At 54.6% G+C, this 121896-nt stretch overlaps 5 protein-coding genes across 13 annotated transcripts; 3 read left to right on the top strand and 2 right to left on the bottom strand.

The window, feature by feature from the left end:
- Window positions 1-74978: 74978 nt before the first annotated feature.
- LOC128146338 (uncharacterized) lies at window positions 74979-79062 on the bottom strand. 2 transcript variants are annotated; one of them, XR_008236736.1, is made up of 4 exons: window positions 78845-79062; window positions 78237-78266; window positions 75590-75706; window positions 74979-75321 (listed from the first exon to the last, which is right to left on the bottom strand). XR_008236736.1 is itself a non-coding variant. In XM_052797616.1 (2 exons), the coding sequence occupies exon 1, from the start codon at window positions 77667-77669 to the stop codon at window positions 76656-76658; it is 1014 nt and encodes a 337-aa protein (XP_052653576.1). In that variant the 5' UTR covers window positions 77670-77746; the 3' UTR covers window positions 74979-75321; window positions 75590-76655. The 2 variants fall into 2 exon arrangements, 1 of the variants encoding a protein (XP_052653576.1); XM_052797616.1 differs by lacking the exons at window positions 78237-78266; window positions 78845-79062 and having other exon boundaries at window positions 75590-77746.
- A 1941-nt stretch (window positions 79063-81003) lies between these two features.
- On the bottom strand, window positions 81004-82428 carry CRYBA4 (crystallin beta A4). Its single transcript, XM_052797256.1, has 5 exons — window positions 82384-82428; window positions 82150-82268; window positions 81784-81925; window positions 81498-81640; window positions 81004-81325 (listed from the first exon to the last, which is right to left on the bottom strand). Exons 1-5 carry the CDS (start codon window positions 82420-82422, stop codon window positions 81178-81180), a joined length of 591 nt encoding a protein of 196 aa, XP_052653216.1. The 5' UTR covers window positions 82423-82428; the 3' UTR covers window positions 81004-81177.
- A 4308-nt stretch (window positions 82429-86736) lies between these two features.
- CRYBB1 (crystallin beta B1) lies at window positions 86737-91509 on the top strand. Of its 2 annotated transcripts, XM_052796787.1 has the most exons (6): window positions 86737-86857; window positions 87533-87692; window positions 88630-88748; window positions 90521-90653; window positions 90786-90928; window positions 91210-91509. In XM_052796787.1, exons 2-6 carry the CDS (start codon window positions 87552-87554, stop codon window positions 91388-91390), a joined length of 717 nt encoding a protein of 238 aa, XP_052652747.1. In that variant the 5' UTR covers window positions 86737-86857; window positions 87533-87551; the 3' UTR covers window positions 91391-91509. The 2 variants fall into 2 exon arrangements, with proteins under 2 accessions (XP_052652747.1, XP_052652745.1); XM_052796785.1 differs by having other exon boundaries at window positions 90521-90928.
- A 997-nt stretch (window positions 91510-92506) lies between these two features.
- TPST2 (tyrosylprotein sulfotransferase 2) lies at window positions 92507-112273 on the top strand. 7 transcript variants are annotated; one of them, XM_052797721.1, is made up of 7 exons: window positions 92507-92525; window positions 101820-101888; window positions 104930-105837; window positions 107469-107667; window positions 109467-109517; window positions 111183-111231; window positions 111995-112273. In XM_052797721.1, exons 3-6 carry the CDS (start codon window positions 105002-105004, stop codon window positions 111210-111212), a joined length of 1116 nt encoding a protein of 371 aa, XP_052653681.1. In that variant the 5' UTR covers window positions 92507-92525; window positions 101820-101888; window positions 104930-105001; the 3' UTR covers window positions 111213-111231; window positions 111995-112273. The 7 variants fall into 7 exon arrangements, with proteins under 7 accessions (XP_052653681.1, XP_052653682.1, XP_052653683.1 ...); XM_052797722.1 differs by lacking the exon at window positions 92507-92525 and adding an exon at window positions 92695-92713; XM_052797723.1 differs by lacking the exon at window positions 92507-92525 and adding an exon at window positions 92726-92743.
- Window positions 112274-112597: 324 nt separating this feature from the next.
- TFIP11 (tuftelin interacting protein 11) lies at window positions 112598-121474 on the top strand. The gene is made up of 12 exons (XM_052797712.1): window positions 112598-112989; window positions 113253-113406; window positions 114098-114254; window positions 114790-114917; window positions 115396-115548; window positions 116373-116882; window positions 117621-117727; window positions 117978-118146; window positions 118351-118594; window positions 119247-119389; window positions 119667-119832; window positions 121025-121474. Exons 1-12 carry the CDS (start codon window positions 112793-112795, stop codon window positions 121378-121380), a joined length of 2484 nt encoding a protein of 827 aa, XP_052653672.1. The 5' UTR covers window positions 112598-112792; the 3' UTR covers window positions 121381-121474.
- The last annotated feature ends 422 nt before the right edge of the window (window positions 121475-121896 follow it).

Here is a 121896-nt window from a genome sequence, read left to right on the forward strand (position 1 = left end):
GTGAGGGCAGGTCTTATGGGTGGGGAGTGCCTGACAATCATGGGCAGCAGCACCGGTGGGTGCTGCCAGTGCATCTCCCTCATCCTGGGGCATCCCCGCGGCATGCCCCTGCATGTCGCAGAGTACGGGGTCCAGGGAGCCCCCTCTCCCCTTGCACTGGCCGGGCAAGCTCCACGCAGGAAGGGAGGTCTCAGCCATGAGAGCCATGTTTGCAATGAGTGGTTGTCAATTAGGTGACAGGACTTTTAAGGCCCCCCTCCCGAGCAGAGCAGGTCACCGGCACATCCCAAATCCCCCTTCGCTGTGACTTCCTATGATTTGAAACTCAAACAAGGCAGCATGAATAATGTAATGCACTCCTTCTTCTCTTCTTGCCTTCAAATCCTCAGAGGACGAGTGAAGCTTCTTGTCTGCCTCATTAGTGGCTGTTCAGCCATTTGATTTCTGTAACAATGAGCGTGCTCACCAGAATTTTCATACCTATTTGCGTCATGAAGTCAACACTGAATTTTTTGAATTCACATAAAAATTTAATGGCGTAATCTGCATACGTCTGTGTTGCAGTGTAGGCTCCTCTCCCCTCTCCTCCCTACAAAAGCATAAGGACCAAGAGAGTGCTGCTACACCAAGCGTGGCCATCAAAGAGCCCATCAGTAAGGGACGAGGGCACAAGGCTGCCGCGCAGGATGCATGACGCAGGGTCCTTTGGACAGCGGAGCCGGAGCCAGTGCAAGTGCAGTGGGTCCCGTGGGGACAGAACAGGTCACAGTGGAATGGGGATGTGGCACACGATGGATGAGGGAAATGGGAGTTTTAATCCACTCAGGGCATGGTGTTTTGGCTGTGGTTATGGTGTATTTGGCTGTTGGAGCACAGGCTAAATACCACATTAGCATCTGGCGTGTACTCACTTCGGCTGTGATTTCCCACCCAGGTCTCCTTCTGGAGAGCATAAGCTTTGCCCCAAGCTTCAGCTTCTGCCTGTATAAGGGGCTGAGATGTGCCCCCCTGCAAATAAAATAACAAGTGTTTAAGTTTGCAATACATGTAATACATTTGCCATGACCGGCGAGGCTGGATCTGCCGCCTCTCTGCCGCAGACACCCAGGAGCACTCGCTTGTACCTTGGGTGCTGCGGTGCCTTCGCACACACCCTGCCTACATCGCCATAGGTACCCTTGGTACAAAGTTTGAGAGTTGGCTCCTGTCTCTCCGATACAACCCCAGCCCCACTAGTCTGTAAACTGCCTTCAGCTGGGCACCCTCCTCAGTGCTGGGCACCAGCCCTGCTCTGCTGCAGCACTGAACCACCCAACGGACTCCTCATTCAGGGCTGAATTCGGAAGCTCTGGCTCCCGTGAGCTCTATTGCCTGAGCTGGACTGAACATGATCCACACAGAAAATAATTCCTGGCGTTAAGGGACAAGAAAGTGAGAAGTGAATGGGAAGCCCTAAAGCAGGGCAGAATTGATTGAAGACTGGACAAATAATGACAAATACTGTAAAGAAAAAAAGAAGAACAATAAAGCTTCTAGTGATGACTCATAACAAGATTTTGTCAGAATGAAAGCTTTTATCTATTGGAAATCTATTGTAAAAAAAAAAAAATCTAAATTATGCTGGCATGCAATATTAAACTTTGAAACTCCACAGAAGTTTGCAGTTTCAGCACCGGAATGTTGAAACACTTTGCACTGATCACAGTGAATCATTCCCTCAGGTAAAGTCACAACACTACCGCATGTGTACAGTAGTGTAAAAGATAAATGATAACACTGATATAATGTAATACAATGTTTTGGTAATACGGTGGTTTTGCATGAATCACTTTCAAGTTTTCCTATATAAAATGCCACGTCGCTGCAAAATATTCCAGTTGCAATGAAGCTGAATTTCCCCTGGCTGGCTCCGAGGCAGTTCCCACAGTGCCGGTGCCCAGTCGATAGGGGCCTGAGCCAGTCCTGCACCTTTCCTGAGGTGCTCAATGGGGTTCAGCACCCACCGGTGTTCACGAGCCGTGCAGGTACAACAGACCCACTACATTTGGTCCTGCTTTTCCAGGGTTGCTCAGGAAATTTAATTAGAATTAATTTAAGGTGTGAATTTACAGTGGATTAGCTAAACGTCATTAAATGCCCTCCTGCAGTGAAAATTTTATTTAGAATTAAAGTGCTCATAAGTTGAACTAAACCTAATTAACAAGATTTCAATTCTGAATGAGCATTCACAAATGAGTTTAATGCAAGTTTACTAAGCCACTTCCCATTTGCACTGTCATTTAATTCGGATTGTTGTTCTCAGCATCCACATCTTGACAAAACCTAGGAGCCATGCTTTGCAGGTTAAGGCAATGTTATCAAACAGACTTTAATTTATACATCCACCTCACGAAACACATCAGACAAGGTACGAATGATTATTCTCAGGAATACAAATCACTTTCAGGCCAAATGTCTGCCTTTTTGGTGCTGTCCTCGATGGAAAGGGACATTCCTGCAGCAGTTGCTGCTCGGTGCGGCTGCCACTGCTCGGTTGTCTGCAGAGTGATTTGCCTAAAACAATCTCTGTGGCTTTCGAGAGCATCCCGGGCTCATAGCACCAGGTGTAGAACAGCGATCAGCACCGCCTGATGTCGGAGCTAAAGGATTATCTGTGGGTGATGGATGGCGAGAGACTGATAACAAACCTGCAATTCAATCAGTGCCTTCTGATGGTATCACAGATGGAGGAGCAGAGACAGTGTAGCTTGAGAGATGGTCAGAACAACATGCTAGTGCAGCTTTTGCAATCACTCGTCTTTGTCTTCTTATCTGTTTTTATTTTATTTTATTTTATTTTATTTATTTTATTTTATTTATTTTATTTTTCTCTATTTTAACAGAGGACTAAATTGGCCACAGGTTTCATTTCTGTTATTTACAGTTTGCTGTGAAAGATGAGGAAGGAGCTTTTTAATGAAATGAATGGGGACTCTTCACTCCGCTCTCTCCGGCTGGCCTTTCCAGCAGCCGAGCAGTGAGCTGAGATCTCCCACCACATCTAGTTTTCATCCTTATGTGCAATGGACTCAAACACTGCTGCCTACAGGCACCGACAGCACTCTGTGCCACTGCCTGCACTTACCCGCACGCCTGCCTGTCACCTGCCTGCCCCGCGAGGGCCGCGACCTGCATGCACTGCCCCACGCATTCCCCATTCCCACGCAGCAAGAGCATGGTCGCAAATTAAATGTTTGGTTATTTTTCAGGCAGCTCCCCAACCCTGAGCCTGAGATCCAGCTCCACTCCGGGATAAATCCACCCAGCTCTGCTGCTTTCTAGGGGAACAGTGCTGCGCTGCCGCCTCTGCCCTCAACCTTCAGCTTGTCCCAGCGCTTGTGGTATGATTTAGGCTTGTACAGGTAGACTGGAACCAGTGTTAGGACAGGCAGCTGCTCTGCTGCCGCTACCAAAACCAAGGCAGCTGAAGATGGGGTGGGGTCCATCACTCGCAGTCCAGCTTGGCGTAGACAGGCACACAGCAGTGCTTTTGGAAAGCGTTTTTATGGAGACATTCACAGAATTTTTGTTGCAAACAGGGAATTTCACTTGCAGCAAAGTAGTCAGATTAATACTTAAAAAAAAAGGCTACCTGTATGTGACTAATTGAGAACATCTTGTACCAGCCCAGCAGATTGAAAGATGCTCACAGATAACGCTCAGAAAAACCCTGTGCTTCAAAATAGTCTGTAGGCTCAACAGCTTCATGGGCTGAGACGAGAGTTATAAAAAGGGGTAGAGAGAGGAATGGCCACAGCTGGGAGGAGGCAGGGACCCAGAGAGTGCTCAGGAATGGCTCCAATTCCTGCTCGGGAGGGTGCCCATGGGGACATGGGCTCTGTCTATTTGCAGAGGGTAGAAAGGTGCCAGCGGATGCTGGGCACTGTGTAGCAAACCCCTGCACAGTAAAGCCCCACGTAGCAAAGCCCCAGGTGCGATCCCTGGGTGCTGCGATCCCTGGGTGCTGCGGTCCCTGCTCCCCACCCAAGGCTCAGCTGAAGCCGGCGGGTTTCCCACGGGAGAGCCGTCTGTGTGATGCCAGGAAACACAAACCGAGCATTTCCCTCAGCCAGCCCAGCTACAGGTTATATTCCATCTGTAAACAGGATAACTTAAAAAAACATATAAATAAAGATTTAATTTTAAAGAAGAAAGATGTATTTGGGGTCTGGCACAATTGTATTATTGGTACCATTATATTTCCACTGCAAAATGATTTTGATGTTATATCAGAATATGAGTTTGTCATCTCAGGTCACTGGGGATCATTCCTGTTTTCTGTATGGTTTACCAACTCATATTTTCCATTTATGACATATAAAGCTTTGGATATCACCAGAGAAAATACTGTAGTAAAACCCTAATAAATTACTACAGGCATAAGCAAACTCTAGTAATTTATGGAGGGTTTTGACTTTAATAATGTTTTGTCTTAGATTTGGTCCTAATTATAAATCATTTGTAAAGACAGTTTAAAATATAAGCAAATCTTACATGGCATTCTTATTATCTACTTAATATCTCAGATCAAAAGATTTACTGTATTGCATTCTGGGAATTAAGCAAACTAGGAAACTAAGTAAGAAAGAAACACAGTAAAATTATAGTTTTGTCATAAAACTTTGATTGATCAATGATTATTGTAAAACTATGGTAACTACGCAGATGCCAACATAAATCTAACAGAACAGGATTTATTATAGAAAATACTATATTTTCCACAATTTTGACTATAGTGTTAATATGGGTCTGGCAGATTTACTATGGTTTTAGCTTAATTAACTCTATTTGACTGTATATACCCTTATAATGCATGTATCCCAAGGTGCATCTGTTACAGATCTAGTTTTTCCTTTCAATTGTAGTTTAAGAAATATTTAAACCTTGTCATAATTCTCAGACTCGGTTGGTCTGCAAAATCATGGGACACATCATTATATTTAGTCTAACTGGTAAAGCAGCTATACAATTTGCATCTGTTTGATATACAGATGCGCTGCTTTCCAGGGGAACTTATCTCTCCTTGGAGTCTGCTGTAAGCGTCCCTGTCCCAGCTCCCACCACGCTGGTGCCTGCAGCCGCTCCTTTTGGGGTGCTACAGGCGAGGGCTTTCCCATGGAGCTGCCAAAAGTGCTCACCAGACCCCTAGGGAAGCGGTCGGATAAGACCGGGAGCGAGTGCGTGTTCTCACCGGCAGCACACGGCAGGCATGGGCTTTCCCGCCGCGCACGCCGGGAGCGTCCTCGGCCCCATCGGCATGGGTGCTCTGCGGCTCAAGGCGCTGGCAGCAGCTCAGCTGCCTCCGAGCTTCACGCCAGCTCAGGACCATGCGCTCGGGCTGGCAAAGGTTGGTCTCTCTGGGGAGCGTGCGTGGGAAAAGCAAAGCGAGGTCTGTTCGGAGAGTTTCCATGGAGCTCTGCTCCCCCGCTATGTGATAATGGATTTGGGCATTTCTGTCCCTCATGCAGCCCGTTGGTAGCAGCTCTGGCTGTGACTATCTCGCAGAGATTCACTGAAAGGTAAAAACTGGCAAATGGGCACCAAGTTTCTGAGAGCACATTTCTGAGATTAATTACAGTGCTCTCCTCTTACTGCTGGGGAGAGCCTGTGGCCCGAACCCCATTAGGTGCAAGCCGCACGCTGCCGGTCTTGGCACCCGCCACCTGCCTGAGCGGAGCCCACCCCCGTCCCCAAGCAACTGCAGCAAACTGAACTAAGCTGAGATCTACTCCAGGTAACCAAAGGTGCCAAAAACTGGGACAATATCCACTTATCCATTAATTGCTCACATATACCAGGTGGGGATGCCTGTGTCCATCGGTGGCGTGGGGTAAAGAAGGGGCAACAGCTCTTGAACACAAATGGCTCCTCGTGGTAGCGGGTGTCACGTGGGACTGGGTTTTCAAAGACTGTGTGGGACCCCAAACAAGGGGATTGTAAAGTGTTTCCATTAGCAATGTAGAAACCCCCCTTTTTGTTTTCTTTTTCTGTGCAAAACCAGTAGCCCCCTCCCCAGCCAGCTCGTGTGGGCACGGGAGCTCAGCAGCAGCAGCAGCAGCCCGGCATGCGGCCGGTGCTGTGAAATCAGGTTTTGTTCCATCCCAGACTGCTTCTCCTGGTGTCGGTGCCTATTTTGCCTAACCATGAAATTACTAGACTGCCCTTAAATACACTCCTGCAAATGAGGACACCGGAAAAAATGCAATAATTGTGACAGTAACTCACTAGGCCAAGCCTGACATGTCTCTAATTGCCTGCTAAAATTGTCTCTGTCTCCTAAAGTGCAAATTATCACCCGAAATGACAAGAATAATGAATGAGTAACTCTGATGTAATGCAACAATTAGCCCTTAAAGACACTGTCTAATATGCTAATTCTGAACACCCACTCCTTGTTATTAAGTGGCTGATAATTATTTAATTATCTATCTGCCAGGATGATTTACTTCATTTATTTAGCTGCAGATGCAGGGCAATAGCACTTGGATTTGGGGTCAGGAGGAGGCATCCCAATCACCGGCCAGAGTGCCTGCCTCCGCACGCTGTGTCCAACTGCCTGGCTGTCTTCTCTAATCAGCAGTGTCAACAAAAGCAACAGCAAACAAACAGGCTGTACCTGTGTGCAGAGAGTCCCTGCTGCTTACAGGTCAGAGAGATGTCAGGCGAGATCTTCAGTGAGAAATTGCTATTTCTGCTTTTATTCTGTGCTGTCAGAGCCGTCCTGTTGCAGCAAGCAGTGATGGGTGAACCTCCAGCTTCTGCTTTGGCTCTGCTCACCCGGTGGATTGTTTTCTGGCAATTTTGCGTTGATGTTTTTGAAGGTCAGAAAGCATCTTTACGCTAGAAGCGTCTGCCATCCCTAAATAGCTCTTGCTGCTTCATATCGAGGCAAGAGAAGGCGATGAGACCACCAGGCATCTTCCCGCACCGCTCCCATCTCCCAGAAAACAATTCACCAGGGAGAGCAGGCAAGTGCTATAAGATGCTGGCTTCATATGACCCCCTTGTACCAGCGAGAGGAACACAAAATCTATTGACCTGGTCCAAACGGTTTGACTCGGAGTTCAGCAGTGACCACAGTGACATTACAGTGGCAGAGGGCTTGGGCTGTGTGACACACTGGAAGGAGAAATGAAAGTTAGTGCAAGCTGTGTCTGTGGGAGAGACGCTGTGGCCTTAACCAAATGAAAGCAAGATGAGGAAAGCCAAAGACTTTCCATCAGAGACTCAATTCCTTTTTCATTCAACAAGCTCTTCTGAAAAAATTCCGATTAAGCGCAGCTTTTGTAAAAAGAATAACTTTCTATGAGGTGTAAATCCTTTCTTGCCCTAAACACCGTCCAGGGGGACTACACTTTCTGTGAATTAACACTGTCTCCAGCAGTCAGAGGCTTTTTTAATTAGCAGATAGCCCGAATCCTTCCCAGATATATGTTCCGCTTCCCTGTTCGCCTATGACTAATACCAGAGACATGCCACAGCTTTGTTTATTGCAGCTGTTCTGTGTTTTGGCCTGTCCTTTCTTTTGTCCTGGGTAATTAAAACACAGTATTTATACCTAAACGTAGGCTCAGCCCCAGGGTACCTGTGAAACCTGCCCTGTCCCTGCACCCCCACCGTGGCTGTCCCTGAACTGCTGGGCAGCGGGTCCCCGGCCGGTGACATCCTGGTGACACAAGGCAAGGGTTTTGGTCCTGAGCCACCAGATCTGAGCGTGCCTTTAATGGGATACTTGACTGAGGTCACCACATTCTTCAGTCGACCTCATTAATGCACCGTCAGCGATGCCATTAATGCTGTTGAACTCGAGGTCCCTTTGGTCCCAGCAAAGCCTGGGCATACCAGCAGGACTGCTTGTTTTCCTGCATTAGGCTTCACGTCTCTGCTGGTCGCTGAAGTGCAGCCCCCAGAGAGGCTCCACAAGGCTGGTAAACATGAACACGCGGCTTTTCCTGGCATAATCCCCTTTCCTCTCCATCACAAGTGTGCAGCACCGCTGGCCTTGCCATGCCACCGGTCAGCTGGGGCCATCCACTGTCTTTGCTGTTGGAGACTGCCGCGTCTGCCCCTCACAGCACCCAAGGGCTTACCAGTTTCTGTTATGTTGTTGCACATACTATGAAAAAAAAAACCCAAAACAGATTATGGGCAAAACACTTTGGAGAAAACCTGTACCACTGTGCTGGCAGCCAGCAGCAGAGGTGGCCGGAGCATCCGCTGCTCACCGGCCCCGTGGCAGAGGGAGCTTGTCTTCCCCGGAGACCCGCGCAGCCCTGGTGGCATCCCCTGCTCCGGCAGGAGAGGGCTGGAAAATGCCCCAAACCCAGCGCTGCTGCTGGATCGGTGATGAACAGGCAGCGTCGCACACCCTCTGATGCTTTGAAGCATGTATTTTTGATGCACACTGCAAGTATGTTTTCCTACCGAACAAATCACTCTCCAGCTACGGCAGGGCAGAGTGATGGACATGGGGGGAGGAGGGCGAGCTGGTTTCTGCTCTGGGATCAGCACACCCACTGCAAAGCCCTCAGCTATCCACTCTGCCCATCTGGCAATTAGCATAGCATTATTTATAATGTTTAATGCACTACCTTGCTGTAATAAAGAAGAATTCTGGTTCTCGGCTTCTGTGGTGAATTTAGTTGACTTTGGAGATTTTTTAATGCAGTAATAACTCCACACTCCCTCTTCCTCTGTGAAGCCAGGGAGCTGTTCATTATCTGGATTCTGTCTAGAAAGGACTTTTTATCATCAAATTCCCAGGACAGGAGCAGAATTTAATCTTCCGACTGCAGCTGAGCCGAAAAGCAAAGCCACCTCAAGGTCACCTGGCCCGAGGGGCGGCTGGGCGGCAGCGAGGGGACCCGGCGGAGGTTACGGGGTGGTGGCAGTGCCGGGAAGGTGCCAGCCCTGGCACAGGGACAGGCCTTGCTGCCCTCCCTGCTGCCATTAACGTGACTCTCACCCAAAAATAACACCGGGGTGGGGGAAAGGCAGGAGGTTTGTGCTGTGTGCTGGGCACTGAGCAAGGCAGTGCTCAACTGCAGCTCTCTAAGGAAGGGGAAAAGGGATGCAGGGTGAGGTGGGTGCAGCTCCCCCCCTCCTCCCACTGTGGCTGCTGTGGGATGCCTGCAAGGTGGGCAGGAGACATGCAGGGGTGCCAGCCGCTGTGCAGGGGTACCAGCCGCCACAGCCCCCCAGCCTTGGCTTTGGTGACAAGCCGGCACTGTCGGCAGCGGGGGGAGTGGCTGGCGGGGATGGAGGATGCTCCCAACAAAAGTTATTTTTCCCTCTCTCTTGCAGCATGAAGACCAGGGGCCAGTGGCCACAGGCAGCCTTCCCCAGGTGATGAGCTGCCACATTTCTGCTCCCTGCACGCCTGCGGTCACAGGTTTTCCTAAAAACCCATTGCTGAGGAGCAGAAGGGAGACTGGGCTCCTCCACTGTCTTGGCCAGTTCTTGGGTTTTTTCCACAATAATTTTTCATTCTTCTTTCAATAAGACTTCTTTCCCCCTCCCCCTTTTCTTGTGAACCCCCCCTGATACGATGAGTTAAATATCAACTACAATAAGTCAAAAAATTCTGACAGAACCAACAGGCCCAGCGCCCATTTCAGACTCTTCTCAAAGTGATAACAATTAAGACCTGGACAGTTTGATCTTTTTCTTCTAAACAAAGAATTAATGATGCATGAGAACCTGGGGGAAAATTGCTAATAATTTATGATGGCACTTTTAGGTAAGGGTAGTAAGTTTTGTAAAGTGAGGGAAAGATTTGAAAGGTAAACACTTTGAACAGCAGCCTGCGTAGCTGCTCTGTCAATTTAGAATCTACTACATACCATTAACCAACCTAAAATAACTCCTATGGTAATAACCCTTCAGATACAAATGCTTGTGCAGACAAAGGTATTATTAAGTTAAATTACCCTAAAAGTGTTGGATTGACAGAAAGGTTCAGTCAGTGGTTTGGCAACCAAGGGCCTAAGTGATGCGAGTAAACAGTTGTATAGGCTTCATTCCAGGAACCCAGTTTGCAAGGCTCAGAAATGGGATTTCAGTTTTCTTCTACAAGTATTTTAAGCACACTGTCTTCTGGAAGACATTTTAGTGCCTTTTGGAGAAGGCTGGTGCTCCTGGCCTGTTCTCAGGGACAGGGCTTGAAGGACTTCTCGCAGAGCTCAGTGGTAGTGGGGCTGGCTGAAAGGCACCAAGCAGCCCCTGCAGTCCAGACCATGTCCCTGGGTCTTCCCGGCCACGCTGCACGGCCCCTTGCACCCGCCCACAGAGCAAAGCCTTGGGATCCCTGCGGAGAGGGATGCTTGGGATCACAGGCTGGCCTCTGGATGTACTTCCTCTGAGAATTCAGTCAAGAAATCTGGGGTTGGGGCTTAGCAAAAGCACTTGTTCACCTGAAACATTTGCATTTCCACGGCGTTTACCTCCCCAGCAGATTTACAGAGAACACCTCTCCTCAGCCCTTGTCCTGCTGGGATCACCCCTGGCTCGAACCCTACACCGACTGCAGGTGACCACGTTGGCATCCAGCCCCACTCTGTCCCTGGGGGGGTTCGGCTGGAAGGCGGTGTGCCGCAGAGACCAGGCATGTTGACCCCCAGCCCTGGTTAGGCTGTTTGGGGGTTGTTTAGGAAAGTTTGCAGCATCTTTCTCACAGCCCTTGTGGGGTGGAGGTTGTCCAGCACAGCTGGTCCCCTGGGTGGGACATTCCTGCTGTGGGGTGAAGCATTGCCTTGCAGGCAGCTAGCCAGGCTGGCTTTCCTAAAGAGCTTACCAGCTCAAGAACTGGCACACCAGCCCTGGCTGCAGAGCAGCCCCTGACAGTGCCACTGGCATTATTTTCCCCAGCTGCAAATCCCCCCCCTGCTCACACCCCATTAACCAGAGGGTCCGGCACTACCTGGTCTGGCTCCATGCTGAGGAGCTGGGGGGAGCTGGGGCGAGCCCCCGCAGCCCTGCAGGGTGACTGGGACCTCGGCGGCTGCAGCCAGGGTGAGTCCGTCGGTCTGGCCGGGGATGCAGGGTGCTGGCTGGGTGGAGGGGTGGGAGAATGCTCGCCCCCCCCCGGCACCCCTGCGAGCAGCTCCTTACCCAAGCGGCCCCAGCCCAGGAAAGCCCGAGCTGCCTCCCCTCCTGCAGGGCTGCAGCAGCACCAGGCTGAGGAGCCTTAATTAAAGTTGCTGTACTTGCTTTTATTATAAAACATGCTCGTCTCGGCTCCACTGCTCCACTGAGAGATTTCAGCTCCAGTGTCAAGCCGAGGTGGAAAGCATATTTTAAGAGAGAAGTCTAAGAATTACTGTTCCCCGAGATGTCCTGTCCTCCCTGATGCAGATTCTGACTCCTGTTCCACACTCTGAAGCAAGATAAGCCATAATTAATAATTAATACCAAATAATCCCTTACATTCCTAGAGCTCCGCTTGTCATGAAGGATCCCCCAGCTCGAGCTGTTCCCAGGGATGTGAGGGAGGGCACCGGCCATGGCACAAAGGCTTCTGCCACATCCTTGGCAGAGGCACCGAGGACCAGCCTCGTGGTGACATTATTTGGATGGAAGCAAGGTAGAAAAACCTGGGGTCACTTTCACGTCCCTGGCCTCGGCCACAGTGGGACAGGAAGGAAGAGATGTTTCAAGCTCCTGCCTCTGCAGAAAGCTGGTGGTGTTAATCTGCGGGGGCTAAAATTGATGGCAGGGTCTGAAATGGGGAGTAGCAGGAATGGGTGGAAATCTGGCTTTTTTAACAGTGTCAAATGGGTATTTCCACGGACCTGTGTTGTTCACACAGGCCTGGACCTTGGGCAATGCCGGTGGGACCCACACTGCAAAATGCAGTGGAGATTCACCTCATTGCTATGCCAGTCAGTGGAATGTCAGACCACAGCGGAAAGGGTTGCCAGCCTTGGTTTTCTTCTCTGCCACACTTCCCTGGAAAAAAGAAAGACCGCATCTGTGCTTACAGACCATAGGAAATTTAGAGAATTTTAAAACATTCCTACGTCCCTCCAGTTTTTTGGTTAAGGATGAGCATTCTCAGTACGAAATCCAGCGTGGAGGATGTGTGCAGGTGGGCTGCGTCCTTCCCAGAGCCCCGGTGAGTTTTGCATCCTCTTCCCTTCAGGAGGAACTCCAACAGGTGGATGCCACTCTGTTTTCTCCCCCTTTCTCTCATTTTTCTCTTATTTTTGCATGTTTTTCCCATCCCGGAGGTACCTTTGAAATCTCCCAATGATGTCAACTGGAATCAGCTCTAGCTTATGCCTTGGCTAATAAATTAAAAATGCCACATCCTCCCAAACCGCATTATTACCGTTTATAATTTTGATTGTTAATTTGCATACGAAAATTAGTCCTGTGACATGCGTGAATTTTATTTTATTCTTGAACTAATTATAAACAAGAATGCCACATTATTTACATAACTAATTATTGTTCCTTCTGTTCTCCCATTTTTAAATCACAGTCCCATTCTACATTGGTTAACGATGCAAATGAACAATCAGAGAACATTTCTAAAGTTTCTGAATTTGTTCTATTTGCATCAAATACAAATTCCTTTGAATGGGAGATAATATGCTTTTCCATTTTAATGGACGTAAATTAGGCTGATCTTAATTTATAGTTAATTTGAATGAATAATTCCTGTCTACCTGAGTATATTTTTTCAGAGGCCAACTGTAGATGTTTATTAACCCATAAATCTGCTTTTTGCTATAAACAAAGGAAAATTTTGTCCCCAAAAGTGATTTTCTGCCTTCATTTTGAAGCGGGTCCTCTCGTTTCGCTTGCTACTGGCCTGCCTCAGCCCCGCCGCTCGCCGTGCTACTGAGCAGCACAGTCCTGAAATGTGGGGCTCCTTTTACCCCTATTTCTGCAAGCCACGCATAGCAAGGGCTGCCTTAAAGGCCACTAGTCTAGCACCCAAAACAGCCCCCGTGTTCCCAGGGATGGCACCCCTGACACCGCCTCTGCTCGCAGCAGGGACGGGGCATGCCCTTGGCCGGAGGCAGCACGCTGCCCCGCACTTTGCCCACCAGCAAACTCCCAGCCCCACCGTGGGCTGCAAGCCCACCCACTCTGCACATACAGGGAGAGTAGGCTAATTGGCTGTAATGGGATTAGGAGCCTGATATGTTAGGATTGGAATGAGGATTTAATAAACTCTAATGTGAACATGGGGGAAAAAAAACCAGCACAGCTTCAAATACCTCCCTGTGCCAGAAGGGAAGAGATAGCCGTGATTAGAGCAGCAAACCAGGATCATTACTCTGGCAAATTTTAATCATGCACGTCAGACATAAAAGAGACGGTGTTTAAAGCGGTATTTTAGGCACAGAGAGGGGCTGGAGCACCAGGGCTTATGGCAGGAGTGGAACCAGCTGGGGCTGGCATGGGGAAATGCTGCTTGGTCTGGTTCCCCATCTCCAAACTGCAGTGCTTCATGTAGAAAAGAAGATAGATGAAGTGTGCAGCTGTTCCCCCCTCACAGGACTCGGTGACTCCCATCCTGTACCACCCTGCTTCACAGGAGGGTGACCCCAAAGGGGTGACATGCTCCCGGTTGGGGGCTGGACATTAAAGCTCGCGCTGCTCTCAGCAGCAGAGCCTGACCCGAGGTCGGGAGGATACACATCTTTAGGCTTTAGGGAAGACTTGTTTGAAGGCTTTTGATGAAACTAAAATATCTGGGGAGGTAATCAGTCCAAATTATTGGGACCGTTGCATAGTGAAATGTTGGGAAAGTATATAGATGCTACAGAATCCTTAAAAAATTAGCAAGAATAGTACAAAGTATGAAGCATCAGGGTAGGTAAATGTTTGAGTCCTTTCTCCCTGGACTGAGCACCCCAAATCAGCTGTCACCCCTCGGTGCCGGTGCTAGAGCACCGAATTGCCATGGCAGGGAAAGGCCGTCCCTCCCCGGCACACCCTCCGAGCTCCGGCCGGCCAATCCAACAAAAAAAACCTCCCTGCCCATGGGTGCGACCGGCCAGCTGAGGTGTGTGGTCCAGGAGAGCTGATACATGATGCAGGTTTTTAAAATGGCCTCTAAATAAATGTGTGTCTTAAAAAAAATAACTCTAAAAACATATCTATCTGATAATCATTAAATTGGCTCCCAAGGAGCTGTTATGTTCTATGTGGTAGAAAATATGAATTTTAAAATAGATCCTAAATACTGCTTTTATACGATAGAGCGTTACAGCTCACAAAGAGCCGTCACAGTCTAGCGGGTGGATAATACACATCTTAAAAAATTGTCTCAATTCTCACACACTTACAGAAGTGATAAATCTAGAAGCTTGGGAAGCTGCAGGCAGGCAGCCCCCGTTCCTGAGCTGACGGCGGAGGCAGGAGGCCAGTCCCGGCACCCCGAGCATCCCGTGGGACTGCGGCAATGCTCCCATGGGACCCCTATTCCAGCACCCAGTCCCACGGCCACAGAGGCAGCGCAGCATGGATCGGGGCTGAAGGCTTCCCGCAGTGCTGGGAGAGCACCAAGAAACACATCCTGGTACGGGCAAACCCATGCAAAGGTGGCGTTGAGCTGCACAGGGGCTTGTATTCCTGCATGTACATATGCGTAATTTTAATTTACCTGGGTATTTTCCATATTCATTCGAATAACACTAACAATTCATGGGCCAATATGGAAAGACTGTGCTTAAAAGTTCATCCTTATCCCAGCAAGTTGTCAGTTCTGCATGTGAACTTTCTGCTGAGGCAAACTTGCATGAGAGACAAACAGCATTTTATTGAGCTCCACTTTTTTATTGTTTCGAGTACAATAACAGTTCAGAACAGCCCAGGGAGGAGGAACCCATATTACTGGGGCTGTCCTGTCCGTGTGCTCCCAGCACCCCAGGCCAAGTCCAGCTCTGCTAAGTGCTGTTGCCTCGTTTCCTGCATTTAGAAGAAACAAAATGCAACAGACAAAGTTTTTACTCAGCTTTTATTCAGCTCTGATCTCTGCATGACAGGGGAATGGAGCTATTCTATCGCTCCTGTTTAATATAACAGGAACCCAGAATAATTGTTCCTGGATTCTTCAGGCTGGATTCAGCTCCCATCAAAGTCAATAATTAGATTTTCATCATCAGTAATTGGAACTGCTGCCCAGCCAGCTGAGCTGCTCTCCTCTGTAAGCTGTGCATACGGCTGGGACGGTCTGGGCTATCTCAGCTGCCGTAGAAACAACCAGCACCAGGATTTTTTTTAAACATTCTCTGACTCTTACATGCAAAATCCAAACATACTAGGGCGACGCTTTTCTTCCTCGTGCAGTATGAGCACATCAGAGGGCATCTCCACCTGCCCCAGAGCTGGCACCCCTCTCACAAGCCAGTGGCGGGACTTGGGACCATGCCGGACCGACCAGATGTGGTCTAGGGGATCAGTTTTAAATCGGGTGATGGTCTTGCCAGCTGCTTGCCGGCCAGCCGTGCCCGCTCCCCCAAGCGTGGTCCCGGAGCAGCTTTCTGCAATCCCAGCTGCAGGCGGGGCAGCCAGTACCTGCCATGGGGCCGGGGGGCCTGGGCGAAGCTTGGTGCGTGCCACCTTTTGCACTGATCTGCGTTAGGCAGTGGTGGCCAAGGTCAGGCTTGGCAGAGCTGCAGGTCCCTGTCCTGAAGGGCGGGAGGTGCCAGCGCATCCTACCAATGGCCCATCCTCGCTGGGAGGCGAGAAGCACAGGAGCTCATTTAGCTGGAAATTTCAATCAAATTAGTGACCTGGAGCTAGTTTTTGGTTTTACTAATGCAATTAGAGAATCTAATTGTATTAATCGCAATCATATTATATTGCCAATAATTAAATTCCCTTTGACACAATTGTTTACACTTCCATTGCTTATTAATTAGTCTAACATCGTTAGTCATTTATGTAATGGGGAAATGACTCCCCGATAGCCCCTTGGTGTCGTTGGGCAGGAGCTGCTCTGTACATGCAGCCCCTCCTGCAGCTGGTGGCCTCCCTGCTGTGGGGCAGGGGCAGGGGATTTCAACACTCAGTCTTCAGCAGGTTTCATGGGAACTTCAGACCAGAGGAGCCAGCAGACATATCCAGTCCCCATCCATGCAAATGGACACACATGAGGGAGTCCAGGGGCCCAGAGGCCACCTCTGGCGACCAGCTCCAGACCTGCCTGGCCCTTCCGCTTGCGGTGATACCGAGGTGATAATAGGCAAGGCAGGACCAGGTGTTGACGCCTTTCCTGACAGGTGGTTGTCCTTCCTGTCCTGAAAAGCCTCATTATCCTGACTACAAAGCCAAATCTCCCTTTCTGTTATGCAGGCTCCTCACCTCTCCCTGCAGGAGCCAGAAGTGCAGGACTTTCTTCTTCAGCTGCCTTTTACATTTCCAAAGCCCATCCTCTCCTCTCCCCTCAGACTTTTCTCTTGACCAAACAAAAGCAGTTTCCTCTGTCTCTCCTTTCACCCCCTCGTTCCAGTTGCACTTTAGATTATTTCACATGGCTCTGCTGAATTTCTCCCGCCAAAAGATTTGTAAGTCAAAAAGATATAAATACAAATGGAGAGGAAACTCTTCTGAATCTGTTGCTAATCAACAGAGGAATGAGCTGGGAATGTGAAGGCAGTAGGCTGTCTGGGAATGGCCATGAAACAATAAAATTCTTAATTCCTTGAAGGAAAAAAGGAAGAAAAGCAAAGTGAAAAGAGTGGACTCGTAAGCTAGAGTAAATTCAGAGAATTAATAGGTATAGTGTCCTTGGAAACAAAACTGATAGAAATACATAAAAGAAGCCAGTTTCTTAAATAAATTATTTTAATACACACAAACAAGCCATCTCAAAATACAAGAATCACCAGATTCTCAGTGACTTCAAGTGTACAAAAAGCAGAGATCAGACTGAACTGCTCGGGGTAAAGATAAAGGCTGAGGCAGGGGATGAAGCACAGCTCGGGGGGGGGGGGAGGCAAGGGACGAACATTGGTCCAAAGGGTCACGTGGAGAAAGACCAGCAAAAAGGTTCATTCCCCATTCAACGGGAGTGGGAATCTGCAACAGGTGAAACTGCTCGGCTTGACTACAGTGTCTACAAAAACACTGGAGGGAAAAAAAAAAGTAGCAGGGAGGAGATGAGAGGGACGATGGTGGGGTGGTGTGAAAGACTGAAAGAGATAATGTCTCAAAATTGTGGTGGGGCAAGTTCTGCTTGAAGACGAACTCTGCATAACAACAAACCCTGCACAGCAAGGAACCCCAGGTGAAAAGCCCATCAGCTCAGACATCAGCAACAGGGCAGGGAGGGCGTGCTGAAGGGTGCGCAGCTCCCTGTTTTGATAAGCTGTTCTGATACAAAGATCAGACAATGGCCACATCTGCAGGGAAGGGAAAGTTACTCCCCAAATGACCCCCAAGCCCAAAGGCTCACAAACTGCTCATTAGCCTAATGAGTTCAGGTGCCTACCTGAAGGAGGGGCAAGGATGCTAAAAGGACACAAACTGAAGCCCCAGGTGCCCAAGCCCACTGGGACTGGACCCCTTGGCTGACTGAACCAACGCTGGACCCAGGACCGGTGAAATCTTTCTTCCTTTTTCTCTCTCTGTCTTGTTCTCTCTTTCCTTTTCCACAATCCCTACACTTCATCCCTTTAAGACATAAAACCATTGACCAAGTCTGGGACAAAGAGTGGATCCAGCCACCCCTGGGTACTTCTCTGAGGAGGAGTCTAGAAAGCAAGGGGGGCTGCTCTGAACCTCGTGACTCGACGGGAGGGATCTCCTTATTCCCTGAATTGATGTATATGGTTACCGCAGGTTACACAGTTTACAGAAGTAGTCTCATGCCAATTCCTGTTGTGAGAAACCCTGCCACCTACTATCACACCTCCCCAGTTCAGTTTGCTTCTGTCACAAATAAAATCTTTAACTGATCCCTTTGGTGTTGTTTCACCTTAATTTAGCCCGAAGGAATTTCGAATTAAACACGACTCCCTGGTCTGTCCAGCCTGGGTCATGGCAGGTAGGCAGGGGCCGGAGCTGCCCTTGCCTTTGGACAGCAGCATCGGACTGGCAGCATCGCTATGGGCAGCCAGGCTGCCCTCTCCTCCCAGTGCCTCCAGCTGATAAGCTCACCGTTTGAGGCAAGGGTTTTGTCGTTACTGGTCCCTAAATGTAGGACTTTGTCCTTTCTGCTCTTCAATTTCACCCTGTTTCTGTTGCTCAGGTCAAAGAGGTCATCCAGTGCTTCCTACGTGCTGAGCGCTTCCATGAGATCTGAACTGAAGTGTCTCCGTCTTTCTCCTTAGAGCTCAAATTTATTTTTTTCAAAGTTCACATCCTTTTCATGGCTTCTTTGCCTTGATCAGAGTTATTTATGGTGGCTCTCTGAAGAAGGTGGGGTACAAGGGGCAGCTCCAGCCAGTCCTTGACCCTGTGCTCCTTGCCTGCGGCAAGGGTGGCAGAGGGGTTGGTACAGGCAGCAGGCAGACCCGGGCAGCTGCCTGCAAGGCGAGGGCCATCACGGGACAAGTGCCAGGGGTCCAAGCAGCAGGGCACAGTCTCAGGGTGCAGAAAGTGGCAATGGGAGGGGGGCCTCGCTTGGGAATTTGGAAAGGGGAGAGGCTTTCCCGGCAGAAGCCGATGGCTGGGTGCAGGGTGTTTAGCACAGTGGTTGCAGCACAGTTAATTGCTAATTGGATATAACGTTCCCTGTGATAAGCCCTGTCAAGTTGTATCACCACTGCTGAAGTGAATTCATCACTTCTGCATTGCTCATGGAGTTGCTATTATTGTAATTATAATTACGTATTTCATATGCTCCTTCAGAATACCTCACAGCTGCCAACTAATTAGCCTTCGCATGCCCCTGCTTCTCCGCTCGGGCCACGCTCCCCTCAGCCTCCCCAGCCAACCCCGTGCTTCCCAGTTTAGGAGTGAGGAAGCTCACTGGGGCACAGACAGGATGGGAGGGGGTTAATTGGAGCCCTCTATTCCCATCCCGGGACCCGGCCTTTCCCCACAGCAGCAAAACAATTTGAGTTTTTGCCCCTCACTAAAGGCATGGGGCAGCGGGAAGTCAGTAAACTACAAATAATTTCTCGGTGGCACCCCTGCTTGCTCACCCCTGTGCATTAAATGTTTGATGTTCCTGCGTGCAAAATGCTGTCGACAGCTTGCACCCACTGCGTGGGCACAGCGTGGTCTGATCCTGCCCTGTGCTTCCCAGGTCTGCCCGGCCCCCGCTCCTGCTCTGCCTGCCTTGGATCATGCTTGTGATTAGAAACTGCAATTCCAGACTGGGAACTTTTAATAACGGTGCACAGAGGAATGCCTGCGAGGCTAAATTGCTTAATTTGCATTGTCTTGGAATATTTTTGCATATCATAAAGATCTGTATTTTTGCTTTGCCCTTCCCACCCCTCCTCCCCTCCCCATTTTTTTCATTAGGAAGAAGTGCAAAGCCCCACAGGTTAGATTAATCGCACATTGCACCTGAACAGGGGAGATTTGCCCAATCCTGCACCAGTGCCGGATCCCTGGAGATGACACTGGCCCTGCGAGTGGGGGCCAAAAAAGATGATGACTAGATTGCCGGGTGCTTCTGCAGCAGTCCCCCACCTCGTTCCACGGGACCCCCGTGTCCTGCCAGTTCCAGGCAGCAGGAGCTTGGTCCTCCTGCGGGGAACTGGGTAGTTTTGTGGGATTCCCTAGCAGGCCAGCTCTGTTTGGAGAGGTGAGCCGCAGCCACTGGCAGCCAGTGAGGGGGAGCAGCCCCCCGCCCCGGCTGTGGGCACTGCGCCTGGTCCCTTCCCACACAGGACTGCCGTGACTCACCCCTCCCTTCCTGAGGACCTGCCAGCGCTGGCAGCATGCACCCAAGGACGCACGGGAAATGCCACCTCCCTCCCGAGGTGAGGGTGGGCAGCGTGGGATGTCTCTGGGACACATCATTTTTCTAAGAACAGATTCAGCTTTTTCAGACTAAAACAAATGTCTGTGAGTCTGCCCGTGCATGCTCGCTGCTTAGCCTTCCCGTGCTCCCAGGCTGGAGTTACCAGCAGTAAACGCGGCCAAACCCTGCTTACTATGCATCAGTAATGAGAGTGCAGGGTTGATGGATGCTTGCTGAGCCGTCCTTCCCCGAAAGAGAGGCCACGGGGAAAACAGAGCAAAGTAGGAGGAAAATCTGCTGGAATCTAATTGTGGAGGCGGGGGAGATGCAAAGGGAGAGGCAAGGATTGATAGCTGTCTGGTCTGCTGCACCTTTGAGGAATCATTAACATCTGATTAATTAGTTAAGGTCTGCTTTGCAAATGTAAAGTGCTGTACAAGTGCAAAGTATAAATGGGATGATCCAGAGTAGCTGGCAATGGTAGTTGAGGTAATGGGAGATACTTTAGAAGACAGGCGAGGACAAGGGAAGGAAGAAATGCCAGTTGAATGTGTAGCTGCAAACCAGAGAAATGCAGCCTGAGCTCCAGGCAGGGGGGCTCGACGGGGCCCGGGGGGGCCTTACCAGCCACAGAGACTGCAAGGTTCCACGGACCATGGGCACAGCCCTGCAAGGGAGCCCAGATGTGCGGTGCTGGCTTTCCCTGCTATGCCCTCTTAGTGCTGCTTTACTTAAAAGGCTGCTAATTATCTCCTAGGGCAGTAATGATGCTGCCATTACTCCTTCAAAGTGATCTGGTGGTTGCAGCCTGTTCGGACTGAGGTTTGCATCCTCCTGGCATCCTGCCATCTCCCTCCTGCAGAACTAACCTGCAGCAGAAAGAGAGACCCCTCCCCTGGGAGCTGGACCTCCAGCCTTGCTGGGCCCATTTAGCTGAGCCCTCTTTAGTTCTGTCTTTTTTTTAAATTATTATTCCTGTATTAAAACAAGCACTCTGAAGCCTCCATGCATCTGCCAGGGGTAAGCAGTGCCCACCCAGCACCGGTCATGTCACTGCAGGTGCATGCAGGTTGTCAGCACCATTTTCCCAGCACGGTTTGTGTTCCTGTCCCTGCCCATCCCCGGTGCTGCGGGCTCAGGGACACCAGGGGGGTACGGGGAAGCATCCCGGTATCGCTGCCCCCATATCTCTGTTCCTGGTATTGCAGGGCAAGGTCAGCCCCGGTCGGGGTCATGGCTGCTGCAGCCGCCGTGTAAGGGGTGTTTTCCAGGCAGGCGGCATCACCGCGGTGCTTACCTGGATCTTGCCCCTGTGGTTTTGCCTGCCTGCATTCGGGGGAGAGAGGACGACTGGAAAGCCTTTTGCCAACTCTATATCTATCCTATTAAATAGTTAATACACTTAGATGTATTTTAATAAACTCTATTTAATGGCCATACATTAATTGTCTGATTAATTCTAATAAATCCTTATTTGAGATGCTTAATTTAGAGTGTGACTGATCGTCCTGTCATGGATGGATTATATAATTGTTGTCTGGAATGAGATACTTTGGAAGATACTGGACAAAGGCAGAAATCTGGGAACTTCTCTGATAATTGAAAATCACACCAGCATGAAGAACGCTGCCTGCAGCGGGCAGGGCTGGGGTGCGAGGTAGCAGGAGGCAGCTGCCCTCCCTGCCGCCACGGGATGGGAGCCAAGAGGGATGAGCACGTCCCACGGGACGCAGGGCCAGGCTGGTCAGCCCCAGGTATCTCCCATCCTCTGGGTCCCCATGTCCTTTAGCAGAGGGACCCCCACCCTGCACAGACCCCAGTCCCAGTTACCATTGGCCGTGCGGGCTCTGGGCAGGGGCAGCAGCAGAGCCCTGCGCAGCGACAGCTGGGGCGGCAGCTGGAACCGAGGGGGGACACCGGCACCCGGGATGCGAGGAGCTGTGTAAGTGTCTGCAAATGACCCTGGAGGACAGAGGTGCCTCCGTCTGAAGGCCGGCAAAGGCACCAGGCCAGATGGATTTGATACTAATTTACTTAAAACGGGAGGTGATATCATTTAGGAACCGCTGGCTGTGTTATTGAATTTGCTGCTCGTTCCCCAAGGAGTGAGGAGAGAAGCAAAGGTTACCCGGTGTTTACACTTGGTGACATTTCTATGAATAGCTGTTAAAGACCAATTTTCTCTCTTGCTAGTGGTTGCAGAAATGCCAGCTGAGCTGTGCAAGGGAGATGCACCCGGTCCTCTGGCTTCCTTGGGACCAGCTGGGGTCGGGGAGGTCGTCAGGGACCCCAGACCCATGCCCGAGTGGGTCCCCAGGCCACCACCATGGCTGGTGCTGGATGCCATGGAGCATCGTGGGACCCATCATGGATACGGCGGTGCAGGTGCTGGTAGCGAGGCTGTTGCTGCAGGAAAACCCCTCTGGCTAAACCTGCCCTCCTGGCTGTGTGGGGCTGGGGGGCTGCGGTGGCTTGGGGGGCTGCAGCAGCACAGGGACCCTGGCCCTGCTCCCTCCCGGGGGCTGCAGCCGTGCCCTGCTCGGCACCGGGGGAAGGAGGCTTGAAGCTGTGGCCAGTCCGAGACAGGACTGAGATCAAAATCTCACTTTGCAGTAAATATAAATCTCCAGTGTTCAGCTCGCAGAGATGCTTCACTTCAGCCATTTCAAAACATGAGGGTTCAGTGCTGACCTCTGTTTACATACTTTTACTATAAATTAAGCAAGTGTCAATATGGACTATTTCAAACAAAATCTGAAATGCTTTGTTAAATGTCAAAACACGAGTGCTTTGACACCGAAGTGTTGATGTTTCACTGCTTGCAAGGCTCTTTTTTGGGAAAAATGAAAAACTCAAAGCTAACCCCTCCCCAGGAGCATCAGGATGAAACTCCCTCTGAGAAGCTCAGTGAGAAATTCCTGAATCTCTTTGCTTCTACGGCTGTTGCTCCCCCATTTTAGTCCTGGTGTTTCATATGCCTTCCAGGCACCCCAAACCCAGTGCCCAGGGCAGCCCCTGCTCCATTCTGGCAGGACCAGTACCCTCCCACCCCGGCCTTTCAGGTTTGCCCAAAGCTGCGCACATGCAGGTTCATGATTAATGAAGCATTTTGCACACTGGGGAGGAAGGAGGGGAAGCCAATGCACACCCTCTTCCTTTTTTTTCCTTCCTACAAATTCTGGTTTTCATTTTAGCGCAAGCTCCGGCTTTTCAGTTTATCACGGCCAAAGTGAATTTGTAATCATACAATTATCCTCCTGCTAAATTAATATATTAAAATGTTCAAACAATTGTTCCAGTAATTAAACAGACAGATATTAGAGAAAGTGAAGGCATCTTAGTCCTGCTCTCCGGAATGTGCTGACCTCTCCCCCTTCTTAGCTGCTACTCAGACAGTGTAGAAATGATTGGATAATTGGATGGTTCATGTTCTTCTGAAATCACTGAAGCAAAAGAAAGACGGAATCACCCCAAAGTTTGTACTGAGCCGTGCTGTGCGGTTTTGTTAATTAGATGGCTTTTTTTTTCCCTCCACCTATTGTTAAAATTTAGAAATTATTGTCTGCAAAAATTGTCAAGGTCACCCCTTAACCTTGGCAGTGCTCATGAGTGCGTGTCCCCTCTTAATTACAGCCTGTGCTGTGCTGGCACACTGACCCACGATGGCCAGCAGGGCACAACCGTGTGCGAGCCAGGGGGTGGCCGGCACCGGACCGTGGCGTGGCTGGTGGCACCTCACACTGCCTGGCCACAAGCCTCTGGGCACTGCCGCCCAGCGGGCCGTCCCTTCGCCAAACCATCTGTGTGGCATCAGCGCAGTGCCTGTGAGCATGATGGCCACGGGAACAGAGTGGGGAGCTCGCGCCGGCACGTTTGCAGCTGGGGGAGAGCACAGCTGCTTTCTTGCAGCATCACGCAGGCGCCCGTGGAGCTCAGGCCAAACAACCTTGCTCTGAGCAACTGCAGATCTCAGCAAGAAGACATCTGCTCTTGATTTGAGAACTTAAAGCGATGGGGCATCCAGCACGTTCCTAGCTACGACATCTCTAGCTGAACTAAACATCCCCTCAGTTTAAAACACATCCCATTTGAATTTCTCAGCTTCAGCTCCCACCAGTGCACATTGTGCCCTTCTCTGCAGGGCGAAAGAGCTGCCCATGACCGGCAGGTTCAGCCCCATTGAGGGTCCCTGGTGAACGGAGTGTCCCCAACCCCAGTAGCCAGGCTCTGGCAGTGCCTCTGTCCTGGCTGGCTCATTCCCACATCCCATGGCTGGGGCTGGCTGTGCTCGTGGGGCCGGTGAGATTTGGTAGCAGTTCTTCCCGTGGGGATGGCTGCCACAAAGCACAGAGAGGTGCAAGAGGAGCCCTGCCAGGACCTCATGCCACCCAGCTGCACAGGTATGCCCTGAGCCAGGTCAGGGATCTGCTCTGGGGCATTCAGACAGGAGAAGGGGGAAGGTGCTGTCCTGGGGTGCAGGGCTGGAGGGAGGGTCCCATGTCACCCCTTCCCCGGAATGCCCACCCCAAGGACAGCACTGGGCTGGACCTCACCCCGTACAGGCACCACTGCCTGCCATGCTCCCTGCTCCCCATGCCGTGGGCAGGAGTGCTGCCAGCACTAAACCAGCCCTGGGAGCCCACTGGGACCCTCGGCCGGAGAAAGAGAGCAGCTATGGCAGGACAGGGGTGCTGGGGGTGGCTGGGGGACGGAGGCTGCTGCCCTGTCCCACCCTGGGCTTGCACAGTGGGGCAGTGAGACCCCCCTGGGAGGCCGCCGCACCCACCCCGAAGTGAAGGAGTCAACCGAGAGGCTGCACCCACACTCGTGGGTGCAGCAAAGCTGCAAGCATGCATAAGAGCCCAGCAAAGTTATCAATATTCAGCAAATGGAGCAGGTGCTGGAAATGCCGGTGTCTTCTGGAGGAGCTTGCACGTCAGGAGGGTCAAGTGGCTGTTTTGGTTTCCATTTATCAGCTCTTATTTTCAGGGCCTTACAGTTTGGACAAACTAATATTAGCAGGGTTCATGGGGAGAGTATGCAACGCAGCATCCAGGAAATCATTCATCTCTCCCCACTGTCAGAGACCAGCTTACAGACAGACATAAATAAAAGTTTTATTGTCTTGCACCATCACAATACACCAAAGCCGAGGAAAAAAAAACGCAACAGATAATTTATTCAGCAAATGTTATCCTTTCATTAACTGCTCACAAGCCAGTGCTGACATTTGCCACCGATGGCATTCCTAAACAACACCTGATTCCTCCTCTGAACCGCCTCCAGGAGAAGAGCACATTCGCTACCCAGAGCCTGCACTGTGCTGGCCACTGCATCCCTGCAGAGAAATGCTGAGTACGACCACGCGCCCACAGTCCTGGGCTCCAGCGGGCATGTGAAAACACTGCCTGAGGAACCAAGCCAGCCGGGGCTGGCCTTCCTTGCTGCAGCCTCAATTAACTGTAAACTCGTTTGGGCTTATTTCTATTCTCTGAACAGATGACATGTCTAACTCACAGAAATGCCACTTGGCTCGGAGCTGGCACGGGGGTGGAGAGCCAGCACCAGCCCTGTCCCCCCCGGTAGACATGTCTCAGCCATGTGGACAACCACCTTTTGAAGGTGGCGCAGCCCAGCCGAGAGGTGCCGGCACATTCCAGTTACAGGATGGAAAATCCCATTTCTATGATGAAAAAGCCTCCTTCAGTCGGGCTGGAGGAGAGCAACAGCGTGAACAGGTGAATCCCAACTGGAGACAAGACCGTCATCCCTGAAGGATGCTCCTGCAGCTGGAGAAGGACATTGCTGCCTGCATGCCTGGGCATAGGGCTCTGGAAAACATCTGCTGCTTTGTGAGACCCCCTGATCCCCCCGGCTCCCCCCACTGCCTGCGCTGCAACGGAGTCATTACAAAGGCCCAGCCACCCCCTGCTCACCCACATGGCAGGGTCCTGGGCACATCCCAGTGGTGCCCAGTGCAGGGGAAGAGGGACCGCAGAGCTGGCTTTGAACTGTCACGGGAATGCAGAGAAACAAATAAATAATTGTAAGAGAAATGTTGAATTCTGAGGGGGAGCACTGAGCAGGTGGAAAAGAAAACAGACTATGGATGCCTCCTCATCTGCCTTTCTAATGCACGTGTACACACACAGTCTGTCTGTCTCTCTATCTATCTGTCTGTTGACCTATCTATCCATCTATCTATCTAATTATCCATCTGTCTGTCTGTCTACCTATCTACCTATACATCTATTTTTTTCAGAATACTTACTTATTTTTTATCACCTTTTTATTTTGTTTTACTGTATTTTGACTGGTCCTATAAAGTTTAGAGAGGGAGTTGTGACCTTTTCCAATGTGCTACAATTAATTTTTACTTCAGACTTATAATGAACTACTATTATCCATCACATGCAGATCACTGCCTTATACTAATAAATCATGCCTCACTGTATCACCAGCTGCACTAAAGGTTAGACAACCCATCCCCTTCAGAGCATTCAGACATGCTTGCTATATTTTTTTAAGTGCAGGCAGCTTATTATCCATAACAGTGTGTGGAATTGGAGCAGAAAAGGTCCACTTGGAGCAGCTAGCTGGAGCATGTCATGCCATAAAGCTGTGCTCGGGAGTAATATACTTTTAGTGTATTTTTAATTGTGCTGCTTTTTTTCAAAAGATAACTGCTAAGCTGAGACAAGTCGCTGTCCCGGGGAGATCGTAGTGACAACAAACAGAGCTGTGACAAACTCCACAGGCAGTGCAGATCCCGCTGCCGCGGGGCAGGACCCCCCACCCCGGGCATTGCCCTCAGCTCACCTTCCCCTCCCTCCCTGTGGCAGGCATTCACCGGCAGATACCCACACTGTGAAATCCCCCTCCATCCCCTCCCACACTTGGCTCTGGCTCCTCATGTCCCTCTGCCATGTCTCCTGTCTGGGGGCTGTGCCGGACGAGATGTATGCTGCCCACTGTGGATGCTGCCCACCACAGATGCTGCCTGCTGTGGCTGCTGCCTGCCACCATGCCAGAAGCCTGGTTTCCTTAGCAATCATGATGGCAGGGAAGCTCTGCGGGATCCTTCCCTCACCTGGGAGGATTCCTCTTCCTCATGCAGCGTGGCGAACAGACTGAGATGCGAAGTCTCCAGTTCAAATGCAATGTGACACAACCTAATGGAGTAAATACAGGTACAACAGGCACTTAAGGTGCTCATAAACTATGTATTGTTTCTTTTTGGATTGCACTGATGTTATTGCAGATACTGTATGAAGTCTGAAATAGGATCGCAGCAACTTCACTGCTCCCTTTCCCAGCTCCTTTCACTGAGGGGAAATTACTTGGCTGACATGCTGCATCCCCATCTTTTAAATGTATTTATTGTTCTATAACATTTCATACACTTCATATGCGTTCAGGAGAGCAATTCAATATACCTGCCAGAAATGAGAGACGCATCAAGCACACAGAAGCAAGGTAAGATAGTCGAAGCCCAGTGGAGCTGAAGTGCTCGGTGATACGGCAGCAGGGCTCGGCACAGACCGGAGGTTACAGTGGGACCAGGCACCCTGGCTTTGCGGGGACAAACCTTATTCCCAGACCAGGCAGCTCCGTCCCCAGTGCCCTGCCGGCTGCCCTCATCCCTGCTGCTTCTGGTAGAGCTGGAGCACAGTGTGCGCAGGGGACAGGCTCTCCTCTCCAGCACATCCCCTCGGCCCCAGGTTCACAGCCTCATGCACGGAGCTCTGGGGGTTCGCAGCATCACAGCGGTTGCGGTTGGAGGGGATGCGCGGTTCCTGCGCACGGCGGGACAGTGGGAGGCAGGAGAGCCTGAGGCTGTTATTAATGGCATTAGTTACTACTTAATAGTCCCTTTTTGCTCCGCAAGGTGCAGGACCCAGCACTCAGCCCTGGTCTGCCCCCATTAAGATTCAGTGACAAGTACAGAAACAGCTTAAAGTATTGAAATAGAAATTGCTGGTCTAACAGGAGATTTAATGTTAAAATGTTTCAATAAAATAAACCCTTAAAAGCTGCCATTACTTCACAATTGCCCTGCAGATCCTTGTTAACTTTCTATATATAATACCAAGGAGCCTCACGGCCAGCAGCCAGAGTGCCAGGGACACTAATGAGAATATCAGGGATAAGAGGGACCCACGTGGCTGCATGCACCAAGAGCTGCCGCTGCCAGCTAAAGCTCCTGGCTCTTAGTGGCTCACAGGACACAGTGGCACCGCTCTTCAGTGGGAACAGGGGGACTGGCACAGCAAACCCAGCTCCCCACGCCCCAACCCGGTAGCTCTTTGCCAGCACCACTCTCCCAAGCGCTGCATTTCCCAGGGACGGGACAGTGGTGATGCTTTCAGGACAGAGCTTGAGGTGTTCCTGTGGCTTAACCAGAGGAGAAGGATGCCCTGGCATGTCTGCAAGCCGAATCAGCCCCTCTTCAGCATGGGCATGGCAGCCGGGACAGGCAGCGTTTGGGAAGGATCCCAAGCCTGCAGTCAGGCCAGGCAGAGTCGGTTCAGCAAAGCCTCCTGTTCTCCCGAGTCATTAGCATGCGAATGGGTTCGTTATGTGCTGCTTCCTATTCCTGTTACCATCCCTGGCACCAGAGCCGAGAATGAGAGTTTTGATTACCCATCTAATCTGCAACGGCAGCAGTCAATGGCACAACTCGGCATCACCCCTCCGCTCCCATCGTCCTGCGGCCGGGCGGCTCCTCAGCACAAGACCCCGGCCGGAGGGGATGCTGGCTGCCAGCCCTGTGCCGTGCCAGACCCGCATCCCAGTAAGGATGTGGCCCATCCCGCCTCTCCTGCAGCTCCCGTGCTCCCAGGAGCCGGGACAACGCCTGCCCGTGGGTTACTTGTGCCGGATCTGGGGACGGAGCGCCGTGGCAAAGGGCACATCACAGGGATGCCCCAGCACGGCCCCAGCGGGGGCATCACTGGGGCAGGACTGGCCGGGCTGGGCTGGGCTCTGCTGCCTCGCAAGCCCCAGGAAGCCCAGCCAGTGCTCAGGTGATGCGTGTGCATGTGTGTACGTGTGTGCGCATGTGTGCATGTGTGTGCGCATGTGTGCATTTTTTGGCACAAAGTACACGCCGTGCACTTCTGTGAGGCTTAAAGTAGACATTGCTTTTAAACACTCTAAAGCGCACTGTTTAATTTGAATGAAATACACTAAATAGCATGGTGTCAGGTGTAATTACATGTTACCAGCAGTGTGCCAGAAGAAAGTTGCTAACACATTGGCATGGTTACTGTACACTTGGGTGAATTTCAAATACAGTTTTGTTAGTATTGGATCTAAGGGAAAGAAGCCAAGTCTGACTATTGAGGAAAACAAGTGGATGTGCTGTAGACTCATTATTCATCTCTGCTCCTGTAGCTCTTGGATCAAATAACATGCTCCTCTTCCATTGTAACGGAGCCTGCTATCTCACCGGCTGCCTTCCCTCTCCCGCACCCCGGAGCCTTGCCGAGGGGCTGCGGGTACCGTGGGAGCAGCCGGCAGCAAACCGCCAGCAAGGAACCTGCGCCGCCCCAGCTCAGCAGCACTTTGCTCTGCAGCAGGCAGGGTGACAGTGTCCCTGGACCGACTGTTCCTGCCCTGACTTTGCTTCCTCTCTCCTGCACCGCTGCTTTGGCTCTTCTCTCATGCAGAAAACAAGCCGCAGGTGGGTATGGGCCCATCATGCCGGGCCCTGACTGTAATCCTTGGGAGGGACCCAAGCAAAACTCAGGGCTTGGGTGCAATCTCTTGGTGCTCAGACCCTGGGTCTCTGGCACTTTTTGCAAGGTCAAGCCATGACTCAGTGGGTGGCAGAGATGGGAAGGGAGCCAGGAGCCTCCACCTCATGGTGAGCATCCTGCCGCAAGCATTCCCCCTTAAGCATCTTCCCATGAGCATCCCACCACAAGCATCCTCCAGCGAGCCCCGTGCTGCGCTGCACTGGCCCCAAGGCTCCTGGTTCCTCTTCCCTGGGAAATGCCGGTGGGCAACAGCCCTTTGGAGCCAGGGGCCGTTGGGCAACCAGCCATGCTGAGGCTGCTGTTTAGGGCTGGTATTGGGGACACCGAGGCAGAGGGGCTCTGCTTTGCCTGTCCATGGATCTGCTCCCGGCACAGGGCTGCAGCCGGCCCTGGCTTCAACAGGTGCCGTGGTGCTCTCGGCTCCCGGCCGCCGCTCACCATGCAGACAAAGCTGCCATCTGGCTGCTTACAGGACTCACATTAAAATGGAGATATGGCTCCCTAAGTAAAATATTGATGAAGAAGGCCTGAAGCTAGGAATGAAGTAGCCTGACTGTATTTCCTTCCCATTTTTAATAGCTCAGTGCTTCATGCCAAGAAGACTAAAGTGTGTTATTTGGCTCTGGATGAAAATGATTTCAATGGGGTAGTGAGCCTGTCATTTGCATCTTGAATAAATAGGTTCTAACAAGAAGAGATCTGTTTAATGGAGAGATTTGGGGAATTCAGACTGAATCCTGCCTGGCTTAAGGTCCTGAGACAATAATTAGGATGAGCAGACTAAAGCCGAGAGCTCTTCATGGGACTAGACAGCGTATGAGGGTTTAAGTAGAAATTGAACTGTACAACTCTGTCAGTGCATCTGGAATTGGAAATGGGATGTTTATAGGCCTGGGAATTCGCGCTCCCTGCACAAATTGTATATTGTGTATAATAAGCTGGCCTGACTTGTAATGAGTGTGGCTGGAAATTAAGAGACATCATTACACTTTGAGCAGCAAATTGCAGGCTTCCCCGTTACAGCAGTGGCATTGGCTCAGCTCCTGCCGCTGAGTTAGCGGCACACACAGCCGTGTCACTCGCACTGCTGGTAAAAGGCAGAGCCAGGCAGGATCCTGACAGGAGGGCAGCACTTGCCGGGGCTCCACGCTGCCTCAGGAGCTCATGTCCACCGTCTGGGGATGGGGACCCTCATGGGAGCCACTCCAGCGCTTCCCAGGGACCCCCACTCTCATGGGGCTGGCACTGGCAACCCCTGTGCCACCCCTGGACTTGCTGGGGTCCTCAAATAATGGTGCTGGTGAAGGGCAGTGGACAGGGTGCTGCTCCTCTTCCTCACTCATGGCCCTGGCCAAGGAGCTTGAGGCAGAGTGGGAGTTAAAAGCAGAAACAGGCATAGCTGGAAATGGAGACCTTTGGCTCCTGGGTGAAACTTGGGAGCCAGGGACAGGCACTTCAGAAGAGTGGGAGCTTCGATGGTAGCTCCCAGCATTGGTGATTTGGTGGGTGGTGTCCTGGAGCTGAGCAAGGCAATGCCGCACAGAGCTGTGCCGGCGGAGAGCCGGCTTTGCCAGAAGAGCTGCATTAGAGTACTACAGCTCCCACAAGGCACCGTGGCAACAAAGCCCTTTCAAAATACTGCCATTTTTGGCTATAATATTTCGACTTGGGAGAACTGTGCTTTTCAATTAAAAGTGAAGATTTTTAAGAGCAAACTGATGCTATTTGCAAATAAAAGAGTAAAAAACCTCTGTTAGAAACCATTAGGTGCAATAATTTTCAGTGGCTCCGAGACAAATCAAATTCCTGCTCAAATTGTTGCAGGTTGATGAGGCAGGATGGGCATAAGCAGGACGAGGAGAGTCATGAGATTTATTTTTTAAGCCTATTTTAATACGATGCTTACCAATGATGGATCCGTCAGAGTCAGAGCCTCCTGGCTGAGCAGGGCAGGGTGCTGGCACAGCTGTGCAGGGCAGGGTGCTGTTGCGGCTCCCAAGTGCTACCATTCTCCACAGCTGACTGCAGCAGCGCGGAGAACAGCTCTGGAGATGTTATGCTCACCCTGTCAATGTGTACTTGGGGAGTCCTTAATCCACGGGTCGCTGACGTGATAAACAATAATGTCTCTTTTGGAGCTGTTACGACTTATCATGTTAATGGGCACTTAGGGAGTCTTTAATTGGTGATTTGTGCATGCACTGTCACAAAATTTTAAAACACATTTACCATCATTTCTGGGGTGTTTTAGAAGCACCAGTTCACTACACTGAGAGATGAACAAGCAAACCCACCTAAAGTCACCCACCCTGCCTGCTCGCCTGCTGCTTCAGGCTCCTTCTCACAGGGAAAGGGCTGTTGCTGCCTTTATAAAACCTATGAAGAATCGGGCCAAGAACGCAGCAGCACCAAGAAGTTCCTCTTGGCAAGCTGGTCCGTACTGACGGCACCCCTGGGGAAGGCTCGCTCGCCGCAGTTTGCCTCTCCGGCAGCAAACTGGTCCTGCCAGGGATTCACTGCCAGGGCTGCGGCACAGCTGGCTGTCGGGAGCACAGATTAAAAAGTAATAATGCCGAGAGCTCTACAAACATCCACCCCAAAGACCTGCCGCCTTCTGTCTAATATTTGGGTTTGAACAGCAGAATAAAGAAATCTTCCAGCATGAAACTATTTCTGCTCTACCCCACCCAGGTGCAAAATGCATGGCTGAATTATTGAGTTACTGGTCTAGCACTGGCGTAACTGGGTGCACTGAGCGGCCTGCGACAGAGAGGAGGTCAGAATTGGGGGTTGTCCTTCAAGAGCAGGTTGCCCTCATGGAGACATTCACCCCGCAGACACCAGACCCCACTCCGAGGTCCCCCGGTTGGGGTTTGGCTGCACACCATGCACAGGCTGCAGGGACACCCGCCAGCATGGTGCCCAGGGACCACAGGGTGCTCCTGAGCACCTCACCAGGGTGGTGAGCACCGTCGCCAGGAGAAGCTGTAATTAACAGCACCAGCCCTTGCTGTCAAGTTCTTCTCATTAGGAATAAAGCGTGTGTCATGCATAATTAAAATTCTGAATATTTTTAAAACAGTGCTTTCTAAATAGAGCTCCAGTCATCTGCAGCGATTAATCCAATCAGCCTGGTGCACTCGCTGTCTTCAGGTGAGTTCGTCTCTCGCTCTTCCCATCTCTATTTTTTCCCTAACTCTCCTCCCAACCTTGCTGGTAACAGGAGTGGATTGAGCCAGAGGACTTTAACTGATGAAGTTACCATAGCAATGCTATTCGTCACCGCTTTGCCATTTCCAGTTCTGCCTACAGCAGATCATACTCTGCTTTCTGTTTATCCAAGGACCTGCCTGCGAGCAGCCCCAGCGCCGGCCGGCTGCCCGGAGAGCCACCAGCAGCCAGCGAGCCCAGCGGTGCCAGGACGGGCACCGCCTCACTGGGGGTACCAGCTGCCGGCCCCCCGGGAGCGCATCCCGGCACTCTAACCCTGCTCCCCAGAGGGCTTGGGAAAGGGCAGGCACCGCGTTTCATAAACCCTGCAAGGAAAAGCAAAATCCAGAACAAAAGAATAATGCTGGTTGCTGCTCAGTACCTGCCATCAAAGAGTGACAGCCCCAAGTTAATTAAGGTCCAGAATGGCACTCTCTCGCAACCCTCTTCGCCCCATCACCCTTGGGGACAGGTTGCACTGGAAGATGCAGAAACCTGGCTCCCAGTGGCCTGAAGGAGCCCAGGAACTGGTGCGACTGGCCACCACGTGTCCTCGGTATATTTGGGAAAGGAGTGGTGTGATCCTGCTCTCCTGGGGAGTTTTGCAGGGCTGTGCTCAGGGCAAGAGCCTGGCTGGAGTACACCCTGTGGGGACCGCGTCCCTGCTGTCCCCAGCTGCCCGGTGCTCAGGCAGTGACCCTGCTGCGGTCTCTCAAGGGACCTGGCCCCAGGGGACCTCCCTTTGTCCTCATCCCCTCTGGCAGGGTGGGGAGGGGGGCTCAGGCATGCAGACACCTCTCCGAGGTGTCCCTCGCACATGTTGCTGCATTCACTGCATGGAGCAAGTGCCCAGCTGTATGAGATGAAAATGAACGCAGGGCTTCCAGGGGACGCCGAGCGTTGGTTATTGTTCTGCCAGGGTGAGCTTGTTCGCATGAGCATCATCTGGCAGCCTGGGAGGGAAAGAGCATGATAGAGTCTGAAAAATTCATTGAAATGTTGGGTTCCAGCCAGAGAGAAAACATCGCTGAATGGCAACATAAAAGGAAATTGTCCCATAACATTCAGAGAGCACTTCAGTATTTGTCCTCTTTATTTTAAAGTGTTGAAGATCTTTGGGAAACACTGTGGAATGGTACTTTTATAGATGGTCTAAATTAAACTTCACTTAATAATATAAGCAATAAATCCTCATTGTCAGGTTTTGTTTAGCGGGTATAAAAATGATTGGTAGGTGCTGTAGCTTTTTCCTGAGACTGGAAGATCAGTGTTTTTACTGTACAGCTTTGTCCTCGGCGCGTGAGGAGGAGAGACCTCCTCCCAGCCCCGTCGCATCCCGATGTGGCTCTGCAGGCAGCTGCCTGCCACACAGGTCGTCTCCCATGCTCCGCTCCTGCAAGAAGACGAGCCGTGAGGCTCCTGCAGTTTTGGGACAGATGCACATTTTCACATGATTCCAGGAGCTGGAGCTTTGAGGAAATCATCAGCTTCTTTGAGAAAGACTCCAGGCAACCCACGGGCTTTGGAAGCTCCGCGGGGCACAGGGAGCTCATTGCTGGTGTTAGGGGTCTTTAACACATGGAGCAGCCCTGGCTGCCTCCTGACCCAGATGCTGCAGGCGGGCACTGGAAGTAGCAGGGAAATTACCTGGACACCACAGACCAAGTGTACCCTGGCCTCTTTTTCTAGCTGATGCGAGGCAAGTAAAACAAATGAGAGCATTGAAATATGAAATACTTTTCCATGCTTGAGCTTTCTGCAAACTGTGGTTTTACTGGAGTTAAGGAAATACATTAGGTCATTTTTTAATGTTGGGGGTTTTTTTAAACTCTGTCAGTATCTCTAGGTTTAGCTGCCTGTCCCTTGAGGTCACCAGTCCAGAAAACCTGAGCCCTTTTGCACTGGGACTGAGCTGGTTCCTATGGCTGTGCCGCTCGCTGGGTGCACGCAGGGCTGCAGACCAAAGCCCAGCGGGCTGTGCTGGGAAGTGCTGCCTGCCTGCGGCTGGCACCCGGGTGAGAGCAGGGGTCCTCTTTTTTCTGGAGCCTACACAGCAGCATCCGCCGGCAGCCTTTAAAATGATAAAAACCAATTTAGCCCCGTTTATGATGGAGGAATAAGAGAAATCATATAACAATTACTTACAGGAGATTTACCCCATTCTATATATTTAGGCTGAACATGGCATTTCCAGTGATGTCCCATCTGTGCTCCTGGGCCAAGCCATTGCATTGGGGATGCAATTTCAGAAGACATCTTTAGGTACAAATTGATTTTGCTATGAATATTTATGCAGCGTGTGAGGCTGCGCGTGTGCTAAAGGGGGAAATGTGGGGCTCGGCGTGGCATGCCGGAGCAGCCGCCTGCCCTCCTTTTGCCTGGAATAATAATTGGAATATTTATAATCTTCCCATGGATGAAATGCCTGCAGGGAGGGGGTATTCCTGGCGCGGCCGGGCTGCTGGAGGCGGCCGGGGTGGGATGCCGGGCAGCAGCGGGGCTTGCCCTGCGGCTGATTTGGAATGCGCACAGCATCCCTGCGTGGTGCAGTCCCCGGCAAGAAACCCAGGAAAGACAAGAAAAATGAAGGCAGGCGCAATCTCATTTTCTGAGGGCTGCAAGTCAGCCAGGAAATGGCTATTATTCCATCGACACTGTCGGTATTAAGTTATTTCCTTCACTAAATACGAGAATGTTCATGAATATCTATTGAGTTCCAGGTACTGGCATCTCCCAGCACTGCGGCTCACTGATTGTAGCTTTATATTCCTCCGACAACACACCTCAATCTCACATTGAAGTGAAAGACAATAGTATTTTAAATTGGTTAATAAATCTCTAGATTGATGCTCCTGGAAGGCCCAGGAACTTCATCTCTATTACACGAATAAAAGTGATAACATTTTAACCACTGAAGTGCTAGGAATTTGGGAAGCTCCTTCCCGATGCCCTTCAGGGCGGCCGTGTCCCCGCACCGGGAACACGTGTCAGGTGCGGCTGCCACAGGCTCTGCCTTTGCAGGGGGAAAGGGTTTGTTTTTCAAGAAATCAATCCCATCCGGGCAGGACGAGGCGATTGTGCTGTCTTGGCTCCTTTTTCCTTGCTCAAGCCTCCACTCAGGCCCATATAAGGAGTGGAAAATTCCCTTTTAACACGCAAAATGGAAGCAGCTCAGCTTGCCCGTGGTGGCCGCGGCCCCGCTCGGAGCCTTATTTGGCTCTGGGGATCCCTCTGCACCTCGTCCCGGCCCCAGCACCCTCCCTGCGCCCTTCCCAGGTGTGAGCAAGCGGACCATCGGAGGGAAAAATGCATTTATACCCCGGGCACTGTCCCCAGCCCGGAGGGGACTGTCCCCATCCAGCTATGAAGCCGCACAGGTCCCACGCATGCTGCCGGCTGTGCACGGCTGCAGCACACCTCCTGCTCCGTGGGGTCCCAGCTGGCTGCACCCTGCCCAGCCCCACTGCTCCCCCCACGCCAGCCCCACGCTCCCTGGGGCTGGTTCGTGTGTCCCGCCAGCCAGGGCTGAGCTGCACCAGTGCTGCAGGTGAAATGTCAGTGGGAAATTTTCCGCTCCTCTCCTCCTCAAGATCTCCTTTTGTTTGTGTGTCGGGAAGCGGAGCGCAATCCCTGCCTTCTCCCAGTACCAGCCTGCACAGCTGGGGTGGACGGTGCAGGATGTGGCCCCTTGCGGTGGTGTCAGTGCCAGGCGGTGCACAGCCCCGGTGAGCACAGCATGACTGGCACTGCCCCATACTCACTGTGGTGCCTGTGCTTGGTACTGCTCATGCCACTGCTAAATAGGATTTGGAAGAAATAGAGTCCTCTTACTTCTATGAATTCTTATAAATTATAGGGAGATGAGAATATTTTAATATAAACCAGAGTATTTCAAGTACAAAGAGCTGTTCTGAAAATGTATTGAATATTTTTTCACTGATGTTTAGTGTCTGTAAGATTCCTCGGGGAGTTTACAACAAGTGGAATACTTAAGGATATAGTGCCATAGGTTCTTTCAGTATTTTCTTTTCAAGGAAAGTAACCTCTGAATTATCTAGGAAGTACATGAACAACATGAAAGGAAGATTATGCACAGAAAGAAAAAAATATGCAGAGAATTCAATTATGCAAAAAAAGTGATGTGCTTTGCTTAATTCCCCAAACACATCCCCGCACTGTAGTCAAGACAGCAGAACTCAATGCATGCAGACAAGGTTTCCAGGTCACCGTCCTTGGCTCTTTCTGATCATTTCTTGTTACCATTGCTTCTGTATTGTAGGGTGCTTTGCAGGCATTAGAATATCAGGGTTCATTTATGTCTCTCTCCTGTGCTGTGCCAGGGCGGGGGACCCAGTGGGACCCAATTCTGGAGAGAATTGCGGTGGAAAATCCCACTGTTTCTGGTGGCTCAGACCAGCTCTGGCTCTGGGGTTACAGGGCAGCTTGGGTCACGGCCCCCCAGATGGGAAGGGAGATGCTGGGGGTTCCCTGTCCAACTACACTCTCCTTATTTTCTGTGGAGGCACACTTTCCAGAGCCATCTTGGCCAGTTTTGCTTTTTAAAGGCATTATTTACCAGTGGTGATGGGGTGCTGGCTGGGAAGACCTGGGAGACTTGGCCACAGGAGCACGGGCAGGATGGGTGGGAAGCACCTGGGTGGGTGGGAAGCACCTGGGCCCTGTGCAGGGGTGATGGGTGAGGGTTCTGCTCTTTGTTTACGTGTGCTTTGTTCAGGCTTGCTGTGGGGTCCAGGGTCAGAGGCCAAAGGCAGGGGGAAAGCAAAGCTGAGCTTTACAAAAGCATCTGAGCACATTAAGAGCCCAATTCTTGCTGCTCTAAAGAAGAGAGAATGGGACAATTTAGGTGTCCAGCAGGAATGAACATTTCCTCTCAGCTGAAAAAGAGCTTGCTCTGAACTGTTCCTACACCCATCACATCACCGCAGCCTGCTCTCCCCATCCACCCCTAACCCTCAGTGCCTATGGGCACCGCATCCACCCATCAGCCCTTTCACACCTCCGTAAGGGCTCTCTGCCGCCTTCACCCTCTGCATCTTCTGCCGATGGAGGGATCTGGAGGAGCCCCGGCGCGGGCTGAGCCCGAGGACCCATGTCCCACCTCTCTGCCATTCCCCTTTTCCAGCCAGCAGCCCTGTTCGGGTTTCTCCTACTTGGCGGTTCCTCGGACTGCTTTTTCTCTGATTTTATTACTCTGCAGACACTGCCACTTGCAGCCTTGTTGCGGCACAGCCGCTGCTGCTCCTCCAGCGAGGTGACCCGGCGGTGGCGCACGCTGTGGCTGGGCCCTGCCAGCCGTCCCCCGGCGGCTGCGGAGCATCGGGGTGCCAGGCAGCATCCCCCCCAGGCTGCACTGGGGCTCTGTACTTGTGCCAGTGCTGGCTCAAAGAGTCTTGCGACTAAAACGCCTTTCCAGCCCTGCCTCAATTTTATTCTCATCCCCTTCTTTAGCGGAAGAAATAGCCCACGTCCGGAGCATCTTCGGGACGGGGGTCCCTCCCCTGCACCCCAGGCTCTCCTCTTGCACACACCATGCAGCCAAGTCAGGCTCCTTGGTCTCCTGTTGCCTGTGGCAATGTCATCGGGCAACCTGGGAGCTAATGAGCACGGCGGTGTCACACCCCAGGGCTGGGGGTGTGCAGAGAACGGGGCTGGATTTTGCCCGGTTTGCCCAAGCATTCTGTTTTTGCCTTCGCAGTGCCCTACGAGTCAGCGGGGAAGCAGGAGGTCATGGAAAAGGAGGGTTCGCCTGTCCAGCACATGGGGGGGGGAAGAGGCATTGGGAGCAGCATAGAACATGAAACTCAAAAGGGACATTTCAGTCCACTTTTAAATAAATCCCTTCTTTTTCTGCCGACAGCAGCAGCCCGCTGTGCCTGTGCAAGCGTAACTGCAATGTAACTGCCCAAAACCAGGGCAGGTCCCTGAAATGTGTGATGTCTCTGGCTGTAAAATCCTTGAGAAAGGAAGCAGCAATTCACTTGTGGTGGGGAGAGCCCTTCACTCCACTGCCGCTCCAAAGGGCTGTGCCGCGTTTCCCAGTGCAGGGGCACTGCCCAGCCCTCCTGCTGCCTGCGCAGGCAGCTCCCCTGCCAGGGTCTCTGCTGTGAGACTTCCAGCCTTCCCGAGGCTTCTCCTCTGGAGCTGCTCATTGCACAAACTGTGCCTTTTCTCTGCCTTAGCATGCCCCAAATTTTTCTATTTTAAAAAAAAAAAAAAAAGAACAGTACTTTTCTACTGTTTCAGGGGTGCAAGGGAGAGCAATTTAATGATATTGTGGCTCTTCAGAAAGTTTTCCAGATGACTTGTCCTTGCGTGCGTTTGGATTGGTTTCACACCCGCCGGTCTCTTGCAGGTGTGGGTTGTGCCCAGCCCAATGCCCTGCCCTACCTCCCCCCTTGGGCAGGGCTGAACCCACTCCCCGCTGCCCAGCGCTGGAAAGCAAAGTGCTGTTTCCATCCCCCAAAAGCTGGGCACGGCTGTTCCCGGTGCTGGCAAGGGCTGTGCAGGGCAGGCTCAGCCCGGAGGCCCTGAAGAAGGTGAGACGGCAGGTGACACGGCCTTGGTGCCTTGGACACCGAGGAAACTATCCACTCTCTTGCAAATTAACATTTGCCACTTCCATGGCAGAGTTTTGATAACACAGGGATGCTGTTTGTTTGTTTATTTATTTATTTATGGCCCCATTAGTTGATACATTTGCATTGAGTCTTGGAAAAAAAAGAAGTGTCTTCTCCGAATTGAATGACATGAATTATTTCGACCTAACTTACTAATTAAGACCTCATTAGCAGCCCGAATTTGTGATAGATCAGCAGTGGACTTGGCACAGTGGTTTAATTTAATGATTTCTTGCATTACTTTGTTAATCATCTTTAGTCTGATTTAATTTATGCCAATGTGACTATCCTAATTTCTAATTAAGGCATTGATGGCAGGGACACCACCACTGCCTAAGAATTTCAATCAAGGATAGTACAAAAGAGTCCCCTGCTTCCTATTTCTCAGGGGATGGTGGACGGGTGGGTGGGCAGCTCCTCGCCTGCTCCCAGCCTGGCGCACGCTGGTGCCTTGCAGCCCCGAGTCGGACACCAGCTCCAGCTGGAATTTCTCCTTGTGTTCTCCAAGGCTGAGCTGATCCCAGAGCTCTGCAAAGCACTGGTCCCTGCTGCAAGGTGCCGCCGGTCCAAGCTCGCTTGCTCGGGTGAGAGACACCAGGCGGGCGAGAAGCATCAGTGTGGGATCGGCTGTGGAAAATTAGAGAGTTTGCAGGAAAGAACATCTGCTAATGCAAAATGTTTATGCTAGTCGATATAAATTTATTTAGCGCAATAAATGACATAATTGAATTTTTATTTCCTTAATATATTTCACTAAAATAACTAATATTTTGAGTATCCCTGGCCTACAGATGTCTTTCATGGGAACGTATTTCCTGTAATATTACTCTTGTATAAAACTGACATTTAAATGGTTTAATAAATGAGCAGTTGTTTGACTTGTTTCAGTTTCAATACATTGTGGTATATTAATAAAATATATTTCAAAAGGAAGCTCCATAGACCATGCTATAAAAATTCGTGATTTATTAGAGATACATTTGCTATTAGTTGGGACAGATACTCAAAATGTCATTAAGGTTAAAATAATAATCAATCAAACTAATTAGACCCTATTTTTCATATGCAAATATAATTAAGCATACATTTCTCAATAACTTTAAAGAGAATTATTGAAGCTGCACAAAGTGTGCTGAGTCCTTACTTGAGCTAATGAAATGACAGCGTCTTCACTTGCATATGCAAACAAAATTGATTAGCCACTTTGCACTTCGCCTAATAACTCAGGGAGCACTGGTGGCAAACAGGGTCTGCGTGTGCGGGGGCCGTGGGCGCAGCCACTCGGGGACCCCACCACCACCTGCCCAGCCCCTCGGCCCCCTGCCTCTCCCGGGACCGGGGCCGCCGCCTGGGCTGGGGTTCAGCCAGGGGTGGAGGATGCCTTTGCCCTGTCCCGGCATTCTGGGCGCCTTCCCGGCGCAGTTACTGTGCGGAGCTTTGCAGATAATAACACCATCTGCAGATATGGCTTACTGTTGTTTGCTGATGTTTTCCCTGGCAAATCATTCTGACTGTTTATTTCAAGGGAAAAATACCATTTTGCTATGAGAAGGGTTAATAAGAGATGTTTATTTATGAACTCAGCATATTACTGTTGCATAATTTGAATACAGTGCCTATGAGCTTTTTTTATTGCATGCTATAATTTCATTTTTAAAGCTTTCCCTATGCCATACTTTAAAAATGATATCGCAAACAAGAAATAAATTCTGTTTTGCAGCTGTGCTAACTATATTTACCCATGGGATACACTATTTTGTCCTTGACATAAATCCCTTGGGATTTCACTCAGAATTACTTTGGCATGCCACATTCACTACAGCAGGGTATTGTACACCAAGTCTATCACAGGGACTCTGGCTGAGCCGTCGGATCGCTGCGAAGAGAAAGAGGCACTTGTTTAGCATATTACCATGAAAATCAGTCACCTCGCACATTAACGATTGTCAAGAAACCCAGGCGAGGAAAATAAGGGAAATAACTGCGGATTAAACCAGCGAGGATCCCCCAAGCAGAGGCGGGGGGCATGGGGGGGGGGGCGATGCCCTCCCGCCCAGCACAGACAGAGCACACTGTGCTGGTCCTTCTCCTGCTTGTCCCACCACATGGCTGTTGTGCCATTCCCGGGCACCCCCAAATGTCCCCAGGTCCTCCCTGGGTCCCCTTCCCTCCACAGGGTGGGGGGGCCTCCACGTTGCTGTATGTGACATGCATTCGTTTCATTTTTTTCCCAGAATTTGCAGCACCTCGAGGCATTATCAGCCGCTGCTGCGTATGCAAACAGGCAGGTAATCAATGTGTGAAGACGTGCGCGTCCGTCAGCAGCTCGGGTCCCTGCCCAGCCGGCAGCTCTGCTCCTCCACAGCCCCAAGGTGGTGGTTAAGCCACCTCTGGATACGGATCTTGCTGTTAATTGGGGGCCTCATCTTCTGCAGGTGTCAGGCTCCAGGACATCAGATTTAACAAAATTCAGCTTCCTCACTCAACTGTACGGGCAGAAGCACCAGAGATGCCATGAAAGAGGGTTTGTGCCTTTTGCACATGGAGGGAACTGGTGGCAGATATGACACTGTCAGCATCTCTCAGGGGACAAGCATATTTTTGTCGATCATGTAGCATCAGGTTCTCGTGTCACTGCATTACGGAGCTTGATGGCACTTAATACACCATGACAAGGTGTAACATCAGAAATGGAACACAAAATGAGATCAAACGGCATCGTGGTCCCCAGAGGGCCCGATCAAATCCAAGGTATGGAAATTTGAAGGGGAAAAAAAAAAATGCAAACTCTGCCCCCATAGAAACCTTTTGAATCCCATTATCCTGGGCAGCCAGCAGCCAGGCTGGGCTGGGCTCCCGTGGGGAGGAAGATGCGGGTCTCCCTGGGGTGACCATCTCACCCCGTCCCCGCATGCCACAGGACCTGCAGACCTCCCTGGCCCTGGTCCCGTGGCGGGGAGCAGCCCCAGTGCCTGCCGGGGGGCCCCAGGGCAGGTCCCCGCCGGAGGGGGGGACACCCTCAGCCCCGGCGCTCGCCCCATGCCCGCTCCCCTGGCGCTTTCCTCGCCAGAGCGATGCCGGCCCTTGGCACACCCCGAGAGCTGCTCGTCAGCCTCTCCAATATCCAGAGGACGAAATGCCCCCCCCTGCCCCATCCCTGCAATAACATCACAGAGGGGGCAGAGCAACAGGCTGCTGGCCACGGGCAGGCAGCTCTGGCTGCAGAGCGGCCGGCACGCACGCTGGTTTGGGCAAACAGCCATGCTGGGGCAACGCATGCCGTGATAAATAGCGCAGCAGAGGCAGTGGTCAAGGGACGATGCGTGGGGGGGACGGGAACTGGGAAGGAAGGGGACCAAGGGGAGGACAGGGCGTTGGGAGAGCGGGTTGTGGAGCGAGGAGCTTCAGGAGGAGGGTCAGACCCAGCAAATCCATGAGCAAGGAGGGGGGCAGCCCCAGGCAGAGGGGGCAAGCTGAGGGTAGAGGGGACTCGTCCTGGGGGTTGGGTGTCTAACCACTGCTGTGTTCTCTCCTGAGGCTGAGTAGGGTGACCTCCAGGACAAGGTCCTGCCCTGGCTTTGCTGGGTGTCTGCAGACAACTATTGACCCAAGTGGGCACTGCACAGGGAAGGTGTTTCTTGGGAGGGGCCCTGATGGGCAGTTTCTGATCATACAAGCAGGTTCCTCCAGGAAAACAGGTTAAGGACAGAGTACTCTGTGAGGAAAAAAAAAAAAAAAAAAGAACAATTTTTCACATATCTCAGCAATTTTGAAAAAAGGAAAGAAGCCATTTTTCAGCAAAGAACAACTCTTTTCATTTGGAAAATGTTAACCAGATGTTCACAAAAAGTACGTCATGGAAAGAATGAATGAGATCCCTTGGTTGGGACTAACCCCGCATCCCCGAGGAGCTGCTGGGCTGCTCTTTGCTGAAAACAAAGGCAGATGCAATTTGGAAGCCACCACTGGTGAAAGAGTTAACACCCGGCGCCCGATGGATGTGGTATAAACCGCAGTGGGTGAAGAGTGTAATTGCAAACACACTCTGGCTGTCCCGAAGAAAGGGCTTCCTTCATCCCGCCTGGCTCTCCGGCACCCAAGCCCGCGCTCGGTCCTCTGCCGAGACTAATTTCATCGACAGTTTGTAGCCCCAGATGCCGTCACCATCCTGGGTTAAGAGCAGCCGCTTGCTGCTCTCAGTAGCTGCATCTCACCCTGTTGCTCTCATTAAAGCTCCCGTCAAGCAGCTCCTGGTGCCCCGCTCCCGGTGCCCTGTGCTGGGCAAGCACGCCAGCTCACAAGCTGCGCAGGCGCCCTGGGATGCGTCCGGGAATGCCAGAGCCATTGAAAGTCAGCAGTGATCCAAATGCAGAACCACTGAAGTTTGCAGAGTTTTAAGCAAACCAGTGATGCTACTTGCAGCCTGAAGCATCACGTGCCTAATGGCACTGCCACAGCCACACCGTGTCACCGCTGTCCCCATGTGCTTACGTGTCACTGCCCTCGCTGGTCTTGGTGCCGCTCTCACTGCTGCCACGGCCCCTGTTCCCAGCACAGGCACCAGCACACGGCTCCCACCTCACCTGCTGCCACGCGAGAGCCAGCTGCCCGGTGCATGCCTGGTGCTGGCCTGTCCTGTACCCAGCCGGGGACGAGAGGGCTGCAGCCTGTGTCCCCAAAGCCCCAGGGCAGAACGGTCTGCACCAGTGGTGCCCTGGCCACCTCCATCGGCTTGTGGCCGCATGCCTTGTTGGGCTGCGGTGGGTGCTGGTGATAGTGGACACACCCAACCCGCTGCCCTTTTAACCCTTTCTTCTGGCCCTGCAGCTGGAGGCAGCTGCCGGACAAGGGGCCCGAGGGGGCAGCTCAGCAGGGGTCTCCCCCCAGCCAGGCTTGCTGGAGCCCTGTGCCAGACCAGAGCCCCCAGCTTCAGTTTGCCCAGCTGGCCCTGGGGCTGGGCTAGGCTGAGGGCTGAGGAGCTCTCACGTGAGATTAAGCGCAGGTGATGACTTTTTTTCCTGCAAATGATAAGTGCCGCTGAGGACTGTTTGCATTAGGAAAAACCCACACAGGTACGTACGCCCCCCAGAGCTGTGTGCCCGGCAGAGCCAGAGGCGGTTTGGGAGCAGTGGCAGCAGCACCAGAGCCGGGGCTGGGCTGGAGCCAGTTAGTGCAAATTATGCAGCAAGCCCCAGAGCATCTGTGCTTTTACACTCTTGTCTCTTGTATTTTTTTTTTTAGTGGCAAAAACTAAATCCAATCAGAACAAAAGGCCAAGGCAGCATCTAAACAACAGCCAGTGCTCTGCAAGGAGGGCTAATAACCGTGTGCGGGGATCCTGGCGCTGGTTAAATGAGGAGTTTTCAGCCTCTGGCTTCACCCAGGGCCATGAAGATCAGCAAATCACTAATAGGGCTGAACCTCTGCAAGCAGCTGAAGGGAGAAAATGTGCCAGAGGCTGCTCCTGCGCTGTGCCCCAGCCCCGGCAGCATCCTGGGTAGTGGCCAGCCAGATCCCCTAAACCCTGCTAGCTCTGAAGTGACAGCAGCACAGAGCAGGAGGTGAAGTTGTGAATAAGCTGAAATACAAACCGGGCAGAGGGGCTTTGCAATTCTGCAAGGTTAATACTGCAATTAACAGACTTTGTCTATTTAGTATGAATAATAATCATAGTTGGCTTTTCTATGGATGCCTCAATCTGTCCGTCTCTCCACACATCCACGTTTGCGCTGTCTCTCTCCTTCTCCTCGGACTATCCGAGTTCATCGCTCTTGCAGCAGAGCAGTGCCTTGCAGAGGGGTTCATTAGCACAAATGGATTGTTATGCTGCATCTGATGAATAGTATCTGTAGCAGCTGCCGAGGGTACAGCACAAACAGGAGCAATTAACATGGCTTCTGAATGAAATGGTAACCTGGGACTGCCAAAGCGAAGCTCTCCCCATGCCCTGCAGTGAAGCTCCCTCCAGCCACGCAGGATGTATTGAAGCAAGGAGAGTGGCTCGCTCTTCCTCCCTCCTGGCTGCCAACTCGGCCCTCTGAGCTACTCACCCCTGGTGTCCCCAGCCCCTGCTCCCAGGCATCTCCCAGCTGCTTCTCTGCGGCCCCACACTCCCCTCTCCCCTTTTCCCAGGGTCACTCCTTGTCCGTGCACCTGTGGAGGCTGAAGCCAGGTTCCACGGCCGAGCAACCCAGCTGCCACCTCGGGGACGGACCCGAGCACGAGCGTGCCATCTGGGACCGGCTGGCTCCTGAGACGCACTGCAAGCCTGGTTAGGGCTTAGTTGTCTTTAGGCAGTTGGCAATTAATTGCCAGGCTGAGGGGCACGGACACATCCCAGACAGAGCAGGTACAGACCTGCCCATCCTCATGGCTAGCATTGCTGGTTCTGCTGCACCACTGCTGGGCAGGGTCTGTCCCCCACAGCCACCAGCAGCCTCCAACAACACAGCCCCAGGATCCTTCCAGGGGCATTTCTGGGGCTCGTCTGCACAAGCTTTAGTAGCAGCAAGCATCCTCCCTGCTCCCCAGGGCAAGGGAGGACAGCAGGGTGGCCTGATGATGTGCTGGACCTCTCAGCAGGTGGCCACGAGACCTGCGGTTCCTCCAAGCGAGGGGCCGGGAGAGGCGCCTGCAAGATGAATGCCTGCTGGGGCGGGCTTCGACAGTCATGTGTCTCCATTTCATCACTAATATACACAATTAATAAACTTAATTACACGTAAAATTGCAGCAGCTGAAAAATGAGTGCAATTCTTTCTCCTCCAGCTTTGCACAAGGCCTTTGCCGAGGACAAGGGATGCAAAGGCATCACCACAGCAGCCAGCCCTCCCCTGGCCCCCAACCCCCATCCAGCCACGCGGCCGGCAGCCGAGAGGCGAAGCCCAGGTGCTTGCGGGAGCTCGGCACGAGCTCTGCGCTGGGAGGTGGTGGGAGCTGTGCAGAGAGCCGCGTGGCAGAGCTTTTCCCTTCCTTTATACCATGCCCTGTGTTTGGAAACCCTCCCTGGGGTGCCCTTCATCTTCAGCAAACCTCTCCCACAGGGCCCATTTGCCGGGTCCTCAGCACCGGCACAGGCACGGAGCTGCCTCCAGTCTCTAATTTAGCCTGGGCAGGGATGTTTCTTTGTGTCTGTGATGTGCTGCTTGCTGCGCAAAGTAATCAATCCCTGTTTGCTGGAGGATTAAATGAGTCCACAATGCAGAACATCACCCTGTGCAGACAGTGCTGATCTCTGACACCCTGCGCTGATCCCTGGGGGCTTGGGAGAGGAGAGGCACGTCTGTGCCGGAGACGGATGGGTGCACGTGGGGACATCGGGGCTCACCCTCTGCAGGGCTACGATGCTGCCCAGCTCCTTCTGGGTGGGCTGTCATGGGAATGCAAGGGAGATGCACAGTTGTGTCACTTGCACCTCACACGGGTGGGAGCAACCCATGCAGTGCAGCTGGGAGGGTCGGGACACCGGGTCCAGAGGTCTTCATCGTCCACCATCTCCAGTCGCCTCATTAACTGAAGGGTTAATGGCTCCCTTCAGTGCCACAGCACTAAAGTTCATTACTTTTGCTAATTGCTTTGAAGTCAGTGGTTCAGCAGCTAATGGAAAATGTATCTCTAGGTAATAGATTAATTGGCCGCTGCTGACCAGTTTGCAACAGGGTGTCGGGGAAGGGACTGCAGCCCTGTACCGAGCTGCCTAGCACCACCATCTGCGGCAAAACGTGGTTTCACAGTGCCTGGCTGGTGCCGCTGTGCTGCAGCAGGCTGGTCCCAACCCACAAGGCCCCAGGGAGCCGCAGTGGACCCAGAGGCTGCGCCTGCACAGGGGACACTGCAGTGTGACCACAGCCCAGGGCTGCTGTAATGTGCAGCTGGGCTTCCTGTGACAGCAACGTGGCCGGGTGCTGCACTGATGGCAGCTCAGGTAAAGGCTTACACTCCTGCCTCGTGACAAATGCTTTCCTTTAATCTTCAAAGAATTAACATGGGTGTGTGTAGAAATAATTTAAATGCAGCCCTATTAATGACACCGCTGGTGTCACCAGAGAAGCTTTACTTTCCCATATAATGAATGTGGCCATAAGTACTTTGCAACCATATGGTGATTATGTTTAATAAAGGGCATTTTCTGTAATTAAACAGTTTTATTAAAGCATTATTAGCCCTTTAAGTTGAAAAATAGCTGAACAGAGGTGTAATAAGGTGCTAGCATCTGTATTTGGTGAATAGATGGATGGGAAGCTCCCATCCTTGTGCCGAGCGCCCCGTCACAGGGCCAGGAGCTGGGCCATGCCGCAAGGTGCAGCCGGCAGCAGCAACATGGGCCGTCTCATGTGCTGAATGCTGGACAACTCCAGCCACAATAGGTTTTGCCCGCTGCCAGCACTGGGGCTCAGGAGCCCACTGTACTCCTGGGGGGCTCTGCCACGCTGCTCCCCTCTTCTAGGGTGCTGTTACTGATGTGTGAGGGGACTGCCAACTACCACGCCGCTGGCACCCCATTTGCAGGCACGGCACTGGTGCTGTGCCGCCGTGCTCACCAGGGAGCGCAGCCACGGCTGGGACGCTGCCACACCGGCAGGCTCCCGTTCCCCTTCCCCAGCGCTGATTTGAATAATTCAGTGTGGCCTCGTCTCGGGGGCACCGTTGTCTTCAGCGAAGGCAAATCAGCAGCCTGGACAGCCTGTTAAGAGGGCCCCAGCCTGCTGCCTTCTTCTGTAAATCAGGATTAATGAGACGGTGGAGGAAACTCAAAGCCCAGCGCAGCTCTGCTGGCAGCTCGTGCCGTGCCGCAGCCAGGCTCACAAGCGGCAGCTGCCTTCATGTCCTCGGGCAGTGGTGGTGCCAGCCAGCAGCATGCCGGTAACCAGCCCTCGCCCCGCGCTGCCGCTCCTCCCCACTTCCCACCGCAGCTGCAGGTTCTCTGCTGCTGGTGGTGGGGCTGTCCCACCGAGCGCAGCCTGTGCCATCACACCCCTGGCAGTGCCACACAGCTGGTGATCCCCAGCACACACCCTCGGGCTCAGCACGGGGAACATGCTGTTGCGGTGCTGAGCAAGGCACCGTGCCACCGGAGCTCTCCGCGGGTGGGATCCTGCATGGACCAGTTGGTGGTTGCCAGGGGGCCGGGCTGGAGCATCCTCTTTGGAAAGTGGCTGTGCACCATCCTCACCGCACAGTGGGCTTCGGCCCCACCTTTGTACCAGGAGGTTGTGCCAGGGCCCCTTAGCAATTATTCTGCCATCACAAAGCCATGCTCCTGCCAGATCTGGCAGTGAGGGTCTCCTTTCAGCTGCCCTTGCCCCCTCTCACTGACACTCATCATGCTCTCAGCCCCAAGATTCCCCTGGGAGCAGGACAAGGATGGGGAAGAAACCCTGTGGAGAGCTGCCCATGCCTCTGCCCTGCGCTGGCAAGCTGTGCCCTTGCACTGGAGGAGGGTTCAACAAGTGGGGCTGGGGGGGATCCTGCAACACAGGTGTCACATTTGGTGCAGTTTTCTGGTGGTAAGGAGGTGCAGGGTTTGGGTTAGACCCCACCAGCTCTGGAGCAGAGGAGCTGTGGGCACAGCCAGCTGCTCGTGCAAGCAGTGACCAGAGGGGAGAGAGGTGTGACATTGCTGGTAACGGTTTTTTCTCCATCTGAATTTGTGCGGCCTGTCCTCTAATCATTTGTACGTTATCCATCATCCTCTGCCTCCCTATCCCTGCTGTTGCACAGCTCCAGGCAATCTATCTTACAGTTAAAAAATTGTCTCTCTTACACAGGGGCTTTCAAACAAGACAAATAGAAAGAATAAGATCTGGTATTGAGATGCTGTGTACAGGGTGTGATACATAAAGCGGTGGGTAAAAGATCCCACCTGATTGTCAGGAGCAGATCTACAACGCTGTCAGCGCGGCACAGTCCCTCCGGAGGGGGACAAGCAGGATTCGGCCCCAGCTGAGCGGCAGCATCTCCTCTCCGCCGCAGCCCTGGGGGCCCGAGCAGCCTGGCCAGCCCTGGCGCAGGTACCATGCAGCTGGACCAGCCGTCCTCGGTGGCTTTCCCAACACCGGAGGACAAAATCTGGCAGGCTGGCCCAGAGCCTGGCACAGAGCCCCCCTGCACCGTCAACCCGCAGTTCCCAGTCTGTTGAGACTGACCCTATTGCTGTTGTTATTCTGCCTGTGAAACCATTCACATCTCTAGTATTCTGAACTTTGTTATCAGCTGGTCCAGATCGTGTCGGGCAGGAGAGGCAGGGAGGGCAGGCAGCACCGCGGGCTGAGCCCATCGCAGCTGCTCCAAGGATCGGATGGAAATCTGAATGCCGCCGACAGCTCACACCTGACAGTCAGGGTAAAACTACGTGTTTCTGGTACCAGCAGAGATGTACCTGGTCTGTGTTAAACTCTGTTCCTGCAGCGGCTGAGTCTTACAGGATTTCTCTCCTTCTGTAATGAAGCTATTGTAATCCCCGGGCTCTTCCTCTTCCCTGGGCAGAGCTATCCACCTGTGGCTGATGCCACCGGGAGCAATGTTCTCGGTGCAGTGGCTGTACCAAGGCTCGTGTGTGCAAACCTGATGCCGGTCTGTGCAAAGGCCTGGGTGTGACTCGATTAGTTATGGTGTTACTAAAATGCTGATGAGGCCATCATCATGCCATGGAAGATAAGAGGGGTGCCTGCAAGCACCCCACCTCCCCCAAAGGTTTTCTGCTAAAACACACCTGCTTTTGAGGCAGAGTGGATAAATACATGCTTAGAGCCTGTCAGTGTCTGCGCACACTCAGAATAGCTGAAGAATCAGGATGAAACACTAAATGTTCCCCTTCCAGCCTGGTTGCTGGGGGTGTGAGTGCCTGGGGAGCCGCGGATGCCGGCAGGAGCCGTGCCGGTGCCGGGCTGCGCTGGCGCTTCCTGAGCCGGCGGGGAGCAGGGGCCGCTGCAGCTCTGTTGCGATGCAGAACCTCGATTTTTCCTTGCTCCCTAATGAGACAAAATAAATTTACGTGGTGCCAGATTCCTCTGCCCCCCCCCCCCCCCCCGCACTAAAGCAAAGGCAGTTTTATGCTAGTTTAGACAACCTCCGCTCTCGCCTGAGCTGCGAAGCTCGCAAGCTGCCTGCATTTTTATGAGCTGACTTGTTATATGGGGTGGAAGTATGCAAAATATGTCAAGCCCAAGCAGAGATTTGAATCGAAATGACTCTAATTACTTGTAATAATTTTTGCATTCCAACATAAAACAATGTTAAAAAAATTCCATTACAATAGTTGAAAGACAAATCATTTAGCGAGTCCCTTACTTTATTGCTTTATTAGACAATTTACTTTGCAACATTTTGAACATGTGATTGGGTGATCGCCCAGAGCTATTCCACTGTAAGCTCCATTAACGGAGAGTTCAGCCCTTGTCACTAGTCAAAAAGTCAAACACCATCACTGTAGGACCAACGGCCTTGTCAAATTAGCCACCACCTCCGGTCGTTAGTGTGGCACCAAACCGGGAGAAAAGCTGGGTCCTCTCCCTCCTCTCCTTCCTTTCTTCATCTCTAAAATAAGCCGAGTTGATTCCTCCCTTGGACAGAGCGGCTGACAAGGAACACGGCCATGGGAGGTGCCTGGCCCTCGGTGAGCTCCCAGTGCTGCCCAGCCCCAGCGCGGGACCTATGAGCAGGGATGGACCCAATTTATTGTAACTGGTGCAAATATCCCTGGGGGATTCATTGCAGCCTTCATCTGGAAGCTGACGTGGGCGATACCTGGATCCCCAGCTGGGGGGCTGGCCGGAGAGCGGGGTGAGCGGGGTGAGGCATCCCTCACCGAGGCTCACCGGTGGCCTGAAATTGTACTTGCTCTCAGTGGAAAACTTCTCTGAGCTGGTCCTGCTGGCTACCTGGTGGGTTTGCAAAATCTCATAACGATGCTAAAGCAGAAAGTGTCTCATTATCTGGAATAGAGCAGTGTTTTAGCAGCAAGAGAAAGTAAATAATATCTCGTTGCTGCAATGAAACGGTGTCCCCTCCAGCCATTAGTGTTTGGGAGGAACCCAGCTACCGGGATGACTAATTTGGCTGTAAGCACCAGCTGATGGCCCATAGCTGCTTTTTAGCACTTTTGGGTTAATGATGCCCTAAGAACAAAGCACTGCCTGTTTTCTTTTTCTTCCTTTTTTTTCTTCTCTTTGTAAATTTCTATCACTGCACTGGGAAGGCTGTTAAGACTTCCAAAGCCCAGCACTAACCTCTTTCTCTCTCACCGTGCCTGAACCAGGCAGTTTAGTGCTCAGCTTTTCCCCGTTCCCGCAGGCACTGATGTTTACAAGTCCAGCACCCACTGCAGAGAGCCCAAGCCTATTACATTTGCATTTTTGCAAATATCTTCCATTTTGCTGCGTATTGCCTGGGCAGGGACACCCTCTCCCAGCCCAGAGAAATGCTGACAGCTGAAGCAGGAGGGAGCAGCAGAGCTGGCTTGTGTGCAGCAGTGAGCCCCGGACCCTCCGAACCGGGGCCTGGGGAAAGGCTTGGACCTCCTCACACTGGAAGACAGACATGTCTTCTGTCCGGCTGCTGGAAGACAGAGATGTCCTCTGTCCAGCTGCTGCTGCCGCTTCTGCACATGTGGGCTTTTATCTGCTTGGGTGGTGCAGAAGGCAGTTAATGGAGGCACACCTGGAAGACCTTTCCCACACGTGGTCAGGCTCCAGGCAGCTCTAACAAGGTGGGACAGACCCGCCACAGGGACTGTCCCCAAAGAAAAGCAAGAGTGGGGAGCAGCGTGGTGCAGGGTAAGCAGCCGGGGTTTGGAAACCCCCTCTCCTAAGAATCTTATTAATTGTGAGCTGACATTCTGTCTAAATATTAATAAACACAAAAGGAGACACAGAATAAAGAGAAATAAACACGCATCAGGAATGCCCATTCTCACTAGTATTTTGGAAAATTTAGCATAAACCACAAGTACAATGTGAAGAATTTACATAAATATGCATTACATCATGCATCTCTTTTCCTGATACATTCAGTTCGCTAATTTTTTGCAACCGCAACTTGGATTTTCTTGCCGTTTGACACTGTTATGATGGTTTCAGTGTTCAGGTCCTTGTTAATCTGCATTCTGCTGGCTGTGCAATGCACGGCTGTGGCACGCATGGCCCCCATGCACCCCTGGGGCTGGAGCTTCAGCAGCTCCATCACTGCGTCCTGGCCCCATCACATCTTGCTCCACATGCAGTATAGTCTGCCTCAAGCCTGACCCCCACAGTGGTGGCACTGCATGGGATGCGACAGGACAGGATGGGACAGGAAGGGACAGGACGCCTTGCTGGACCTCACCCAGAGCCAGCCCAGACAGACTGGCTCATGTGTGATTTCAATAAGTCCAAATCAAGAAACAAGGCGACACAGTGCAGGTGTGGAGGTGCCAGGGTTTGACTCTGCAGCAGGGCACTCGTCAGTCTACTGCTTTTACAGAATCTGGTTCTGGTAGTTTGGGCTGCAAAAATACTAAATTTTTTTATTGTAAAAGAATAATAAGAAAAGATAAGACGTTGCACAAACTGCATCAGCAAATTCATGGGAAATTCTGCTCTGAAGATAGGGTTTGGGATTCCTGGGATTTTGGGGGAAAAAAGAAGTGACTCAAAACAAGCCCCCGGCAGGGAAAGCAGGGTTGCCACTGCCATGCGGTGGTGGCCTCAGCTCCCCACAGCACCACGGTGCTCAGACCACCGCAGGCAGGTCCCAAACCTGCCGGGAGCTCGAGCTGCTTCGCCCTTCCTGGGGGTGAATCAATGGTGAGGTGCAGTCCCACGCACGTGCTTTCACCCCTTGCAAATGGAGGGACCAGGCAATACAGACAGCATCCACAGAGCACCGGGACAGAATTAATCTTTATCCCAGCAAGTCAACATGCATTTACGCCAATTTCTGTCTTACTCATGAAGTGTGCAGGATAGATGCTAATGACTGAACGGATGGTTATGAACTGTTCCTCTCATTTACACTGTGTGTGTCAGCTTAGAAGACCCGAGTGTTTTCTGGCTTTGCTGAGGTCAGGCAGCGACCAAACCTGCCTGCACTAGCCAAAGCAGGCAAGAACTTTCAAAAAGGTCTCCTGGCTTTTGAGAAAATCCTCCCCTGCAGCCACTCAGGTGTGCAGTTTCTCCAGGCAGAGCTTGCTGTGCTTTGGTACGTCTTTGCACAGCACCTAGTGCACAAGGGAACTGGGCCCTCAGCATTGGGATGGTGGAAGCAGCCCATAGGAAACCTGCTCCCAATCCCAGCAGTGGCTGGCAGCAGAGCTGTGTCACACTTAGCACAGCCAGGCAGTGATGCAGCCTCCCAGATGAACCCGGGATTTGCAGCTCCTGCATCGATCCCTTGTCGCTCCGCAGCCTCCCGCTCTCCCCAGCCCCTGCGCTGCCACTGGAAACCACTGACTGGGTTTGCACCTCGCCGGGCTGCTTCACACATGCTTGCTGGGGACCCCCAGGTATTCTCAACCACAATCGGGAGACCCCTGCTCTGTGCCCGCTGCAGGGCTGGAGCAAGCTGTGGCTCAGTGCAGCCGCTCGCGCCGCCGAGGAGCGTTCCAGCTCGCTGCCCGCGTCTCTGCTTGTGTTTGTACAGCAAGGGAGCTGACGCACGCCAGCCATCCCACCGCTGTTCCTACGCTGGTGACATGCTGTGGCTCTGCGTGCGGTGATGGGGGATCTCGCTCCGGCAGTAAGCTCCTGCTGCTGCTCTCACCAAGCCACGCCACAGCACATACCACCTTGTGCCATACCGCTGGTGGGATTCACGCTGAGAGGGGACTTGTATGTGAGGGGAACACCCACACTCGCCATGGCACAGGGTCTGTGCCCAGAGCAGGTGCTGGGCTGGCCCTTGTGACGAGCTCCCCTTGTCTCACTTGGAGCTCACACACACAAGCAAGTCGAGCCCAAGTATTTCCCCTGGCTCTGCCGGCCAGAGCAGCTGGTGTAGATGGCGGAGAGGTGCAAGGCATTTGCTGCTGGTGAGACCTGTCCCCGGACTTTGCATTCAAAGCCTTGGTGCAGGCAGCCACTGAGCTGGCGATGTGGCCTCTGGATGCATGCAAAACCGCAGGTGGCTTTCTGTGTTCCGGAGCCAGGGCAGGACCACCGTGTACTGCACAACTGCCTGTACCCACATCCGTGTCGGCAGCATCCTCCCTGGGGGCTGGCACCCACCCTGCACCCCAGGAGCTGGTCTGGTGGATGTGACCCCAGCCACCCCGCTGCAAGGTGCTGCCGTGGGGCGGCTGGGCAGGAAGCCCTTACACCCAGAGGGGGTTTGGTCCCGTCACACCGTGGCGCCGTGCAGACAGGGGCTGTCGTCAGGCCGTGCTGCCGGTGATCGTGAGGAAGGAAGCGTTAAACACGTGTCAGCGGCAGCCAACCCGGCCCTTCATTTAGACAGATTAAGCAAGTTGCTTATTGCCTGTGACATAATTTAGATGAATGGTGTGGGTAATCCATCAGGCAGACCCCTGCGCAGGCCCTGCGAGCAGCCGGTGGGGATCCCATTACCTTACATGTGTTAACAGCCAAACTCCTTTGTATAAACAACAAAGTGGCTCTCCTGAAAAGGCCGATTTTCCCTCATTGTCTGGGAGAGGACCGGCGGGTCGGCGGTGATGGATGGCGGTGGCTGGCAGGGCGGGATGCGGCCATGGCGCGGGTGAAGAGGGACACCGTGTGGGGATGCACCGACGCACCGCGACGTGCCGTGCCGTACCACCGCGCTGCCGCACGCCGCACGCTGCAACGCTGCATGGCTGCATGCTGCAACGCTGCACGCTGCACGTGGCATGCAGCACACCACACCACTGCACCGTTGCACTGCCACACGCTGCATGCTGCACCCCTGCACACTGCACAGCTGCAGCACTGCGCACCACGTGCCGCATGCTACCTGTAGCACACTGCACAGCTGCATCACTGCACACCACATGCTGCATGCAGCACACCGCAGCACCGCATGGCGCGCCACCACGCTGCACTCCACATGCTGCACCACCGCACGCTACACCACCCCACAGGGCCTCCCCATGGCTAGGTGGCTCTGCCATGCAGGAGAGGAATGATTTCCAAATACTGCGGCACATGTCTTCCCCCACCCCTGTCAGTCATCCCCAGATTTGCAGAGCAGAAAGCTGCTGCTCCCCCCCGCTCGCCAAGGAGATGAGAGGAGCTGCTGTGCCGGGCACATGGCCGGACCCTGCGGCCATTTCGCAGGACCCCGGTGAGCCCCCACTGACCGCCCCGCGCCTGGTGCCACCAGCCTGCAGCAGAGCTGTTGCAGAAAACCAGGTGGGTTTCATAAGAAACAACTCTTGGTCCTGAGCGGCTCTGCCTGGGGATCTGCCCCGTGGCAGGGGAAGCAGCGAGCGCCGAGACCAACGTGACAAGACACGCCGGCGACGTGGGAGAACATGAGCTGTAGTGCTTGCAGGATACAACAGCAGAAGTGGCAGCTTTCCCTCTCCCACCCCTTCAGGTGTTCGGTTTGGCAGCCCCATGGCTGTGTGTCCCCGGGGAGGCTCGGCAGGAGGGTCCCCCAGCCTCTGTGCTACGCTCAATGGCCCCACGGAGGCCGAGGTGTCCCCGGGCTGCAGCCATCTGCGCATTGGTTAAGCAAGGTTTGGGGGGGGATCGAACACCGTGACTGGAGCTGGCTCAGTCCCCTGGCAACAATCAACATTAGAAATCTCATTAGGCTTTTATTAGAGGCACAGAAAAGAAGGAAAGCAGTTAGAGCATCTTAAACATTGAGTATTAAGCAAAGCTTTCAATTAACAAGCCGTTTATTTCCTTTCCCCTTGGCAAGAGCCAGGCTTCAAAAAGGGGCAAAACCAAAATCTTTCAGCCAGCACAGGAGATGGTGACACTGTGCTTGGGGCATTAGCTGAGACTGGCTGGTGGTGCTGCTGCTGCTGCTATTGTTGGAGCTGATCTCCCTTCCTTGGAGACAAAATAAGAAAAACACACACAAAGGGGAGAAAAACAGCAAAGAGAGAAACTGCTGCTTTGGTGTGTGGCACCCAGCCCCGCTCACTGCCTCGCAGGTGTGGAGGGAGCAGCACAGGGACCCCGGCCTGGGGCTGCTGCAGGAGGCAGCACCTGCGGGGAGAGGAGGACAGGCACTGGGTGGCGGGGGACCAGCCATGGCCAGGGAAGGCGCTGGACTCATCCCCAGAGAGCCAGTGATGCCAGTGAGGCATCCCCTGGCATCCCTGCTCACAGGCATCCCTGCTCAAACCAGCCCACCTCCAGGAGCTGAGGTCTCGCTGGGGTCTCGGGGCGATGTCACGGCTGTGCCAGAGACCTGACAAGGACAATTCCCTGTACCGAGCCCTCATCCCCCAGCACAGCCAGCAGAACCAGCACAAAGTGCTGGAGCACACCCAGGGGCTGAGCCACCGAAAGTCTTCTCCATCAGAAGAGTCCCTGCCTTGCTCCGGCTTTAAAACCAGCCACCAAAGTCGTTTCTTGCTCCTCAACTCCCCACCAGGAACATTATCCCTTAATTGCTGCATTTATTCAGACTTATTCTGTATATCTAACAATAATGAGTATATTAGATATGTAATTATTACTGTCATAAACGTAATAGTGACAAAACAATAATTGAAATAGTGTCTATGAGGATAATTCACCATTGCAATTAATACTGCCCTGCTTAGTTAATATGTCACGGATTAAAATAAATGCTGTCATTACTCCATTACTAATACTGTGTTATAATAATTATTGCGGTAATAATTAAGTGTCTATAGTGATCATGGATTGCCGTAGATCAGAATAAAAATCACTGTAAATAACGCAGGAGAAATAGCCACCAGAGGAAGAGGTGAGTTTTAGCAGAGCGCTTGACGTGGGGATGCTCTTTGTCTGCACTGGCGCGATGAAATTCATGAGCAGCGGCTCTGCTTGCTGACCCCTGGCCGCCCCGGCATGTCAGCCGCCTCACCGTGCCGCTCTGGCAATCCGGGCTCAGCCCGGCTCCTGCCAGCATCATCCCCTAAAGTGCTCAAGCATCCTTGCGGGGCACGGTGCTGGGGAGACAGAAGGATTTGCTGGGCAGGATGTGCATCCCCATGGGGTTGTGCTGGGTGGGAGGATGCACAGTGCCCACAGCATCTTTGCTTTCCCAGGATGCCCGGGGGGGCAGCCAGACGGCCAGAGGCATCCCGGGAAAGCATCAGCCATCCAAAGCTAACACCAACCCTTGCTAACTCCCCCCCAGTCTATGCTGGATGGGGGTCTCTCTCAGCCAGATCTCTTCCATCTCCCTGCTGTTGCCAAAGCATCTGGGATGGGCACATTTCTCCAGGGAAATGTTACCCAAGCAACAGCTCTTGTGCAGAGGAGGGTCCTGCACTGTGGCTGAGCGTGTGAATAAGCCCCGTTGCAAAAGATGGGAGGATCAAAGACCACCAGCAACAGTGATAAAAGGCAGAACGCCTAAGCACTGGCTGGGAAGAGTGAGGAGCAGATTCCCATGAGCATTTCCCTCCTGCACTCGTGCACCCAAGATGCCCACGGGCAGCAGCAAGCCTCCGCAGGGATGCCCTGTCCATTGGGAAGAGCTGGGTGAGACTGGATTAGCTGCCAGCTTGGCAGGTTGCTCCCAACACTTGCAAGGAGGCTTTAAAGCTCCCAGTGCTGCCAGCATCATCAGTTGCTCCACTTTGACTTTTTTGGTACAGGAACTTTCGCAGTGCAAACTCTCCTGGCTGGTTTGCAGCAGGGCAGTGTTGCTGGAGCCTTGCAGTGGGGTCCCCTTTGCTGCTTTAGCCCCCTGCCCACGCTTTTCTCCTGCGCCTTTGTCGAGTGCATTTTCTACCCAATGCAGGTACTTCACGATAACTCAACTTTACTGGAGTTCAACTCAATTTTCTCAGATTAAATAAAATTTCAAAGTGTCACTCACTAGCAAACTATCAGTTGGAAGGGGGTTGATTTTTCTAACCCTATCTCTGGTCCAATTACAATTTTTAATCTATATGTAGATAATGGTGAACAAAACCCCTGTAGAAATGTCAAGAGTGAGGAGGTTATTAGCTTAGTTTTAATTACTGTCTATCATTCTTAGAAAACCGCAGTAACCTGATAAATTAGGTGACAGCTCCTGTTGTAGGAGTTTAGGTGGGCTTTAAAGGCGGATAATTTTTTTTAACCAGAGGTATTTGGGGGTGGGCTGTCCTTCCAGGTGGGCAGCATTAATGTTAGCAGATTTTGCCGGGTCTCCTGATGCTTTCCCATCCCCAAGCAGGCACTCATCCTCCTGCAGCACCCTCCCTGCACGCAGGACCCAACCCCAATGGCTGGGAAATCCCCCATCTCTTCCACTGGGAAGAGGCTGGTGAGGCAGCTTATTTGTTCAAACAATCATTTGAGGTGAGTTTTGTTTCTAAATGAGCAGGGGACGGCGCCCAGAGCTCATCTCATTGACAAACAGTGTGTCCATCGCTTTTAAGGAGACAAGCTGCCATTTCGCTCCCCTGAAAAGCACATAATATGACAGGTGAAATGTCAGAAATGAGACTAAAGGCTTGGGGAAAACATTCTTCAGCTAGGAAGTATTCCCGCTAGGAATGTTAAACTGTAGATTAAACGTAAATGTCTCTAAAAGCCTGGAACGCGGCACACTTCATCAGCCATGCCCTGACGTGTACACACACACATTGCCATGCGTGCACACGTGGGGCCGTTTGCAGTTGGACTCGGTGCCCACTCCCAGCGGCTGCGGAGCTGCTGAGACGGGCCCCGGCAAAGAGCTGGACAGGGGATGGGGAACAGGCAGCGGCATCTGCCACACCACTCAGGGCGGGTGCAGCTTTGGGGCAGGACAGGGCTGATCTCCCCCCCCCCCCCCCCCCCCCCGCAGCAAGCACGCTGCCCTCAGGGTCTGCTCTGGAGGGTTTCCCGAGCCCTCACCTCCGAAGATGCTGGTGGGCACACCGCACGGCTCGGAGAGGGGCCAGGGCCGGGCTGCTGGTGCTGCTGCGGGATGGCGGGGGGATGCTCCAGCTGCAGCGAGGGGCCCCGCATTCCCGTCCTGGGGCGGGGGCTCTGTGGGCTCGCAGGTCTGCGGGGATTGCCCTGCTTGACAGGGCTGTATCCATCAGCCAATAAACAGTTCATTGCACTGAAAGAATTATCTTTTCTGGCATTAAGGTCGGCTGTAACACAGACATTATTACTAGCAGGAGGCATATAAGTAGAGCCTGTGGCAGATAGCAGCCCGTAACTCTTTATTATTTATACCGGAGCTCCTGGGAGGCAGAGACACGGGTCCCTAGAGCCCACAGGGATGGCTGTGTTTGTCCCGTGCTTCGTGGGGACACCCAGGACAGGGCACAGGGAGCGGAGAGCTGCAGTTCTGGGTCCGGCCGCAGCTCCTCCCGTGTGCTGCTGGCCATGAGGTCCTGGCCCTGAGCCCTGCTTTAGCTGTGAATAACACAGGAGCGAACAAAAACTGGAAGACATTTAGGGACACGGTGGGCTTTCAGCTGTACGCTCGGCTGTGCCGGCCGTGTGTCAGTTCTGTTCGCTGCGGCCCGCTGCTCACGGTGCTGCCGGTGCTGCCGCGCAGTGAAAAGCATCCCCGTGGCAAAGCACCCCGCTGGCAGGTCGGGCAGCCGGCACCGGCAGCTCGGCTCGTGCTCAGTGAGCCGAGAGCCCTTCAGGAATTCAATAGCCGCATCCTTCATGGCATTAAGCTCAATTTTTCTCTAAATAAAACTCCAAGGAACGCATGCACGCTTACCTGCAGCATGCTGCCCAGGCTCCAGCAGCTCCCGCCGAGCCCCGGGGTGATGGTAAATGCCGATGTGGGTCAGAAAACCGCTGCCGTCCTGGCCATCTGACATTGGCATGGAAATCCTGACGCCCTTCCACATTTCCCGAAATTAAAATGTGCCTCCGCTATAAGTTGTTATCAAAAATAGAAGCATTTTATCTATCTTTAGTACAGAACACAGATTGCACGGAGACATTCAATTTGGAGTCAATTTAAATTTCAATTGTCTGTGAAATCTAAATCAATAGGCTATAGTTCAATGGCGCTTTAATAAAACAGGACATAACAGAGAAATCATTAGGGATTACATATGATAAGAGATTGAAAACAGTGTCTGTGTAATGGTGGAGGAGCCATTAGAGAATTACCTCAAGCATTTGCAAGTAAACCAACAGCCTCCTTCTCCTCCTGAGACTAACAAGAAGACTTAATTGTGCTGCAGCAGCTAAAAATACATCTCTGTCAGCCCTTGGATTGGTACACAATTTACAGGGACATAAAACCATCAGGGTGCTCCATGGCTCCTCGGCGCGGGTCAGCCGGCTCCGCTCCCTAGCCACCTCTCGTCCCCTGCCGCCGTCCCTCGTCCCTCTGCCTGGCCACACTCTGGGAACTGCTGTGCACGGGGGTGCGGCAGAGCTGCAGCTCCCCTTCACGTCCCCAGCAGTGTCATCACCATCCCTAGTTAATGGGAAGGTAATTGAGGGTCTGGGCAGCTCTGGACATACAGCCAGGTATTTAGAGGTGGTAACTACCTGTGGTGATATATTGCCCCAGGTTAAACATCCCCCTGATTTATGTGGATTGTGTGACATAGAGCAGCTCCCAAACAGCATTATTTAACTTTTATTTGCATTTAATAATAATTCACTTTTCCTTAGCTCGTTGCAAATTATCACAATCAGACTGAAGATGAGATTGGATTTCATCAGCCTTGGTTTCCCACTCCTCGATGAGAGAATCATCTGCATAGAAATGGCGTTCTCAGGGTGAGAGGGGAGGACGGCGATCACTCATCTGCCGTGCGAGCAGTGCTGGCCCTGACCCGGCTGTGCCAGGTCTCCTGGCAAGGTGCAGGAGCGGGAGCAGCTGTCCCGGTACTGCCTGGGTGGGTGGGTGACCCTCAGGGGCATCGGCCGAGGGGCTGGCTGGGGAGAAAGAGCTAATGCTGAGCGCAGGGGAAGGGGCATGCCACAGCTGTGCCCATCCCAGCTGCTGTAAGAGAGGTGGAGGCAGCAAGGGGGGGAGGAAGAGAGGAGATTAGATGAGATGAGATTAGATTGGATTAGATTGGATGGAACTGCACAGCATTGCATCGCATTGCACAGCATTGCACGTTGCCGCGTTGCGCAGCACAGCACTGCATTACATTGCACAGCACCACGCAGCATCAGATGAGGTTGCACGCACTGCACAGGCAGCTGGAGGCGAGACCGGGCCCTGCCCAGGCCAGAGGATCGTGTCCCTGCTGCTGGCAGGGGGATGCTCAAGTGCCGGTCCCCAGGCTGCCGCCCTGCTGGGGCTGACCCTCTGTGCGGCTTTGCCAGGCAGTGTCCTCATCGGCGATTAAACTAAAAGTAGTTTTAATTGCTGCAAATCCCATTTGCACTGGTCTAGGGGGGGAATCAAGGCAACAGAAGACATTGATGTAATTACAAGAGTTTTGCAAGGTTGTCAGAAAAGCCTCAACAGCCAAACCCAGTGTCCCCAGCCACCACAGGGGGACACAGCCAGGGCGGAGAGAGGTGTGTGTGCAGGTGTGGATGCACAGAGGCATTTGCTAGACGGAAGTTTAACATGGAAGAGCAACGACTGAACTGACCCGGTAATCTCTGTCCCTCATGGGCAGTGTGGAGTGGCTGCATGGGCCCAGCGCTGCCCGGGAAGGCACCGAGGCGATGCTCAAGCTGCTGCCAGGGGGGCAGAAGCTCTGCAGGGCCAGAGAAGGGCTGGTTTTGCCTATTTGATACCAGCGTGATAGGGAAAAAAATCTAAACCTGAGATTAACAATTTCAATAACAAACCAAGCGAAGTTAAGGGCATTTGAAAAATGTTTTTACAACCTTTGGTTAACCTGCAGTAACAGCTGTTTGAGTGCATATAAATAAGACTATTCTGTAGAGGAGACAGGAAAAATTGGTTTTATTTTAAAGGACACTGTTTGGCTCCCGCGGTGCAGTGGCATCTGAGGAAATATTGTACAGCGGCAACTGCGCGTCATGTTTAATACTCAGAAATGCAGCCATGGAGAGCAATACATTTGCTGGCTCCTGACAGCTGGAAAGCTGGGGTGTATTTTAAAGCAGCTTCTCTCTGAAAAGGAAAATTTTGAGAGGGATGCAGATGAAAAAAACCCTTCAAAATAGCCAGGATGCTTTCCGGCTGTGATCCACCTGGCCAGGGATGCAAGGGTCATGATTCGGGGGTGCTCAGGGGGCACAGAGGAGGCTCGGTGGGGGCTGCCCGGCTCTGCTTTGCCGGCAGTGCTGCAGTTGTGTCCCCAGTGCATCCCTCCCTCCTGTGCCTCGGCTTGGGACCAAGGTGCCCCAGCCCTGGGTGCTGCTACCCACCCTCCTGGCACTGCAGGGACAGGGGCTGCCACCCGCCACAGCCCCAGGAAATACATCCCCTGGTATAACAGCCATAAAATACAAATAATCCCCACTGCCCCTTTTGTTAGAAAAAATCATGGCCTGGCTTGGAACCAGAGACATTCTTTTCTCCACCTGAAAATAAAAGTGTCACACTGCTTGCCACTTCAAACCCTGCCAGAAAGGACTCAGGAGTCCACTAAAGAGTGAGACTTTAAGCCTCGCCATTAAGAATTACAAGAGATCTGCTGGGCAGTGTGGAAATACAAGAAATACTACAATGCCAGTGCTAAAACCTAATGAGAAATGGAACAAGCTGAGACAGAAGCTTAACAAGAAATACTGGACAAGTCCCCCAAGAAAAACTACAGGCAGCAATGGAGAGGAGCTGCCAGCCAGCTCTGCAGCCGTATTGATCAGGGCCAGAGAAATAAGAGGAGGCCTTTGGAAAGTAGATAAACAGGGAGATATACAGTGGGAGAGGTCCAGAACTGATGAAAACAGGAGAAAATGCAGCTTAAATCAAAGGGCAAATACACAGAAAGAGAAAAGGTAATAGGATTTGTGTTTATGGCTAAGGAGGAGAGTTGTGGGGAGGTGATCAGACACGGTGGTAATTGAAAAGAAATGGAAAATGGAGCTCAGTATAAATATTTTCTTGGGAGAAAGTGGGCTGAAAACTTGAAATGAGCCATTATTAATATCAGTTCTAGCCTAAATCTGGGAAGACTATGTAGGGAGGTGTGAGGGAGGAGGGGTGTGGGCAAGGGACGGGGAGAGAAAGTAAGGGGTTAGAGTGCAGAATGGCTTCTACCTGCCCGAGGTGGCCCATCTCCAAGCTGTGCCAGACATCAGGCGAGGAAGGCCTCCTCTGCCTGGGCAGAAGGCTGAGGATCCCCCTTCCTCTCCTGCTCAAAAGCTGGTGGCAATGTCCCCCTGCCCCAGCCTGCGGCATGCCCGATCCCTGCTGCCCACCCTGCAGAGAAGCGATGCTGCTGCAGCTCTGGGGGCTCCTCAGTGGAGAGCGGGGCTGCGGTGAGCTCCTGGGCCAGAGACGGCATAGTGCTGGGATGGTGTGGGGCAGGGATGGTGTGGGGCAGGGCTGCAGGATCCTATGCCCACCCTGGGGCAGGAGACGGGCATGCAGCATGGTCCACGACCCTTCTGCCTGTGCAGGGGGACGCTGCTGGCTCTGAGGGCAGCATGGAGTTAACCCCAAAGTCATGGGGGTCGAGGGGTCAGGACCGAGCGGAGGGTCCCTGTCCCTCACAGCCTCAGAGCAAGGGGTCCGGGACATGCGGCGTGGCCGTGCGGGGCCGGGGGACCACGCACTGCCAGCTGCTGTCTGCCTCCACCTCCCAGACTCCAGTGCCATAAAGCAGGGAGCCGATACACAAATTCTCCGCCTCCTGCCTACTAAATCTTGCCCGACTCTGACTTGCTGCAAGACGCACTCACCAGCATGCAGAAAATATGTGCTGGGTGCGGGAATTTGCAGCCGCTTCGCTCGCTCCGTCAGCATCAGGCAGGGGTGGGAGGCTCCCATGCAGGGGGGCCAGGGGGCATGGGGCCGGGGGCTCAGCCTCCTGCGTGTGCACCTTGCACACCCAGGGCCTTTGCCAGGCAAGGGCAGGAGCAACCAGCTCTGCCTGCTGTCCTGGAGGGATGAGCTCCACTGCATGGAGAGGGAGCCGGGGCTGGATGTCTGCAGCCCCCCCAGCTGCACTGGGTCTGGATGCGTGCACGGGGGGCCTCGAGCCCCACGTGGGCTGGGGACCGGAGGGGGTCCGGGTGATGGGGGCCCCACGGCATCCCACCGGGTGCAGCCCATCCATCCCTCTCCCAGAGGGGGACCTTGAGGGGCAGCTTCACAGGGGTCTATGTAGAGGGACGGATGCTTCCCCCCGCCCCGCGCCCCTCGCAGCTCTCCAGCCGCTCCACCGCGGTTGCCATGGCAATGAGAGAGGAAGGTTCCCCTTCGCCTCCCGTGATGCTCGGCGCCAGCATTCCTCCGCATGGCCATGGCCGCGCTGCCGGGCCGCTGCTGAAATATTAATCAGAGCTAATTGCCAGGAAGCCACCCCCATCCTCCATGCTGAGCGCGGCAGCTGCCACCACAGCATCATCCTCAGCCCACAGCTTGCCCTCCATGGCACCGTGCCGTCCCTGGCAGTGTAGGGAGTCCTGGTGTCCCCAAACCTGGCCCAGACCGGGGCCAGACATCCCTGCAGTGGCAGAGCATCATCGGGCTGGTCCCCCGCTCCTCCTAAATGCCGCCAAACCTCCTCACACTGCGCTGCCGGAAAGCTGATATTTTTCCCACATCTAAAAAAAGTAATTAAATGTAAAGGTCGTTCTTATTTATTCTTTTATTACACAAGCCCCGAGCTATCAAATAGTCTAATTAAGTCTCAGAAGCATTTAATGAAGGCTCAGGGCTGGAGGCAGAGGCGGGGTGGGGAGCGGTGTGGGGCAGCTCCGGGGCTGGGCAGATGCTACGGAGATGCTTCCATGGGCAAGGGGAGGGTGGGACCCAGCAGCCCCACAGCTCTTCCTGGCCGGGAGTTTGGTGGCTGCTGCTGCTGAGAAAGAAACTCACGTTTTATCAGGCGGCAGATTTGGGAAAAGCAAAGCAGAGGCAGCAGGCAGTGGGTGGGCTCCCAAGCAAACAGCACATCAGTTCAAACAGCCGTTTGCAGTGCAAAGACACCCACCTACACTGCCGGGGCTGCCCCGGTGACAGCACTGTGGGGGGTGCACCCTTGGCACTGCAGCCTGTGGGCACCAGCGGCCACGCTGCCGGGCAGGGATGGGGCAGCAGCAGCGCTGCAGCCTGATGCACTACCCACGCAAGAGCGCAGTATTCGCAGGGGAAGAATTTTTTTTAATAGGGCCCCATGGAGACATCAGAGCAATTTCCAAGGAGGTTTGAAGCCACCGGGAAGCTTATTAGATCCGTTCTGCAGAGTTAATTTGATGTTGGTAATCAGTGAGCAAGTTAAGCAGTTAAGGAGATGGTGGCTGCTGAATGGTTTGGCTGTTTAGCCTGCTTGTAAGCAGTGGTTACTAATGAGTGGTTCATGAATATGAATGAGAGATGATTACAGTGTGGAAAGGGCAGTCAGCAAACCATAAACTTAATTTTAATCTTTTTATTATCAAAGTCACGTTATTAATAATAGACTTTACATTGAGACCAAGCTTCATCAGCCAATTACTGCACTCCCTTGCATCCCCCAGCAGCGCTCAGCACCAGGCTCCACAGGGCGCTGAGGACAGGACCCGCCGTGCTGCGATGTGCCCATCACCGGGGCATCTGGTCTCTTCCACCAGCACAGGCTGGACGACAGGCAACCGTCACCCGCCCCCCCCCCTCCCCGGGGCTGATGCTTGTAGAGTGGTACAAGGAGCCAGACACTGAGACCATCCCGTCCCTTTCTTCCCCCATGGAGCATGGCAGCCCTGTCCCACCAGCCACGAGCATCCCGGTCACTGCCTCCATGGGGGTGGCACGTCGCAACTGAACACTGTCTCTTGCTCCCCGTAAAAGGACGGTCTTATTGTTTCCATGTCTAATTAATTGTAATTATTTTCTTATGGCACTATCGATACAGGCTGCTCGTATAATGAGGCAGCAGTTCCTGTGTGAAATGCTGAAGCAAGGAATGTAGAACATGTTAAAAAATATTAATCTACAAATGAAAATGATTTTAATTGGATTCTGCCTTTGGGGTCGGGTCACTGTTACATTTTCAATCAGAGTTGTCCAGTCAGCAAAGCGACTGCACAGCCCTTTCAAATGGAAACGGCGAGTGGCTTGCAGAGGTTAATAGGAATGTTGGAAAATAAATAGGTTATTGATTGATAATAACAATAAGCTGACTCCAGTCCTACCTTGGTGACCTTCCCTCACCCAACTTAGAGAAAACTCAGTTAGCATCTAATTATGGATCGCCTTACAATCCCATGTATTAATGAGAGCGCACGGCAGCACGGGCCAGGAGCCCACTCTCAGCAGAGGGGAGAGCCTGAGTGCAGCCGGCTGGAGCAGCCATGGCTGCTCCTGAATGCACTGTGCCCCAGGGAGACATTGCAGGGAACCCCACAGCAGGGTGGACTGAGCCTGTTCACCAGAAACTGCCCCGAGCCCTTCCCCAGCCCTCCCCGCTGCTGCCAGGGCCACCCATATCTACTGGGCTGGTGGGAACTGGGTTCTTGTCGGCTGGGCTTCTCACTCGGGAGTAGCCAGGCTGATCTATCACCAGCACTGATCACCCGGCTGGGCGACCAAGAGGTTTGCCTTTATAAAACCATCCCTGCCTGCCAGGAAGGTGAGACTCCAGAAGGTGCCATGGGGTGATGCTCGCCCGGCTGGGGCTGCTGCCGGCACAACCGCCCTGTGCTTTGCTGCAGGGGGGGTTAAATATTTATCCTGGTGCCCAACCAAGTCACAGCCACTGCCTTGTTCTGCAAAGGTGGAAGAAGAAAGGATGGTGGCTCTGCACGCGCGGAAGTTTGTAACTGATATTTTAATTGCTTCAAGATGTGCCAGGATCTCCTGTCTTAAGCTTCAGCTTTACTCATTATTCCACACATGGCTTTCAGCTCTGTTTGCTGCAAGATATGAAATAGTCATAACCATCTGGGAAACAAGTGGATTCCAGCCAGTCAGCATGGCTCTCATGGAAGGAGGCTCTTCCTTGCCCGGAGGCGAGCAGCCATGCCAACCGCCCCGGGGGCCGCAAGGCACCCACTTAAACCCTCCCCACAGGGAGATGCCATTGATGCCTGCACAGCGCTGCCTGCAAGGCGGGTGTGCGGCAGCGGGGTGATGTCTGCAGCTAACAACAGTTTTTCCGTTTAAGATGCATTGGCCCTTCCCTGCTTTCCCCTGGTTTCCAGGGGTATTTCAGTGCTGACCCTCCCAGGACAGCAGGCAGGGTGACCCGGCAGTCCCAGGCACCGCCCTCGGCAGTGCCCGGCTCCTGGCAGTGCATGGGTCTCTGCAGGGTTCACTCCGAAATGGGGCTTGGCGATGCAGAAGGCAGGGCATTAGGTGATGCAGCTGTGTTTCCCCAGCTGGCACCACCACAGCCCTGGGTGTAAACACCGTTAAAAGGCACCCAGAAAGTTCCTGAAACAGGTTTCAATTTGCACTGTCCATCTTTTTATCATTTTCAGAATATTAACTCGGTGGAGCTTTAGTTGTGGGAATGAAAAGTGGCCAGAAATAAATTAAACCAGGAGAGAAGCGCAGTTTGGGACTTCATGATTTCAATTAGTATTACTTCCACCTTCCTAATGAGGTTAGGTCAAGAGGCCACGTGTGCAGCCACATTTCAGTCCACACCACAACACTCGGGCCACAGTCCCCCCCACGCTGTCCCTGCAAGGTGCTGGGGATGGCAAACGTGTGATGCTTCCCAGGATCAAGCTCCAAGACCTGGCGAAAAACCTCACCAAGGGTCAGTGCGAGGGGTGCATTGCATGGCTACAGCCCTGGCACGGTCAGCTACCTCCAGTGCCCACAGGGTGAGCACTGCTCCAATTTGCCTCCCAGAGTGAAGGTAGGGAGGGGAAAAATGGAAAATTAGTATTTTTTTTTAATGTCATTTTTGCAGATCTGGGAGCAGAGACACTAAACGGCCCCACGCAGCACAGTGCAGCTGGGACTTGGACAGAGCTGTGGGCACCAGGCTGTTTCATAGCTCCTGAGCTACATCCACACGCAGTGAGCATCCTGTGACCCCCCCAGGCTCTCTGTGCACCCGCTCAGGAGATCGGTGCCAGTGCAGGGGAAGCCAGGCAGTGTGAGAGCCAGGGGAAGGGGGAGAGACCCGGGAGCGGGGGCATTTGGTGGGGCTGAGCCTCCGCTGCAGCAGCAGCAGCAGTCTCCCGCACTCTCGAGGCTCTGGACACCGCCATTTTGCCATGTGCTGCCCCAGGACCGGCTCACCGGGCTGGCACCCCGCCTACCTCCCCAGGTCCCTCGGCAGCTCCATGGCCAGCACTGGGGTGTTTGGGAAAACTGGTGGTGCTCTGGGCTTTCACAGTCCCGCTGGCAAAGCCCTTCCCACAGGGACCCTCCGTGGCTCCCCCCCTGCAGTGGCAGAGGCACCCGCGCCGCTCACAGAAATGCCATGTATCAATTTCACAGAATCGCTTCACAATTTGATGCAAATGAACAACGTTTCTCTTGCTTGTACACATTTTCTGTCAACATGTGTTTGAAAGTCTTGCTGTGACATGTCAAAATGCTGCTTACTGGGGGAAAATAAACACGGCAGCTTGGCTGCTGCCTTCCCTCACCGTTGGGAATGGCTGGGCAGGGGCTGGAGCTGGCGCTCCCCTCCCTGCAGCCACGGCACCCGGTGGCTGTCCAGCCTCCCACCCAGGAGAAGGCCAGGCAAGCGCCACGTCCCCACTCTGCGTGACCGTCATACCCCGAGCTGGAGCTGCCATCCTGCCCAAAAGGCCTGCTCCGCAGCTGGGGTGTCTGTGCTTCACCCTGGCCGATGCAAGATGCCAGCTGCCCCTCTGCCAGCTCCGGCAGGTCCCTCCCGTGCTCCTCTGCCGGCTCCAGGGTCTGGGCTGAGCCTGACCCCTCTGGGAGCAAGGCAGGAACACGCACAGGCCCCAGCGCTGCCGCTCACGCAGCCCTTGCCGCAGACACGGGTTTGGGGTCCCCCCGCTCCCCTACCCCCACTTCCCCGTTCTGGGCAGGAGCCTGCAGGAGCTGCCGGCGACTGCGGGGCAGCCGGGGTGCCGGATGTTAGCCCCTTCCCGGGGGGGCCGGGGTGCTCCGCAGCACATCTCCGCCCGGGGCTGCCCCGGGGGGGACCAGACCGGTCCCTCTGCCCTCGGTCCTGCCCCTGTGCAGGCCTGCGGGCAGGACTGCGGGCAGGGCACCGCCGAGTTACGGGCAGGACTGCGGGCAGGGCTTTCCTGGAGCACGAGCTCCACCTGCCGCCGCCCTCCCGGGCCGGGCCGGGCCGGTACCGGCGGGTGCCCAGCGCCCCACGGGCAGGGCCGGCAGCACCCCGGGCCGCCCCCCCCCCCTCCCCGCGCCCGGCAGACGTGTCCCTGCGGCCCCCGGCTGCTGCCGGCCCCGGCCCCGCGCTGCCCGCGGCTCCCCTCCGCTCAAACACCCCCCCCACGCCGCGGGGGGGTTCCGGGGTGTGAACGCAGGGTGGGGGCTGTGCCCGCCGGCGGCTCCGGCACCCCACCGCGCGCTGCCTGGGCGTGCTGCCTGCCCTGCCTGCGCTGGATGCTGTCACTTCCCCGCTCCGGGGCCATCCTCCGGCAGTGCCCGGGGAGGTGACACCCCTCCTGCGCCCTCCCTGCCCCGGCTGCCGCGGGACGAAGCCCCTTCCCCCCCGCGCCTGGCACCCAGGGACCGTGGCAGTTCTGTCCCTCTCCTGCCCTGACACCCCGTCGGGTGGCCCTGGCTGCTCAGCGAGATGGCCGCGGGGAGAACAGCCTGGCCCGGCTCCCACGCACCCCACGCTGTGCCCCATGGTATGGTGCACATGGGAGCTGGGGCACCCCCAGACCATCCTCAGCCCGCTCCCCCAGCACCCCAGACCCCACAAAGACACCAGACTGCAGGCTGTTTGCACACTTGCCATGTTCACAGCAGACGTTACAGGCAGTAGGGACATCCTCGGGGCCGTGGGGACCCCCGGGACTCCCACTCGCACCACTGAGGCAGCCCCAGGACCCCCCTTCCCCAGAGCATCCTTGCCCCGCGCCAGTGCTCAGTCCCGCTCCAGCACCCAGCCCCACCACGGCCGTGCCCGCTCCCACCGTGCTGGGCGTGGGGTGGCACCGGGGTCCCGGCAGAGCAGGGGCAGCCCTGGCCAGCTTGGGCTGGTGTGCCCTGGGCAGGTCGGTGCACCCCAGGGCTAGGTGCCATCCCCGGATCTCTGCCCACATCGCTGCTGGTGTGACCTGGTCCCATGCCTGCCATCGCTGCAACTGGTAAAGGGGGAATCTGCACATCGTGCCCCGCTTACACTGCCACCTCCCCTCTTCAGACAGCTCGGGGGGCACCAGCAAAGGGAGACAGACAGACTGACTGACTCCTCTCCTAGCCGAGGGAAATGGGGAGCTGGGGCAGGGAGCCCTGAGGTGCTGGGGCAGAGCAAAGGAGCAACCTGGCTTTGTGAAGTCTCTCTCACACCCCCCCCCCCCAGCCCCTCTCTGTTCAGGAGCAGTCATTCTGCGGGGGGGCAGCAGCCACCCAGTGGGCACTGGTGGCCTGTCCCCACGGAGGGGTCCGTGGGCAGCACTTGCTGCTTCTGCAGGGTCACACTTGCCCCATGCATCCTCTGGGCCATCTGGGCGATTGGTGGTCCCATCGCTCCCCTTGGTGACCAGCCTGGGAAGGTCCCCCTGGGTGTGGGGCTGGCTGGAAGGCTGCTCTAGAGCTGAAAGTGGGATCTGTGGGGGTAGGGAGGGCAGTCCCTCACAACGCGTGGGCTCTGACAACCCCACCTCAATGCTCATGTTGCTCCTGACCTGTGCAGGAGCCCTGAACCTGCCAGACCCCAGCTTGCCCTCCTGCCCCTGTTCCTCTCCTCATGCCTCTGCTCCACCCTCTGTCCCCAGCCCGCAGCAGCACCCTGCCTGCCCTTTCAATCAAACATAGGAACATCAGCCCAAAAATCTCCCTGGTCCCAGCTGTGCAGAGGAAAGGGAGGATTGTGGTTAGTGGGTTAAGGTGGAGATCGGGCAGCCATGGAGCTGGATGGGGAGGGGAGCCCCATCAGCGTGAGAGCCCAGCAAGACCCCCCAGCTGAAGGACCAGGCTGTGGTCAGTGCAGAGAGGGGATGCCAACGGAAGGCGGGTAGCATCACGGGATGAACCTCGCCACCCGGGGGACCCTGCTGCAGGGCTGCCTTCCAACAGCAGGCAGGAGAGCTGCTGTCGGGCGACACTGAAGCCAGCCAGCGACATTGAGTTATCTGGGGAGGTCCTCGCCAAGGGCTTAGCGAACACAAGCCAAAGCCAAGAGAGAGCAGCCAGAGCTGGATGTTCTCCGGATCTGTACGCCCCCTGGACAGAGCTGCCCTGACCCTTGGTTGAGGCAGCCGCCCCACTGCTGTGTCGCCCCAGCAGCCATGGTCTGGGATGTCCTCATGAGCCAGCCCTGTCCCGGCCAGCAGCACGGGGCCACCGTCCTCTCCCGGTGCGCAGGGCTTCTTTCTGCCCCGCTGGTCATCACAGCACTGCTGCTGGTACAGCCAGCACCTACTGCTGACAGTGTCTTACCACAGATCACTAGCCTGCATGACAAATCCATACAGATGGGCCAGATGCCGGAGCCTTAACCCCGGCAGAATCCCTGTAGAGGCTGGGGATGTTTGTTTGACTGACAGATGGACAGAAAGCAAAGCACAGGCTGTGGCCCCATCAGAGACTGACAGTGCCCTGGCTCTGCCAGGCAGCTGGCAGCAGAGCCACCCTCCACGCCCGCTGCCCGCTCCTGCCCGTTCAGTTCGTGGCCGGGGGGGGACCCTGCAAGTACCAACCCAGCAGTTAGGCGCAGCCCTCGGCGCCGTGCGGTTAGTCAGGACCACGCTGCCGGCAACGGCTTCCACATGCATCAGGGTCACAAGATAAACTGTGGAGAGACAAAGGGAGTGAAGAGAGGAGCCCGGGAGAACCCTGAAGCTGCCCGGCGCCCACGTGCTGATGCAGGGAGCAGCACGAGACCATTTCCCATGACGGGTGAACTGAGGCCCCAGAATAGCCCTGAGCTCGGGCTCCAGTGGGGTTCATGGCAATAGCATCACTTTTTGGCTGAATCTCTCTGCAAACTGGGTTTGCTGGACCTTTACGGCCATTACCGATTGTTATTAACAGTTTCTGCATTGTCCTGTTTCCACTCAGCCTCTTTTCCTTGTTTAGCCACATGAGATTTCTTGGAAAAGAGAAGGCCAATAGGGAAATTTTCAAAGCCCCCCCAGCCTGAGCATCTTCCTTTCCATCACACTGAATGGGAGACAAAGATGCTCAGCAGCACTGAAAATGAGGCTGCTGCAGGTTAATAACCAAGAGTCCCGAAGGAAGCCACTGTTCATTTGTCATGGCGAATAGCATCCGAGAGTTAAAGTGCAAAGAATATTTGTTAGTAGCAATAGAGAAACAAGTCAGGTACGATTAGTACAGGCAGTTAGTAACAGAAGCATGGCACAATCGGTCTGACTTAGAGGACATACATACTGGAAGAGAAATGAAGAGAAAAGCAGCAACTGTTAGTTTGTTTAATTCAGTTCAGGAATGTGTTAGTAACAGAGATCTACTGGCTTAAAAAGGAACTGAAAAGCTTCTGCTGATAAAACCGTTTTAGGCTCCTAGTCAGCAACAGACTCCACAGGCAGACCCGGGCACAGCGTGCGGGGAGAAACCCTCTCCTCATGCCGGCGAGGGCTGCCTGTGCGGGGCAGGGGCTGCCAGCCACTTCTCCTGCCCGCTGCAGGGGCTTGGGCTGCCCAGCCCTGCCTGTGCAGCCTGTCACCGATGCAGCAACACCCGGCACTTACAAACGTACTTACCCAGCTTTTCCGTTCCCCTTTAAAGACAGCGCTGGCTCTCGGCAGTTAGTGGGAGGCGAGACAAGGCCAGTTAGTAGGGCATGCGCTGGAGCCGGTTAGTGGGTTAGTCCATTCACCAGGGGCTTCGGCAGCCCTCGGCACCCCTCGCCGAGGGGGTGGCAGGGGTTCCGGTGGGTTAGTAGGTTAATATCGGAGCACAGCGGCAGCATGCAGAGCTGGTCCCCATTAGCCCCCCCCCGGCTAGCCGGCGGAGGAGCGCTTTCCTGGGGATGGGTCTGCTTGGCTCTCGCGGAAGCAGCGCGGCTCCGGCTCAGGAGAGCAGGAGGCACTTTCGGGCTTTGCCACTGGATTGAATTTGGGAATATGTTAGTGGAGGTTTTAGCCTGCGTAATGTAACCTGCTTTCTGAATTAAATGCTTTGCAGGGATCTGCCCCTATCTCCCACGCTGGTGAGGTACAAAACACCCCAAGCAGTGTGTGCCCCCACGCAACACATGTTTCCCAGCCCCGGTACCGGTGAAGATGAGAGATGGGCTGCAGGGAAGAGAGAATCCCAGCAGTGCTGGACTGTGACATGGCATTGCAAGACTCCAGGTTAAAGGATGCTAAAGGGGCTGGAAGAAGCAGAGAGAGGGAAGGGGCGAAAGCATCACTGGCGGTGCCTGGGGCGAGGCTATGGGCAGCTCTGCAAGAGCAGGGCTTCTGCCGAGACAGCGACAGCTGCTCTGCGTCTCCACCAAGCTCCCACTGCTTGTGGAAGGGGGAGGAGGTCCAGCAGGGAAAAGCATGACAGGGGCAGAGGAAAGGTGCCCAATAGCTTATCCCCTCCCCATCAGAAACTGCCTCTCCGCAGGGCTGCCTGCAGGAGTGGGCAGCTGAGGAGTGATGATTGCCAAGGGGCGGCAGGAGCAGCAGCTCTGAACCGTGCCCTGAGAAATAAGGCTGGGAAGGGGCACCCAGGGCACCCTCTGCCTGCCACAAGCCTGCCATGAGCTGTGTCTGCCCTCAGCCCCCACCCCACTGCACGCCCAGCCCTCCCGCCTGCTCGGGGGATGCTTGCTGGGGCAGGCAGCGGGACGATGGTCGCACCCGCTTATGGTCCCACTCTTGGCCCTGCATGGCCCCATGGGGGCCATGCCACAGGTGCCTCGGGAGGAGGATGCGCTGCCCGTGTCCCTCCCCATGCTCCAGGCTGCTCCACAAACCAGGCGTTTTCTCAAAGCAGAGTAGAGGCAGGGTCCTGCTGGGTGCAGGGCACTTTCAGACCAGAAAGCACTGGGACTTTGCTGACAGGCAGAGGGACAGGTAGGATCAGTGGGGACAACCAGGGTCCCTTTGGGCTCTGGCCATCATGTCTCCTTGAAGAGCTGGCACAGCTCCACTCCCATGCCCTTCCCCTTCCCCTTCCTTTTCCCCTTCCCCTTCCCTTTCCCCTTCTCCCTCCTCCTACATTGCATTCAGTGAAGGGAACAGGTCTCATCCTGCCCATTGCTGGGGAGGGCACATGGGGAGACCCATGAGCTGGGTCTGGCTGGGATGGAGTGGCCGGAGGGAAGGGGACCCCAGCACCTTGCAGGAAAACCGCATGCACACGCAGACCCGTGTCCTCAGATGTCACCACCGCTGTCTCTTCGGCCGTGTCCCCCAGGGGTGGCTGGGCTTGTGGCTCCGGCCCATGGCAGCTGGCACTGGGTTGCTCTGCTGGGGCTGGCCTGGCTCTGGCATCCGTGCATGGGCGGCGATGGCAGCTCCCTGAGCCCTGGCTCCCCTCTGGGCACAGCCGGTCTGGATGGGCAGGAGCTGGGGCTGTGCCCCTGGGGCTGGTGGCACTGGGAAGCAGAGATGCCATGAGACCCCGGGCAGCGCAGCAGCCGCCCCCTCCCCACTGCTGGGCATGCGTGGGGGACACATCCTCTGATGCAGGTGGCCCTGGGGATGGTGTGACCCCACGGACCCAGCCAGAGCCCGGGGAGAGCCCGTGAGGAGATGGGACCCCAGGGAGGAAGGCTGGCTCCTGGCTGCCCAGAGCCCTCCTGGGTCGTGAGGGGTGGGGCCAGCATGGGGCTGGCACTGTCCATGTCCCCTTGGGGGTCCTACCTGTGGTCACCAGCTACGCGAGTCCCGTACAATGTCCCCCTGTCCTGTCTGGCTGCTCCGCCGCGGAGGCCACGCAGGGGACTGTGTGTGAACAGACCTCAGGTCAGTCATTAGCAGCTGCAAAAGAAAGCAACCAACGCAGCAAGGGAGAGCAATGCGGCGCCATCGTCCCCAGGCAGAGCCAGGCTGAGCTGAGCCGGTGGGGGATGCATCGTGCTACTGGGAGCCTGGCAGGAGGGCCAGGCAGGGCAGGGCAGGCAGGAATGCAGGCAGAGCCTCCCTCCACTCCCCTGCCCTGCCATCCCTGCGGCCCCCCATCCCTGCAGGTTTAAAGCCCCGAGGCAGCAGCCTCTGCTTGGAACCCCACCGCTGCTGGCACCGCTCCTGGTCCCCACAGGGTGGCTGGGCACAGCCCAAAGCTGGGGGCAAAGGAAGGGGCCAGATCCTGTGGGATAGGGATGCAAGAGCTCTGCAGGGGGACATGCCGTGCCAGTGGCTGACCCTGCCCCGCACAGCTTTCCCCTCCTGCGTGCTGGGCTGCCCCGGGGAGCGGGGACCAGCCCAGGTGTCTTCCCAGCTCAGGCAAACTAGCACCCCTGTCCTGGCACTGCCTTAGGGCAGCATGGCAGTGCCCAGCTGCCTTCTACAGCGGGTGAGCCGCCTGCCCTGCAGGTGCCCCCCCAAAGCCAGCGCTGCCCCTTGGCACCCGGATGCTCACAGCAGCTCCTGCAGCTTGCAGGCAGCTGGTGCTGGGCTCTGCTGCAGGCAGCAGAGGGGCAGAGGCAGGCAGGGCAGAGGCGGGGAACTCCAGCCCGTGGTCCCTGTGGGAACTTGCAGTTGCTCCCTACGTGGGTCTGCCTGGCTGCCTGCTGCTTGCTCAGCGTCACCCAGTACCCAAGGAAATGCCACCTCTACCCCCTGTGCCTGTCCCCTTGCAGAGCCTAGGGGGGCAGCCAGACCCACCACCAGGCATAGGAGGCACCGGGAAGGACCACACCAGAAGTGGTGGCAATGCCCCAAACTGTCTGTCTGTCCCTGTCTGCTGCTGCAACTCCCTGCACCAGGGTCAGGGACTGCCTGCCACTGCCACTGCCGCCTCTGCCACTGCCTCTGCTTCTGCCACTGCCCTGCAGTTAAACTGTGTCACTTGGATCCTGCATTTGCCACAGGCGCTGGCTGTAGCAGAGCAGCCAGCGGTCACAGCCGCGCCGTGGTGGGTGCTGCTCCACATCTGCAGGGATGTGGGTGCATGCAGCCGGCGCCAGCAGCTAGCCTGTGCCCGCAGCCAGCCTGCGCTGCCTGCCCTCCTCCTGCCCTGCCCGTGTGGAAAAGCCACAATGGCAGCAGGTCCCGGGGGAGCTGGGCCGTGATGACTCTGCAGTTCAGCTGCGGAGCCGCTATATTGCTTCCTGTGGTTCATTGTCACCCCATGTTGCAGGCGCTGCCTGCAGGACAGTCCCTCCCACGGGGACACGTCCAGGCAGCATTTGCAAACCAGCTGCCATGGGGCTGGGCTCAGGCTCGGTGGGGGGGTGGGCAGTGTCAGGCACCAGAGATGCCATCGAGCATCTGGCAAATGGATTCCCTGCCTGGATCCGAGCAGGAGGTGCCTGTGGTGGGGCAGGGGGGGACGTGCCTGCATGGGGTGACCGCTGCAGGATGGCCTCTCTCGCCCAGCGATGACGCACATCCCAGGAGGCAGCGGGGAGAAAAACAATTTTGTGCAGGCAGCACTCAACCAAACGCTCATCTTGTGCATGGCGAGCGGCAATTGCCAGCCATGAGCTCGAGCTGCCCCTGCCACACAGGGTTGGTGGCATGTATGGTGCCCCCAGGGTTGACCACCCAGGAGCACCCGAGTTAAACAGGGGCTAAAAACCCCCTCGAGTGAGGAGGAGGATGGAGGGGAGCACAATCTCTGCTGTAGGCAGGAGCAGGGAGGTGAAGCAGCAGGCGAGCTGCCCGCGCACAGCAGGCACACCATCGCCGCAAGCTGCCCGTGTGCTCCTGCCGCACCACAGGCACAGGGCAGGCTGCTCTGCTGCCCATGCCCAGAGATGCAATCTCTGAGATGCAGCATCTGGGCACGCCCGACCCCCCGGCTCCCGGCAGGGGGGCCAATGCCCCCCCCTGCCCCGGCCCTGCCAGTGCTGCCCATCCCTCTGCCCATCCCTCGCTGCCACCCGGCAGAGCCCAGGCTCCAGCACAGCCCAGGCTCTGGTGCTGCAGCAGCAGTGCCGGCGCTGCCTCCCTTTGTCTGCAGCTCTCAGGGCTGGGCAGCCTGGGCAGCCCTGGGAGAAGGTGGGAGGAGAAAGTCTCTCTGCAAGCCCAGGAACGACTGAAAATCTGATGATTTCTGGGCTCCTCCTGGCTCCCTGGGGCAGGATGTACTCGCACACGAGACAATGAGGGAGAGAAAATGGCTCCCCAAAAGGAGCCCAAGTAGCATCTGTCAGTTTAACTCTTTGCAGGGGAAGGGCTGTGCTGAAGCGCCCTGGAGGGGTGCTGGCCCCAGCCTCTCCTCTAATTCCCTACCTAAAATCACCAGGTTTAGGAGAAAATGGTGGTTTCAAGACAAAGAACTAAACCAGCATTTTGGCTACATTGCCTTCCAGGAGCATTGAAAATCAGGCAAGAATCCATTTACCTGTCTCGAGCCCTATTCTTGATGAGGTTTCTGAAAAAAAAATACAAACAAGTGGTGCATCAGTTAATATTAATTTTGGTACAGGGGCTGCAGACGGTGCCCAGCGGGAGCCAGGCTGCCCAGGTGCCGCTGGCCAGACCGGGCATCGCCCGCCAGGTCGGGTCTGTGGCCGGGAGCACGCTGCGGATGCGCTGCTGCTCCTGCCCCTAACAAAGGCAGGGGGGCCCAGGCCGCCCCCGGCCTGGAACCCCTTGGGAGGAGTTGGTGGCTCCTGCCATTGCGCATGGGTTCGCATGGGAATTATTTATAACGGGGGAATAAGAATATATTGGGGGGTCGGGGGGGGCATTATTTTTTTGGAGACCGAGCAGCTGGAGCAGCCGCGCCGGGCCGCCCCGCAGCCTCCCGGGAGCAATGCCCGCAGGACCAGCCGTGTCCCGGGGTGGCATCTCTGCCTGCTCCCGGCCGTGCCTCAGGCCCCGAGGCGGGGGGGGGCACCCTCGGGGCTCCTCCTGGCACCCCCGCGCCCCCAGACCCCACCAGCGCCCGGAGAGGAGCCACATTCCCAGCCGGGAAATAGCAGAGAGAAACGTTAAGGGCGGCTTTACCTGCTTTCCAGGGGAGGGTGGGCTCGGGGACCGCCGGGCTCCGCACGCTCCTGGCCGCCGTGCAGCTTCTTTGTGCTGGAGCTTTCCAGAGAGCATCCCTGAGCAAGATATTGCCATGCAAACTCCTCCTCCCCGCAGCCCCCGCCGGGCCCGCCCGGCCCTACCTACGGCTCAGGAGGATGCTGCAACTGCCATTAAATTTTAATGTTGGAAACGCGGCCGAGTCACCTTCCCTCCCCCCCTCCCCGCATCCTGCCTACCCGCCGCCCCTCACCGCACCCTGCTGCGGCAGCCCCCGGGGACCCCCACCCCTCTGCAGCCCCCGCCGCCAAGGCCACCGTCCCCGTCCCCACCTCCCCGCCAGGACACCGTGGTGGCACGGGCTCCCCACAGCCACTTGGGTGGCGTGGGCACCCCGTACCCATGGGGGTGGCACAGGGGACGTGGGGTCGGGGACACGGGGCAGGGGATGCTGGGCAGGCAGCGCTTGCGGGCAAACCACTTGGGGACATGGTGCACAGGATCTGGCCGTGCTGGGTGGGATGGCAGAAAGACCAGCTCAGCCTGGGGGGGACATGTCCGTGGCCGCTGTGCCAGCGCACGGGGGGACCGGGAGCACTGCCGCCCTGCGCCGCCATGCCCAGCAGGGCAGACCCCCAGCCCGGGGGCCGGTGGGCTGCTGGGGGGGCCCTCTGCAGCGCTTTGCAGCTGCTGGGCTCTTGCATTGTTCTCCAGGTCCTCGATGGGTCCCCGGGGAGCCCACTGGTCCCAATGCCAGCTGCCCGCCATGCCTGGCTGTGTAGTGGCCCCACTCCCGGCCCCCTGTGTCCCCCCGGGGTTCTGGGGCTGGGCAGGGGCAGGGTGGGCTGGCCAGGATGGGGGTCCCTGCCAGATGTGGCCATGGAGGGGCCGGGAAGTTCTGCTCCTCCAGGTCTCGCTGACTGGCGGTCCCAGACGGGTTTGCCCTGGGGCAGCAGGAGGGTTTCACTCAGCCCATCCCAAAACTTTTTGTTTTTACTTCTATTCTGCATTTTTAATTATGATTTCCTGAGGAGAGAATCCTTTCCTGGAGAGCACTGTCTCTGATGGTGGTCCTTCTGCTGCAAATGTCAGGGATGGGACATTTTCATCACGTCAAACCTTTTCTCCAGAGCTCTTCTGAAATGAGAAATCTTTCCAAACCAGTCCTTCCCTGTCACATTTTCAGCTTCAGCTAACCGCCGCTTTCTCATGAGCTGAGGAAGATGGTTTATCAGCAGCCCCCGACGGCTTCTCTCTGCCCCAGGGCAGAGGCAGGCAGCCCAGGGCCAGGCAGGCAGGAGCAGGCCCTGCCTGTTCCCACTGCACTGCTGGGGCAAACGTGGAGCTGCAAGCCCGCAGTGTCGCCTCGCTGCTCCAGGGCCAGTGGAAGGCTTGGCCTGGTCCTCTGCACCGCTGCGGGCAGAGGGGCTTGCCTGCCTCTGCCCTGGGCTGCCCGCTCTGCTCTGGGCATGGGAGGTGCTGCGAGGCTGGCAGGTGCTGCGAGCCGGTGTGGGTGCAGGTGTGTCTGTGTGGGTACAGGCGTGTGCATGGGTGTGCATGAGTGCAGAGATGGGTGCAGGGGTGTGCACGGGTGTGGGGATGGGTGCACAGCGTGCAGCTGCAGCTTGCTGGATCCTGCAGCTCCTTCCAGCTCCCGAGCAAGGCTGAGGCTCAGCAATGGCCGCACTGTGTCCTCCTCAGCCTTGCTGGAGCTGCAGCACAGTCCCTGGCAGGTGCTGGCAGAGCGGATGGGGTCTGCGGGGCGGCGGGGATGTGTGGTTGCTGCAAAGCCCCTGAGCCGGCAGCTGGGCTGGTGCAGGGACAGGACAGACACAGTCCTAGCTGGCGGGATGCGCAGCGCTGTGCAAGGGCTGCACTGCTGCTCCCGCTGGCTCAGTGCCCAGCTCCTCACCCCTGCGCTGGGCCTGACCACTGTGCACTGGCCCTTGGCCCCGCAGCTCCTCGGGGGGCTGGCAGCGGGGCTGAGGGCAGGCCATCACGCCACATTGCAGGTCCGTATGTGAGCTGAGCAGGGGCTTCACCTGCCTGTGACGGGGACATGTGGATGCCTGTGCTGGCTGCAGGGGCAGAAAAGGACGGTCGTTTGCCCCCACCCCATCCTTGCCCCTGCAGAGCCCCCGTGCCAGGCACGGCATCGCTCCTGGCCACACAGCCCCATGGCACCCCCTCCCCAACTGCCAGCGTGCCGCCTTGGACAACTGAGCCTTTATTGAGCTTTGCCCCCACCGCTCCACGGGAGAGACAGTGCCCAGGGCGCGCGGCTGGTGGCACGGTGGCTCCAGCACTGGCGGTCACTGCTGGACCCTGCGGATGGACTGGACCTGGCCCGTCTGCGCGTGGGAGCCCCACTCCCGCACATGCTTGTACTCGCCCGCGTGGCTGTCGCTCTCCAGGAGGTACTGGAAGCCCCGGTACCCTGGGTACTGCGAGCAGACCCACCTGCGACAGAGCAGAGAGCGGCGGCAGCTCAGGGCTGGCAGCACCATGAAGCACCCTGCGCTGCGGGCACTGGGCAGCAGGCAGGGTGCCAGCAGCTGCCAGAGCATCCTCAGCTCTGGTGCGTGCCCCTGGCGCTGGGTCCTGGCAGGGTGCAAGCCCCCGGGGTACTCACGCGCCGGAGCGGACAAGGAAGGAGCCCACGGCGCTGCTGCCCCAGCCCAGGGCGGGCAGCGAGGGGCAGTCGTCGCTGAGCTCCCCCCGCCTGCCCTGGAAGTTCTCCTGTTCGAAGAGCATCAGCCTGCTGCGCCCGTGGTCCTGCCACCAAGAGGGGCACGGCATTGGCATGGCTGCCTGGCCCGGCCCTCCGGCCAACGGCCGGCGGTGGGCTCCAGGGACCAGCCCGGCGGTGGGCTCCGGGGGCCAGCTCCACAGTGGGGAGCCGGGGTGGGGGCACTCACAGCACAGGCAATGGGGCGGAAGGAGCACATCCTCTCCACGTGGTAGGCGTTGCTGCCGCTCCACGCCTCCCAGCATGGGTACTCGCCGCGCTCCAGCACAAACTGCTGCCCCTGGAACCCGCAGTGCTCGAAGCCTGCCCACCTGCCGGGGGCAGGAGGGGGGGTGAAACCCCCGCAGCACCCACCACCCCACTCACACCCAGGGTAGAGCCCGCTGTGCCCCATGGGGACGAGGCCATTCCCCGGAGGAGGCAGCCCCGTGGCTCAGGTGGCAAAAAGCACTGGAGACCTCCATCCTCCAACCCCCCTCCATCTGTGGGGTCCCACAGCACCGTGGGGTGGAAGCCCCCTGTGACCCCCACTCACGCCCCGCTCTCAATCTTGCAGGAGCGAACAGTGCTGAAGCCATGCTCCGGGGTGCTGTAGCAGTCGGCGGTGAACTCGTGCTTCTTGCCCTGGAAGAAAGCCTCATCCCACACCACAATCTGGGGAAGATGGAGGGAGTCAGGGGTGCAGAGGCCCCGAGCAGACACTGCAGCCCCATGCCCGGGCATTCACGGGGCTCAGGCTGCGTCACCGGTCTTCCCCAGGCTCCTGTACCTTCCAGAGACCGGAGGATCTCCTGCAGCGGTGGGTCATGGTGGCTCTGCTGGGGCACGGAGGAATGGAACCGTTAAAGCCCACCCCAGGGCTGGTGCATCGCTGGCCCCTGTGAGCCTGGCCTCGCCGCTGCAGCCTGGCCAGACCCACCAGCCCAGTGCTGGGGGCTTGGCCCTTCCCTGGGACTGCCACGTCCTGGGACCAGGCTTCAGGGCATGCGTTGCATGGGCAGTGCAGGCAGATGGAGGCAGGAGCCTGCAGCTACCTGCTCTGCTCTGTGGGGCTTGCTCCAGACTCTGCCCAGATGAAACTGCCCTCGGGACCTTGTGCAAGTCCCTTTGCTGGCGACGTGGGAGGCAGCGATGGGGTTGCTCCATGCTGGAGCAGGTGCAGAGCACGGGCCGGGGCTCTGCAGGCCCGGGTGTCTGGCAGGGCAGCCGTGGCCCTGGCAGCTGTCGTGGCAGCACAGCACAGCACAGCACCGCAGCGGGGTGAGCACGCTGCCTGCCCGTGCATGGGGCTGCCCATGGCTGCCCATGCCCAGGCAGACGACTCCTCCTGCAGGCAGATCCCTGCGCCAAAGCCCCTGTGCAGGCAACCCCGGCACAGGCAGCCCTGTGCAGGTCCACAGGCGTGCTCGCCACACGCAGGCAGGGCCAGCGCCTGGGGCCGCAGCCAGGGCAGCGCTGAGCCAGGAGCACTGCAGAGGTGGCCGCATGCCCACGCTGAGAGCAGCACCCTGCCCCGCTGCCATGGCCAGCGATGCCCCCTGATCCCCCTGCCACCGTCCCCACCGTGACGAGGCGGGTGACGGCAGAGCGGTGCCGCAGCCCGTCCCCAGCGGCTGCCCTCGTCTCGCGCCCCGGCTGCAGAACCCCGCAGCCCCCGGCCATGCCATGCCAGCGGCCTCGGATCCTCCTCCACACGTCCCAATGGCAGCTCTGCTCACAGGGCCCAGCCATGCAGGGCAGGAGCAGCTGCCACCAGACTCCCGTGCTTACCTGGGGTGAGGCGCTGGTGCCTGGGGAGGTGACATGTTCAGCAGCCCTCCGGCTGGGTTTTTATAGCCTCCAGATAGAGACAGAGCCCAGGAGAGCATTACTGAAACCCCTAACTCAGCACATGGCGGGGAGGAGGGACCGGGCAGAACAAAGGCGACGCTGCAGAGAAGCTGATGAGCCGGGACGCCGCGGCTCCCGCTCCCCTGGCCCACCGGGCACAGGCTCTGAGCCCCAGCCCCACAGCTCCGGAGCTGGGGCATCACCCCTGGTGTCTGCCGGCACTTCTGCCATGTGCCCTGCCCCAGCGTGGGCCTGGGCTGGGACCATGCCCCCCCCAGTTCTGGCAGCGCTCCTCCTGCCCCATACCTTGGCTGGGGGTGTGGGGAGGTTTTCTCACCTGCATTTCTGGGAAGTAGGAGAAAAGAGGCATCTCCGTTTGTGGCAGTGCTTGCTCTCCCTGCTAGGGCAGAGCAGCTCTCCCTGAAAGCTGGGGCAGCTCTTTTGCAGGTTGAGCCCACAGCAACCATGGAGCATCATAACAAGCGGGGAGTGGGGGCACAGGAAAGCAAGAGGCAGGTGTGCAAAGGCATCAGAGGGACTAAAGATGCAGATCAAGACTTAGGGAGTGCTGCAGCAGCCTCCTGTCTCTCTGCACAGGGACCCGGAAAGAGCCCGCTGCATCCGTATTTTGGGTACCTAAACACCTTCAAGCTTTGCTCATGGTGACACCCCCCCCCCCCCCCCAAATCGTCCTGGGGTCATGCTGGGATTGTGCAGGGCTCTGAGTGCTGGGCACCTTGCAGAGGCACCCACACAGTTTGCCTGTCAGAGGGCGGAGCAGTGGGGCAGCAGCGAAAGGAGGCTATTGAGCAAGGTGGCAAAACCTGTGTTCCCAGGTAGTGCTGTGTTTCGGGACAGCATTTGCAGGAAACTGCCAGGTGGCTGAGCTGGAGCATCCTCCTTCATGCAGCTGCAGCCCTGGCAGCCCCAGGCACCACAGGCAAGGCAGAGCAGGTGAGCACTGCAGCCGGCAGGGGTTCACACGCAGCCAGCTGCTCCTGGCCACAGCGGGGCTGCGCTGGCTGTCCCCGACACCTGCAGCCCCCAGAAAATGTGCCTTTGACACAAGCTGCCCTCAGCCTCTCGCTGTGGCCTGACCTAACCTCTGCTTGCTGCCAGCCACCAGCGCAGTGACCGCAGCTGGCTCGCTCTCTGCGACATGCTCTGGTGCTGGGACGTGGTCCTGTGGAGCCCGGGCTGCGGCTGGGTGCACTCATGGTACTGCTCAGCACCAGGTAGAGGATGCAGCAGCGGGAGCTCCGCATGCAGCAGGACTCACCAGGGCAGAACAAACCCCTTGCATTGGGCATGTGCCCGTGCCTGTGCCTGCCAGGGCCGAGCTGGGTCAGCTCTGGACGTCTGCACCGGGGGTGAGGCTTGGGCAACTCTTTCTTGTGTTTGAGCTGTGCATCCCACATGCCCCTCCATGCCGGGTCAGGATGGTGCAGCAAGGGGCCGGTGCGGGACGGGATGGATGGTGCAGCGCAGGGCTTTCCAAAGCGCCTGCAGCCAGTGGCAGGGATACTCAGTGGGGATGGCAGAGATTTTGTGTCTGGGGGCTGAGGGACCACCGAGGGCAGATCCCTGCTGTCAGCCCTTCCACAGCACCATCTCACCACATCTGGGCACACCACATCTGGGCTGCCAAGTCCTCAGAGTAACAGCCAAAGCAGCGCGGAGCAGCCGTCAGGAGCAGAGCTTGGTCCCTCCAAGCACAGTTCTCCAACACCCAAGTCCAAAGGTACTGGGGGCTGGGAGGGGAAGCGGAGCCAGGAGCAGCGCAGCAGAACTTTGGGGTGGGTGAGACCTGCTGATTAATGTCCAGGAGCCACAGGCGAGGCAGGGCGGTTAAAAAAACCCACCCTGGCTCCGAGAGGAAGAGAATGCAGCTTAAAATAGAAATCTGTCTAACAAACACGAAAATGAATGCAAATTGAAAGCCATGAATCATAAAAAACTGCCCAGTGTCAAGGTGAGAGACCAGACTGCAGGGAGTGCCCAGGGGAAACGGAGCAGCAGCATCTGCACTCGGCCATGCCTGCGGGCATGGCAGAGCCTGCCATAAAACCACGGGAAAAGAAGAAGGGATCAATAAATGCTTTCTGTTTGGGATTTTGGGCAATAGCCCAGAGGGTGCAGCTGGATCCCACCACTGCTGGTTGACACTTCACACTTGAGAGGAACAAAAGATGATGGCAAAACTGAGGGCTCTGAGCTTTCTGAACACGTGGCCTTGGGTGATTTACTGCTGCCAGTGAGGAAGAGCCAGCCCAGAAGTGCTGGTGCTGGATGCTGGGGGTATTGGAAAGGACCGCGAGGAAACAAGTGGGCTGGTATTTACATGATGAACAGGATCACAGCAGGCAAACAGGGGGGCAGCTGATCGGAGGCTTGGTGGGAGTCAGGGGAAGATCCCCCCCAAGGTGCCTCCCAGTGTGGAGAGTAGCTGTGAGGTGCAGGAGATGCGGCACCGCAGGCTGAGCCGCCGCAGGGACCGGTGCCCAGCGTGTCCCTGGCCAGCGACCCCACGGCCCCCTCCGCCTGCCGTCGTTCAGAGACAGCACTGATGCACCGAAACCCCATGTGGGATTTGGTACCATGCAGTGTGGTGACAGCAAAACTAGGGCTGGTATAGAATGAACACAGCACAGGTTAAATGGGCTAAAAACTAGCTAACGTCCATGCCAGTGGATGCGGTGAGCAGGGACACCCTCAAAGGAGGACACCATTTTCAGGGACTGAGATGGTTTGGAAAGTGTAAGCTTCGATTACACCTCATTTAGAAAAAAATACCCAACTCCTGAAGCATTTCAAAACACATAAGTCTTGCATCCTGGCATCTTCAGGACAGCGCACTCAGGTGTTTGCCAGTATGGAGTGACATTTAAAGCAAGAGATTTAGTGTTTAGAGGGGAGAAATGAGCACAGTGCAGCCATAGGGCTGGGCACCATGCAGCCACAGGGCACGGGGCTGGTGCATCCTCCCCGGCTGCAGCGGCACTGGAGCTGGATGCCCGTGCGGGTCCGGTGCCAGGGGCAGTGGGCAGGGGAGGGCAGCGTGCCGGTGCCGGCCAGGCCGCGCGAGGGCTATATATGCCCTGTCGGGGTGGCCGCACGCGGGGCAGTGGGTGCTGCCACGCGCTGCAAAGTGGCACGGTCAGGTCTTCTGTTGTGCCGCGGGCACAAAGGAAAGTGCTGGGTTCAGCAGCTGGGCACGGGGCCGGGGAGAGGCTTCCAGCTCGCCCAGCGCTTTGCAGGATGTGATGACTGGGCGGCCGCGCAGACACTGATGAGCTGGCAGTTCTTTTGTGTGCCCGCCCGGGGGTCTGCCCTTGCCAGGCTATAAAGTGGGGGCTTCGCTGCGCCCCGAAACACAAGCCCGCTCACTCCAACAAGAAGCAGCAGCTGCCCAGGTAAGAGGACAAAGTCCCTGGGCACCGGGCTGCAGCCGGACCCGAGGGGGGGAGAGGGAAATGCAGGGTCTCAGCCGTGACCACCACTGTGGCCACCATGTCTGGGAGCACCCCGGTGCTCAGTATCCCGCTGCCCTCTGCTCCCCCGGCAGCCGCTGGTGACACTCACCCATGGGGCCACGGGCAGGGTGCCCACCGGAGGGCTTCATGCAAACTGGGCTGTCCCCTTCCTACCCCCTCACACGCCGCCCCAGTGCCCAGCCGGGCTCTCAGGCACACCCCGTGTGGGATGGCCCCAGCACCCGGTGCAGCGTCAGACCCCAGCCCAAGCGGGGAGAGCAGGGAGTGGCTGGGCACCAGTGTTTGGGACTGCTCTGGGCACCCCTGCAGATGTGGGACCATGCTCAGGGCGCTCCTGATGACAGAAGGAGATTGCGGGCACCCGGGACCTCCTGTGGTCCTTCTGGTGAAGGCAGGACCCGGCTGCCTGTGCCTGCCTGGAGAACCTCCTGGCAGCTCCTCTCCTGGCCCCAGCCACCCACCCCGTTGCTGAGCCCTCCATCCCAATGCGACTGTCCCCAGGGCAGGGTGAGGGCCGGGGTAGGTGGTGGGTACCCACAGCCATGCATGCCCTCTAACCTGCTGCTGGCATCTCTGCCTGGTGCCCTGTCCCAGACTTGAGCCCAACACCACGATGTCTGAGACCACAAAACCCGCTGCTCCTGGCCAGGCTGCGGAGGAGAAGGAGAAGGCAGCCCCAGCGCCAACTCCATCCCTCGACCCTGCTCCTGTGGCGAACAGCAAGGGTGAGGAGCCCTCCACAGAAGCCTTCAGGGTAAGCCTTGCTGCTGCCCGCATGCAGGGACGCGGTCCGGGGGTGAGGGACGGTGGCAGCATCTCTGGGGCAGTCAGCAGGAGGAGAGCGCAGGCAGCCCAGGGGAAGTATCCTCCTTCGAGAGCAGGAGCAGAGCGCAGACAATGCCGTCCCTCCCCACTGTGTGTCTCCTGGGCAGCAGCTCTCTAGGTGCAGGATTCCAGTAGCTGCTTGTGGGGCTGCTGCAGGAGGAATGCTCTGGGTGCCAGCTTGGCTGGGACGGCTTGTTGGGGACCACAGGCTTTGGAAATGCTCTCCCCTGCGTCATGGCATCAGGGTTGGGTGCTGCCACCTGCTCCCTCTGGTCGCCCTCCGTGTGCAGGGGTCCTGCGGTGCTGCGGGGGGATGGAGGAGGCTGTGGGTGATGGGGATGGAGGAGGCTGTGGGTGACAGAGCTGGCACTGAAACGCTGTGGTGACGCTGGGGCAGCGTGCCACCGAAGTGCTGCAGCGAGGCTGTGGACAAGGGGTGAGCAATGCGACAGCTCCGGCAACACATTGGCACGTGGCAGGCAGTGAAGGCCACGGCGTGGATGCAGCTCCTGGAAAAGCAGCTCCTTCCCAGCCCAATTGGGACCTGATGTGGGCATGGGCACAGGGAGATGTGGCTTTGAAGCAGTAAAACTGGGGGCAGGATGAGGCTGTCTTGGAGCAGGGAAGGCTGTCAGGAGGGGACCTTCCTGTGCTCAGGCTGTGTTGGGACAGGACTGCTCATGCACAGAGCCCAGCTCGGCTTGCCCAGGCACCAGACCTGAAAAGCTGCAGGAAGCCTTGGAGAGCCGAGGGGGACACGTGGGGCTGTGGGCTTGTGCGTGCAGGGTCCATGCAGGGACATGCACCACCACCCTACCCTCCCTGAGCGTGCCTGTCCCTGTCCGACCCTTTCCCCCTGCCCCCAGATCATCGTCTTCGAGCAGGAGAACTTCCAGGGCAGGCAGATGGAGTTCACCACTGAGTGCCTGAACCTGGGGGACCGTGGCTTCGACCGGGTGCGCAGTGTCATCGTCACCTCTGGACCGTAAGTGACCCCAGCCACAGAGGGGACTGTGTCCCTGGGGATGCCCTGGGGAGGTGGGGACACGGTCCTGGGGAGCAGCCCTGGGTGCAGCATGACATGCAGGGGCATTTCCCTGCAGCCTGGGCAGAGAGCAGAGGAGGGCCAGCGCAGGAGCAGAGCTGGGGAGCCCAGGTCTCCTTCGAGGAGGGCAGGACAGCCTGGGCAGGTGGGAAGGATGCCAGGGCCATTCGTAAAGCAAAGGGCACTAGAGGCAAAGCCAAAGGCCAAGGAAAGGTGTCCATCGGATCTGCTGACGCTGTTAATGAAATGCAAGAGACCTGTAGATTTTAGAGAAGCCAAGGTGAAAAAAGGCGGGTGCCTTGGACCGGGCTGGTGGCCAGGGCTGCTGCAGAGACAAGGCTGGAGCAGGCAGGGGAGGGCAGGCAGGCAGCCCCCCACCCCTGCCTGCACCCAGGCAGCTGAGCAGCGATAAAGGGGCTGGGAAGGTCCGAAAGCCATGGGAAGAGTCGGCACAGGCAGGGACAAAAATGATCACCAAACTAGATAGCTGAACAGATAGATGATCTTCATGTTGAAAGAGCATCTCACCGCAGCCATGCCTGGCTGGAAATGCCGTGCCTGGGAAGGCAGCCCAGCGGCAGCAGGCCAGCCGGGGGGGGGCTGGCAGTGCTGCGGGGAGGATGCACAGGACACAGCTTGCCTTGACGGCAGCCTTGAGGGACTAGGCAAGGTGACCTGTGGTCACCTCAAATGACACCATGTGGCACCGATGACGACTTTTATATTAGGAACCCAGAATATCCAACTCTTCTTGAAATGAAAGGGGGACAGAGCAGCCCTGAAGGAGCTCAGATGTGCCTCCTGGGAAGCTGCACGAGATATAGACAGGGTGAAACTTGGAGAACAGAATACTTTGGTGCCACTGGGGTCCTCAATCCTCACAGTCTTCTTTAGAGTCACTGCTGAGACTCAGTGCCCACTTAGGGACAGACAAAAGCAAAACCAACCAAGCTGAGCCTTAGAAGTCAGTGTAAGGTCGCACTGCCTGTGATACTTGAACACATCTCCTGCCATTAGGAAAATACCTGTTGGCATCTGCAGAAATAGCCCTGTTTTGCAGGGAAACAGGAAGCAGCAAATGCAGGGCTGTTCTGGTGCCGAGGGTTTTTGGAGCCCTAAGCCTGTGACATTCTCAGCATAGCAGCACCTCGTGGCATTGCTAAAGAGGTGACATTGCAGCTGAGTAAGCCCCGGGCGCCCGCCCCCTGGTAATGGGGTGAATGCCAGAGCTGGCTGAAGCTGGTGCAGTGAAGCATGCAAGCATGCCAGCATTAGACAGCCTGGGCAGGCCTGACCCAGGCTCGGTGGTGCAAGAGGTAAAACACCCAAAGTTCTGAGATAATGCAAGGATGAGTCTCTGGTGCGCAGCATGCAGGGCTCACCAGCTGCCTCGGGGCCCTGCTGGTCCCCAGGCTGAGGAAGGGGAGCACCGTGAGCACGCTGGTGTCTGCTGCCGGCCTTGGACGCGTGTACCAGCGAGCACTCAGGTGAGAGCCTGCCAGCTCAGTGCCTCCCATTAGCTGCCGGCTCTGCACATGCCATAGCACCTGGGCTGGGAGAAAGGTGGAAGCAGGATGGCGGGGCCACTCCTGACACCCACAGCCTTTTTGGGTGCTGGGAGGCTGGCCCCCACGCCCCACAGGCTGGCTGAGCGGGAGAGGAGCTGCTGGCTGGCATCTGACCCGCTGTCTTGTCCTACCCCTTCTCCCCAGCTGGGTGGCCTACGAGCAGGCCAATATGCGTGGGGAGATGTTCATCCTGGAGAAGGGCGAGTACCCTCGCTGGGACACCTGGTCTAGCAGCTACCGGAGCGACTGCTTCATGTCCATGCGTCCCATCAAAATGGTGAGTGGTCCAGAAGCAGAAAGCATCCAGGTGGGTCCGGCCAGAGCCGGATCCGTGCCACTTGATGCCTCGCTGCAGCAAGCTCCAGGGCTTCGGCTGCACAACCCAGCGCCTTCCCTCTGTCTTCCCCAGGAGGCTGAGGACCACAAAATCTCCCTGTACGAGTCTGCTGACTTCAAGGGCAACAAGATGGAAATCCAGGAGGATGACGTGCCCAGCCTCTGGGCTTACGGCTTCTGCGACCGCGTGGGCAGCGTGCAGGTGCCCAGTGGAACGTAAGCCGGGCCGTGGTGGCAGCTGCCTCCTGCCAGGCTCCCTGTCCTCCCCCGCGCCCCAGCTCGCTGCCCGCCAATCCTGAGCACATGCACGGGGCTCTCGGGCAGCCAGGAAGCACCACATGGCTGTTTTCGGTGGTGTAGCCCATCACCCAGGGGGTCGGACCCAGCACACGGGAGGCAGGGGGGCTCCGCCGGCTTCCCAAGAGCATGCCGGCCATGTCACTGCTGCTTGTAGTGGCTGACCCCGCTCAGGTGCCCTCTGTTTGCTTTCCCTGCAGCTGGGTCGGGTACCAGTACCCTGGCTACAGAGGCTACCAGTACCTCTTTGAGACCGGAGACTTCCGACACTGGAACGAGTGGTCTGCCTTCCAGCCCCAGATCCAGTCCATCCGCCGCATCCGGGACATGCAGTGGGACCAGAAGGGCACCTTCGTCACCCCCGATGCGCCCTCCGACTGAGCGTGCCGCCTGCTAGCTACGAGTCCCGGGCCCCGTGGGGCACCCCCGCCTCCCCTCGCGCTCGCCTGCTCAGCACTTTCCTTGTACATTGCACATTCCCTGGATGTACTCTACCTTGTGAGGCAAATTAAAAAAAACAGAAGACTAGAGCCGCTCGGGAGTCCGTGGTGCATTGAGTGCGGCCGTGGGATGCGCTGCGTCAGCTCTGCTTTTCCGTCCTGCTCCAGTCTCATGTTGGAAGCCGGGTGGGACGTGGTGGAGGGTGATTTTCCTGGGGGACACCCCCCCCCCCCCCACTGGGGCTGCAGCAGGGACAAGGAAGACCCCGGTGAGAGCAGGAGCCTGCACGGGAAAGGGGGTGGCAGGAGGCTCCTCCAGCCCCCGCGGAGGGGGAGGGGGGGCTCAGGGCACCCCGGGAGCAGCCGGACCACGGGGGGCTCCCGGCTTCCTCCGTGCCCGCAGGGCAGGAGGGCAGCGGGGGCTCACGGGGCCAGGCCGGTGGGTACACACGCCAAGAGGCGAGTCCGTGAGCGGCACGCAGCCGCGTATTCACCTGAGTGGTAAATAATTAACAGCAGTAATTGCAGTCAATCAAAGACCAATTCACTTTCAAGGAGGTTTTTTCCCCTCGGCCACTGTCCCATCCCCCCCAGGCGCTTCCCCCCTTTCCCATCCCCTATCCCCCTACGGCTGGCACCTTCGGTAGCATTTTCCGGCGCTCCCGCTGTGCTAATTAATTAGCCGACTGCAGTGATCGCAGTGCTGCCGGTCAAGCAGCACCCCGGGGGTTGCTGGGGCCCGGGGGTGCTTGCTGCTGGCGCGGGCGGCCCCGCCCCGGGAGGGGGCACGGCTGCGCGGCCACGGCCGTGTCCCGGCACCGGCTCCCCCGTGCTGCCCGTGGAGCGCAAGCGTGTCCCGGGCAAACGCAGACACACGTACCCCCCCCCGACCCGGTGCGGGCACACGCGTGACCCCTTGCCCCCCTCCTCGCCCCCGCACCTCCCGCCCGCGCCCGGTGCCGCCCGCCGGCGGCGGGGCGCATGCGCAGTGGGGCGGCACCGGGGATCCCGGCCCCTCGTGCGCGTGACGTCGCCGCGTCTCGCGCCGCTCCCGGCCGGCGGCGGCGGCGGCCCCGGTGAGTGGAGGGAGGGGGGACCCCGGGGGGGCTGCGTGTGCCGTCAGCGCCGCTCGGCACCGGCTCCGGCACGGGGGTGTGTGTCCCCCCCCGTCCCCGCCGCGGCGCCAGCCGGCAGGTGACAGCGGCGGGCGGCGCTCGGTAGCGGCGGGCGGTGCGGGCGCTGGGAGCAGCGCGGGCAGCGCTCGGTGGGTGGCGTGCAAGGTGCTCGGTGCAAGGTGCGCGGCGAGCGGTGCGGAGCGGGCGGTGCGCGGAGCGGCGGGAGATGCTCGGTGCGCGGAGCAATGCAGGCTGCACGCTGTGCAGCGCACGGTGCGCGGAGGTTAGTGCTTGGTGCACAGCGGGCGGTGCTCGGTGCAGGGTGCTCGGTGCAGGGTGCTCAGCGCAGCGTGCTCCACGTACCTTTTTCTCCCTCTTTCCTGCCATCTGGCACGCTCGCCTCGCCCTTCGGTCTCCCTGGCACCCCTTTGGGAGCCAGCACCAGGCCGTGCCCTCCATCACCTGCACATCGCCAGACGGGACAGTAGTGCAGAGGGCAGGCTCGGGCACGATGCCCGTCAGGAGGCACCCACGGACCGGGGCTGTCCATCCGTCCCGGCACCCGGGGCTGAACCGCGGCGTCGGGGCTGCCCTCCTCCGCTGGAGCGAGTGGGGCCGCCTGGGCCGCTGTGGCCTGGGCAAGCGAGCACTCAGTGAGAGGCTGCACCCGTAGGGCTCGGTCAGCGTTAGCCTCAGCTTTTGGCATGAAAAGTTTTGGCAGCAGCTGAGGTCTGGGCAGCTGCAGCTTCTGCTGGGTGGCCGCGGGGTGCGGGTCCCTTGGCAGGGGGGATCACAGGTAGGCTCCCAAGCAGCTGCCTTGGTGCCCTGTAGCCCACCCAAAACACTGAAGCTCTCCCTGCTCTGCCCACCTGTCGCCGGTCCGTTGCCGTGCGGTGCTGCATGGTGGGGATGTGAGATCCACACTGTTTCCGTAGCAAGCTCGAGTTCCTTGGGACTCGTGGCCAGAGTCGCGGTCCCTGGCACTGTTGGCCGCACATTCCCATTGCCCGCAGCATGAGCTGGGCCACAATCTTCCATGGGAAGGGCATGGTTTGCATTGTGCGGGCCTTTGTTCTGTCCTTCGCTGTGTTTGTTTGCATGCTCGGGCTCTGTCCAAAAAAACATCTCGCAGCTTGAAACCCCTTCACATGTCTTCCTCTGCGAGTCACAGCCCAGCCCCACCAGCTGCTTGTACTTAATATATGGGCGGTGAGTCTCCCCTTTGCACAGCTGTGCTGCTCTTTCATGCTCGGGGGTACCAAGCAAGGGTGAGTGGAGAGATTAAAATGATTTGTGCTAACAGGTTTCCAAATTTGACGTTGCTTTTCTGGGAACACTGCAGCGTGCTCGTGGGGAGCTTGTCAAGTGCCAACGCAGGTTCAAATGTTTCCTCCAAATGGGGTTTTGTAATAGTGTGCCTGACTGCAGCTCATGCTTGGTGGCTGCCTGCACGTGGTACCCGGCAGGAACAGGCGTGCTGTGCTGCCCGCAGAGAGAGCCAAGGGTCTGCAGGGTGCTCACTCGGCGAAGGCAGCCCCTGAAATTGGGGGGTGATTTCCAACGCTGACCTTCATAACTGCCCCGTGGTCTGTGCGTGAACCCGCATAGCGAAGTTTGAGGAAGGGGCTGGTGGATCTTGCTGGTGCACCGATGAACACCTTCCCAGCAGCTTGGTGTTTTGGTCCAGAGCGCTGAGCTTTCTCCATTCCTGCGAGTTGCTTCTGTGCCTGTGTGCGTGCTCGGCAGGCAGTGCAGCTCTCCAGGGGAGCAGCGGCTGGCTGCTGCCCGCAGCTCCACATTTCCCAGAAGACCGGAGCATCGCTGCTAGGATCTGGCCATGAGAGCCATTTTCCATGCCTCAACATTTGATGGCCTGTCAGCTGAGACTGGGCAGCCACCACCGTGCTCCAGGCACCCTGGGGCGAGCAACACTGTGTCCCGTGGTGGTGGCTCAGCCACGCATCGTGCCGCACAGGTCCTTCCCGGCATCACCCGGAGCCGGTGCTGCAGCTGGCGTTGGGGGGCATTGCTGCAGGGGGCTATGGGCAGAATTATGCTCTCCGCACTGTCACTGGTGAGATGTCGCAGGCTGGGGGCATGGAGGCGGGAGCTGCTGCGGGTCTGTCCGGGATGTGGTTCACTGGTGAGCTCACCAGAAGGACGGGCAGGCTCGTGCCACTGCGGTTCTCTGCCTGTAGGTTTTAAAAACTGTATTAGTAATTTCTGTCGCTATTTTAAGAAGATACTTCCAAAGGCAGTTTACATTACAGATACGCTGAGCCTTCAGGGGATGTGCGGGATGGCAGAAGTACTACAAAATGCAGTGACTGTCGAGAATGTTTCTGGAGAGAGAAAACAAATGCCCAGCAGGTGGTTTTATTTGGCACCGTACACATGCGTCTTCTGACGAATTTGTGATGCGTTTAGGAAGCCTCAGCAGAGCATGTTTCACTTTGGATTTCCCAGCCCTCCGAGTGCAGGCAGCGAGAGCGCAGGCCGGTGGGAGAAGCTTGCCGTGTTGTCCTCTGCCTGCTTTGTTTCATACAATTTTGCAAGCCTTAGTCTGTGCAGTTCTCCTAAACCCCTGTCAGCCTCCAGTATTGCAGGGATTCTCCCCAAAGAAATTCTGTCTACTGGGGAACGACGGGTTTTTTTCCCCTTTTCATCCCCAGTGCATCCTTTTGCGCTGCCCTCGCAGTGCAGGTGCAGGCAGGGCGTGGGCTGGCAACGCTGCCTGGGGCTGGCCCTGCCCGTAAGAGCTGTGCAGTGTACGGCAGGCCTGTTGAGGAGCTGCCCCGAGCCCCCTCACAGGGTCTGCAAGCCAGAACCGCTGACAGCAGCAGAGGGTTGTTCAATCTGCAGTGCTCAGAAGTTCAGCAAGCGGCTGGTTCCCATTGCGCGTTCCCAGGCGAGTGAGCTCAAACCAAGACCAGGGAATCCGCAAGTGGCTGCAGCGTCGAGGTGCTTCTCCGTGTAGAAATGACCGTCGTCGGCTCTGGAGCCACTGCAATTGTGGCTGCTGGAGCGGGACAGGGAGAAGCAGCTGGGGTTTTTCCAGTGCTCCTGTTCCTGCTCTGTGCTGCGGGTGGATCCTGCGGCATGAGTGACCGGTTCTGGCAGTGGCTGTGCCCGGACATGCTATAACGGGGGTGGGAGAGCACCCGGCCCCCCCGCTCTCCCGGGCAGCTGTGCTCACAACTGGCTGCGGGCCACCGCGGCCGGGTGACTTGCAGAGGAAGGACAGCATGCAGAGGCAGCCCTCGGTGGCCCAGCATTTGCAGATGTAAATGGCAGCAGAGGACCCACGGCTTACAGCTGGGCTTCTGAAGACAGGAACCGAGCCGTGAAGCACTCGGATGTGCTGTTCAGGGTTAATTTGTCTTACAGGTCAGCCACGCCGCACACGGAGCAGCACGTCTCGGAAGGACCCGTTTCCTTTTCTTCCATCCACAGTTTCACAAGAAGAGCTTTCCCCGTGCCGGGGCTCGGTGGGAGGTTGTTGCACGTCCTCGCTGGGGGCTGTGGAAGCACACAGGCTTTGCGCCGTATCGAGTGGGAGGCCACGTATTCACACATTGCTGAAGTCAGTGCTAGGCAGCGCTCTGAGCCCCTCTGAGCCAAAATTACTGGCTTTGTGAAAATGCCAAATGCTTGCCCTTGTGGCAGCTGACGTGTTGAGCCCAGCTGGGCTGCGGTGGACGTCCTGGGACTGGTGTGTGCTCAGGACCGCGTACCCGAAGGGCTGCACTGCACTGGGAGCTGCAGGAAACAGGGCAAGGACAAGCAGAGAGGGGTGCGGGGAGATGCGGTACAGCCGCATTTCTTCCTCACCTCGCTGCCCAAGGGATTGTGCAGCATGCCCCTCTGTCCATGTTACCCTCTCCTTAGTGAGTGTCTGCAGCTTTGGGAACGCCTGGTGTTGCTGCATGGGGAAATAAAATATTTTGATTTTGTTTCTTAAGCACATTTGAGGTTTTGGGGTTTCTCTTGCAGAAACAACCTTTTATTTGCAAATCTTGATCTTTGCGCATGCAAGACTGGAGCTTGTTGAGACTTATGGTTTGGCACGTGGATTTGGAAAAATATTTTTTTTAAGATACCTAGTATTTTTTCTAGCAGTTCCTCTGACTTCTTTTTCTCCATGTTGTATGGTGGGCTCTGACCATCCACATTCATGCAGGGAATCTTTGTTCAGTTTTGGGAGGGAAGAGTCATGTTTGTACCAAGAGTGGTGAGTTAACGCAGAAGCTGCAAACTCCAGCTCCCCTCGCCCTCTCCAGTGGGGTTCCCAGGGACCTGCCCTGGGCCCAGGGGTGGGAATTAGAGGGACCCCGGTCAGAGGATCAGGAAGGTGTGGGGGAATAGCTCTGTGCTTCCTGAGAGCGTCCTTGTCCAGCTCTGTGGGGGGAGTGGGACAGCGGGGCCACTGGTCATGGTGCAAGGAGAGCAAGGGTAGGAGTGTGTCTGTCTGTCACCCTCTGTGCAGAGGTATCCACGCTGGCTTTGCCTTTGTCCCCCTGAGGCAGCGACTGCAGAGTAATTAAGAAAAGGTAAAGCTCTGTGAATTGGAGTGGTGGGTTGATTGAAAGTCAGAAGTGTCCCTCCGAAGCGCAGAGCTCCTGTCCCGTTTCGACACAAGCGCTTCCAAAGCGGAGACCGAGCTGATCTGGCGGGTGGCCCCATCCGTCGCTGCGGGGGGTGACAGACATCCCTCCTGCTCTGGCACCCGTCCCCCGCAGCCCACGGCACGGGCCGGCAGGTGGGTCTCCCTTCCCCGCCTGTACCCCATCACTCAGCTTGGTCCTTCCAGTGGCAGCTGTGCCTCCCAACCCCGCTCCTTGAGCCAAGGGGGGATTTGGCAAGCCCCTTCCCTCCTGGCTTTGCTGGAGCTTTGCTGGGGTGCAGTGGGTATGGTGGCTTGTGCCAAGTCACTGGGGTGGGTGCCTCCATCACCGCCTTCTGCTAGCAGCTTTCACTTCGGGCGTTTCATAATTAATAAGCCAGTTTGAGACAAAGGCTGTTGCCTTACGGAGAGGTTGGCAGAAGTGGATGCTGTGGTTTCCATCACTGGACGATAAAATGCCATTGCTGTGCTTGGAATGAGAGGCGGGCAGAGTGAAGATGCTGTAAATTGGTGGGATTTTTATTATTTCGGGGACATTGTAGCATTGAGCAGGATAATAAAATGTTTTTCTAATCATAACAGCCTCAAGGCAATAAACAAATAGTACATTTGTGCTGTGAAATGTCTGTTGACTCTTTGTTGATGTGATTTAGAGCCTGTTAAAGCGGGCTGGCGCACTGTGTGTGCAGCCCTGGCCAGGCTCTCTGGGGATGGCATGCTGGGGTGCTTGGCTGGGAACGCGCTGTGTGGCACAGGGCTTCCACCTCGCAGGCTTTTCTGAGTAAGAAAGCTGGTATTTGAAGCCGGTGCGTGCTGCCGTAATCCTCAGGGCATCAGATTCTGCTAGTTTATTTTTCTAGGTACTCAGCAGTGAGAATAAATTCCCCCATGTCCTCCCTGGAGGAGGGCTTTGTGCTTTGGGAGAGAAAAGGTCTTTTGTGAAACCCCCTTGTCCCTGCCAACGGTCCAAGCCAACGACCTCTGGGCTGCGGGAATGCGGTATTTGTGGTGGTGCGGGGAGCGGGAGCTGCGCCGTGGTGGTGGGCTGTGCCGCCAGACCCTCGCGCCCAGCTGCTGGGGCGACTTCAGCATCTGAGCAGAGCTGCCAGAGCCACGGCGCGCGCCTTGTGCAGTGGAAGGCAGAGGGGATGTTCTGGAGCTGGCGTCGTTGCAGGGGCTCTGGCTGGCACATCGCGTTGAGACTGCTGAACTGAAAGGAAATGGAGCAGGACCGATGAGCACGGCAGCATTGGCGTGCCCTGCGGCTGTTCTGGAGGTGAGTTGAGCCGGTTGGGTGCTAAGATGCAAGCTTAAACACCCTCCTTGTGGTTTGGGTGCTAAGATGTGTGCTTAAACGCTCATTCTTGCAGTCTTTTGACTATTTCTTCCAATTTTACTTGGGATGATGTCAGCGGTGCAAATGCAAACCATGGTGCTGTTTGTTCTTTTGGGGGGTTTTCAAAGGGGCACATAACCCTGAAGTGGTCTAAAATCCATGTATTTTTATTGCGATTGGCTTCTGAGTCCTGTAGATGCACCTGGGTTTGTGGCCATCTTTAGCTTGAATAAGCAAAAACTGTTCTGCTGTCGATGTTGCTGTTCTCACCACTTGGTGGCCTGAAAGCAATTTCTTTTTTTTTTTTTTTTTTTTTTTTTGAGTGCTGTAGGTGCTGTTCAACAGCTTAATTTCATGCACCTAAAAGTGGGCTCTTCTCTCACCTCCTGGAGCCTCAGGCCGTTGCTCACTTCTAGCAGAGTTTGTACAAAGCTCCTGTTCCACTGCAAGTGGCTGCAGTATCGATTGGGGCGCACAGCAAACCGCAATGTCAGTTGGACCCTGCTCCCGTCCCTGCGGGGATCGATCCTTGCTGTGCTGGGGGTAGATGAGCACAAGCTGTGGGTTGTGCAACGTGGCTGACGCTGCACTTGGGTGAACCTCAGCTGTCCCCTTGGCTGCCTCTGTGGGTATGCAGCAGGAAGCAGAGATCGGTGCTTGCTCCGTGCTTGCTGCTTTCCAGGGCTGCTCATCGACCTTTTGGTGAATGTTTTAAAATTTGTTGACCGGCTTTTGCTCAGGCTGCTTTGAAACTGAGAAGGAGAAACACCCTGTGCGTCTGCGTGCCAGCAGCCCATCCCTTCCCACTCCTCGCCCTCAGCCGCTGCTGGCTCTTCCCAGCTTTCCTCTCCCGGGGCTCGTTTGACCCCTCTCCTGTTTGCTGCTGCCTCCTCAGGATGTGAGCATCTCTGTCCTGCAAAGGGAGAGATGCCTTGGAGTCATCAGCCGTTTTGAAACGCACATTACGAGTTGCCACCAGGAGTTACCAGGAGAAGCAGGCCTGCCTTCGGCGGTGACGGCGCTTCTGGGTGCGTCCTTTGTCTGAGCTCAGGTTGGGACGGCAGCAGTCACCCTCAGGCAAGCTGTGTTTATTTTTGTGTTGCAAGCCGCCTGTGAATTAACTGGAGACTATCAATTAAGTAATTAAATTTTGCTGATTTGTAAAGATGCAAGCTAGATATATTAGGATATTTCTTGCTCACCACAGCTTCTGCTGCTCTTCCGCCACAAGGACATCCGCAGTTCCTCATCCTTTTATTAAGCACCAACGATTTGAGCTAAAATTTTCCAGGCCACGCATAGGTCTTTTGGGGAAGTTACAGCTAATAGCAGTTGTTTCTGGGAATGGTTTAAAGAAAAATGCATTTTTTGATCGTATGGAGCTTCTTGTAGAAACTGGTTTTGCTGTTTCTTTGTAACACTTCGTTGCTTTAAAAAAAGGACTGAGATGTTGCTTCGTCACTACAGATGGTGCATGGCTCCCTTGCTCCGGCGGCCCCGGCTGCACCGACACCGCGGGGCTGCTCTCTGGCAGTGGCGGTGGTTTACCCGTTTCACAACAGCAGGTGAAGGAGGACGTGGAGGCTGCAGTCGGTTGGTGCTCGGTCGGCCGCGGTGTCTGCCCGGCCGGTGGAGCAGCCACACATTGGCACGCTGTGCAGCGTCCGGAAGGAAGTCTGCAAGCGTGTGTGTGTCTGTATGTGTGTCTGTGTGCACGGGCAAGAGCTGGAGCCGTTTCCGGAGCAGGGTGTCTCGGGCTGGGCTGTTAAACCGCCGCTGCTCCGTGCCCCACATCATTTGTGGCACTGCAGAAGCGCACCCAGGGATGCAGCTGCTGCTCCGCGGACCTGCAGCCTTGTCTGGGCCTGAAATCCCATGGTCAATGGAGGCCAGGCCAGGGTCAAGCAGAAAGCCTTGCAGGGAAGGAGGGCGATGCATGCGCTGCGGATAAGCTCTTGCAAAGTTTGTGCTGGGTGGAGTTTCCCTCTGTTTTCTAATTAGTGCTGAAGTGGAGGGGCTGCGTGACGTTCGAAGGCAGCTGGGCAGGAGAGGAGGAGACTCTTGGGTGTCTGGAATAACAATTAGTGTCCGTACGTGAAATGTTCTCAGAAACACCCTCTGAGGCCGGGATGCTGTCGTGCATCAAGGGGGAGCTGACTGTGGGAAGGGCCCAGCTGCAGCAGCCCCACAACGAGCCTGTGGTCCTGTGCACACGCTGCGAGCCTCGGAGCGGACTGCCATCCTGCTGGGTCCTGGCCTCTTGGGATGCTCCGCTGCAGCACGGCCCCCCAGATGGCAGCTTTACTTGGAAAGCTGCAGCCCTGCTGGGACAGGTCCTCCCTGCTCCTGCCCTCCCGTGTCTGGAGGAAGGTGTCCTGGAGGGACACGGCTGCTGTACCGCTGGCAGGACGTGGGCAGGACCCCTGCACAGGCACGCTGTCACCGGGATGCTCTGTGCTTGCAGGACAGCTTCAGCCGAGGCGGTGCACGCGGCTGCTGGGCTCCCCGGGATGGGTGCAGTCCTCGTGGGCGCAGGTGTTGTGTCCTTGTGGGAAACCTGGCATTTGGGCTGATGTGCGGGTTTTGGTTGCCTACCTGACGGGGTTGGTGAGGCTGGAGAGAGCTTTGTTCCTTGGGCTGGAGCTGGGGAGATCCCTGCAGCGTGGGCAGCTCCTAATGCAGAGGTTGGCATCCTGTGACCCCGCCTGGAGGCACGAGCATGACCTGCCAGACCTGGGGAGTCCTCTGGGCCCCATCTCCTTTTGCTGTTACTGGTCTGGGGACTCTGACCATAGTCCCACTTTTGCCTGATTTCAGCATTTGTGCCAAAGCCTGGGGCAGGCGAGTCTGGAGCTGCTTCCTCTGGGACGGGCTGTTGTACTGGTTGCTTGTGTGCGATGGAAACTTGCCACGTTTGGACTGTCGTCCCCTGGGTTTTAAACATCCCAGCTGCTCCTGTCCCTCTTAGGCTTCTCCCTTCCAGGAGGCTTCGTTTCCTAAAAGAGTAGCCGCCTTCCTGCTTCCCTCGGCTTCTCCTGGCTCAGCCCTGCCGATGCCACCACGGTGGAGCAGTGCCGGTGCCTCTGGGCAGGTGGCCGAGTTGCATGCTGACCGTGAGCTGGGGGCACCAGCTCCGCCGGGACCACCTTTCCCCTGGGCTTGGTGGGAGGCTGTGGGCAGGAGGGGTGCGTGCGGCAGGGAAAGGTGCTGAGAAGGAGAGCATCGCTCGTCACCGAGCATGCAGATGTTTGCAATAAATAAACAAATTGACATTGTGGCTTTTCTTCCCCATTAGGTATTTTCGCGGCCACCTGTGTTTCAGCATGAAGCTTGGCTAGCAGCAAAATGAACTTACCGGGTGAAGGTAAGCACATATGGATGGCATGTGCCAGAGCAGTTGATTCCCCTGTGATGCTGGGTGTGGGATGGTGAATATTTCATAGGTCTGTCCACACTGCCACTGATGCTCTGTTAATATTGTGTTGCCTTCGCAAGCTGACAAGCAACGGTTTAAGCCTTGTTTATACTAATGTCTGATCAGCATGCGAAATAAGGAAGAATTTCTGCCTGTAGGAGCTCTTGTGTCCTTGTTTGTCACTGCTCTGCTGTCACTTCCCCACCAGCTCCCATCTTTCCCCACGCTCTCTGCTCTCAGTACCAGCCTTGCCCTGATGGCAGTTGGGGACTGAGCCCCTGGCTGTGGGTCACAGTCTGTCCCTGTCCTGCAGTGTCCAAGCTGCACTCGGGGGCTTCAGCCCGGGGTCAGCTGCTGGCACTTTGATTTCTGCTTCCCATCACCAGCTGCAGTGGTTTTCAGTCCCTGCTGTGATGTGCCAGAGAAGCCCCTGAGAGCTCCCTAATTCCTGCTGGAGTGGAGAGGTCTCAGAGCCAGCTTGGGCATCTGAAGGACTAGAAGGTCATCTCTGATCAGACAGTCAAGCTGCCTAATTATGCCATGATATTTTCCACCAGAATATCTGCTGTGGAGGAAATTATCCATCCCTCTTCTCTTGTAGGCTAATAAGCCCCATAAATTTGGGGAAATTCTTAGTGGAGGATTGCAGAAAAGAGTTGAAAATAAGCCGGGATTGTTTGTGGTTGCTCAGCAGACCGCTGCCAAGCACGCTCACGGATCCTTGTTCAGCCCGCCTGGGTACACTGGGGTAATCCCACCAGAGAAGTTTGTTCTGCTGCAGCCCTCCCGGTGCCTGCGGCTCCCATGCAGGAGGCAGAGCGGGGCTGTTCTGCTGGCAGGAGCAATGGTGTGCTGCAGCGGTGGGGAGAGTCCGGAGCACAGCGGGAGGGAGAAGCTGTGCTCCCTGATGGCAGCCGTCACCACCTGCCTCTCTGCCTCTCCTGCTGCCCCACGGTGGGGCGAGAGCTTCCCCATGCTGGTGGCATTGGATGGGCAGCGGTGGGGGCTGTGTGTCCATCCTGGCCGGGCAGGCAGGATGATCCCCAGGGACATGGCAGTTTGTCCCACTGGGTGCTGCCAGAGCGGGGCTGGTACCGCAGGCTCCCAGCCAGCCTCCCGCTTCGCACAGCAAATTGAGCGAGTCCCTTTGTTCCCTTCCGGCGGCACTCAGAGCAGAGCTGGCGGAGCTGCTGGGAGCATCTCGGTGGGAAACGCTCACTGTAAGCCGTTTTTTGCAAAGAACAGAGCACTTCTGTGCTCACAAACTCCTTTTTAAACTGCAGATCTTTCCTGGTAATTAGCCTGCCTTGGTCTGCATAGCCGTAATTATTCCAGCTGGCCTTAAATCCTGACTACCATGCATTGAGATGGGTCTTGCGGCATTTGCAATTATTTTTAGGGTGAACATTTGAATATATTTACATGACTGAAGCAGATCAAGATAGCAGGAAGGAGCAGAGGAGCGCTTGTCTTTTTAATGGGTCTGACTCTGCACTTGGTGCTGCAAAAATGCCAGAGCTGTTTGTTGTTCCCTCTGATTTACATCTAAACAAATGGACCAGCATTTGACTTTTTGACTTTTATCTAGTATATGGGCATGCATTTTAAACTGTTTAACCTTGGTATGTTAACTAAGCAGTTGGCCAGGATGTTAACCATGGTGCTAAAAATAATTTTGGTGGTGATGTTACTTAGCTGCTGGGATGGGAAAACACATACCTGGGCAGGCAGAGAGGCACTGCCTCTGTGTCGTGGTAATCCGATGGTTTGAGCAGAATAAAAGCAGAGCGGGTGGATGGTGAGCAGCTCAGCGCTTCACCAGTCTGCATAGGTGGAGTGGGATGTCAGGGGCTGGAAGGGGAACACAGCGAGTCCTCGAGTGCGGGGCCAGTTCTGCTGGCAGGTAGGGCAGGGGCAGGGAGGCTGCCTGGCTCCCTGCTGCCAAGGGGCTTTGCACAGGCTGCTGCTAAATTTGCTCTTTCGTGGAGAGAGTTGAGAGGAGAAAACGTTTTTCTGAAGCAGTTCTTTGGATTGTCAGCAAAACAAAACACATGGACGTCCCGTTCCTTCCACTCCATTCAGCTCCCGCCCCAGCCACATAATCACAAAGAACTTGAAATCCCTGGGTGAGCCCAGGGGAGGATTGCAAAACCTGTACTTGCAAATGGAGCAGAAGGGGGGGAGGGTGTGGGAAGCAGTGCCAGTGTTCGCAGGAGTCCCTCTAGGGCAGGCAGCAGAGCAGGAGACTTGGAGAAACTGCAGGCTTCCTGCTGGATATCCTACTGAGACGCAGAAAACCCAAAAAGCCTTATTGCCAGATGAAGTCCCCAAGGATTTTTAGGTAAGGTCAGTCTCTGGAGGAAGGGCATTTAACACTGACTCTGTGTGATCCTGTTAGCCTTCATATGGTTTAATTTCTTAAAGCGTTTCATTGTAATGGGTAACTGCTTCTCCCGACTCAGACCCTTAAAATTTGCATGAGATGCTTTCGTTTTTCTCTTGTTTCAGCTTTTCCCCCTCCCCTGCGACAGCACATTGAAACTAAAGAAAATGTAGGAAGGAGACAGGTGGCTGAGAGAAGTGAGAAGACGGTGGTGTGCTCAGCTCAGTTTTGGAAGGAAGGAGAACTGCAGGGAGGGTTTGGGCTTCATCTGGGATGGAGCAGACTGTCTGTAAAGATTCTTTTGAGGATTGACTGGGTACACATGGCCCGTTCTCTCCGAAAAGTTCCCGGAGCTTTGCTTCAGCTGTAAACCAGTGTTTCTGGGTACACGAACAGTCCAGAAATGATCTCTTTGGGTGTGCTCCGAGACAGACTTTAATTACCTCTTGGGTAGAAGGCACCTAGCCTGGAAGTTGCTGATAAGTGAAAGAGATTATGAAATCTTGGGATGGCGTCAGCATCCTGAAGGAGCCAGGCTGGACGCTGAGGTGCCGTCGGGCTGGATTGCGGCTCCTGCTCCTCTGACCGTGCTGTGTTTCTCTTGCAGATGCCCGTTGGGTTGAACACTTGCTAGCTGAAAGCTGAAGCGTGGTCACCAGCCTGTGCGGAGGAGAACAGGATGCGGATCACCATGAGGAGGGTGTTGCTGGTGTTGGGCTCGGTGGTCGCCCTGATGGTGACTCTGCACCTTGGCCAGCAAGTCCTGGAGTGCCAGCAGGTCCTGAGTGAGAGGAGACACAGGCTGATGAGACCCAAGAATGAGGAGCTGGTCATGGTGGACTCCAACCACGTCGAGTATCGTTACAGCAAGGAGATGCCCCTGATATTCATTGGTGGGGTCCCACGGAGCGGCACGACACTGATGAGGGCCATGCTCGATGCCCACCCTGAGGTGCGCTGTGGAGAGGAGACCCGCATCATCCCCCGTGTGCTGGCGATGCGGCAGGCCTGGTCCAAATCGGGGCGAGAGAAGATGCGTCTGGACGAAGCGGGGGTGACGGACCAAGTTTTGGATGCTGCTATGCAGGCCTTTATACTGGAAGTGATCGCCAAGCATGGCGAGCCAGCCAGGTATTTGTGTAACAAGGACCCCTTCACGCTGAAGTCCTCTGTCTACCTGTCCAGGCTGTTCCCCAATTCCAAATTCCTCCTGATGGTTCGAGATGGCCGGGCTTCAGTCCACTCCATGATCACACGGAAAGTGACGATCGCGGGCTTCGACCTGAACAGCTACCGAGACTGCCTGACCAAGTGGAACAAAGCCATCGAGGTGATGTACTCCCAGTGCTTGGAGATCGGGCGGTCCCGGTGCCTGCCTGTCTACTACGAGCAGCTGGTGCTGCACCCTGAGCAGTCCATGCATGCCATCATGAAGTTCTTGGACATCTCCTGGAGCGACATGGTGCTGCACCATGAGGAGCTGATAGGGAAGCCCGGTGGGGTGTCACTTTCCAAGTGAGTGTCTCGGCTTCTGCCTTGGCTTTTCGAGAAGTATTTTTGTTACCCGAAGCAGATCAAGGCTAAAACTGGGGGCAAAGACACATCACTTGTGTTTATGCATGCTTTTCAGGGGCAGAAGTGGCAGCATATCCAGTTTTGCGGCCGTAGGTTTTGTGCTTCTGAGTAAAGACAGCTTGAATACTAGCAATCTGTTGTACCCAACAGAGCGGTTTGTCAGGCGAGGATTTTAGGAGCAGGTGACTGCTTTATTCATCTGTCTTGACACTGCAGAAATTATTTTGGTCTCTAATTTGAAAAGAACTGCTTGCTCTGAAATGTGAGCTCTTTAATGCCTCTCTTCAACACCTGTCCTCAAATACCTCCTTATCGCGATTAGTTTTGCTGCTAATGAATGGCTTTCAGTGGTGAGCAGCAATTCTTGCCAGGTTTGGTGCTGGTATTGCAGAATAAAAGAAATACCTGTTCCATGGAGACACACCCCAGCACTCCTTCCTTTACTGGCTGTAGGTCTCTGGGTGCAAGGACGCTGCTTGCCTTCTCCCACCTTCTTCTCCTCTTTTAACGCTCTTTATTTCCTAAATGGAGGCTTAAGCCTAACTTAGCAAAATTTAATCAGTGGTGTAAGGGAACCATACAAGCAGTCTTTGTATAAATTGCTCGTGCCTGAGTGGTGAGGGCAGCTGTGGACACGCAGCTGCTCTGTTTCTCTGTTTCAGTTGTGGGTGTGTGGCCGGGCTCCGCTTCCCTCCGCCCTGAGACACTCTTCCATAGGAGGCTGTGTGGCGTTGCCTGTGCCTTAGCTGTCGGTAACTGGGATGCTCTCATGAGGCTCAGGATCCGCAAAGATCCATCCCTCTTAGGACGCCGCATCACCCATGCCGTGCGGAGTGTGGTTTCCTTTGGCTGGAGCCGAGCAGGCGGCTGCTTACCCCGGGCCAGCATCCCACTGAGCACAGGGTGCAGAGGCAGGGGCTGTACCTGAGAGGGCCTCGCTCCCCGAGGGGCTTGGAGGGCAGGGAATGTGGCCGGCGGGGAGCACGTCCCAGTGCCCTTACCCCAGGCGAACCAGGAAGGCAGCTGTGGTGTAGGATAGGGAGATGTAGGCACCTTGGATGGCTGAAGTGATGATTTCTCCAGGGCTTTCAGCACTATTTGCTCAGAGTAAATTTTTCTGAGATTACTTAACAGATAAGTTTTTGGATTTTCAGTGGGATTGTGTGGTGTATCTGTGATACAGACCACACATCTTTCATTATTTTCCTGTAATAAGCAGAGGTGTCCTGCTAACACCCTGACCCGGTGCAGGACGGATCCCCCCAGTACACGGGGACCCAATCTCTGGGGCTGTGGAAATCCCTGCCAGGATCCGCTCCCCCAGAGCAGGGCTGTGAGCGGGAAGGGTCTACCCCAGGGCTGCCCCGCTCTGCCTTGCACCAGCTCTGCCCCAGGCAGACCCAGCGTTTGTGCGCTGAGCGTTTGTTCTGCACGCGTGTCTTGGGCATTGGAAGCGAAATGTTGAGATGGCAGTGAACACTAGCTGAAGGCTCTTCTGTCTGAGCCCAGTATATGCGTGAAATCCAACTTTAGTGTCTTGTTTTGTTTTTTTCTTTATTATTTTTCCCCAGGATAGAAAGATCAACAGACCAGGTTATCAAGCCGGTGAACATGGAGGCATTATCTAAATGGATCGGACACATCCCAGGGGATGTGCTGCAGGACATGGCCCACATCGCACCAATGCTCGCCAGGCTCGGCTACGACCCCTACGCCAACCCACCCAACTACGGCCACCCCGACCCCTTAGTTGTCAACAACACGCACAGAGTGAGTGTGGCTGCTGTCTGCCTGCGGCGCTGCCACGGGGGGAGGAGTGCTGACGTGGGGCTGTGGGTTTCCGCACCCACAGAGCCCTCTGGAGCAGTAGAGGCTGCTGAACCAAATCTGGAAAGAGCAGAGGAGAAACAAATACTGTCTTCCTTTTGGGAGGCTGGGAACGACAGACACGCAGTTACACCGAGATGATTTCAAAACAGATGCATGCGGTAGATTGAGTCTGGCATGGCTCAAACTGATGACGTTCCCTATGATTTTGTGGTGCTGTTCGATTCTTCTGTTGTGGCAGATACTGACCTCTCCCTCCCTGATCTAGCCCCGCTCTCAAACCCAGGCGTGGGAGTCGTGTGCTGATCTTATCTAGGTGCACAGCTGTAGGCACTAGACATGCTGGTCTGGGGGACGCGCAGACTGTGCTGTGTCAGTGGCGAGCTCGCCAGCCACTCCTGCGGTCCCGTGGGGAATGCGAGTGGAGGCTTGTAATGCATTTGGGCAAAACCAGAAGATTTTTTTTTTTTTAGAATATTGACTCATGTCCCTGGAGCAGAACTGGAAGGAAGAAGCTGCAGAGCCACAGACAGCAGTTATTAAACAGAGGGAGTTTCTTATGTTTTGGGGTGGATCGGTTCCTCCCCGGCCTGAGGCTGGACTCTGCAGCCCCCCCAGCTTTGCATGTGCTCCCCGTGACGGTGCCCTGGGACGGGGTGTCCTTTGTCACACTGGTGGGAGCAGGGTAATGCCTGCAGGTGGGACCAGTCCCCGTGGTACTGTGTGCAGATCGTGCGCAGGCAGGCAAGTAGCAGCACTGACCTGGAAGATCAGAATTGCTTCCCTGGGGCTGGTCTGTGCTCCAAGTGCTCTGGTGTTCTAGGACACAGGTGATTTGGGTGAACATCTGCCCTGGGCAGGGTTAGGGACTCTTTGGGTCTCTGACGTGGACCTTTGTACTTCTTGGGATGAATTTGGAGAACTGGCTCGATGGTAAAGACCGAAATACTCTCCCCTTCCAGGCTAAGGGAGAACCAGAGAATTGCTTGTGTCGGTTCCCTGCCCCTGCAGGATGCTGCTCCCTGTCTTTCCTTACAGTCAAGGAGGAGGAATCCTCCTGCTTTTTTTTTGAATCATAGAATCATAGAATCATTTCGGTTGGAAAAGACCTTCAAGATCATCAAGTCCAACCATTAACCATGCCCCCTAAACCATGCCCTGGAGTACCCTGTCCACTCGCTTTTTGAATACCTCCAGGGATGGTGACTCAACCACTTCCCTGGGCAGCCCATTCCAATGTTTGACAACCCTCTCAGTAAAAAAATTTTTCCTAATATCTAACCTAAATCTCCCTTGCCTCAGCTTGAGGCCATTTCCTCTCGTCCTATCTCCAGCCACCTGACAGAAGAGACCAACACCCACCTCACTACAACCCCCTTTCAGGTAGTTGTAGAGAGCGATAAGGTCTCCCTTCAGCCTCCTTTTCTTCAGATTAAACAGCCCCAGTTCCCTCAGCCGCTCCTCATAAGACTTGTGCTCAAGGCCCCTCACCAACTTGGTTGCCCTTCTCTGGACACGCTCAAGCAGCTCAATGTCTTTCCCGTAGTGAGGGGCCCAAAACTGAACACAGTACTCCAGGTGCGGCCTCACCAGTATAGCACCATGAGGTAGAACAAACGCCCATCAGGGTATTTCAGCTGGTTCAGGTATACTGGGACATAGGATGCAGTTAATGGTGGACTTGCGGATGTTCATAGAGCCACTACCCCAGAAGGGTCACTCCAATTTTCTCTTTTCCATAGGTTTTAAAGGGGGATTATAAAACGCCAGCCAATTTGAAAGGTCATCTGCAGGTAAGAGTCTGCTGTCCCTTTGAGGGCTTTGCCCTGTTCGGTTAATCCTGGGTGCCTGGTCCCTTGCTCCCTCTTATGGGCATTTGCAGGCTGGGCAGCCAAGGGTGGGAAACGATCCACGGGGATGATGTGCCTGTCCTTCCTGCTGTGCACGGCTCCCATCCTCCACACTTTCGTTGTTGATGTCCTGTGTGTTCTGTGCTCCTCAGGACCCTGCTCATTCATCTCTGCCACCTCCTTCCTGGTCTGCTCGTTTGTATGGTTTTGTGCTGTGGAGTTCAGTGCTCACTCATCAGAAACTTGTGCTCTTCATTCTCTTACTTTAAGACACTTTCTACCTTGCTCTCTGTTCCAAAACTCATAAAGTTTTTGTTGCCATGGGTCTTGCCTGCCTTAGGGAAGGGTGGCTTGTCTTACACACAGGTTACAGCTAGGTCTTCTAGTTCTTGTGTGATTGTGTTCAGGTGTCAAAATACACTATGGGGCTCCCTCCCTAAAGAGCAGTGCTTGAAAACAATTAATAACCATCTTTTATAATGCAGAGCAGGCCAACAGCCATTGCACATTGTCATGGTTTAACCCCAGCCAGCAACTAAGCACCACACAGCCGCTCACTCACTCCCCCCCACCTGGTGGGATGGGGGAGAGAATCGGGGAAAAAAAAGTAACTCATGGGTTGAGAAAAGAACAGTTTAATAGAACAGAAAGGAAGAAACTAATAATGATAATAATAACAATATTAAAATGACAACAATAATAATAAAAGGAGTGAAATATACAAGTGATGCACAATGCAATTGCTCACCACTCACCAACCGATGCCCAGTTAGTTCCCCAGTGGCGATCCCCCCTCCCCAGACCCACACCCCCCAGTTTATATACCGGGCATGACGTCACATGGTATGGAATATCCCTTTGGCCAGTTTGGGTGAGCTGTCCCGGCTGTGTCCCCTCCCAACTTCTTGTGCCCCTCCAGCCTTCTTGCTGGCTGGGCACGAGGAGCTGAAAAATCCTTGACTTGGTCTAAACACTACTTAGCAACAACTGAAAACATCAGTGTGTTATCAACATTCTTCTCATACTGAACCCAAAACATAACACTATACCAGCTACTAGGAAGACAATTAACTCTATTCCAGCTGAAACCAGGACACACATACAGCCTTTAAAAAAAAAAAAAAAAAAAAAAAAAAAAAGACGACTTCTTGACTCTCCAGAAAGCGCTACCTGCACAGTATGGAGATGCAGTAGATTCGTGTTGATGTTTCAATCAAAGGTGCCAGGTTTTACCTGCTCAACATGTGGCCTCCTAAAGAAGGCAGGGGGATTGAGCTGCATCGCCAGTGTTGGGCGAGAAGATGCAGAGCCCGGTCCCGGACTGAGGAAGCAAGCCCGCTGGTGAAGTGAGTGTGTAGTGGCTTTCACTGCGAGAGGTGTCGCTGGCAGTTCCCGGATGGCTGCCCAGGGTGGTTCGTGTTGTGTGAATGGTAGTGAAGCAAGAGGCTGCAGTCTCATCGCAGCATCTCCTGGCTGCTGGTTCTCTGCCTTTGTGCTGCTTTTTGTGTCCTAAACATTTCCTTTTCTTGCTGCTGGGAACACAGCAGGAATGTATTGAGTTGCAGATGGTGGTTTAAAGCTGACCCTTCTGTTTCTGGGTTATTCTAGGTGACTCAGAACACATCATCTTCTCACTAAGAAAATTAATGATTTCCAGGTAAGACCTTGTACTTCATTCTGGGACTCGGGCAAATCTGCCTGCTTTGCTCCAGGGGTAGCATTTCGCTTGTGTAATTTCTTGTGCCTGTAGATTAGCCAGGCTGCTCCAGGCACGCTCGTTATGCAAATGATCCCCTTCACAGTTGCTGTAGGTTTTCAGAACAATACTGTTACGTGAGACGATTTGTCAGAAATTCTTTTTCTGAGGTCTGAAAACCGGCTTACTTCGGCAAAATCGAAATCAGCCACTTGGGAGAGTTATTACTGACTGTCCCCGTGGGGAGCATTGAAACGGGATGTGGAAATGTGTAGATGAGCTGAGCTGCTCCCCAGCTGTCTTCTAGGATGTGCCGTGGACCCGTGGAAGGGAAGATAAAGCAGTCGCGTCTGCTGTCAGTTTGGAAAAACAAGGCTGCTCCCCTGGGTTTCTGCTCCAGATACAAGCGTTGATATGTTGGATGTTTTTCCGTCTCTCTTTTCAGCTAGCCTCTACGCTGAAACATAAAATGTCATTTTTCTTACTAAAAATGGCCCTTTAAAAACTAGTTTCTATGTAAAAGCAGTATATTGTGCTAAAAAAAAAAAAGAATCGGAAGCATTGCGTGAGAATAGAAGTTGTGTGCCCATCGTCCCGGAGCTGGGACTCAGTTTCTTTCTTGCTATTTTTTTCTGTCACGGCCGCTTCAAAACTGTTAGTTGGGCACCTGCTGTGCTGGCGTGACTGGATCCTGCGCCTGAGTCTGTGTGTTCCTCTCTTCCAGAATGCTGCAACTGGCCTTTTGTTGTCCAACAAAGAAGAGTTTGCAATGGCACTAGTGGAAATCAGTTATCCAAGCATATTGCTTGCTAATACTATTGCCAAAATGACTGCTATACGAGGAATGTATTTGCATTTATTTGCAAAGGCCAAACGTTTTATGCGTCGTCGTCGTCTGCCTTTTCCCGACGAAGGATCTGCGGAAACCGCAGCCGGCGTGGGGAGGAGATCGTGTGTGCCATGGCTGTGGGACTCTGTTAAATCGCGTTTAAATGTCTCGTAACGCTGTTCTCTAATCCGCGGGTCAGAAATAGGTGTCCTGACCTTGTACAGCCTTTGTCATGCGAGTGACGCCCTCCCCCCCCGCCCCCCCCAGCCTTTCACTGTGACTTACAGAGGCTATTGCAGAGTTAATATATGAGCCCACCTCCCCCCCGCCCCCGGCCTCCTTCCTTTGTTGCACACCATTAAAATGTTGTTTTAATAGCGCAGGCTCTGCCCTCCCTTCTCTGCTCCCGGGGGGGCCCGGCCTTAGCCCCCCCCACCCCCCAGTACAGGCCGCGGGGCGCCTGGGGCCAGGCCGCCAAACCATAGAGGAGCTGCTGTGCGCGAGGCCCTAGCGTGGCCGCTCCTTCCAACAGCTCTACGGTTGTGGGCGTGGCTCAAGCGGCGCCTGGAGTGCGCTACCGGAAGGAGACGATTTAGTTCCGGGTGGCCGCGGCGTACCGGGATCGGCGGGAGGCGCGGGGCCGGGCTGGGCCGTGGTCCCCGTGTGTGGGCCGGGGGGTGCCCGCAGAGCGCCATGTCGATGTCGCACCTGTACGGTACGGACGGGGAAGATGGCGTGGAGATGGAGAACTTCGAGGTGTCGGACTGGGACCTGCAGAACGAGTTCAACCCCCACCGGCAGCGCCACCGGCAGAGCAAGGAGGAGGCCACGTACGGCGTGTGGGCCGAGCGCGACTCGGACGAGGAGCGGCCCAGCTTCGGCGGCAAGCGGTACGGGCCGGGGACGGAGGGAAGGGGCCCCCGGGCCGAGCCGGTCCCTCTCGGCCAGGGCCGCCCGTCCGGCGGCCCCTGGTTGTGTTGCACTTGGCGGGCGTGGGGAGCCGGGTGGGCAGGGCTCGGGTGGCTGCCCCTTCTGGTGGAGGTTTTCAGGTTGTAAACGCCTTCCTATAGAGCCCAGCCTGGGAGAGGGGCTGCCCTGGGGGCGGGCTGGTCCGCTGGAACAGAATTGGCTCACAGGTCTGGGTTTGGTGTAGCTCCAGGGATTACTCGGCCCCCGTGAACTTCATCAGCGCCGGGCTGAAAAAGTCAGCGGCTGAGGATGCGTCAGAAGAAGACTCCGATGAAGATGAAAAGCCTGTTAAGCAGGAGGAAATCCCTAAAGAGTTTGTGCCGAAGAAGTTAAAAACGGTGAGTTATCCAGGAAGTTTTCAATTCTGTGTCATGTATTTATGAAACCTAGGCTGTAGTCAAAGGTGCAGAAACAATAATAGAGCGATAAAGAAAGGGAGAAATAATTAAACCCAGAGAACCACATGCGATGGCATGCAGTTAGGGGAGGTGTTTTCTCTGTCATCTGTAGCCATTCTGAGGTATTGTTGTGTGTCCTTGGGAACATCAGTCATTTTGGGCCTTTTTGTGTTCCATAATATTCCCTTTGGTCAGTTGAGGTTAAAATAAAAGAATGTCCGTGGTTTGCTGCCTTTCAAAGACTTTTTTTTTTTTTTAATCTTGCAGAATAGTATGACAAATCTAGGCATGTTATTGATTAAAAATCAAACCCTTATTTTCAGTTACCAAACACAGAAAGAATCAGGAAGCAGCTTCAGCTAAAGTCGGTGGTGGAGCCTAGTAACTGCCAGGTTGTCACTCTAAGCTTGTCAGGACTTTCCTTTTCCATCTAAGGAATTTCAGGAAACTCCTTAGATGTCAGGCAGCTTACTTGGATGCACAAGTCATGACATAGTGAGCTGTGCAGTGTGATGACAGCTGAATCACTTCTGGGAAGAAACTTCCTTTTGAGTGAAATTACAGAGAGCTTGGTTATTATGATGCCTTAAGGTCGTGTGGGGTTTTTTTGTTTGTTTATTTGTTTTAACAGGGTGGTAATTTCAAGCCTAGTCAGAAAGGCTTTGTAGGGGGGACAAAATCTTTCGTGGATTTTGGCAGCTGGGAGAGACACACTAAGGGAATTGGGCAGAAGCTTCTCCAGAAGATGGGTTACGTCCCCGGAAGAGGTCTTGGGAAGAATGCTCAAGGTACTGTGATTGTGTGTCTGGTTGTTTATTGTTAACTAGTAATTTGGAGAAGAGATTGGATTCTTTGAAGAACTGCCATTTCCAGGTAGCTTACAAATTAATTCTTGTTTTCATGCATCTCTTGCAAGTGGTCTGGGTCCTCATGATAAGATTCAGTTACACTTAAACTACCATAGGCCAATTTTATGTTCTTGTTATTTTGTAAGAGAAAAAGAGAAAGAAAAAAGGGAGATAAATTCCGAAGGTAGTCAGCCCATAGAAAAGGAGATGTTATTTTATGTGACAGAATTAAAAAAGCGGTGAAATGCAGATGTGAATAATACTCTGCTTTGGTTTTTTTGGTGTGTGCTGGAATTAAGTGATTTTTATAGCCACTAAAATTAGTGAAGTGGTAGAAGATACCATAGCAATAGAGGTAGAATACGAGGCTGGATGTTTGTGCTGATTTGATAACTTAAGGTACTGTAAGAAAAACACTCACTGTTCTCTCTCAGTGAATAAACTGTTCTTTCTGATCTAACTATTGCTCTCTTAGGTATTATCAATCCGATTGAGGCAAAACAGAGAAAAGGCAAAGGAGCTGTGGGGGCATACGGCTCTGAAAGAACCAGCCAGTCTTTGCAAGACTTCCCTGTTGTGGACTCGGAAGAAGAAGCTGAAGAGGTATTTGTATAACTCTTGGTATGTCTGTTTCCCTGTTGTGTTGTATGTACAAAATTCAGTTCTGGTATCAGCTTCTGTGTTTGGGCTCATTTTAGATAAGAAGCTAAAGACATAGCACGTGAATTTCATTTAGACACATTTTTCTCGTCACCGTAATGTTCTTTTTGTTGTTTCTGGCTCACTTGTTCCAGTAGTCTTGCTAGAACCCCACCTTCAAAGAGTCACCCCAGGTAAATAGTCTTTGTCTTTCATTTACATTAAAAAAAAGACTAGAAATGTACTGCTAGCATTGTGAATAGGGTGGTTGACTGGACCACAGCATCTGAGCCAGTTTGTCACTAAGCTTTACTGCTTTCCCAGTTATTTTGCTGTACAGCATTCTTCCTTGATCTGATGGTTATTTTCCTGTAGAAAATGGAGGCAAATCTGGGGGCATGACAAAGAGCAGTGACCACAATTCCTCTTTGTTGCTCTTTAGGAATTTCAAAAAGAGCTCAGTCAGTGGCGGAAGGATCCTAATGGAGGCAAGAAAAAGCCCAAATACAGCTATAAGACAGTAGAGGAACTGAAAGCCAAGGGTAGGATCAACAAGCAGCTTTCAGCCCCTCAGAAGGAGCTGTCTCAAGTCAAGGTAAGGTTGATAACCTAAGAGGTGGCATCTCTGGGAAACAGTTTGTCTGCTTTGGTATTGTGAGTGGTTTTTAGCCATCGGTAACCTTAATAACAGTTCTAAGAACTGGCTGTCTGCATCCTCATGAAAATCAAGTCCTCAAACTCATGACTGAATCATGTAATAGATCCCTGTGTCACTTAGGACATTGGATTTGTTTTTAAGCAAGTTCTTTGGCCTCAGAAAAATGCAAATTAGCTTAAAAGTGGGTGGTTTGTGTGGGTTTTTTTTTAATTGCAAGTTAAGTTTAATTGTTTCACATTTGCCATAGATAAAACGCTCATCCACTTCTGAAAGCACAGTTGTCCTTATTGGCATTGTGCAATTAAACACATAGTTTGAACAATCTTCTACCTAAAAGGGACAGTAAGGGATTTGTCTTGTACATGCTTAATAAAATTATTCATTTAAAATTAATGTGTCTTTAAAGGAAGTGTCAAAGTACCTAAGACTTCCATGCAATAATGAATAGTATACTACTTGCATCATCGCCGCTTGTAGAATTACTCAGCGAAATGGTAAAACTGAGGTCAGAAGAGGAGACTCTTCTGGCTCTGATTCCAAATTGTTTCTTATTCATTCTAACTCTTCAAGTCAGGAGTAGGCCTTTTGGATGCAATCCCCAGTCACCTCATTCAGAATAGCAGAGTGTATTGGTAGCCTCCTGGAGTAATTAAGAAACTTGGAAATCTCCAGTTTTCAATTCGGAGCCAGGCATTTCCTCCTTTTTTAAACGCGAGATACAGGGTTTTTTTAACGACATATTTGTTCTTGTTTGTTGGAAGGTTATAGACATGACGGGCCGGGAGCAGAAGGTTTATTACAGCTACAGTCAAATTAGCCACAAGCACAATATCCCAGATGACAGTCCTCAGCAGCCACTGGGCAAAGACTCCAAGCCCCAGGGGTTTGCCTTGCCTGAGCTGGAGCACAACTTGCAACTTCTCATTGACATCACAGAGCAGGAGATCATCCAGAATGACCGGCAGCTGCAGTACGAGAGAGATATGGTTGTCAACCTGACCCATGAGATCCAGAAGATGTCTGAAGTTCTCTCGCATGAGGAGACGGCAATTAGCAATCTCAGCAAGGTGCTGGGGATGGTGGAAGAGTGTGAGAGACGGATGCAGCCCAGTTGTGAAAATCCCTTAACCTTGGATGAATGTGCAAAGATTTTTGAGACGCTTCAAGACAAGTACTATGAAGAGTACAGAATGTCTGATAGGGTAGACCTGGCAGTAGCAATAGTCTATCCTCTCATGAAAGATTACTTCAAGAACTGGGATCCCCTCAAGGTGTGTATTAGTTTCATTTATCTGCGGTTCTTACTTGATGGCTTATGTAGTCTTTATTATCTTGACTTCCTCCTCTACGCCCTGCCCTTTTGTCTCAAATTCCTATCAGTCTGGAGAGAGAGAGGGAGAAAACGCTCCTTCCTCTTGCCTAGCAGGGGAGAGGAAGGTTCCAGAGAAAACTCCCACTGTTCATGGCAGAGTGAAATAAACGTGTGCAAAAAGATGGACCCACTCTGCATCCACTCTCAGACATTTGCTACGACAGAAGGCTACTGTTCTGCAAAGCGGCTAACAGTTTAGGAGCTTGTAAGGTTAAAATCAACCCCTTTCATGGGTGTTGGGAAGAAAAAAGTAGATGAAAGCTAAGTCTCTAGCCCTTTTTTTTTTTTTTTTTTTTTTTTTTTTGCAAAAGCAGGAGAGGTCTGTCTTTCAAGTAGTCAGATCTGTGCTGTCTATTCTTAATGCCATTTCGGCTGTGAGAGGTAAGAGTCTGAATTCTCTCTGTACACACAAAAAAGTTCAGACTATCTTCTTTACCCCCCCCAGAGGTATGTTAAATCCATAAAGTGGGATTTTCCTCTTGTGGGGCTTTACTAATCATGGCTGTGAGCTCCTAGCTTGCCTTTTGAGTGGGTGAGAAAGCTGTCTGTAGCCGAGCATACCATCAGCCTGCTCTTTGTAGATACCAGCTGAAATTAATGAAAAAGGATAAAGCCGCTTATGCCTTATCATTTCCAGGACTGTACGTATGGCACAGAGATCATAGCCAAGTGGAAGAGCCTTTTGGAAAATGATCAGCTGTTATCACACAGTGGACAGGACCTGTCAACAGATGCTTTTCACAGGTAAAGGGCAAATGTGCTTTGTGCAGCATCTTCAAGTGCTCCTTCCTCAGGGATGGAAAAGAACAGATACAAGTGTGCTTTCCAGATGATTCTCTTGATGTGTCTGTTAACATCCAGCTGTCAGCTATATAAAAAGAAGTAGCTTTTAAATAACAGTAACCATTTGGTTTATTTATGTCTGGGGCTATAGCTTTAAGTTTAACTTTGATTTCCCACCCCCCCCCCCCCCCCACCCCCCCCCCCCCGCCAGACTGATGTGGGAAATCTGGATGCCATATGTCAGAAACATAGTGGCTCAGTGGCAACCGAGGAACTGTGGGTCGATGGTGGATTTCTTGGATAGCTGGGTAAACGTTGTTCCTGTTTGGATACTGGATAACATTCTGGATCAGCTCATCTTCCCCAAGCTACAGAAGGAGGTAAGACGAGAGGGCTGCGTTAGAATGAAGCCATGCTCTGAACCAGTATTTGAATTTCAGTCAACTAGAACTTCTAAAATACTGGTTTGCTGCCTCTGCTGATGCATTTAGGCATTAGGGGGTTGCATTATGGCTCTTTTTGCATCTGGCAAGACTTACTGCTAATGGATGGGCTTATTTTAATCTTTTCTGTTTTACCTCAAGGTTGAAAGCTGGAATCCTTTGACAGACACAGTCCCAATCCATTCGTGGATCCACCCCTGGCTTCCTCTGATGCAGGCACGATTAGAGCCGCTATATTCTCCCATCCGAAATAAGCTGGCAAATGCACTGCAGAAGTGGCATCCCAGTGACTCCTCTGCCAAACTTATCCTTCAGCCCTGGAAAGATGTGTTCACACCTGGGTCATGGGAGGCTTTCATGGTCAAAAACATTGTGCCTAAACTAGGTGAGATGAAACAGTGCTGAATTTCTGGAATCTGCTGGTTGCCACCTTCCCCCTTGCACCTAGAAAAGATAGGTGTTAAACATGGTTGCCAGTGTTACTTCAAAGAATATTAGTAAGTTTAGACCAAGCTTGCATCTTCTTTTCTGCTACTAGTACCATGCCTTTTTTTCAGATGTTTTAGAAAATGTGGGGGAGTGCTCTGAGTATTCTAAGTGTTTTCTGTCTTATTTTTCTAAATCATCTGATTCTTCTCTTCTTCAGCTGACAGGAATATCTGATAGCTGTCAGATAGTACCAAGCTATAAAATGTCTCTCTGTTACTCATGTATTCTTTGGTCTATGCTAATGCTTTCACCATGAGATTTTGTAATTCACCCTTCAACCATGCAAACTGGCTAAAAGGCTCTGTAGTCTAAAAAACAGTTGAACGTTTTAAGTTTCAGTTCTGGCAGCAAATTGTAATCACTGGAAATGGAAGCACACTGTTTTGGTGGTGGGGATCAGCCAAACAGTTTAAAGATCCTGAATGTCCCTCAGGGTAACACGCAAAACAGGTGCTCCTCACATCGGGTGTGTTGCTGGTGAAATAGGTCAGGGCACTGGTAAAACTGTGAGTCAAGTTCTTTTCTAATTCTTCTCCCCCTTTTCCCAGGGATGTGTTTGAACGAACTCATCATAAACCCTCACCAGCAGCACATGGATGCCTTCTACTGGGTGATTGACTGGGAAGGGATGATTTCTGTCTCCAGTCTTGTTGGGCTGCTGGAGAAACACTTCTTCCCAAAGTGGCTGCAGGTGAGAAACTGTCAAGGCCGATTAAACAGGCTTGATTCACTGTGAAGTGTTTTAGTGACTCCTGCCTAGTAATTGCTGCCCCAGTGCTGAAATGGTTTAACTACCAAATGGGGTGATTGCCTCTCATAGATCCATACACATCAGAACAGACTGTTTCCTAAGACTGTCACAGTCCTTTCTTTTACTGAAAGCTCAGTAATAAACTAAGTGGTAATAAGGACTCTCCTCCGTAAATGTACCTGTCCTTCTGCATTTGATCTGTCATGTTGTTTTGCAGGTGCTGTGCTCTTGGCTTAGTAACAGCCCCAATTACGAAGAGATTACGAAGTGGTACTTGGGTTGGAAGTCCATGTTCTCAGACCAAGTGTTAGCACATCCATCGATCAAAGACAAATTTAATGAAGCTCTTGATATCATGAACCGGGCTGTCTCTTCCAGTGTTGGTAGGTGGCTTCTGGTGATGGATCTGTTTACTGTGATGGCAGTACAGCAATGTTTGGTTCTTGTGAGTCTGTATTTAGGCATGGCCCTGCTAATCGGCATTGTAGCAGCTCCCATGAGCAGTGAAATTCAAAGTGTGTTTTACCTTGCTGTGTCTGTAAATAATGTCTGTAAGGGGCTACTTAATAATTGTCTGCGCTTCACTGAAGCAGAAACAGGTTTTTGGTGACTGGCTGCCTGTGCCATTAAGCAACTGATTCTCTTTCAGCCTTGCCTGATTATAGTGTATTTTATGTCAGTCGCTGAGAGACCATCATTTAAAGATACTGACTTCCGAAGCTGTAATTTGTTGGGGTTTTTTTCTTCATGGCGAGATACTGGTTCTTCTCCTTAGCTTTAGAGCAGTGCCCTTTCCACATGCCTCTCCCTGTCACCTAAAAGACTGTGTTAGGAATTTGCTGGGAATTAAACTGTATAAAAGAGAACGCAGTGCCTGAGACTTGCCCTGTCCTCCAAGACCAAGAACTCCTTTCCTGCGTTCCTCTTGCCTGCTTGCTATACCGTATGATGGAGAATCTGCATCAGAAACATGGAGGATTCCTTGAGGCCCATTTTAAGTGTTAGGTTTATTTCTGTGGTAAAATGATACAACTACAGGCAAGCGTTGCAGAAAGAGGAGTTCACCTATTGAGAAATTTCTGGCGTGATAGTCATGCAGCCAAAAAGTGAACTGGGGACTGATAGTGAAAGTGCTCCTGATGCAATGCTGCTTCCTGCAGTATGGTGCTGCTCCGACCTCAGCCCAGTTTTGCAATATCCAGTTTGTAACCCAGCAGTGGCAAGTGGAGACCACAGGCTATAGGTTTTGGATTTCAGGAGTGGGGTTTTTTTTGTTGTTCACATTTTCCCTTTGCCAGTAGCAGTACAGCATCTTCCTCTCCTGTGCATGCTCATGTACAATTTGGGATTGTATCAAATCCTGTTGCTTCTGCTGCAGTTCTCAAATTCACCTAGCTAGTCTACGTTGTATTAGCATTAACAGCATAAAACTTAATCAATTAGAATGTGTAAAGGAGGATTCAGAACATTACAGATTGACTTTACCGTGTGTGTCCTGGACTGGAGTTTACCCATAGACCTTCCACCAGAAAGGGACTGGGACCTTGTTTTCACATCTTTTGTCTCTCCAAACAGGTGGGTACATGCAGCCAGGCGCTCGAGAGAACATTGCCTACCTTACTCACACTGAGCGGAGGAAAGACTTTCAGTACGAAGCCATGCAGGAGCGTCGGGAGGCTGAAAACATGGCCCAGCGTGGCATCGGCATGGCTGCCAGCTCTGTGCCAATGAACTTCAAGGACCTAATTCAGACAAAAGCAGAGGAGCACAACATTGTTTTCATGCCTGTGATTGGAAAGCGGCACGAAGGGAAACAGTTGTATACGTTTGGACGGATTGTCATTTACATTGACAGAGGTGTTGTGTTTGTACAAGGAGAAAAGACTTGGGTGCCAACCTCTCTGCAGAGTCTCATTGACATGGCCAAGTGATTCCTCTGCTTTGAACTGTGAAGACCGTTTTGCTAATATTTTTAGTGTAACTGTTTTAGAATAAAGAAGTTACAGATTTGTAAATAGAGTGAAACTTTAGCTGTATGCTGGGATTTTTTTCTTGGAAGAGCTGTTCAGGCAGTGTCAAGAGATGAAATGACACGTGGAAGTCGGCACTAAGGGAGGAACAAGCAGTTTGGACGCTTGTGCAATTGCTGCGTGTGACCGCAGTTTATCAGCAGGTTAAAAGGGACCACAGGAGGTGATTCTCTGCTCCAACAGATGAGCAAGGGCTGGTCTAGCCAAGTCCTGAAGGTCTCCAGCGACAGAGATGTCACAGCTTCTCCTTGCCTGCTGCTCTGCTCTGACAGAGTTACTGTCCCGACAGTGTCCCTCATGCAGCAGGCTCCTCTCTACTGTGCATAGCAGGGACTTGTCCCACGCCTCTTGGGGTGTGCTGGTGGCTCCTTCAGCCCAGTGCCTGCCTGCCTCCTCTGCCCTGTCAATGCAGAGCTG

Source organism: Harpia harpyja, chromosome 9, assembly GCF_026419915.1.
Source record: "Harpia harpyja isolate bHarHar1 chromosome 9, bHarHar1 primary haplotype, whole genome shotgun sequence".
Lineage (NCBI taxonomy): Eukaryota > Metazoa > Chordata > Aves > Accipitriformes > Accipitridae > Harpia > Harpia harpyja.

Bases quoted from the DNA above. Each gene is read 5' to 3' on its own strand.
- CRYBB1 (XM_052796785.1), top strand. From the start codon at position 87,552: ATGTCTGAGACCACAAAACCCGCTGCTCCTGGCCAGGCTGCGGAGGAG. The intron at 87,693-88,629 runs GTAAGCCTTGCT...CCCTGCCCCCAG, and splicing joins CCTCCACAGAAGCCTTCAGG to ATCATCGTCTTCGAGCAGGA. The intron at 88,749-90,520 runs GTAAGTGACCCC...CCTTCTCCCCAG, and splicing joins GTCATCGTCACCTCTGGACC to CTGGGTGGCCTACGAGCAGG.
- CRYBA4 (XM_052797256.1), bottom strand. From the start codon at position 82,422: ATGACCCACCGCTGCAGGAGATCCTCCGGTCTCTGGAAG. The intron at 81,641-81,783 runs GTGAGTGCCCCC...TCTTGGTGGCAG, and splicing joins TCCGCCCCATTGCCTGTGCT to GACCACGGGCGCAGCAGGCT. The intron at 81,326-81,497 runs GTGAGTACCCCG...GCTCTGTCGCAG, and splicing joins TTCCTTGTCCGCTCCGGCGC to GTGGGTCTGCTCGCAGTACC.
- LOC128146338 (XM_052797616.1), bottom strand. From the start codon at position 77,669: ATGCTGCATCTCAGAGATTGCATCTCTGGGCATGGGCAGCAGAGCAGC.
- TPST2 (XM_052797721.1), top strand. From the start codon at position 105,002: ATGCGGATCACCATGAGGAGGGTGTTGCTGGTGTTGGGCTCGGTGGTC. The intron at 105,838-107,468 runs GTGAGTGTCTCG...ATTTTTCCCCAG, and splicing joins GGTGGGGTGTCACTTTCCAA to GATAGAAAGATCAACAGACC. The intron at 109,518-111,182 runs GTAAGAGTCTGC...GGGTTATTCTAG, and splicing joins ATTTGAAAGGTCATCTGCAG to GTGACTCAGAACACATCATC.
- TFIP11 (XM_052797712.1), top strand. From the start codon at position 112,793: ATGTCGATGTCGCACCTGTACGGTACGGACGGGGAAGATGGCGTGGAG. The intron at 115,549-116,372 runs GTAAGGTTGATA...GTTTGTTGGAAG, and splicing joins AGGAGCTGTCTCAAGTCAAG to GTTATAGACATGACGGGCCG. The intron at 117,728-117,977 runs GTAAAGGGCAAA...CCCCCCCGCCAG, and splicing joins TCAACAGATGCTTTTCACAG to ACTGATGTGGGAAATCTGGA.